This window comes from Lonchura striata, chromosome 11, assembly GCF_050655825.1.
Source record: "Lonchura striata isolate lonStrDom1 chromosome 11, ASM5065582v1, whole genome shotgun sequence".
NCBI lineage: Eukaryota > Metazoa > Chordata > Aves > Passeriformes > Estrildidae > Lonchura > Lonchura striata.
This window is the reverse complement of record NC_140713.1, coordinates 2,810,359-2,951,072: the sequence shown is the minus strand read 5'-3', so window position 1 is coordinate 2,951,072 and position 140,714 is coordinate 2,810,359. Positions and strand designations below refer to the sequence as shown.

At 49.0% G+C, this 140,714-nt stretch overlaps 4 protein-coding genes and 1 pseudogene across 6 annotated transcripts; all 5 read left to right on the top strand.

Annotated features, from left to right (window-relative positions):
- The first annotated feature begins 26,736 nt into the window (after window positions 1-26,736).
- On the top strand, window positions 26,737-118,672 carry LOC144247049 (axonemal central pair apparatus protein HYDIN-like). Its single transcript, XM_085589334.1, has 56 exons — window positions 26,737-26,750; window positions 27,702-27,835; window positions 28,171-28,395; window positions 31,338-31,466; window positions 32,482-32,542; window positions 32,638-32,753; window positions 32,882-32,956; window positions 33,368-33,511; window positions 34,281-34,285; window positions 36,367-36,486; window positions 38,259-38,393; window positions 39,836-40,035; window positions 43,118-43,242; window positions 44,523-44,727; window positions 47,491-47,674; window positions 48,789-48,888; window positions 50,160-50,278; window positions 51,453-51,673; window positions 53,566-53,633; window positions 55,778-56,117; window positions 58,156-58,291; window positions 58,742-58,906; window positions 59,768-59,920; window positions 62,106-62,200; window positions 62,440-62,553; window positions 63,311-63,547; window positions 64,086-64,182; window positions 66,522-66,760; window positions 67,913-68,165; window positions 68,715-68,858; window positions 70,392-70,532; window positions 71,019-71,321; window positions 76,037-76,165; window positions 82,495-82,668; window positions 82,756-82,965; window positions 83,306-83,458; window positions 84,509-84,748; window positions 85,086-85,200; window positions 85,667-85,822; window positions 86,121-86,285; window positions 87,385-87,547; window positions 90,416-90,588; window positions 90,775-91,023; window positions 91,148-91,314; window positions 92,357-92,478; window positions 94,492-94,651; window positions 95,980-96,079; window positions 96,699-96,798; window positions 97,284-97,451; window positions 101,929-102,121; window positions 106,249-106,357; window positions 107,634-107,906; window positions 108,251-108,393; window positions 109,046-109,267; window positions 110,432-110,592; window positions 111,097-118,672. Exons 1-56 carry the CDS (start codon window positions 26,737-26,739, stop codon window positions 111,221-111,223), a joined length of 8,769 nt encoding a protein of 2,922 aa, XP_085445460.1. The 3' UTR covers window positions 111,224-118,672.
- LOC144247083 (axonemal central pair apparatus protein HYDIN-like) lies at window positions 70,189-82,291 on the top strand. 3 transcript variants are annotated; one of them, XM_085589374.1, is made up of 5 exons: window positions 70,189-71,335; window positions 73,521-73,619; window positions 74,316-78,713; window positions 79,231-80,839; window positions 81,784-82,291. In XM_085589374.1, exons 4-5 carry the CDS (start codon window positions 80,733-80,735, stop codon window positions 81,950-81,952), a joined length of 276 nt encoding a protein of 91 aa, XP_085445500.1. In that variant the 5' UTR covers window positions 70,189-71,335; window positions 73,521-73,619; window positions 74,316-78,713; window positions 79,231-80,732; the 3' UTR covers window positions 81,953-82,291. The 3 variants fall into 2 exon arrangements, 2 of the variants coding, with proteins under 2 accessions (XP_085445500.1, XP_085445499.1); XR_014957787.1 differs by having other exon boundaries at window positions 79,231-82,291.
- LOC146766346 (axonemal central pair apparatus protein HYDIN-like) lies at window positions 92,130-94,084 on the top strand. Its single transcript, XM_085589376.1, has 3 exons — window positions 92,130-92,526; window positions 92,702-92,884; window positions 93,122-94,084. Exons 1-3 carry the CDS (start codon window positions 92,489-92,491, stop codon window positions 93,231-93,233), a joined length of 333 nt encoding a protein of 110 aa, XP_085445502.1. The 5' UTR covers window positions 92,130-92,488; the 3' UTR covers window positions 93,234-94,084.
- On the top strand, window positions 94,094-95,494 carry LOC146766345 (axonemal central pair apparatus protein HYDIN-like). The gene is made up of 2 exons (XM_085589375.1): window positions 94,094-94,929; window positions 95,086-95,494. The coding sequence occupies exons 1-2, from the start codon at window positions 94,874-94,876 to the stop codon at window positions 95,456-95,458; spliced, it is 429 nt and encodes a 142-aa protein (XP_085445501.1). The 5' UTR covers window positions 94,094-94,873; the 3' UTR covers window positions 95,459-95,494.
- LOC146766344 (uncharacterized) lies at window positions 118,669-129,344 on the top strand (annotated as a pseudogene).
- Window positions 129,345-140,714: the final 11,370 nt, after the last annotated feature.

Here is a 140,714-nt window from a genome sequence, read left to right as displayed (position 1 = left end):
TTGGGCTTATGCTACCTGGCTACTCCGGGTTTGGGATCTTATGGGTACAGGCGTGCAGCTGGACGGTGGTGAGGCAAGGAACTTGGGACCCTTGACCCAGGACTCGGGTATAAATCAGGTTTTTGTAAGGGAACCAGGGTCCCTTTCTCTCTGGGAGCGGCTCTTAATGAGTGTCAGGGAGAGGTTTGTCCACAGAGATAGAATGCAAGAGCACCATCATAGAATGCGCTGGAAGACCCTCGAGGAAGGGATCCAACAGCTGAGGGAAGTGGCAGTATTGGAGGTACTCTTTGGGAGGGATGGACGACACAATAATGACCCTGACAAGGTCAGGTGTACGGGACAAATGCTGTGGAGTCTGGCAAATCTTGGGCCATTTCAATACACCACCTTCATTGCAACAATCAATGCTGACGCTCACCGGGAGACAGTGGGTTCTGTTGCCAACAAACTTAGGAATTATGAGAGTATGATTAATGGTCCAATGCAAGCTCATATCTCAGCTGTGATTAAGGAGTTTAAAGAGAAGATGAGGGAGGAGATAAGGAAGGTTAATACAGCACCCGTGAGAGTCACAGGCCCCAGAATCAGCGCCCAACAATCCCCAGCTAGAGAGAGAGGATACACCCCAAGGGCTAATCTGTGGTTCTTCCTGCGTGACCATGGGGAAGACATGGGGAGGTGGGATGGGAAACCCACTTCTGTCCTGGCAGCACGGGTCCGTCAACTTAAGAAGGGAAACTCTAACTGGGGGAGTTCCACCAAAGTGAAGGTAGCCTCAACATCCCATGACCAAGCTTGTGGGTACGATCTGTCAGACCCCCTTGAAGGGACCTCTAGTATGTATGCCCAGGAAAGGAATGATAACCAGTGTTAGAGGGGCCCTGTCTCTAGCCGGGGAGAGGCACGGGAAAACCGGATCTTCTGGACAGTGTGGATCCGATGGCCTGGCACATCAGAGCCACAAAAATATGATGCTTTAGTTGATACTGGTGCACAGTGTACTCTGATACCATCGGGACATGTGGGGGCAGAGCCTGTTTCCATTGCTGGTGTGACAGGGGGATCACAACAATTGACTCTGGTGGAAGCCGAGGTGAGCCTGACTGGGAAGGAGTGGAAGAAACATCCTATAGTGACTGGCCCAGATGCTCCGTGTATCCTAGGCATAGACTTCCTCCGGAACGGATATTACAAAGACCCAAAGGGACTCAGGTGGGCTTTTGGAATAGCCGCTGTAGAGGCAGAAGACATTAAGCAATTGAACACCTTGCCTGGACTGTCAGAAAACCCCTCTGCAGTAGGACTCCTAAGGGTGGAAGAACAACGTGTGCCAATTGCGACCTCGACAGTGCACTGCCGGCAGTATCGGACGGATCGAGATGCCGTGATCCCCATCCACAAAATGATTCGGGAGCTGGAGAGCCAAGGGGTGGTCAGCAAAACCCACTCACCCTTCAACAGCCCCATCTGGCCTGTGCGCAAATCTGACAAAGAATGGAGATTGACTGTGGACTATCGTGGCTTAAATGAAGTGACTCCACCGCTGAGCGCTGCTGTGCCGGATATGCTGGAACTCCAGTATGAGCTGGAGTCCAAGGCAGCAAAATGGTATGCCACCATTGATATTGCTAATGCATTTTTCTCCATTCCTCTGGCAGCAGAATGCAGGCCTCAGTTCGCTTTCACCTGGAGGGGCGTGCAGTACACCTGGAACCGACTGCCCCAGGGGTGGAAACACAGCCCCACCATCTGCCATGGACTGATCCAGACTGCACTAGAAAAGGGTGAGGCTCCAGAACACCTGCAATACATTGATGACATCATTGTGTGGGGGAGTACAGCGGCAGAAGTGTTTGAGAAAGGTGAGAGGATCATCCAGATACTACTAGAAGCTGGCTTCGCCATCAAGAAGAGCAAAGTCAAGGGACCTGCCCGAGAGATCCAGTTCCTGGGAGTGAAATGGCAGGACGGACAGCGCCAGATTCCCACTGAGGTCATCAACAAGATCACAGCTATGTCCCCACCAACCAGCAAAAAGGAAACGCAAGCTTTCCTGGGTGCCATAGGTTTCTGGAGAATGCACATTCCTGAGTATAGCCAGATTGTGAGCCCTCTTTATCTGGTTACCTGAAAGAAGAATGATTTCCACTGGGGCCCTGAGCAGCAACAAGCCTTCACCCAGATCAAGCAGGAGATCGCTCATGCTGTAGCCCTTGGACCGGTCAGGGCGGGACCAGAGGTCAAGAATGTGCTCTACTCTGCAGCCGGGAACCATGGGTTGTCCTGGAGCCTTTGGCAGAAAGTCCCTGGGGAGACTCGAGGCCGACCACTGGGATTCTGGAGCCGAAGTTACAGAGGGTCTGAAGCCAACTACACTCCCACAGAGAAGGAAATCTTGGCTGCCTTTGAAGGAGTTCAAGCCGCCTCGGAGGTAATTGGCACAGAAGCACAACTCCTCCTGGCACCCCGACTACCGGTGCTGGGGTGGATGTTTAAAGGAAAAGTTCCCTCTACCCACCATGCCACTGATGCCACATGGAGCAAATGGATTGCCCTCATCACTCAGCGCGCCCGTATTGGAAACCTGAATCACCCTGGGATTTTGGAGATAATTACGAACTGGCCAGAAGGTGAAAACTTTGGTCTCACTGATGATGAGGAGCAGGTACAAGTGGCAAGGGCTGAAGAAGCTCTACCATACAACCAACTACCAGCAGAGGAGACCTGCTACGCTCTTTTCACTGACGGTTCCTGTCGCATTGTAGGGATGAACCGGAAGTGGAAAGCAGCCGTATGGAGCCCCACACGCCAAGTTGCACAAGCTACCGAAGGAGAAGGTGGATCGAGCCAACTCACTGAACTCAAGGCCGTTAAGCTGGCTCTGGACATTGCTGAAAGGGAGAAGTGGCCAAAGCTCTACCTTTATACTGATTCGTGGATGGTAGCCAATGCTCTGTGGGGCTGGCTGGGAAGGTGGAGGAAGGCCAACTGGCAACGTAGAGGAAAGCCAATCTGGGCTGCTGATATATGGAAAGACATTGCCTCTCGGGTGGAAAAGCTGACGGTGAAAGTCCGTCATGTAGATGCCCATGTCCCCAAAAGTCGGGCTAATGAGGAGCACCGAAACAACGAGCAGGTAGATCAGGCAGCAAAAATAGAGGTGTCAAAGATAGACTTAGATTGGCACCATAAGGGGGAGTTGTTCCTGGCTCAATGGGCTCATGATGCCTCAGGTCATCAGGGCAGAGATGCCACCTACAAGTGGGCACGAGACCGAGGGGTGGATCTAACCATGGACAGTGTTTCCCAGGTTATCCATGACTGTGAGACGTGTGCTGCCATCAAACAGGCCAGGAGAGTGAAGCCCCTATGGTATGGTGGGTGGTGGTCCAAGTACAAGTATGGGGAGGCCTGGCAGATTGACTATATCACACTGCCCCAGACACGCCAAGGCAAGCGCTACGTGCTGATCATGGTAGAAGCCACCACTGGATGGCTGGAGACTTTCCCTGTACCTCATGCCACTGCCCGGAACACCATCTTAGGCTTGGAAAAGCAAGTCCTGTGGAGACACGGCCCCCCTGAGAGAATTGAGTCTGACAACGGCACCCATTTCAAGAACAGCCTTATGAACACCTGGGCTAGAGAACATGGTATCGAATGGATATATCATATTCCCTATCGTGCTCCAGGTGCCGGCAAAGTTGAACGGTGCAACGGACTCCTTAAGACTGCCCTGAAGGCACTTGGTGGGGGAACATTTAGAAACTGGGAAATTAACCTGGCAAAAGCAACCTGGATGGTCAACACCCGAGGGTCTGTCAATCGAGCTGGCCCTGCCCAGTCAGAACCCTTACACACAGTAGATGGAGATAAGGTCCCTGTAGTACATATGAAAGGTATTTTAAGGAAAACTTTGGATTAATCCCACCTCAGGCAAAGACCAACCCATTCGTGGGATTGTCTTTGCTCAATGACCTGGTTACACTTGGTGGGTAATGCAGAAAGATAGGGAGACCCGCTGTGTACCACAGGGAAACTTGGTCTTAAGTGAGAACTGGGTGTAAGATTTCATGGTGTGCAGATGGAAATAGAATAAGGGGTGGATAATGTCCTGAGTTGTAAGATAAGCTTGTATTCTATTTGCCATCTGTCGAAGGTTGGGCAGGTTTGTTATCTCTCCCAAAGACAATGGTTTGCCCCGTAGAGGCAATGGTTTGTTTATGCACCATTGACTGACTCACTGTAGGGCTGGTAAATGTAACACCATCCCATTGTGAGATGTCCCACCCAGAGGGGGAAGCCAAGCACTCTTTTATTGTATAAAGGGGTAACTTTTTGGGGAGACGAGGCAGCTCTCTCTTTGCGGGATTCCCAGAGAAGCAGCTCTCTCTTTGGGGGATTGCCAGAGAAGAAGCTCCTTCAGCGGCACTCGCAGAGAAGCAGCCGGAGCGCGGTGAGGCAGCGGCAGCAGAGCTCAGAGGCAGCTCCGGCGCAGAGGAAGACCGACCCGACTGCCACCAGATCTTCAGAAAAAAACTATACCCTTAAAAAGATCACCACTGCAGCTGCAATTCATCAGCCACTGCAAGAGGAGCAGCTATCATTTCCACAGGACTGCTACCAACACCCCGAATCCTCAGGTTGTGGACTTTTTCACTAGTTTTGTTTGTATTGATTGCATTTGCCTTTTTAAATTGTTATCTAGTTTTCTCCTAGTAAAGAATTGTTACTCCCATTCCCATATCTTTGCCTGAGAGCCTTTTAATTTAAAGATCCTGGTAATTCAGAGGGAGGGGGGTTTGCCTTCTCCATTGCACAGGAGGCTTTGCCCTCTTTCACAGACTCCTGTCTTGTCAAACCAAGACACAGAGATATCAATGGAAAGTTTTGCCACAGAGCTGTCAAAATAGCCTATTTGTCAATGGTATGTGGCTCAGGCCTTGTCTGGGGTCCGCAAGCAGTTTCCTGACACGTGTTGTTATCATTACATAGATGACATTCTGGCGGCAGCACCCACCCAGGATGAGTTGCTGCAAATGGCTCCAGAGTAGGTTCAACAGCACCCTCCTTGGAGATATCTGTGAGTCAGAATTTTTGACCAAACTATCCAGCATCAGAATGTGCAATTCTTGGATTCTATTAATATCTTGAATGATGCCCAGAAACTGATGGGTGTCATCAGTTGTTTGCATCCCTACTTGGGACTAACCAATAAACAACTGTCCCCACTGTATGATACTCTAAAGGGGGACCCTGACCTGAGATCACCTCAGGAATTGACTCCTGAGGAGCAATGAGTGCTTGGGGAGGTTCAAAAGGCTGTTTCCTCCCGTTGTCGAGTTCATTGACTTGACCTTTCTATTGATATCACTGTCATTATTACCAATCCAGATTTTTATCCTATGGGGTATCATTGGCCAATTGAGTGACAAATGGTTTGATCCTTTGCACATTTTGGAACAGGTCTTCTTGCCCCATCAACTAAAAAAGACCACACCCTCATTATTTGAGCTGATCACTCATTTGATAATCAAATGCTGTCAACGGTGTTTGCAATTAATGGCAGCTGATCCCACAACAATCATTCTGCCGGTAAAATGAGAAGACTTTGAATGGAGCTTTGCTAACAGGGCTTCTTTGCAAAGTGTGCTTGTAAGAGGTCATCTGAAGCCTCCTTCATTCTCCTTTTGCCTTCCGATTGCCACGAGTAGGAGCCCCTTCCCCCACTGCAGTTCCAACTTGGAGGAGATGACAATGCAGGTGCAGCCACTGTACCGTCACGCTTGCTGTTCCAAACAAGGCCTGACAAGGACTTGGCAAGGAGTTGGCAAGGAATTGGCAAAGACCTGACATGGACCCAGCATGGGGCAGCCTGCTGCAATGCCTGCTTCACTCTCCACCTTTAAGCCAAATGAACTTTTGGGGTGACTCTGGTGGTCTCTCACTGAAGACCCCTCATCTACCTTGTTACCACATGACAGACCGAGATTGATGACCCTCCTCCTGAGGACTGAGACTGAGACCCCTACCACAGGGAATGAGGGAAATGGTAGTGTGACCACTATTGACATGACCTGTTCTTGTCCAGTAACTCCAATGGACTTATTCTTCATTGTGTTCGTCCTGCCTTGGTGGTTTCAGTGGACTCACCTGTTCCCCCGCAGCAATTTCAATAGACTCTCATTGTCCTGTATGTTCTCCCCTTTTTCCTTGGTGGACTATAACTAAACCAGTAGGTTGAGCAGGACTTTGGAGACTCTCCCTGACACAACAAGATGGATCCCCATCCCTCCGGACCAGTGAGGATCTTGCCTGTGTTGGTAGCTATTTCCATCCCCCTCTTTTCTCTCTCTTTATGCTTTTATCTCCTTTCTGACCCCACTATCACATTTATTGTTCTGGCTCCTAATAAAAGTGCATTTGTTGTGATTAAACTGATAGTCCCCTGCTGTTTGCCTTTTTGCACTTTTGGGATCGGTTAACGAACTATCACGACACCCCGCAACAAGCAGATCATGACAGTGCTGCAAAACTTTTCAGGGCAGATCTCCTATCATATGCCCAGTCACAAGTTGTTGAAGTTGGCAAAAAAGACCAATCTGTTGTTGCGGCCAAAACGCAGCTGGGTGCCAGTGCAAGGGCCCATTGTCTTCACTGATGGTTCTGGAAAAACAGTCAAAGGCATTGTTACCTGGAAGGATGAATCTGGATGGCAAATGCTGGAGGGCCATGAGCTTGGCCCAACTGGTTGAGTTAAAAGCCGTTGCCATGGCACTCCAGAAATTTTCTCACGTGCCTCTGAACTTGGCCACTGATTCTGCCTGTTTTGCAGACAGAACCAAGCGTTTGGATTGTTCACTTCTGAAGGAAGTAAATAATGCAGTTGTGTTTCAGTTATTGAGAACTGTGTGGAGTGCTTTTCAGGCCTGAGTTCATTCATATTACATCTTGCACATTCGGAGTCACACCAAGTTGCCACATTTCGTAACAGAAGGTAATGCCAGGGCTGACAGGCTGGCTAACCCTGAGTAGGTAGCGCCTCAGCTGACAAGATTGTGCAAGCCAAAGCATCGCATGACTTTTTCCATCAAAGTGCACATACCTTGCAGAAACAATTTCACTTAATGCCAGCTGAGGCTCGTGACATTGTCAGTTCTTGTGCTAATTGTCATGGACTTGCTGCACCTTTACCAGCAGGGATGAACCCCAGAGACATAAAGGCCTTGCAGCTTTGGCCAACAGATGTTACTCACAGCCCTGAATTTGGCTGACTTAAGTATGTGCACGTGTCTATCAACACCTTCTCTGCCATGTGGGCCTCTGCTCACACTGGAGAAAAGGGTCACAATGTGACTGCCCATTGGAGGATGGCTTTTGCAATCTTGGGAATATCTTCTTCTGTGAAAACTGACAATGGCCCTGCCTATGTCTCACAGAAGATGCAGCAGTTTTTACGTTTATGGGGAGTGTCACACAAACTTGGTATTCTGCACTCTCCAACGGGCCAGGCCATTGTTGAAAGTGCTTGAAGCATGTTCTGTTCAAACAAAAATGGGGAATGCCTGGGGAAACCCCACATAGTCAATTCGAAAAAGCTTTATATACAATCAATCATCTTACAGTGCCACAGAATTCAGAGAATCCTGTTAGTCTAAATAATTTTCTCTCATTGCACTCTTCAGGTGAGATGCAGCTACCTTGAGTGAAAATCCAGATATGGTACCTAGTCACTAGTAAGTGGGAGGGCCTGTACGACATTATCACCTGGGGACGCAGGTATGCATGTGTTTCCACAGATACTGGAGTACACTGGGTACCTGCGAGGTGTGTCCACCCTGATTTGCTACACCAAAACCAGAATATGGCCAACAGGCAACCTCTGAACAATGATCGAGATGTTTGTCAATCATCAATCACATGGCCCCTCCACGAGTGGGGAGTGAACATTCCATCCTTTGTTTCTAAAAAGGACTGTTGACAGGCTAAGACTGTCAGTTCTTTGAACAAATTAATGATAAGTTGTTACTGTATTAGATTTAGTATTGAGATTGTATTAGAATAGGTAATATATTTTAAGATTAATAGTGTATTTCTTGTAAGAGGGAATCCCAAGATTTGATCTGTCCAACCATTTCAAAATGGTGTCCGATTGAGGTTCTGATTGGTAATTATCAACTGATAGAGGAACCTCTGGAGCTGTGTTTCTTTTGCTTTCTGAAAGGATCCTCACAGAGGATTACAAACACTGCCTCCTCCTTTAAACACAAAGTGGGACCTGTGGATGTGAGAGCCTGGTCAGAAAGCAAGAAAACTAGGTAAATTTTCCCAGAATCGGTCTGAGAGTCTTTAGGGAGTTGAAGAGAAACAATGATAGCTTATTATCATAAACAAGCTGCAGGTGGTGTTTTCCTGCTCTCTGTTTCCTTGTGTTTCTCAAAGATGGTTTATAAGAAAGGCATCTTGTTAATTAGCCAATCAGGCAAAATGTATTGATTAATTGACCAACAAAGTCTATCTGTATCAGAACAATGTATAAAGAGAGGATCCATAGTAAAGATTCGCACTTTGTGCAAGCCAGCCTTCTGGAGAGTCTGTGTCATTTCTCACTCAATAGGGACAAAACACTCCACAGAAAACACAATTATGCTAAAGAGTATCCTTCTCCTTTCTGCAAAAGGCCCATCACAGAGGGCATAACCAGGGTGGCACAGAAAGCTGCATCAAGAGCTTGTGGTGGGAAGGAGAATTCTTTGTTGAAAGGGACTTGTAATGTCTATGGAAATTCTGTGCAGTGACAGAGCTCTTGTAAGAGGTGCAAATTGGTACAATGCCTTCAGGTTTAAATTCAAGCTACAAGAATCCCTGCTCCCAGAGCAGCTACCTTTCTGTCACTGCTCTTGGACTGAAGCTTCAGAAATAGGCAAAACAGACCTTATCTTTGAAAACCTAAAAGCTCGTTTTGGGTTCCTCAAGCAGATTCAGGAACCACCTGAATTATACATGTAACTACTTAATATGAAAAGACAAGTGCCTCAAAAAGGCAAAACAGCTTGGTAATTTGTAGAACATAAATTTGATCAAAAAGAAAATGTGTTAATAGATCGTTCTGAAGATGACATTCACAATTTTCCTGGTGATATTGTGCACTGTACTGTAACAGTGGGTAACAATTGGACATGGCCAGTAGAATAACTGTATATGCTTTTCAAACTTATTCTTAGTATTCATTGAATTATTCATTGAATTCTCATCCTTTTGTACACTTGAGCTCTGCTGTAAATTTCAGAGACACTTTTTCACAAGCTTCTAACAAGTTACTCTGGATCCATAATTACTGAGACCAAACTGAGTCAAAATGCCAAGTGGGATTACTCTTTCTCAAAGCCTGGAGTCACACAGAATGAAGCAGTACTTAAATCCTTATGTGCATCCCATACACATAACAGTTCTGTTACTGATCATGTGCAGTAATTTTTTTACTTTTGCTACAAATGAAAGAATAAGCTACAAATAATATCTTGAACCTGTGTAAATTAAAGGATGGCTTTGCAATACTCTAAAATATTCCAAGGGCACCCAATGCTGGTGCAGTAATACAAGAGAACTGTAAATATGTATTATAGTTATTATTCATATTAGGTAAAAATGGCTCAACTCAGATTTACAAAGCAGGAAACAACTCATGGAGAGTTGAAATGATGGAGCTGGGACAATGTATCCAGTCTGCTTTTTGTGAGACATGCTCTAAAGCAGTGGCAGTAGCAATGTACTCATCTCCTGTAACTTTTCTCCTTGTGATCTACTATCCATCTCTCCAGATTTTCTGCTCTTTTTTTTCTTTATTTCTTCAGCTGAGTACCAAAAGAAAACACAGAACTGCAATGTTTCTACCAAAATGATATATATTTTTTTCAAACTAAAAAATACTCAGAGCTTTTAGAAAACACAACAGAAATCATAGAAAGTATAAACAGTACAAGATACTGAACGATATTTTTACATCATTCTACATTAGCCAAAAAATGGATAGTAGGGCTTGAGGAACAAGGATATAAATTAAGTTTTGTTAAAAGGGCTTTTTTTGGTCTCTGTGACAACTGTCATCACCATGATGTAAATACTTCACAGTCTATTTAAATATTCCTATGTTGTATTATTTCACGATCAGCTATGATTTATTTAATTTCTGTTGTGCCCATCACTGAATTATCTGAGCACAATCTCCAAACAAGACAAATGGTAAAGTAGCAAAGGGCTGCAATAACTGAGCAGCCAACAGGATAAGCCATATTGGCTTTGCTGAATCCTCTGTGAGTGCTTTCCTTCCTTTTCCTCTTTGGTTTAAAATGCAATACATTTTCATTACTTCTGATGACTCATTTCTGAAAGAAAAAGGCAGTAGCTGTTTTTGGCAGGGTAAGTTGCATTTACAAATTGGATCACCTTGTTGGCAGTAGAACTGCATTTTTTCTTATAAAAGCTGCTCATCAGCTTGAGTGGGGAGAAGGCGCAAAGGATGAGAGAGGCTGGTGGAGCTCTGATGGTCTGAGGATCCAATGGTGCAAAGAGCTGGAAGGTGAAATACCTTTCAATGAGTTCAGGGTCATTAGGGAAAGGGAGTGTGTGCCTGAAAGCTCAGTTCTGTCAGCCATATTCACCTAGTAAAAGGTTTTTTTCCTGCACCAGTGTGTGTGGCCAATGCCAAGGGATGGCAGCTCTTTCTGTTGTGGGGGCATTGCAGCCTCCAACTGCAAAGTACGCAAATGAGCTGCACTGAAATGTGTTCTCCAGTTTTGGGGCTGATCCTGGTTAACATCTTTATTGATGAACTGGGGGTGGGGATTGAGAGCACTCTCAGTAAATTTGCAGATGCTCAGTTGGTGGGAGTGTGGATCTGCTGGAGGACACAAAGACTCTGCAGTGAGACTTGGACAGACTCGATCAATGGGCCAAGGACAAGGGCGTGAGTTTCCACAAGGCCAAGTGGCACATCCTGCAGGTCACCAGCCGCCTCAGTGTGAGCCAAAGTGTGCCCAAGGGGGCAAGAGGCCAATGGCACCGGCCTGTCTCAGCAGCAGGGTGGGCAGCAGGACCAGGGCAGTGCCTGCCCCTCTGCGCTGGGCACCACTGAGGCTGCACCTCGAGTGCTGTGCCCAGCCTTGGGCCCTGGTGGAAAAGGACATTGAGGGGCTGAGCGTGTCCAGAGAAGGGCAGCAGGGCTCACAAAGGGACTAGAAAACATGTCCCATGAGGAGTAGCTGAGGGAGCTGGTTTGTTCAGTCTGGAGAAGAGCGAGGGACCTCACCGCTCCCTCCCACTCCCTGACAGGAGCGTGCAGTGGGGGGAGGCCACTCTCTCCTGCTGGGCCTGCAGTGAGAACCAGAGGAAGTGGCCTCACATTGAGAGGAAATTCAGGTTAGATTTCACAAAAACAATTTTTCACTGTTAGGCGTTCAGGCCTGGGAATAGGCTGCCCAGGGAGGTGGTGGAGTTGCCATCCCCGGAGGTGCTAAACAGGCCTCTGGATCTGACACTGGGAAATGGTTTTGGGTTTGCAGTGGCAGTGCTGGGCTGAGGTTGAACTGGATGATCTTAAAGATCTCTTTCAGCCCTGCCGGTTCTGCAATTCCGAGCGCTTCCCGCCTGGCTGAGGGGAATGCTCAGAGCTGTCCCAGCCCGGAGGCGCTCGGGCGGCGCTGCGGCTGCGGCGCCTCCTGAGGGGCCGGGCCGGGGGCTGCCCTCAGCCCCGCGGGATCCCAGCCTCAGCCCGGCGGGGCCTCCGCTGTGCTCCAGCCTGGAGAGCCCGCTCCTCAGCCCGGGGATCCCAGCCTTCAGCCCGGCGGGGCCTCCACTGTCCCTCATCACGCAGATCCCAGCCCTCATCCCGCAGATCCCACTCCTCATCCCACAGATCCCACCCCTCATCGTGCAGATCCTAGCCCTCATCCCGGCCATCCCAGCCCTCATCCCGCAGATCCCAGCCCTCATCCCGCAGATCCCAGCCCTCAGCCCGCAGATCCCACCCCTCATCCCGCAGATCCCAGCCCTCATCCCGCAGATCCCACCCCTCATCGCGCAGATCCCAGCCCTCATCCCGGCCATCCCAGCCCTCATCCCGCAGATCCCAGCCCTCATCCCGCAGATCCCACCCCTCATCCCGCAGATCCCAGCCCTCAGCCGGGCAGCGCTCGGCACTGAGCGCTCGCCTCGCCTCGGGGTCTGCCCCGAGCCGCCCGCGCCGCCGGGTCGCAGGTACCTGAGCTGTGCCCATTTCCCCCTCGGGACTCCCCAGCCCTCTCACAGAAGAATGCAGCTGCTGTTTCATCTTTAGACTGTTGCCTCCCCCCACACCCCCCTTTTTATTTTCAATCTTCTATATGTTCTTTCCCTTTTGTATTTGGGCTGATCTGGAGTGGTTGCTAAGACTTCAGAGTGGAGCTCTGATAATGAGCTGTAAATCACACACGGCTCATCTGAGGGAGGAGGGTGCGAGGGAGCTGAAATAGGCCAGGACATTCCCGAGTCCTGTTGCACAGCGCAGCGTCCTCACGGCCTCCGCTGCTGCTGTGGGGTTTGGTTTCCACAGGACGCCAACAACCCGCACTTCTCCCCTCTGGGGTTTGGTCCCTGGGTTTCGAAGGACAAGTCCCGCCGAGGCTGGCTGGTCTACTGACCGTGCCAGCCATGTGCTCTAGGGCTACTGAGCACACAGACTGACAGATCTGCACTTCTCCAGGAGTGGTTTCTGCGGTTTGAAGCGATGTTACTGGGTTATTTTGCATAACTGATGGAGAAGAGTTTTATATGCAACATTTGTGCGATGTTTGTTGAAGCAAATTTACTTTCTTGTCTTTCTACCTAGCCCTGTGATGCAGCAACAGAGGGTGAGCTATTTGCATCTAATTAATGTAGGCTGGCTTATAAATACTATTTTGTGTACTTTCTGTATGTTGCAAAAGTAAAAACGATCCAGGTGAGGCCAGGATGTGTCCTTGTATACATTCAATTTTAAACCCTTTGTGCTTCCTAAATTGTATAATTGTATAAACATGTATTAAATTAAACTCTTCTGAAATGCAATTAGCTCCAGAGTGAACTCATTTTTACAGCCTTCCTTTTGTTTGGGTGGTTTTTGTTTTTTCTTAGGCTGGTGGGGTGGTGGCAGTAGGACAGAAAGAGGTGAGGAAGGCTTGCAAGCTTTTCCTTGATGTGGCAGGGTTGGATTTGCAGGAAAATGAAATGCATGTCTGTTCTCACTTCTGAAAGGCTGTGGGGAGATGAACTCTCTCAATTCTATGGGGGTGATCAGTAACTCTGAAGAGAAAGCAGGGCTGGCTGTCTTCTTTAAGATGACAATGATTCTGCTTTGAGCCTTTGCTCCACTTTGAGAAGGAAAACAAATCCATTCTTAAGCTGGATTCAGCATTGATTTAAAGTTCCTACCTGAACTAAGTAATTTTTTGAGAAATTGTAATAGGTTACTGTGATGCTTGCATCAACCTTCTGTGTTTGGGACTTGGGGCATGTTATGTATAGTAAATATAATTCGCGCCATTCCTTGTATGAAATATGTAATATTGGATGCTTGTTAAATCATGCCCGTTGTATTAGTTCCTCCCCCCTTCCCCCGCCTTTTTGTAGGTGAGACTTGAGTGTATACTGGAAACTGATTTACAAGTAAACAGATGTGGCTCGGCCGGGAGATGGGCCGTTGTCTGCTGATCGTCTGTGCTGATCGTCCAAGATGGATATCATGGAAATACTCAGACAGATCCATGTGAAAGAAGCCTTCCCGTAAACGCCCAACATTGAATTTTTCTCCTCATCACCAAAAAGAAATCCTTATTAACATATGGACTCCGAATAGAAGAAAGGACTGATTGCTAAAACCTTGGCCTCAGGCAGAATTTTCCCTATAAAAACCGCCTGTGCCAGGATGGAGGTGTGTGGGCATAGGGGAAAACCTCTGCTGAGGCTGACTCCTTGTTGCACACCCAGGGTCGACCCTGGGCTCGGCTCTGTCCTTTCTGTGTGGCTGGCTAGATAGAATTTGACCGCTAATAAAATTATTTTTATTTTTTAATCTGGCTAAAATAAACTCTCATTTATAACAATCTTGGTGACCCCGACATGATCTGGTTTGGGGGTATCCAGGAGTTCCCCTATCCTTGATCCGGGCGGTGCCCCGCTGATTTCAGCGGCCGGACAGGACTGAGAAACTCCACGGGACCAACCAGATTCCGAAAACAGCCGAAAAGCCACGTTAAGGAAAGGGTATAAACGGGCCCAGAGCTCTCGGAACTCGGAGCTAAATTTCCGAGGCTGCAGCAGGAAACTTTCACTCGTAAAATCAACATGCACGAAGAATCCACGCGGGAAAAGGAGCCGTGAGTATCGCGTGGTTGAGTGGGGCGTGAGTGGGTGTGTGTGAGACGTGACATAGTCATGGCGCGAGAGCGGACCCCAACGAGCTGCAGTTCCACTAGCCCGAGAGGGAGGTGGTTGGCCACGGGGGAAGCGAAAGTATTTCAGTATACTCACAACATGCATACGACCTGAAACTCAGGGAGTTACGGGGATCCACCCACGGACGGGTCGGGGGAGGGAAGGTACGTTCTCGTGGATTCGAGAAACTGGTAAACCTCACTGGCCCCGGGCTCGGGGAGCCCGACAAAAAGGTAAAAGAGAGCTCACTGTTCTTCCAACTGAAAACCCACGGATCGGTTCGCTGTGCAGTAACTAGGTTGGCAAGGTTCGGTCAGGAACAGACCGGTTTAAACACTTGGTAAGACTCGGTCCAGGACAGGACCAAAATACACATTTTAGCACGCGGATTGCTGACTTCTTGGAACGGCTGGCAGACACTGACTTGGAATACGGTAAGGAAAACTTTAATATGGGACAAAAAAACAGTAAGGTGCAGGGGGGACCAAAAGGAAAAAATCCTAAACCAGGAAAGGGTAAACACCTGACAGCAAGAAAAGGTAAGCACTCAAAACCAAGGAGAGGGGAAACAGAGGAATTCCCTGAGATTCCGAGAGAAAGTCCCCTGGGGTGGATGTTAGAACACTGGGAGGACTGCTCTGTGAGACGGAAAAGGTCCAAAGAAAAAATGGTACACTATTGTGTAGAAGTATGGGGAAATATGGAAATTGGAAAATACCAATACTGGCCCGTTTTTGGTACCTTCAAAAATAAGCTCTGCCAAGCACTCTCGGACCACTTGTACGAGGAGGAGGAGTGGGACGATGAGGAATTGGACTATGCCAGGCTATGGGAGTATGCCAGTGCATGACTGTTCCCTATTAAGACCTCTGGTAAAAGGGTAAGCTCGGAAAAAACCTGGGAACCCCTAGAAAACCTGCCCCCCCCATACCAGGTTCCCCCAGCTCAAGCACGGGTCCCGGCAGCTCCCCCATCAGCGCCCCCGGCTCAGCCTGCACCGCCACATAATGTACAAGTCCCGATGCAGGTGCTCTGGGACCTTCTCAGCCCCCAAACCTCCCTTCCACACAGCACGGGGACACACACACACACGCACACACACACACACAACGGGGAAAACACATCTCCTCCTGCCAGTAGGACCCGGCAGAAAACGAGGAGAGAAAGGGACAGACCTAATCTATACCCTTTAAGGGAAGTCCCCACAGCTCCCGGAATCATCGGGTTTGTAAATGTTCCCATCGACACCGGGGATGTAAGGGCTTTCAAAAAGGAAATGGGGAAATTAATGGATGACCCTTTGGGTGTGGCGGAGAGGTTAGATGAATTTTTGGGAAATAGTATATATTCATATGATGACATCTCGGCTATATTAAGATCTTTGTTTAATGCTGAAGAACGAGCTATGATAAGGCAGGCTGCCATAAAGGATTGGGAATTCAGAAACCCCCAGGGTGGGAGCGGGGTGGAAAAGTGGCCAGAACAAAGACCGTCATGGAACGCTCAGGCGGAGGCAGACCGAGCAAAAATGATCGGATTAAGGAACATGGTAATACAAGGTATTCGGGGAGCAGTCCCCAAGGGACAAAACATTAGCAAGGCATTAGGGGAATGCCAGGGGAAGGATGAAACTCCTACTGAGTGGCTGGAGAGGCTCAGGAAAAGCCTTCAAATGTATTCTGGTACAGACCCTGAATCCCCCGTGGGGGCGGTCCTTTTAAAAGCACAATTCGTGGCTAAATCATGGGAAGACATTCGGAGGAAGTTAGAAAAAATAGATAATTGGCAAGAAAGAAGTTTACAACAACTATTGAGTGAAGCACAAAAGGTATATATGAGGAGGGATGAGGAAAAACAAAAGACACAAGCCAGGGTGTTGGTGGCAGCAGTAAGGGAAGCACAAGCACAAACGGCTGGGACGTCATCTCCAGCCCCGGGGCACCAGGGAAAGCCGGTGCACACACAAAAGACAAAGAAACGGGTAAGTGCTCCTGAATGTTTTTACTGTAAAAAGAAAGGACACCTCAAGAGGGATTGTAAGAAACGAATAAAGGATGAAATAGTCTTTCAAGAGGAATAGAGGTGTCAGGGGCTTTACAATCTGGGGCCAAGGACATCTAGAGAGCCCTTGATAAAATTAAAGGTTGGACCCCAAAAACAAGAACTAACCTTTTTAGTTGACTCTGGAGCAGAAAAAACCACAGTCAAACAACTACCTCCTGGGTGCATCAAAGGTAAAGATTTTATGACTGTGATCGGGGCAAAAGGAGAACCTTTTCAGGTCCCTATCCTAAAAAATGTAGAAATAGAATCGGATAATAAAATCTGTGTTGGAGATATTTTATTAGTGGAAGAAACAGAATACAATTTACTGGGAAGGGATTTTATGGTAACATTAGGAATAAGTATAATTGCAAAAGACTCACAACTCACAGTAAGTTTATACAACCTAACTACCGAAGATGAAAATAAAATTGATCCCAGGGTCTGGCACACTCCCGAGGAAGCTGGAAAATTAGACATGGAACCAATCCACATTGAAATTGAGAGACCAGAAGACCCCATATGTAAAGCAATATCCCATCCCTCTAGAGGGAAGAAAAGGATTAAAACAAATAATCGAAGATTTAATAAAAAGAGGCACCTTAGAGCCTTGCATGTCAAGACATAATTCACCTATCTTGGCAGTTCAAAAATCAGATGGTAATTATCGGCTAGTACAAGACTTAAGAGCAGTAAATCAAAGAACAGAAACCCTATTTCCCACGGTCTCTAATCCATATACTTTGCTGAACAATGTGTCCCCGGATGATAAATGGTATAGTGTGATCGACCTAAAAGATGCCTTCTGGACTTGTCCTCTAGCTGAGGAAAGTCGTGATTATTTTGCCTTCCAATGGGAGGATCCAGACACCCACAGAAAACAACAACTAAGATGGACTTCCCTCCCTCAAGGGTTTGTAGACTCACCAAATCTTTTCGGTCAGGCCCTTGAAAAGGTGCTCAGTGAATTTGTGCCAGTCCCCGGGACCAAACTATTGCAATATGTAGATGACTTATTGGTAGCCGGCTCTAAGGAGGAAGAAGTCAGGGCTGGAACCATAACTTTATTAAACTTCCTGGGAGGACAAGGGTTAAAGGTTTCAAAGTCTAAATTAAAATTCACTGAACCTGAAGTAAAATATTTGGGGCACTGGCTGACAAAAGGGAAAAAGAAATTAGATCCAGACCGGGTGGCAGGAATAATTGCATTACCCTCCCCTAAGACAAAAAGAGAAATCAGGCAATTGCTGGGACTTTTGGGCATTGCAGACAATAGATCGAAAGATACAGTGAAATGGTAAGGTTTTTATATGACAAACTTACCACAGACAGACTTAAGTGGACTGAAAAAGACGAAGAGAGTTACCAAGGATTAAAAGAGACCCGCATAGCTGTGGAAAAATGACGGGAGACAAGTCCATTCTATAATGTCAACAAGTCTCAGTTTATTTCAAGCACACATGTATAGTTATACCCGTTATAATGAAGCTTATGCATATTGCAAAATTTAAGCTCATCCTTGGTGTATGAAAAACAGGTCAATCCTGCCTTTGGAGCTTTCTAAGCTTGCTTTGTTTTCCCTTACATTTATCTTTTTGCTGAACATTCTACTGTTGGGAACCAGCTTAGCCAAGGACATAAGATATTATTGCTACATCTGCTATTGCTGCACTGTGCAATTTTCAGCTACTGCTTCACTAACTGCACGTAGTCATGTCCTTTCTCACGAAGCCATTCATCCACAAAACTCTCCATATTTCCCCCGTTTTTGTTTTGGACCATTAAGTTAGTTGTCCACATCTTTTGAACCATGCGTTCTACCAGCTTCTGAAGACAGTTAAACAGGCAGGGCAAAATCAGCAAGAGTAGGAAAACAACAATCAAGATTCCTACTGCATACATGATAAAAGTTCTTAGCCAAGGACCGATCCCTAAACCTTTAAGCCATTCTTCTATCCCCAGACCATCTTCTTCTTTTAATTGATGAAGGCCCTGTTGTAGTTCTTTAATCTTAGCATGTATTGATACAGAATGATCAGAGAGATTCATGCAACACATTCCTTCAAATTCCTCACATCCATGTCCCTGGGCTAACAACAAAAAATCAATTGCTGCTCTGTTCTGTAGTACAGCATGCTTTACACTTTGTACATCCATAGCAAGCATAGCTAAAACCTCTGATGTTTTGTTAAGTTCATCTTTAGTCCAGCATCCCAATTGTTCAGCTAACACCATAGCCTTTTTGGCAGCTCCTCCTGGTAACAGGGTTGCCACTATTACCTGTTTTAAAGTACTCCAAAATTGAGGTTGTCCAACCTGATCACATTCTAAGTCATGCACATCACGTCTCTTCCTTGTCTTCCCTAGCCTGTCCCATTGCATTAGCAATGATATATTAGGATGGAACAGCGCTAGCTTTCCTAGGTAACAGGGTCCCCCTTGTGGTTTTACTGGTATTCCATTCCAAGCTCTATCTCCACAGATCAAAAATACACCCTTTGGCAACCTTAAGGGTTTCGTTATCTTGGAACCATCACAGTTAGAATATAACTGTGATGCTACCCTACCTGAGTCCAGTGAAGAGTCCAGAGAAGCCCATTTGTTTCTTGGGTTATTTACACTCTGCAAATTCAATGGAACAAAGCTAAACCATCCTCCTGTTGAAACATTCCCTAAACTAGCATTAGCACTTCCAAAGAGATCTAATTCTTCTGGTGGAGATTGCAATGTTTCTTTAAGTGACAGTACCAACAAACATTGCCTATAGCCATCTCGTTGAGCTTCTGTGTAACCAATATTCTTGTCTGGCCCTTTCACCTTTGCAAGATTTTTGCAAAGCATCTGATTCCTTATTAATCCACAAAATTCTTCTGGTCTCCAGACAGGAACACCTGTTAGGCAGGTACGAAATGGATTTGTCACTCCTCCCAAGCTAAGGCATAGCGAACTTTGATTAGTCATGTTAGCCAAGGTTACCCAAATATTTTCTCTGGGCTGATTAAATTGTATTAGTCCGTGACAAAGATTAGTCAAAAGAACAAGATAAATTATCCACCTTATCGCCCTCATGATTTCTTTTGCTTGAATTTTAATTTTAATGTCTGCGCATATTTAATAAGCTTATCTAATTCTATGTCTGGATTTCCTACTACTGGTTTTCCTAAATAAGATCTTATAGATACCTTCACTTGCTTTTGACACCTTGTTGATAAAACTTTTGAATTTGCTTGCTTAATTAATCTATCACAAGCGTGTTCTGCTTCCCACCTATAAAAAGCTAATATCTTTTGTTCTGGTGCTTCAAATAACTGTAAAGCTATAGCAACTCCTAAGCCTGTGTCTCGTATTAAATCTTTCTGCCAAGAATCTCCTCGTTTTCGAAAGTCACAATGTTTACACCAAAAAAGTCGTTTTAAAAATACTTGATCTTCCCAGTATGTTTTTCCACAACCCCCACAAACAAAAGCAATCCAACTGTTACAATTAAAATTCCCACAACTAAGACACTCAGGATTCTTTGGTCCTGGAATATGAACAGTCTGTAAAGCCTCAATAGCTGTAACAATTGCCGTAAAAGTTAACTCTGAAGGCAAAAATTGATCAATCACTGGGGAAAGTCCTCTTATCTCTTGAAGAATAGGTCCCACTGTGCGAATCAGCTTCTCTTCAATTCTCCTCTGGTCCTGATCCGTCAGGCGAGCTAAGAGACGACTCATCCAGAGCTGGTTTGGTCCACTTTGCTGGCACCCAGAGTGAACCTGTAGGGGTGGAAACACAAAGATATCCCCTTCCCCAATATAGGACCTTTGCTGGGTTCTGCCGAATACCTGTTTTAGGGTCCCTATACCTGACCCATACTTCTTTGCCCTTTTTGCTTATTTCTTTTTGTCCATAATGTACCATTGCAGGTGGTGCCTCTGAATCCCCAAATACACACAAATGATTAAGAACAAAGAGCACTTTCATTAATCTTTCCTGAACATCTCCAATCTCTCTATGTTTTTCCAGATATCTCTTCAAAGTTCCATTTGCCCTTTCTACAATTGCTTGTCCAGTGGGAGAATGTGCTATTCCTGTAATGTGCTTAATTCCCCATGATTTTAAAAATCTATTCACCCTGCCACCAATGTATGCAGGACCATTGTCTGTCTTAATCTGCTTTGGCACTCCCATTACTGCAAAACAACTACACAAATGCCTTATAACATGTAATGCTTTTTCTCCAGCTTGAGCTGTTGCCCAGATGTATTTACTATATGTATCTATAGTAACATGAACATATTTCAAGCGACCAAAACTATTTACATGAGTAACATCCATCTGCCAGAGTTCATTAGATGAAAGACCTCGTGGGTTAACTCCCCATCCCATGCCATGACCCCCATTATGATGACTACAGGTAGGACAAGCTCTCACTATAGCAGTAGCATCTGCATGGGATATTCCAAACTCCCGTTGTAACCCTTTTGCATTCTGATGAAACATAGAATGTGCCTCCATAGCAAGCATTTGCCCTGATAAAGGAGAAGTTTGAGTCACTGTGACGAGCTTATCTGCCCGGGCATTACCCTCTCCTAAGCCAATTTCCCATTTGTGACTTCTTATATGAATGATAGCATAAGGATGTTCTTGGATTTTTACTGCTTTTTGAAGTTGTATGAACAGTTCAAATAGTCTCTGATTTTGTACTTCCTTGATAGCAGCATCCTCTATTCTTTCCACAACACCAACTACATACAAGGAATCTGTAACAATATTCAAAGGCCCCTTCAGGACTGTTAGAGCCCAAACCACAGCTGCTAACTCCAAGGTCTGAAGGGTATCTGAGTCATTTGCAGTGAGAATTTCATGATTCCAAACTCCCTGCTCCTGCCATGTAATTGCTGCTGTTCTTGACCTCTTCCCTGCATCTGTGTATGCTGTTATTGCACCAGGAATTGGCTCCTTTTCTCGCTGTGGCCGAACCATCCAACTCAATTTTCCAATCCACTGTAATGGAGGATTTTTTAATACTTTCAGTTATGACAGCACCTCCTATTCCTAGCAGAGCTTCCTGCAGTTCTTCACTATTGAACAAATACCATTGTAAAGAGTCCTTTTTCATTGGAATCTGTATTAATTCAGGCTCTCGCCCATCAACCTGCAAAATTCTCGCACGACCTCGTTTTATCAAAGCTGCTAACAGTTCAATTTTTTGAATTAAAGTCTTTGTTTGCTGAAGTGGAGGGGATAGGCATTCCAACACCCTTATCTCCCCCGTTTTTGTGTCTAGCTGGGTTAAAGCTCCCAGCAAATGTTTTTCACCACACCATATAGTGAGATTAAGCGGGATTCCCAGTATTCGCCGATGTACACGACCCTGAACCACACAGTCTGTAATTTGCTGAAGAGTTATTTTCTGCTGAGGATTAAGGGTCACTGGTGCTGTTGGGTCTGTGCCCTTCAATAAGGGTCTAAGAGAATCTAACAGTTCATTTGGAAGGCCCACTATAGGTTTAAGCCATTGTAAATCACCTAGTAATTTCTGAGCATCATTTAAAGTAACAATCTGTGTTTTCAGTTCTAATTTCTGAGGCGTTACCAAGCTTTGAGACAATGTCCATCCCAAGTATTTCCAAGGAGAAGTTAACTGTATTTTCTCTGGGGCCACAACAAGCTGAAAACGTCCCAGCAAGTTTTGTACATGTTTAACCTGTTGACTCGTAAATGATTTAGGCTGAGCAATCAAAATATCATCCATATAGTGATAAATGATAGCTTGTGGCCACTGTTGCCTCAATGGTTGTAATGCAGAATCTACGTAAAGCTGACATAAAGTAGGGCTGTTATGCATACCCTGAGGCAAAACCGTCCATTCAAATCTTTGATCTGGACCTTCTCTGTTCAGAGCTGGCAAAGTAGATGCAAAGCGCTTTGTATCCCTGTCATGCAAAGCTATTGTAAAAAAGCAATCTTTGAGATCTATTATGAATAGAGGCCATCCTTCAGGTAACATTGCTGGATTAGGCAGACCTGACTGTAGTGCACCCATTGGCTCCATCTGTTTATTAACCTCCCGCAAGTCATGTAACAAGCGATATTTCCCTGACTTTTTCTTTATTACAAAGATAGGGGTATTCCAAGGACTTGTAGACAATTTCAGATGCCCTTGTTGATATTGTTCAATGACCAAGGCATGAGCATGTTGCAGACTTTCCCTTTTTAAAGGCCATTGCTTTACCCATATAGGCTCATCACTTTTCCAAATTATGGGAATCGGGAAAGTCCAAGCAATGGCTATTATCCCAAAGGGTGCTCATTTGTCAGGACAACCCCTAACTGTGTTAAAATGTCTCGCCCAACTAGGCATTGCACCGTAGGTGGTAACTGAACAACAGAAAATATTGCCTTTATGACTTTACCATCTATTGAGACAGTAAGAGGTGGCGAGCGACTTGCAAGAGTTAAACCTCCAACTCCTGTTACTGCTGTAGCAGCTGGCTGTAAGGGCCAATGTGCAGGCCAACACTGGTGCAATAATACTTGAATCAGCACCTGTGTCCAGCAAACCTGTAAGCATGCATTTTTGTCCCTTATACTCCAACAAAACCTCTTTTCTTGGTCTGTCATTCAGATCCAAAGTTAATAGAGTCAAGCCTCCTGTAGATCCAAATCCATCTCCTCCACGGCTTTTCCGTGAGGATACAGCCTTAGTAACTTGCTCCAGAGGAACCAATTGAACGATCCTTTGTCCTTTATTAATCCCAATAGGAGGAAATGGAGTATGAACCATAATCATAATTTCACCAGTATAGTCTGCATCAATGACACCAGGCAGCACAAATAATCCAAGCATAGAGGCCGATGATCTTCCCAATAACAAAGCTCCCATTGTCCTGCCCTCTATTATAATAGGTCCATTAACTCCAGTGGGGACCTTCTGTGGCTGTGGTGTCATTAAAGTCACTTCTACTGCAGCTGCCAAGTCCATCCCGAGGCTCTCTCTTGTGGCTGGACGCAAGATGTCCTGTTGGAAAGGCTGGAGCAGCTATTTGTGTCGGAGCGCGGCTGCTCTTGTTCGCGCTGTTTCGGGCGTTTCCCGGTCTCCTCTTACAGGCAGAAATGTTATGAGTATCCGATTTGCACTTAGGACACCATATTCCAGCAGCAGAGCATTCTCGCCGAACGTGTCCTGTCCCTCCACATCGGAAACATCTCATACGGCTGCCGTAAACATTTCCCTGGGTTGCTACTGACGCTTGGAGGGGTGCAAGAGCATCTAACACTTGTGTCTGTGAAGCTTTTGCCTGCTCTTTTAATCCCTCCCCCAGCTCTTTAATAGCCTCAACTAAAAATGCCTGCTGCCCCATTGGTATAGTAGCCATCCTCTCTAGTGCATCTTCTATAGTCCAATTAGCTCCTAATGTGTTTAACACACTTCTTGTAGAAGCATTACAATTTTGCAAAGCACACTGCTTCAACAATGATCCACGCATAAACTCAGGCACTCCAGCTCTCTCTATTGCTGCCGCTGCCTTATCAATAAACGCTCCAAAAGTCTCATCCCTTCCTTGTTTAATTCCCATATACGCTGGCAAACCTCCCGGGTCTTTCACCTTATCTATAGCCCTTCGAGCCAGTCGCATTGCCTCTCGACACTTCTCAGGTCCTAGCATAGCTTGTGCCTCAGTGCGAAAATATGGTCCTAAGCCCATCAATTCATCTACAGTTACTCCATGAAGAGGATCTCCAGGCTGCCTTTGTATAGCTACAGCTTCATTAACTTCTGCCTGCCAGTGTGCACCAAACAAAAGCCTCTGATGCGGCGAGAAAATAAGCTTAGCAAGACTTCTACAATCTCCTGGTAGCAATATATTAGTACTCCAAACATAATCCAATATCTGCCTAGCCGGTTCACTAGTAACTCCAAATTGACTCACTGTAGCTCGCAACTGTGACAACAACTTCCAATCTAACGGTGTAATCTGAGCTGTTAACCCTCCGCCTGCCTGCTGCTGAAAAATTACAGGACAAGCCAGTTCCGCTGCTAATTCCAAAGCCTGCCCATCTCCTTTGTCCAGCTCCTCTCTTGCCAAAGTCGCCCAAACTTCCCTCCGTTCCCTGGCCAGAGCCTCCGTTAGGTCAGACTCTGCCCTAGGGGTCGGCTTACTGACAGACAAACTTTGACAAACTGTCGATTTCTGTTCTGAGGGGGCTGGAGGAGCCGTGGGCTCACAACGTGACTCTGTTTCTGTGTCCTCAGAAACAGGTCGCAATGGAGGTAACTCCACTGTAGACACAGCAGGTGGCATGGAAACACCAGGCAACCAATCCTCCCTGCTAAAACCTCTATTTTTCTCTAGTGCTGAAGTTCTCTGCTCGGCAGCTTTCTTTTCTGACTGATGTTGTAATAACTCATTGTGAACTACCTTCCACCACTTTCCCAACTTTTTAGCTGTCTTATCATCATCTAAAACTTCCTCCCACACTTTATCCCCGAACTTATGCCACTCAGACAACTCATGTACTGTATGAGGATTTACAAAGAACCCCTTAGAATACCCATATGTTAATAACCCTGGCAGATCTTTTTGCAAATCAATGCCTTTAATCTGCCTTCTCTGCAAGAATGCAGTAAATAAATCATATGCTGCTTGCCTCTCCATACCTATATTGTCAGCGCTGTTGCAGCCCTCCGAGGTCGTCGGCAGCACGTATCGGCCAGGCTTGCCTCTGCAGTCACCTGGGGCACGGTGCACTCTATTTCAGTTCAGCACTTTTGCCGTCCTGGCTGCATCAGGACCCGAACCCTTTTTCGTCACTCCACCGTGGTGCCTATCACGTCGATCGGGTCACCATTTTGTGGAAAAATGACGGGAGACAAATCCATTCTATAATGTCAACAAGTCTCAGTTTATTTCAAGCACACATGTATAGTTATACCCGTTATAATGAAGCTTATGCATATTGCAAAATTTAAGCTCATCATTGGTGTATGAAAAACAGGTCAATCCCGCCTTTGGAGCTTTCTAAGCTTGCTTTGTTTTCCCTTACATTTATCTTTTTGCTGAACATTCTACTGTTGGGAACCAGCTTAGCCAAGGACATAAGATATTATTGCTACATCTGCTATTGCTGCACTGTGCAATTTTCAGCTACTGCTTCACTAACTGCACGTAGTCATGTCCTTTCTCACGAAGCCATTCATCCACAAAACTCTCCATACATAGCAGCTCCAGTACTAAGTCTCCCTGACATAAAAAGGCCCTTTCAGCTCTTTGTGGCTGTTAGTAACCACACTGCCCACGGGGTTCTGACCCAGGACTGGGCAGGGGCCAAGAAACCAGTCGGATATCTATCCAAGCGCCTGGACCCTGTCAGCAGGGGGTGGCCCACTTGCTTACAAGCAATTGTGGCAGTAGCAATATTAGTGGAAGAAGCCAAAAAGGTAACGTTCGGGGCTTCATTAACCATCTACTCCCCCCATAATGTAAGAAGCATCTTGCAGCAAAAAGCTGACAAGTGGCTGACAGATGCCAGGCTTCTGAAATATGAAGCCATCCTAATCCACTCCCAGGACCTGGAGCTAAAGACTACCCCGGCACAAAATCCTGCCCAATTCCTGTTTGGGGCAGTCCCAGGGGACCCCCTCCATAACTGTGCTGAGATAGTAGAATTACAGACCAAAATATGACCAGATTTGGAAGAAGAAGAACTCGAAGAATGGGAAAAATGGTTTGTGGACGGTTCTGCAAAAATTGTGGAAGGTAAAAGAAAGTCAGGATATGCAGTCATAGACGGGAAGACTGGAAGGGTGGTAGAATCCGGGCCCCTGAGTGCAGGGTGGTCGGCTCAGGCCTGTGAGCTGTATGCAGTATACAGGGCTCTGCTGGGACTTGAAGGGAAAAAGGGAACAATTTTCACTGACTCCAAATACGCATTTGGGGTAGTACACACCTTTGGAAAAATATGGGAAGAAAGGGGTCTGCTAAACACACGGGGAAAAGGGCTAATTCATGAAGAAATAATTAGACAAATCCTAAGAGCCATCAGGGGACCAGAAGCTACTGCTGTGGTCCATGTAAAGGGACATCAAACTGGGATGCAATTCAGGACTCGAGGAAACAATTTAGCCGACAAAGAGGCAAAGAGTGCTGCTTTGTTAAAACTGAGTACCCCAGAACTTGGGAAAGGAAAAGCTCAAGAATAATTCCCCCACCACCCCTCTGAAAAAGAGATAAAGGCTTATCAAGAGATGGGGGGATGGTTAGAAGAAGGTAAGTGGAAGCTATCAGACGGGCGGGAATTGTTATCAAAGGAATACACCAGGAAAATTTTAAAAAGATTACATCAACAAACACACTGGGGAGCCCGAGCTCTGGCAGAACAATTCCTAAGATTCTTTGGCTGTAGAGGTATTTATGAATTGGCTAAACAAGAGGTACAGGGGTGTATAATTTGCAGAAAAATAAATCGAGCAAACTCCCAAAAGTTAACAATGGGGAGTCGCCCAGCAGCTTACCGGCCCTTTGAAAGGGTCCAGGTAGATTTCACTGATCTACCTAAGGTCGGGAGATACAAATTCCTATTAGTCATAGTGGACAAACTAACCCACTGGGTAGAGGCTTTCCCAAGCTCTCGGGCTACAGCCCAAACAGTGTCAAGAATCTTATTGGAAGAAATTATACCATGATATGGGTTAGTAAGCTACATTGATTCAGACCAGGGAACACATTTCACATCAAAAATTATTAAGCAATTGGCATATGCTTTAGGCATTCGGTGGGAATACCACACCCCGTGGCACCCCCAGAGCTCAGGACAAGTTGAGAGGATGAATCAAACACTAAAAGCCCAATTAGCCAAACTGATGTTAGAAACAAGAATGTCATGGACAAAATGCCTCCCGTTGGCCTTATTAAATATAAGGACTATGCCTCACTCTGAAACAGGACTTTCACCTTTTGAAATGTTATATGGGATGCCTTATACCCACGGTATGCCTGTAGGGCATCCGAGATTAGAGGATACACAAATACAACCATACCTAATAGCATTAAATAAGAATCTTGAAGAATTGCGAAAGCAGGGGGTGATCATGCAGCACAGTCCTCTTAGCTTCTCGATACATAAAATACAACCTGGGGACAAAGTGCTTGTAAAAGCATGGAGGGAATCTCCATTAACGCCTCATTGGGAGGGACCCTTCATTGTTCTTTTGACCACAGATACTGCTATACGAACTGCAGAAAAGGGGTGGACACACGCATCAAGGATAAAGAAAGTCGAACTCCAGGATCAAGCACCAGAGTGGAAAATCACCTCCCGCCCTGGAGATATGAAGATAACCCTGCATGGCAAAGTAACTGACTGAAAACATCCCAATCAAACTTTCTGGGCCAGAGTGTAACTATTATCCTTTTTGTATGCTTCCCCTATGAATACTGTTAGACTGCTCCAACTAAGTGGGTTATGTGGGAGTGCTTTGAGCAGGAGTTAGAGCTGACTATCCGTTTTCTGGTAATAGCCACAAGGCTGAGATTGTTTCAAATTAAATTCAATAATCTGATGTTTTCCCATATTAGAACGGATTAAGGGAAAAATTACTTGGAAAATTAAAATTATTATTGTTGAGTCTCATAGGTTGAACAACACACAGGCTCTGCTGAACTACACCAGGGAGGCATTTCTAAACAGGTATGCAGCTCAGCCTGAACATGAAACCACAGACGAAGATTCCTGCTGCCAAGAAGATGGTTTGCCCCGCCGCTGGAAGCACCCCAGTGGGCGCCGGGAATGGCAGAGGGATCCTAGCAGTGGGAGTAGTCTTAGTGAGCCTGAGCCTAGCCACATGCCTCAAGGGGGAACTTAGAGATAAATACCCAGAGAAGTTATCCCTCACCTCATGGAACTGCAGCAGGGGTAAGCCTGATAAACCGTGTCTTGAGACAAACACTCAACAAGGGGTATACAAATTCAAGGGAAAATCAAAAACATACCGTGAAAACGGACAGTCAGCTCATCAACTGCATCGAAGGAGCACAGGGGAAATCTCAATTCCGGTTTGTAATGAATGTAACAGTACTGTATGGGTTGGGGGAAGACAGGAGTCTATCTTTGTTGCTTATTTCCAAGCTAACCCAGTGTGTTACAATCCGAATAAAATTAGTATGTGTATAATGGGGGGAAAGTCCTCACAGCAGGGCGGCTGAGGCTTTAGCAAAATTTGAAAGGCGAATAAAGGGAAAAGAACAAAACTACAAAAATTACCAAGATATCCCAAATGTAGACTAAAAGCCAGTCTCAAGAATGAACAGAGGTAGAAATTAGGGCGCAAATTAATTAATCAATATAAAAGGTGGGGGATTGTTATGTATAGTAAATATAATTCGCGCCATTCCTTGTATGAAATATGTAATATTGGATGCTTGTTAAATCATGCCCGTTGTATTAGTTCCTCCCGCCTTCCCCCGCCTTTTTGTAGGTGAGACTTGAGTGTATACTGGAAACTGATTTACAAGTAAACAGATGTGGCTTGGCCGGGAGATGGGCCGTTGTCTGCTGATCGTCTGTGCTGATCGTCCAAGATGGATATCATGGAAATACTCAGACAGATCCATGTGAAAGAAGCCTTCCCGTAAACGCCCAACATTGAATTTTTCTCCTCATCACCAAAAAGAAATCCTTATTAACATATGGACTCCGAATAGAAGAAAGGACTGATTGCTAAAACCTTGGCCTCAGGCAGAATTTTCCCTATAAAAACCGCCTGTGCCAGGATGGAGGTGTGTGGGCATAGGGGAAAACCTCTGCTGAGGCTGACTCCTTGTTGCACACCCAGGGTCGACCCCGGGCTCGGCTCTGTCCTTTCTGTGTGGCTGGCTAGATAGAATTTGACCGCTAATAAAATTATTTTTATTTTTTAATCTGGCTAAAATAAACTCTCGTTTATAACAGGGCATGTTTGAGGGAGCATCTTTCTGCCTCCAAAGCTGAATGTCACTCTGCTGCTCTGCTCTCAGAGGCTGCCACGTTGGGTTTGTGTAGAATCAACGCTGTGGGGTTTTGTGGGTTACATGGTTCGTGTAATGTGACAATGTCTTTGGTGAGTTTAATGAGTTCTCACTGTAAGGAACATGTCTCTGTGCTCATAGCCTTTGGTTTGATCAGTCCTGGCAGAACAATGCTGATGGTTTAGTGGCTCCTTGAGCAGCAGGAGGCTGAGTGTTTTCTAGTGTTCACGCCCTAAGTAACATTACTTGGTCTTAGTGCCAGTTGTTGGCTGATGGCAAAGTTGGCCACTCTTGTAAGGAAAATTGGATCAGCTTTGTTGTGATCAGTGACACAGAGCAGGGGATATTCTTTCCTGACAGTGCCCCTCAATGGTAACATGGAATGACCTGATTTCTGCAGAATGTCCACTTTCAGATGATAACCTGGTAGTTAGAAATGCAGGGTTCTTATAAAATAATGTGATTCCAAAGGAAAACTTTGCCATACAAGAATACTTGAAACTGTGTGTGTGAGATGCCAGAGTAAAAGCAGAAAACTGGAAAAAGTGCATTTTAGAAGAATGATGTCATTTATACTGCATATATCATCATTATTAACATAACACTGCTAATGTGAACAAAACTGAAAACACTTTTTCCTTGCTGTTGTAGAACAAGAACAGAGATAAAACAAAAATGAACACTCAAAATGTGCAGATAAATCAGTGTGGTAAGATAACCTAATATAAGTTGTCATTATAGTCTGCATCAGTTTTACAAAGTTTTAGTAGACTGTGATAGGCCTGTTGTGGGGTGGTGAGCAGTTGGGAAAATGTGCTTTTTCCTAGTTGCCACATTTTGGATACTGTGTTGGATATGCAAAGGGTAAATCAAATGACAAACCTACATATACAGTAAAGCACACCCCCATAAAGTCTTTTTTTATTTGCTAATATTTATCCACATTGTTATTGTATTTTAACTTCTCTAAGAACCCCCAAACCTTGTAAGGGTTTACAGACTAAGAAGCAGATTTTCCAAGTCTGTTTACCCGCCTAGGGTTGTATGAGGATATTTTCTGTTATGTCTCCAACTACCTGACTGAGGGCTCTGCTGCTGTGGTGCATGATTTATGTCTCCTGTAACTAAGTACCATGGAGCAGCCTTGTGCTCTTGGGCTCTTTCCTTACTACTCCATAGATTTTCAACTGTATTTGCACTCTGAATATTTTAATGGCTGTGTATTATTTACACTTAATGCACCTTGCAATTGTGAATTTACTATTTAGTAGTTGACATCTGACTTACTAAGAGTTACTAGTAAATAAAGGCCAGAAATGTTAAAAGGAGGCTGTTACTCTGCAAAGGAAATCATGCTCAACTAACAAACTATAGACAGAAATATTTCTTGGTTTGTTGTTTGTGGCTGAATAGAAGTGATGTAGCTCCGTTTTGACTCCCTTTTCCCCTATTTTTGAAATACATGTGCACACTACATTTGGGACAGGTTTGTTGTAGTACTGACTAGATTAACATATAGAAGATATAACAATTTTAATGAAGGTTTTTGTGTTTGCTCCTAGACATGAAAACTGATATTTACTGCTTGAATGCCTTAAATATCAGATGGACTGCCCTCTGTCTCAGAAGGAGGCTTTGATCACTATCTATTCCATTTGCCAACAAAACAGTAAGGAAGGCTTTTCCTTAGAAACAATGCAGTCATTTGTGTTCACCATGTATGCTAAGAAACTGGTGGGCACTGTAAAAATGTCCAAAGGACATAAGGTTGGAGACGTTGGAAAATCTTAGAAGCCTTTCATTTTGCAGAGAAACAAAAGCAAAAGTTTCTGTTCTTTTTTCCTCTTGTAGGTGAAGTGAGTGAATACTTTCGAGAAATTGGTGGTTTGATGTTTATAAATGACCTTGCCAAGTTGAGTGCTCATTGCATCGTAAAGGAAGCAGCTTTGTTTACATTGGGGATTATTATAGAGAGTAATGGTAATACAAATAATAAAAAATAGTATTGTTTGTATTTCTGAGTGCACCACAGCCCCTGTCATTACTTGTGCTCATGCTTTGTCTCCATTTTCTTTTGGTCTCACAAAATGAGACTACAAGATTGTCAGTTGGAGCAAGGGCAATGAAGGTGTGCCAGTTGCCCTGTCCATCCCCAGATTTGATCAGTACCTTGTTGACTTGTGCACACAGGGTGTCTTCAAGTTTCCAGACACCTGCACTCCCCCTCTCCCTCAGCAGCAAGTGTTCAATGGCTGCAGGATTGTTGCAAAGCTTGCCAGGGTCCTGGTTGGTGTAGAGCTCACTGTGGGGGGAAGCCCTCAGTCACTTCATAGTCCTGCCTGCCTCCACTCCCCACATACTGGCCACAAGTGAGACATAAAAGTTTAGGATTATGAGTGGCTTACATAGGACTTAATGGTTTTCACTTTCTGTTTTCAGTGTATTGCCAACAGACTTTGTGTACTTCTGCATTGTTTGAAGACCTCATTTTATTTTTAATGAAAAAGGATTCTGGTGTGAACTTGAAAAGAATGTCTGTTTATGTCATCTTAGTACTGGTTTCAAATAATAGTAAGTTGGGTTTTTTTCTGTGTTACAACAGCACTCCTTTTCTGTTTTCCATTCTGCAGTACAAAATTTGGAACATTCAATAAGTAATGTTTTGGTGAAGTTAGTTTATAAAGATGAATGTTTGCATGTACCTGAACCTGAATTGTTGCAGTAGGTCATTGCTCACTGGGATTTCCTTAAACAGCAGAACGTGGTTTAGTTCTAAAAATATAGTTTGCCAATGCAAACCCATAATTTCTGAGAGTGTATAGAAAGAGAGAGACATAGAAAGGTTGTTTACCATTATGTTGATATGATTTTGTATTTCCTTCTGGGGAGGATATGTGCTTAGGAAAGGGAATGTATGTATGTAAACTAAACTTGATGTTAAGATTTTGTCTGCAATTGCAATTGTCTCTGGAGTCTTGTGTGTATTCTCTTTTAGAAAATGGGCAAACCTATGTCAGAGATACAGGCTGCATCAGCCTGCTGCTGCAGTTATTCAGGTAAAGAGGGTTGAAATTCAAACAGACAAATAATGGACTGGTTGGCAGCTATGTTTCCTTGACTCTCTGGGACTTGTTTGCATTGTCCTTAACAGAACAACTCTCTCCACCTCTGAGAAGAATGTGTCAGATGAAAACACTGATCCCTGCTATCAGCTCTGGTCCTCGGTGTGCAGCACTCTCTGTGCCTGTGTCAACAACCCCCAGAACGGTACGTGTTGCTCTGAACATTGTGAAAGAACTTCAAAGATATTCTCCTGTGGAGTTGTGTTATTATAAGTTTTATTATATAATGGTTTGCTCCTCTGTACCCCCATGTTCTATTTGGTTTACCCCCAGTTTTCCCGCCCTACCCCACGTGTCAATCCTCCCCTAAAGTGCCTACCCACTCCCTTGCCCCCTCCCAGGCGCCCTGTCAGTCACTCGGCATCCCCTCCCGGACACCTAGAAGCTTCTACCCTGGGTGCCGGGTGGTTGGACAGGGGTCTGGGGACCCCTCCTACGTCTGCCCCTCATTGGATCCCATACACATCACCCCACACCAGAGCCACTCCTCACCCCATCCCCATTGGTCAGCCGGTTCCCCTCCCTCCCCGGTTATAAGGCGCTGCAAGCACCTGGCAGCTGCTCTTGGCAGCAGGATTGTTCGGGTGTTGTTAGCTCCGGTTGGGCTGCAATAAATCTTGGCTATACCCCTGCCAGGAGCCTCTCTTCTCTCATCGCCGCGGGGTCCAGCAGCGCTCGGAAGACCCACGGAGCATTGTCCAAAGCCCCTGGGGGTCCAGCGGAGGGTGCTTCATTTGCCCCTCTCGCCCCACCGGACAGCTAGCCGGGGCAGGATCGGGGGGGAGCGCGGCAGCCCGGCGCCCAACTTGGGCTCCCCCCGCAGCGACGGACCCCACGGCAGAGGACCTTCTGAGTCTCCCCGACTCGAGGATTACAACCTCTTTTGGCTGTCGGGCTGCCCCGGTGGGAGCAGACCCTCGTGTTAGAGGGTGGCGCTCCCGGGGACAGGACCGGCAGCTCCGGACAGCACCCCCGGAGTCGGCTTCCTCCCGCGGCTGGATCTACTCCCGGGATTTTTTCGTTTCTGCCCCGACCTCACCGGACCCTCTTCGGTAAGTAAGGGGACCCCCGGGGCTTAGCCCTGTCCATTTTGGGTGTTTCTTTCTCCCCGGGGTCCGGGGAAAAGATTCCTTTGGTGGGTGGGCATTTCTTTCTCCCGGGGTTTTGGGGAAAGATCCCACTTTCTTTTTTGGTGCTTCCTTTCCCGGGGTGTGGGGAGCATTTAGGACAATTTGGCTAAGCTGTCAGGGCAGTTTTCTGTTTTTAGTTGGGTTTTTTCCCGGTGGTTGATTTTTGTGGCACACTTTTCCACTTGACAGCATGGGTGCTAAGCTGTCTGCGCCGGAGAAGAGATTGTTTTCCCAAGTTGTGGGTATCCTTGTTGTTGGGAAAAAAAAGTTTAAAAAATCGGACATTAAGAAGTCTGTCCGATGGCTGTCTCAGACCTTCCCTGAAATTTCGGCAGGTAAATTATATCAAGTCTCCTTTTTGGGACCAAGTGGGGAGGGAGATCCTTCGGCAGTCGGATCTCTCTCTCTAAATTTACTCACCTGGCTTTCCAAATTAGAGATATTATTAAAAATAATTATGAAGGTCTGCCACAAGCATCTGCAGACAAACCCATCCCCAGTTCTAAAAATCCTACCCCTCTTTCCTCTCCCTCTCTCCCAAGGTCGGGTATTCTCAGCTCGCAGGCAGATTCTGGCCCCTCTGTGAATTCCCTGGACCCCCGACAGGACAGTGCTGGCACTGTCCCGAATCCTCCCTGTACCCCTTCTTCCCCACAATGTTCCACCCCATGCCGAAAGCATTCTGTTGGGTTTAAGCTGCCCCAGATACATAGGAATCCCTTATCCCCTACTCCCTTAACCCCGAATCCCCAAAATGGCTTCCCTTCTCCCTCCTTCCCGAGGGCACAAAATGGCGGCCCGAGGACACAAAATGGCGGCGACCGCGTGGCTTTTCCCGCCAATTTTGCCTCCTCTTCCCATCCCCCCTCCTCCCGAAACCCCTTCCGGACATTGTCCAACCCCTTCCTTTCCCGAGATTTCTCCGCCCCTCCCTCGTCTCCGCCCCCTAACTCCTCCTCTAATGAATTATGCAGCACCCCGCCCCTCGGCTCCACCCCCGGGGAGGGGAGTTGCCCACACGCCACTCCCCTGATCCAGACCCCGCCCCTTCCGGCTCCTCCCCTGGTTCCCACGACCCAACTTCCGGTTCCCACGCTTTGGGTTCCGGGGCGGGGGGGAGCGTGGGAACTCCGGGCTGCCCCATTCCCTGCCTGCCTTCTCGGCTGCACCGGTCACCTTTACACCTCGGCGGGGGGGCGGGCTCCTCACACAGTGGTCCTCCATCCCACAGCAGACAAGCAAGGATCTCTGCAAATCCCGAAAATAATTCGGCTGCGAAAGTGAATATTTTAGAGGCATGTTGAAAGCAACTCTCTCCTCGGCCGAGTATGTTCCTGCTGCCTAATTACCCAACCAGAGTTTTTAATTTGGGAATCCGAATGGAAGGGGGAAATCAGGGAGGTGTTGCCAGACTTATAGGCTGATGCAGAGATCTTGCGGGATGTGGATGGTGCAATTTTGTCCGTGGACCACCTGTGCGGGGAGGGGGATTGGCAATTGGGAACCAAGCAGGCAGATAAAGTAATGTCTCTGCTCCAGAAGCATTTGCTGCTGTTGTGTCATTCCAGACATGCCTCTACAATGGTATTAAATAAGATAGCAATAATTACAAGAAAGCGCCCTCTTAAAGCACATGGAAAAAGAAGATACCAACTCTACCAACAAAACCACTGAATCTTATCCTCATTCAGCATTTACCTCATTTGTCTTTTTATTCTTGTCTTTCCCTCTGTTTGAAATGCACCATCTTTTAAGCACAATTAAGCGGGACAAAATCATCCAAGCAAAAGAAAACTGTTTATTAGTACCGATTCAGCTGAGCTGGGCGTGTCTCCCATCCGCTGGAGACAAGCAAACACACCTTTGGAGAAAATGGCAATCTTTCTATCCCCTCTGTACCCAGCTGGGGCGGTCCCTGTCCCCTTTACTATTGGATGGGTACTCAGGAGCTTCCATTCTCTACTGACCACCAACTTTCCTGTTCCCTCCCCGCTCATCCTACTTCCTTTTGGTCAGGTCTTCAACCCTGTTCTCACTGCAACACCCAACCTGAGCAGATCCAAACCATAAACAACACATAGAACCAACAAATTCCATTCTTTTGCTTAATAACTTTTTGGCTTTAGCAAGATATCGCCTCATCTCTCACACTTCCTCTGGTACTGTTTACTTCTTACTGATGTCTAAGTTCTAGAGCAAAAAAGATACTTGCAGTTGTGTGGGCCTCGGTTTCCCTGTCTCAGAGTAAAGGACATCTCAGAATTGTTTCCCATGGAGACTCCTGTAAACCCATGGGTTTTTCTACTCCATGAGTGTCGCAGAGCTCTGTGACCACCTGGGCACAGGGCTGTGCTTAAGGTAAGTGCTACCTGGCATTCTGGAGAAGGAAACCTGGAGAAATACATGCCAAAAGAGCAGCTTGCCTTGCTTGCCTTGAACCTGCTCTGTGTTGCCCAGCAGTTCTTGATCAGCTCAGAGCTCAGTAGGTGAGCTACTGTTTGCCCAGTGTGGGCTGGGCAGACGTGTTTACCCAGAGCCTGGACTTCACTGGGGGTCAGTGTAAGATTCTCCTTCGTGAACCTTCTTCCCAGCAGCTGAACCTCTCTGTGTTCTCTCTTTCCTCTCCAGCTGCCATCAGCTCCCCTGAAACAGAGCTTGTTTCAGGTTTCCCCACCAGAGATGTTATTTCAGAACTTTGTTACCCATGAGGCCTGTGAAATGGTGGTGTCTCTCATTAATAACAGCAAGGTAAGTGCTGGGGTGTGAAGGTTTAACATTGTGCTGGAAGAGGAGGGTGGTGTAATTCCCCTAGTGTACAGCAAAGCAAGTTACCTACTGCAGGAGATATAGAAGAAAATATCTCAGCACCTTTGTTCTGCAAGATGGAGCTGAGACATTTCCTGTGCAGGGAATTGTCCCCTGATTTTGGCCATGTATTGATGGTATTTATTCCAAAGGAGTTTCCTTCTCTTGAAAGCTCTGGATTGATAGGAATGTTGAGTACTGTGCAGTTCTTACCTGCTCTCATGCTTTGCTTTGAGTCTGTACCACATCCTGTGTCTCCTTGGGTAATCTTGGCTCCTAAAATTTGTAGGAATCCCTGCCTTTCTCAGCCTGTTTGTCTCCCTTTGTGCAGCTCACAGTCAAAGCTCAGGGGCTGTAACTTCTCCACTTTATGCTAGAATCACTTATCATTAATGGCTTTGGCACTGCAGGGAATGCATTCTGAAACAGCCCTGGAATGAGACTGATACAGCAGAAGTAGGAGGAGGCCTTTAGGTGCCATTTCAGGCTCCTACCAAACTTCATCCAGCTCTGCTCAGGTTTTCCAAAAGCAACATGGTGCTCTGCTGTTCCTTTGGAGAACCACAGCACATCCAAAGCCATGTGCTCCTGGAGGTTTTCTGTTCACTTGAAGAAATTGTGATTGTTTTGTAGTTTGCCAAGGAAGTTGAGAGAGAAAAAGTTGAAAAATGTCAGCAGTTGTCTTCCACTGTAAAAGGACAACTGAGACCATTTGAATTCCAGTCAAGGAAACAGTTTCTCAAATAAGGCTTGTACCAAGAGTGGCCTGGTGGGAAGAGACAGGAGGGAATCAAAAGCATCTGGTTCAGACTTTTGGAGAGCATTTTGGTGCTCAGGGGTTGATATCTGTGCTAGAAAATGCATGTATGCTGTGTCTGTCTATCCCAGAGGGCAGAACCTGGCTTGCTGGCTGCAGGCAGGAATGCCCAACAGCCCAGCTTGCCTGCACAGGCAGCAAGAACCCCTAGAAAGCCAAGATTGGCTTTAAATGCTGGAACCACACTGTCAGTCACTGCTGGTCATCTTTCTCCAGGCATAAAATGCCTTTGAAGCCCATAGTCGATAGGCACAGCCTGTCTGTGTTTCCGTCACTTTTGGCAAGTTGATTGCTGTCATAATTTTTTGATTCTTCCTTGCTGCTTTACTGCCCATTTAAATTCTCTTTGTCATCTCCTTGGTTTAGGAATCGTCTTGCTGTGTTCCTTCCTTTGCTTTTATTCTCAGTAAGGGCATAGTGTTTGGTCTCCTCTCTTGCTGGTCTGTCTGCTTGTCTGTATCCCCAGAGCTGCCCTACCCAAACCTGATCTGCTAGAAGAGATTTTCTTCCTTCCCACAGGATAATGTGCTGTTGTACTTTCAGGCAGCACCTTCCCCCTCTGGAACATGACTGCATGGCTGTGTGCTGGCAGAAGCCAGCAGGTTTTTTGATCTTGTTGAATATGCAGATGACTTGGTTCAGGTGCTGTGTCTCTATCCTAGTGCTGACCTGCTTGGCCCTTCCTTCCCACCAGGCACTGCCCTACTGCCCCTGGCCAAAATGCTGGACCCAGACAGAAAGGACTCAAGTTCACCCCTGTGAATTACGTGCCTGTACCTCCACAGCTGAAAGTGCTTTGGAAAAGGAGTCAAGGAGGGATGTCACAAGGGCACGGACAGGTCTTGTCTCATCCTGTTTCCACAAGTGGCAAAATCATCGTTTCATATCTTTCCTGCAGTTTCCTCAGCTGGTGAAGATCTACATGGAGAGCTCACCTTATTTCCAGCTCATGTGCTCCAACAACGTGTACCGTGTTGTGACGCCGGGTGTGCCTGCCCATGTGCGCATCCGCTTCACCCCTGACGAGAACAAGGTGAGACTGGAGGAGCCAAAACAGAATTATCTCCAAAGCCATTGTTCCCTGCACCCTGGGTACATCCCATTCCATGCTGTGAGCTCGGCTCCAGGCCATGGGCAAGCAGCTTGCTGCCAGTCACACCTTGGCATGTGCTGTCAGGCACTGCATCCAGGCCTGAGAGGCTCTGCTTCCCCTCCCTGCACATTCCTGAGCATTCCCAAGGGAAGGTGCACAGGGAACAGTATGAAAATGACAAAGGGGTGTTGACAGATGTTCAGTCATTTCTAGATACAGTGAAAAGAGCTTAATTATTATGGAAAATACTAGAGGAATTAAGAGGTCAGAGAGCTTTCCTCCTTCCTGACTGGCAGCAGCTTCTCTGCCTCACCCGGGGCTGGAGCAAAGATGATGCTTTTTCACACCCTCTGTTCTCCAGCCTTGCAGCTGTGCTGTCCCAGAGCACAGCTGACCATGATACAGCTGCAGGGCCAGGGCAGAGGATGTGCTGGGCCTGTGAGCCCGGCCTGGCACAGGCACACTGGGCTCTAGGTGCCCTTAGTCAGCAGGAGGCTGGTGAGCTGCAGGGGACTTGGACACCTCTGGACACCTGCCTGAAAGAGCTCGTGTAGGGCAGGTACAACCTGCAGGCAGTCCCGTGAGCCCAGAGCCTGTGGCAGTGACGCTGCTGTGGCTCTGTCTTCATGCCTGTCACTGTGGTGGCTCTGTCAACTGGCACCCATTCCCTGCCAAACCTGCTTTTATGAGGATGTTTGAACACCAGGGCTGGGGCCCTGGCAAGTCTGATCTCAGTGCTGTGATCCAGAGGCTTGTTCATACAGAAGGGTTTAGGACATGGCATGGAAGGGAGGAAGCCTTGCAGGGAAACAAAGAGAGGCTCTTTCCAACAGCATCCTTCAACCTCTTAGCACTGTTCTTCTCCTGACTTGGTTGGAGAGGCAAAGTTAGAAGGGAGTTCTGAGCCAACTAATGTTTCTACACCAGGTCAGAGGTGCAGGAGCTCTTTGGGTGCAGGAGCTCTTTGGGTGCAGCTGTTTTCTCATCTTCCTTTTGCTGCTTAGAGTCAGTTTAACACTTTGTCCTGTTCTCAGACAGCAGGAATCTAGAAACCTAAAGAGGAATGTCCTGTGTTCCCTAGCTCCATGTTCCTTAGAAGGGACTTAGGAATTATTTAACATTATTAAAATTTAGAGTAAAACTTATGGTGGCCTAGGGTAGTTCTCTGTATGATCCAAGTGACACAAGAGCTTAATGCCACAGAGATCGGTTTTGCAAAGTGCCCTGGTGCCTTTAAAATGTGACATATTAGTAGGACTTAGTGTTCATTTTAGGGTGGGATAGGTAAATGGATGCCATTGATGAGTTACAGGAAATGGTTTTTCTTCTGCCATGGGGATGGCACTAAATATCCTGTGCTGAGCTAGTTTCTTTTCCTGCAGGATTATTTCCACGAGCTTGTGTGCAGCAGTGCAAGGGAAAGGATAGTTGTGCCAATTCGGGCAGTTGGTGCCCGAGCTATCTTGGACTTCCCTGACCAGCTGGACTTCCCGGTGTGTCCGGTCAAGTACAGCAGCCAGAAGACTCTGCTGGTTCGCAATGTCAGCAACCAGGCAGCTCGTTACCAGCTGAGCACCCAGAGGTGAGGCAGTCCAAAACACCTTTGGGTGATAACAGGGCTGGGAAAGAGCAACAAAAGGAACCAGAGCATCGCAGCTGCTGCCCTGCAGCCTGGCTGGAAATGGGCAGGATGAATGGCATCTGCTCTTGCTTTCAGTGTTCTTAGCAGGATGCAGCCTTTGAGCTTTCTCTGCCCCAGATTTCCTCCAGGGTGCCTGGAACATGTTAGTAGCTGGCTTGCACCCACCTGAGCGCAAGCAGCTTCTGAAATGCTTACTCACCACTGTCAGCCAAATAGACCCATTCTCTGGGAGGCCACAGGCACGTGGCTTTCCAGTGGTCCCTGCATCAGATGCCCAGCTTGAGCTGTGCTGCAGGCATCTGGTGCATTCCTATTACTTAAAGCTGATCTGATTTCCCTTGTCAGCTGAGGACATCAGTCACCTCTTCTGTTCCATGATAAACCTTTGAAAGCCAGTTTAAAATTTCAAACAGATGATTTAAATCTCTGAATATGGTTGAGCCCCCTTTCACTGAGATTTATTTTTAAATATTCTGAAGTTCCTCTGTTTCTGCTGTTTTTTCTTTTTTGTTTTGTGTTAAATGTTTGCCAGAAGATCATGCATTCTTCATTGGGAGCTTCCATGAAGGTCGAGCTCCTCTAATGCCTATCAATATACCACATGCTCATAGCTACATGCACAGGTGTCTAGGAAATAAGAGATATTTGGGGAATATGTGAAAAGCAGTTGAGCTGATTTAGAAGTTAAAAGTATAGAATAACTTGCTGGAGGGGATCTCTGGAAGTCATCTGAGCAGACACACTGCTCAAAGCAAGAGCAGTGTCTGGGGATTGCAAGGTGCCATTGGGAGATCTGGACCCGTCTTTAGATGCTGTACAAGGAAACAAAGATAAAAATGGACCTAGTTAAAAGGCAGAAGAAAGCAACCTGTTAAAACCCCCTCCATACCTTATCTTTTTCTGCCTTTTGGGTACAGCAGTGATTCATTGAAAGGGCAGATCTAACAGGATGAGAACTGTCTTAAGGGAAAGCTCACAATTTACAGATAAAAGGCCAAAATTGAGCCTACCAGCCCCATCTCTTGGCAGTGGTTTTCATTTGGTTATTTCAGTGTCAGGGATGTCTTCTTCACAGCTCTTCTATCTGTGGGCTCGGGGAACAGCTTAATGATGTTGGCTGAAATTCAGAGAAGTTAAGTTTAGCTGTAGAGCTTGTGTCCTTGGGTCTTGGGGAGCCATGTCTGTGTGAGAGATGACTGCTACAGCAGTAACAGAGGAGTCTGCTGGGTACAGCCCAGGGTGGGATGTAGGAGATGCAGAGGCTGATTTGCACTCAGTTTTTCAGTCCTGAAACCGAATCCTGAACTTGGCTGGATACTCTTCTCCTGATAATTTGAAAATAAGAAGACACCTTCTTTCTCAGGCAACCCCTGAAGTCACCCCTCGGAGTGTTATTCCCATCCTGCCATCTGAGGGCACGAGCATGTAACATGTGGCAGCAGTGGGAAAGGAATGGCATGGAATGGAATGGCATGGAATGGAATGTAGTGCTGGAGTGTGGCCAGGGATTCCCTTAACTGGCAGCTTCTCTGTTCTGGTGAAATTCCTGGCAAAAGAATAGGAAAAAATCCCGTGCCTTGCCCACACCAGGCACTGATCGCCCCAAGCCCCAGCAGAGACCTGCAGCAGTCCTGGCATCACCCCTGGGGCAGATGCAGGAGCACGTACACTGGTCTGGCTTTAGGGAGGGTGGGGCCTTGTCTTTCCTCCCTTCCCTCCAAAGTCTCACATGCAGCACATAAACATTGCTGGCCCAAGGCTTCCCCATCAGCCAGTAGTGATGTTCTCACTAGTGGTAATGGGAATAGGTCAGGCCCATCATTGCAGCAATAGATCCTTAATGAGCAGAACCTGAAGCAAAGTTCATCAGCTGTCACTACTGACATGAAGTTCAGTTTGCCAGATGTTCCTTTTGTTTTTGTGTGTGATGCATTCATCACCCAACTCCCCAGAATGCACATTTTAAGTGACAGATTGGCCACCAGCAAAGCCCCACGGCCAGGAACTTTTGTTTTATCAGTGGGGCTGTAGAAGAGCACAAAGCCCAGCAGCTGCTGGGCAGAAGCACATTTCCCCTGAGCTCTCCCTGAGCATCAAAGCATGGAGTCCTGTGTTTGTCAGGCAAGAGCTGTTTACCTGGTGACCAATCCTAATTGCTCCTGTTAAATCCAAAGTGCACCAACACATAGCACAGAGTTTCTTTGCTGGGCCAAGCAAACAGTTACCAGCATGCATGACAACCCAGAGTGCCAGACTGCACTGCTGGTAAATACACCAAAACTTCCTGTTCCATTTCCTTGATGTGCTGCTGCTAATGGTGATTCATTTAGCTGGGATTGGATCCTTCAGTCTGCAAATGGCATCCTCCTTTTGGGTTTCCATGTCACTGTGTTGCTCTAATCTGCATTTGCACTCTTTCAGAGCTTTGATTGCTCCTTTTCTTAGCACAGCTTTCATCAAAATGCTGATAAAATGTGCCCTTTCTAGGCTAAATCAGCACATTTTCAAGGTAAAATAAACCAAAGAACCACACTGCAAATTGAGCAGTAATTATTCCTTGGTCTTCAAGGAGAAGTTCCCTCTCCCTGTCTGATTCCTAGGCTGTAATCTCACAGGACAGGTAGTGCCCTAACATTTGCATCTCTTGAGATGAGGTTTATAGGCAGCAGGTAAAGAGAAATTCCTGAGGCAGTCAGTGTCAAGTTGTGCATGCAGATAGTTCTGAACCCTCTCTGTGCTTTTCACAAACCATGATGGGATTGCTGGCAGTCGGACCCTTGAGTCTCATTGCAGAGGGCTGAGTATGGGGGTCATGAAGTAATTTTATCCCACAGGATCTCGTGAGGGCTGGATCTTCTTAGAGGTGGGTCAGTGGCTGTTTCTGATTCAGTCTTTTCTGTCTGTTTTCTGCTGACTGTGGTTGGTTTTCTCCCTGCTTGCCCAAGTGAACTGAAGTGAGCTGCACTGCAGAAGGAATCTCATCCCCAGGTGTGCCCCCAGTCCTGATCCCTCTGTGTTGCAGTCCTTTCTCCGTGGTTCCAACCACAGGAATTCTGGGCGCTGGTGACAGCATGCAGGTGACAGTGAGATTTCACCCGCTGAAGACTGGCGACCATTCCGGGTCCCTGGTAGTGTGCTGCAACACAGGTGAGTGCTGGGCCCTGCACGGGGCATGGGACAGTTCTGCACCATCACTCCCTGTTGTCCCATCCCCCTCCATTGCCTCTAGAGGTCCCTCCCCTGTTCAGCTTTGCCCCAGAGAAAACTGAGAACTCCTTGGTGTTTAGGGAGTTGACAAAGTGGATCCCCTCTAACAGGGGTTTTTGGGAGTTGCTGAGTGGAAGAAGGAGGATCCCTAATTCTCCCCTGTCATGTGGTTATGCCTGGGTGAAGTTTTATTTTATTCCTGGGCAATGTGAGGTGTGAGGTTTCCATCAGACTCTCTCCCATAACAATGTGTTGCTTGCACACCTCTGTCCCATATGGTGCTTCTTCTCCACTGGCATGTCACAGACCCTTTTTCTTGTCACCCTCTACACATATATGTAGTTTTTGTCTAATAACATTTTCAAGCCCTCAAGTTCCTGATTGGTGACAAATCAAGACAGATTTTTCCTCATCTCCATTTCCTAGGCCATTCATGCTGTTGCAAACCTCTCACATCTATCTCCCATTTGATTTCTAGACTGAGGAATCCCATTCAGTGATCATACAGAAGCTGCTCTGTACTTACTAATCTTTCCCTTGTCCCTTTTTTATTCAATTTGCAATGCTCCAGCTTGGTTTTTGAGATCAGAACAATATAAAATATTTCAAGACTGATGTGGCTGTGGGTTTGGACAGGGAGATGATAATGATTTTCATGGTGTTCATTTTGTAGTGGTTTGTCATATTACAGAGCTGGGCTGCTTGTTTCCTCACCTGTGTCCCCTCCTGCTGTGGGCTGTCACTTCATTGGTTCCTCTGGGCCTCCTTTTGCTGCCCACATGCCCCCAGGTGCATTTATTTCTCAGTGTGTTTGTAGAGATTTGGCCCCTAGGTGACAGTATGTACACAGTGAGATTGGTCCGTGTGCTCCGATGACCCACTCAGATCACCAGGATTTCTGCATCAAAGTCCTTCAGGTGATGCTGAGGAGCCCTGTTCAGTCCTGGCCTGCCCAGGGTCTCCCCTGAGCATCCCATGAGACTCACGTCTCTCCTGATCCCTTGGATCCCTTATTGCTGACCAGCAAAGAGTTTAAGGAGGTGCCCAGGACATCCTCACTCTGTACACCCAGAGCTGTCAGGATGTGCTAAACGTACTGATCCACAGAACTGCTCATTCAGCTAAAAGCTGTGACACCTTCTTCTGCGACCTGTGGTTTGCTCTGTTCCTTCTTTCTGGCAGCCAGGAAGCTGAGCAAAGACTCCTTTGCTTTGTTCCAGGTGAAGAAAGTATCCAGACAAACCTCCATGGACAAGCTGTAGATCTCAAGATTGGATTGAGCACAAATTCTGTGGACGTTGGCAAGACTTTCATTGGCATGTCAAACCACACAACCGTGTTCATTGAAAACAGGAGTAACATCACAGCCCACTTCCAGTGGAAGACTTTGCCTACTGAGGAATACGAGAACGAAGAGAAGAGGAGGTTGGTTTGAAAGATGCATTTCAGTGAGAGACATGGCCCAAGACTGAAACTGGCGTGTGGCCGCAGGGGGGTGTTGGTGTTTTTGAATGGTTTAGGCCAAGTAAACCATCCCTGGCCCTAGGGTGTGTGTCCCTGGGCTTCTGGAGCTCAGCACTGAGCATTCCAGTTCCATTTATACTCCAGCCAAGGATGGCATTTTGGGAAGGAAAGGTTGATTGCAATGACTGGATTTCCTCAGGTTCTAATTGGGCTTTTGCCTCTCTAATCTTCTTCCTACATGACACAGCAATATCCTTAAACACTTCCTGAGTTGCCAGCCCCTCTTTTCAAAGGTGATGCACCCTCTTTTGTTCCCTTAGAAGCTCCATGCCCATCCAGGCTGGTTGTCTTCCCCATCAGCTCATCTTTCAGCACACAGGGACAGTTTGTTCCTGTGCCTTCAAGACTTCTTTCTTGAAGTCCATCCATCCATCCTGGACCCCTTTGTTTTTAAGGGCTGTTTCCCAAGGTACTCTCCAAATCCATCTCTTGAACAGGCTGAATCTGCCCTCCAGAAGTCCAGAGTGGAAGTTTTGTTGATGCCTGTCCTTATTTCACTGAATATTGAGAACTCTATTCTTTCACGGTCACTGTATGGTGAACAGATGAAGTTCATTTAGTCATTAGGGAATCTCCTGGTGATATCCAGTACCTGGACCCCAGGGAGGCAGCACGCTGCCCTGTGGAATGGATCCAGTTGATCTGCAGGGCCCTCAGCTCCCCTTAGAAGGGAGTCACCTACTACCACTACCCTTCTTCTTAATACTTGAGGCTGTGATGTGTCTGACAGACAAGTGCAACTGGGAGACTCTCCAGACAGAATTTTTTCTTTAGTGTCATCTGCCAGACACTTGAGAGCCAGGGCCTCATACCTATTCTCTCAGGGCACCTGGGAAGGTGATGGGCATCAGGACAGAATTTTATTACCTCCCCAGTAGAGACCCATTTCCATTCCCCACTTTCTCTTAGGTCTCCTCTTGCCTGATCACAAGAAGGGCAGGACTTCTGCTGAGCTTCTCTCAGGATTGGACAGGTGTAACTCCACCAGTTTATTTCTGTTTCGCTCTTCCTGATGCTCCTCAGCCTTTCCACTTCTTAAGTTCTGACACTGGACAGAGCAGATCGTTCTCCTGCTGACACCACACACAGGTGTCTTTCACACTGTTCTCTGATATCAGTACCAGGGTCAGACCTCCCTGCAGCCAGGGGCCTGGACAGCTGCGTCCTTCTTGGGGGGTTCAGTATGAGTTAGTACATTCCTGCTGGCAGCAGCAGCAATGACTTTCCATCGTTTGTAAGCCGTTTCTGGAGAAAAAAAAAAGGCAGGAAGAAGAAAGAAAAAAGGGGGAAAAAAAAGGCAAGCACCTCAAAACCAGCTAAAAGACACAACCCACTACACAAGGAGGGTGGGTGGCTGCACTCTTTCTGCTCAGCCACGCCAAAGCTGAAAAAACGCTGTGCCAAAACTGCCGTGGCAAGCCCCTGGTTGCTGCGGGCCAGGTTGCTCGCACTCCCCGGAGCTATTTTACATTGCCTGCAATGGACCAGGAGATTGACCCTCGCCTGCTTGAATGGCTGGCGAGAGGGTCCTTTGGTGCCCTGGGCTTCTTGGTTTTCCTCTGTTCTCGATCTCCTTTCCTCCGTCTCTATCTCCTTAGTGTCTGATTTCCATACAAGCTCTGCATGTTAAAAGAAAATCCTTCTCTGGCTACTTCCCTGGGCTGTTATTTTCATGTTTTTCCCACTTGCCTGCCTCAGCCTGGACCCCAGGTGAGCCACTCTCCCCTCAGAAGCAACTATGTTTACCCAGAGTAAACTTCAACTTGGCTTTGGTTCTGTGGGGTTTGTTCCAATTACATGTGTTTTCATGCCAGTTTGTGTCCTAGAGTGCCACCAGGACATTTTGTTCTTCCTTACTTTTGGTCTTAGGGATGGTTTTAGCTCCAGGGCCACTGTCCTGCTGTCAGAGAAGCTTTTGAGATCTCAGAGCAGAGAGGACTTTTTATGAGAGGAGATAGTGCAGGACCCTTTCCCTCTCAGGACATTCTACTAGCATGCACTGGGATGGGACCCAAACAGCTCTGGATCATGAAAAGGCCTCTCCAGGAGTTTGCTGTTTCCTCCTGCACAACAAAGTCCCTTCCCCTTTCAGAGCCTCTGTTTTCATGCATATTGCATCTAAAACCTTGACTGTCACTGAAGGGATGAGGTGCCTGAATTCATCCATTTCCTTTGGAAGTGCTCTGGGATGCTCTTGTGAAAGCAGAGTAGGGAATAGGGCAGGTCCAAAATGGCAGAAAGGAAGAGTGATGCTGGTAACATGTAGCTGCAGCCCAGCTTCACCTCCCCTTCTGAGGGAAGTCCTGCTCCATGATTTTGATCTGCCTCCCCCAGGCAGCTCAGTGGTAGGAAAAGCTAACTGAGGTGGCTGCTGGATTCTCCCTCAGCTGTGGCAGAGCCTTTGAGCCAGGAGGTTCTCTTGAGGGATACTGGCTTTGGAAACCTCTCCTGAGCTCGAAAGTGTGGAGTAAAACGACCTGCTGTGCCAGTGAACAGCAAGTTCTCCTCTGACCCATGTGGGACCCCCATGGCTTGGGGTCAGCCCTTGCTGGGGAGCTGCTGCTGCTCCTCCCCAAGTGCTTTCTCTCCTGCACTCACACTTTTCTCTGCAAATACGTGGCTTATTAAATGATCTGCTGGCCTTTTCTCTCCCTGTGGCTGCAGGCAGTACTTGCTCAGGCGCCGAAAAGCGGTGTGCCTGGAAAACTTCATGGAGGAGAGAAAAATGGAGAAGTTCTCTTGTAAAGATCATACTTCCCTCCTGAGGAGTGTGGTCCAAGAGGAGATGGCAAAGATAAAAGAAGACCCCATGCTGTTCTCCAGTGCCATTTTTTGCATTGAGCCATTGGTAAGTGATAGCTGAGAACCTCATTTTTCTTCCTCTTCCTCCTCCCCGTTTTCCTCTTCTTTCTCCCACTCACCCTATCCCTGGCCCCTCAGTAGATCCTCAGCTGGCTGGGTGTGCTGAGAAGGAGGACATCAAGTTTCTGGTGCGGCTGCAGAGCTCCCTGCTGGAAGCATTTCTGCCCTGCAGGCTCAAGGCAGGGCTGGGAGCCTGACAGAGCCGAGCTCTGCTGCCAGGGCTCGAGCTCAAGGGTGCTCTGTGCTGTCATTGCAGTGTCCACAGGGAGCAGTTCTTGTAGGCAGGGGCTCCCCCGACACGTGGTGTGTGGGGCTCAGCAGAGGCTGTTGCAGCTCTGCCAGTTCACATACTGACCTCAAGCTTGCAATGGTTCGCTGGAGGCCAAATTCAGCCCAAGGTTAATTCTAGAAATGCCAATCCCCATCCCCATGTCGTGCACTATTTCTGAGTGTCCCTTCCAGTGTCATCTGAGAGCATGGACACAAGGGTGGAAGGTTGAAATGGGCCTTTTGAGTTCTCTTGCACACAGGGACAGAAAACCTTTTCCTTTTCTGTTTGTGCAAGCAAACTGCCACGTCCTCCCACCAACCCGAGCCCTGATTCTGAGTACTGGCATTGTGAGAGATGATGAATGCCTGGTGTCTGCACAGTGCAAAATCCCTTCTCATTTTGGAGTAAACCCCAGAATAAGCCCAACCTCTGCATTCTTTCAAAACAGGTTAAACTAACATTTTTATTTCCAGGGAAGGGGGGATCATGTTCTCTTCTTGGTTACTCCTATGGCCTCTGTTGGCCTCCTATGGCCATCTAAGGCCAAGAGCCACCAGTGCACAGTGGCAGTTGCATCCATCCCACTGTAGGTGACAGCAGCATGATGTGACCAAGAGCTTGTGTCAGAGCAGTAGGAATATTGTGGAGAGTGGGAGCTGATCAGCTGAGCACTGAGAGCTTCCAGCGGTGTGCTGAGCTGGGTTTGGAGTGCTTCCTTGTGTTGTTCACTCATCGCTGATGCTCTAAATAAAGGCTTACAGGACTGTGGTTGAAAACAAGAAATGTGAAGTTTGAAGATAAATGTTTTGCCGTCCCTTTTCTGTTCTAGGAGGGAGAAATTCAGCCATATAGTTGGGCTGAAATCAAGGTGACCTTCAAACCCTTAGAGGCACTGGAATACCAAATTATGGCTTACTGCAACATCTCAGGTACAGCTCTTTTCCCCTGCTGCTCTCAGCCACAGTGAAGCCACGGTGCAAGCCTGAGCCCACTGGGCTCCCCTGTAACTGCTGGGAAGAGTCCCTGGCCAGCAGGGCAGTGCTGGCACATCCCCACTGGCCCTGCAGCTTCCAGGGAGTCTCCTGGGCAAGGCCAGGGCTCAGAATCCTGTGTCTGGGTTACTGATCCCAGAACAACCCAGGCAGTGCAGGGAGAGGTTTTCCTGCCATGGCTTTGCCAGCATTCCCTCAAAGGCCAAAGAGCTGCAGAGCACAACAGCTTTAGTGAACAGGCACTGAGCCCCTCTAGGCCACTGACCTCCAGGATGGGTCCATTTGCCATGGCTCCATCATCAGGTGGTAGGAGCTGAGTTAGAAATGGGCTCCCTGACCCTGGATCGCTCCCACTGCCCAGACACCACCAGACCAGAGTGGCTGAGCCCCACTGAGCCCAGGGTGTTTGTAGAAGGAGCACCCTTGGCCAGCACCTGCTTCTGTCCCTGTGTGGGAATTGTCACCTTGCAGCTCAGTCTGTGGAAGTAGAACACAATGCTGAGTGCCAGAAGTTGAGGATTTTGGCAACAAAGTTGTGTGCCACTGGGCCAGGTAGTTTGGTAATTGCCAAACTCTTGATGAGCTTTGTGCCTGCACTGAATGGATTTCTGAGCTCCTCTAAGTGCATGGGAAGGAAACCACAGAATCACAGTATGGTAAGGATGGAAGGGACCTTAAAGGTCATCTAGTCCCAAGGGCCCTGCCATGGGCAGGGACACCTCCCCCTAAACCAAGTAACTCCAAGCCCCATCCAGCCTGGCTCTGAACACTTTCGGGGCTGGAACCTCCACAACACTCCTGGGCAATATGCTTCAGTGCCTCACCACCCACACAGTAAAAAATTTCTTCCTAATATCTAACTTCCTAATATCTAATATTCCTAATATCTTCCTAATATCTAATAACCTAAATTTCCTTTCTTTCAATTTATACCCATTACACCTTGGCCTATGACTACAGGACTTCAGAAACGTTTTTAACGCAGCAGACTGGTGGCTAAAATTGGAAACTAGCCCAAGGAATGGGTTAGAAATTGCAAGTCAGCCCCAAGGGATATCTCCTGAGGGAAGAGAAGGGTCCATAACTTCTCCTGCAGCATCAGGAGCTGGTTGCATCCAGCTCAGAGTCGGGGACTAGCACCTGAGGCAGCCTGGAAAATGCAGTGTAACAGAGGGAATTATTGTACTGAAATGGATATCTCTCCCCAGGCCGTGAGAGCAGGCTGCCCCTGCACCTCAGAGGGGAAGGCCAAGGACCCTTGGTTGAACTCAGTTGTCCTTCAGTGAACCTTGGGAACATTCTTGTCAACAACCCCCACATCTGTGAGGTGAGCAGCAGGGCTTGGGATGGATCCTGATGGCTCCTGAGGCAGCAGCAAGGCTGGTGGAGCTGTGGAATTCCTGCCAACCTGGGCAGTTGTGAGCAGGGAATATTTGATGTACTGGTCAAATCTGGAGGGGTCAGAAAGGTGTGTCTGTTGTTCATGAAGCCCCAGTCCCTGCTTTTGGGCAGCCTTCCTTAGGGATCAGCTGGGAGGCTTCCTGCAAAACAACCCCTTGGCACATGAGAGCAACAGCGGGTCAGACAGCTGCACCTTCAGAGGCTTTTGTGGCAGTGCCAGACACAAGGCACCTTTGTACTGGGCTGTTGAGAAGCAGCTGGAACAAACTGGCTGCGTTTGGACTCCAGTCCACTGCAAACAGCTTCCAGTCAAGTGTCTGCTGCTCATTCCTGGAAGCCACAGGAAAGCCATCCAGCCTCCTGGCTCAGTGCTGGCCCTTGCAAAGGGCTTGGGAATTCTTCCCCTTGCTGACCAATCCCTCACCACGCTTTGGCCTTAGTGTATTTCTGACTCTAGAAAGAGAAACGTGTTCTTGGGAATAAAGCAAAGGATTTTTCTACCTATTTTCCTCCCCTGACAATGGTATCAAGTTTACAAAAAAATCATGAGAGAGCAACTGAAAGAGGTAGAAAATGAAGCACTGCCTCATGCCAGACACTTTCAAAAGCCTGGCTGGGGAAGGCAAAGACACACAGATTTTTCTTACCAAAAGATGGTGCTGTCTATATATTTAGACGCTGATGCCTCCTAATCAATGTATTGTTTTCATGGTGTGAGAAAAGGTGAATGAGTAGATGGTACTGTTGGAGCTGTGCTCGCTGGGGCAGCAGCAGCAGCTCTGTGGTGATTCACTACGCAGCTGCAGTCACCCCATGTTGCTGTCAGGGCCAGGTCTGAATGAGTTTGGTGGTGCTGACCAGAGGTGACTGCTCTGTGTCCATGGGATAACCCCAGGGTGACTGCAGTTATGTGGAGTTACCACAGCTTTGCATGAAAACCTAAAGGCAGAGCTTGTCCTGTTGTATCTTTTAACTTCTGCCGTTCAGCAGCACATAGCACCTTCTGCCATTTCTGGGTCTTAATTGCATCATTAGAAAACAACTCTCACAAAAAGGCAAGATTCCATGTATATTTCCATTTTGCTTTCTTGCTGCTGCAGGTGAAGCTGATTAACCAAGGAGCTATTAATGCTCCCTTCACCTGTATTCCTTCAACTACAAATGTGGGCTTCTTCAAGTTTGCACCTGAGGAGGGCATCATTACACCAGGCGAGATCCAAACTATTCAGATCTCCTTCAGCGCCACCGTGCTGGGGAGGTTTGAGGAAGAAGTCCGGTTCAGTGTGGCTGGATCTCCTGTGCCTGCAATCCTGACCATCAAGTAAGGACTGTGGGAGCTTGGTGGGCACATCTGGGACAATCCCCCACCTTCCTCATTTGGGGGCTGAGTAGAGAAAAAAGGTGTTTCCTGAGGTCTTAATCTCTGCTCTGATCCTGGCATTGCTTTAGTGTGAGGATGCTTCCTGTCCTGTGTGGTACCCAGGAGCTGGAATGACTCTTCCCTGCAGGGATCTCCCTCTGCCTTGGGCTATGGCAGGCAGTGGGATGGATCAGCTTTGGGCAGTAGCTGCTCTGGGATGTCCCCCCTGAACAGCCAGCAAGGCCCCCAGGGCTTTGGAGGTGGGCCAGCCTGGGTGATTCTGCACCAGCAGCAGTGTTTGTAAAAACTTGTGTTAATAATCCATCCCAGATGGGCAGCAGCAGCAGCCTCACCTCACCTCACCTCTCACAGCCATGCTGTGGGGCACAAGCCGTGCTCTCAGCTCCTGTGCAGAGAGTGCCCTGGTAGCTCCTTTCCACAGCCAGGAAAGGGCTGATGTGGGAGACAGGGAACTGTGCAGCAGGAACTGTGCCAAGGACAGGGGCGTCATCCCATGGGCTGGTGCCATGGCAAGAGATAATCCTGGCCCAGCAAAAGGGAGGAGGGCTGATAGCAGGGGAGGCAGAGCTCAGTCCTCAGCACCACAGCAGCATGAGGGCTTGTCCCTGCTAGCCTGAGCCACGTGCTGCTAGGATCATGTAGGGTAAGCCAGGAGAGTTGATGCTGGCTGCTCTGGAGCTGGGCTGCTGCTCTTGGGAGGCACTGGGTCAAGGCAGTAAAGAAATTAAAGCAATCTGCAGTCAATTATACCAATAAGGGAGATGGATTAAAAAGAGCAAGAAAGTTACTACGTAGCAAGAGAAAAGTGGTGAGTAGGTCTGCCTATAGAAGATAAACAATCACGCTAGCTTTGTTTTTGGAGGAAAAGTGATGCTTTTTTATTTTGGAAATCAAGAGGGAACCTTTGACCATCAAATAATTGATGCTCCTCTGTCCCTCCCCCAGATTGCTCATGGGATTTTATTACATAAGCAGCTTTCTCCTTGAGCAAGGGCAGGTGTCTCTTGTTGAGAGGTGTAGAGCAGAGCCAGTGGCAGTCCTATGAACACAATAGGAGGCACAGTTCACTGGTCCTTGACTTTTAACCAGAAGGCAGAGTGGGCATTGATTGGCATCTGCCATGAAATAAACTCGTGAGTGTTGTGCAGCTTCAAGTGCTGATTTTCAGTTGGTGACTTTTGGAGTCTGTCTGCTGAGGTCAAGGACAGGTGAGGCGCTGTGCTAGATGCAGGACACCTTTGTTTGGTTGTTGAAGCTATTGCTCTTGGCTGTGCCAGCTGGTCCTTTCCTCTAGGATTCATCTGTCCACTGCGTAGAACTGTTGCTGCTCTTTTCAGAGGCTGTTTGGGGCTCCCCTGGATTCCTGTCTCAAAACTGTCTGTAATAATTGCATGGGTCAAACTCTCCTGAGAAAGCTCCTCCATGGGAGCAGCAGTTCCAGCTCAGAAGTAGCAAAGCAGGGAACCTGTGGCTGGAAAGGCTGGTTACAGAAGTTTGTGGAGGCACCTTTATGTCCCTCACTTTAAAGATGGGGAAACTGAGGCACAGGGCAATGTCTGGGTGTGTGTTCAGGGTCCTTCATGGGGCCACCAGCAACCATGGGGCTTTTCCTGCCTGCCCTGAGCCCAAAGCCTCATCAGTGGCTGTTGGCTGCTGGCCACTTGGCTTTAGCTGCCTCCTGTCCACAGGGGCCCTGTGCCGAGTACATGGTGGTGTGTTGATTTGAGCCCCGCAGTGCCCTGACACCAGGTTTTATGCCCCCAAGCCACAACACTGGACCTTTGCAATTCCCTTTAACCAAGCCATGTCCTCCTCTGTCCTCGCCACTGCAGGGGCAATGTCACTCGACCAACTTTACACTTCGACCTCGATGAGCTCAGCTTCGGGGACATCTCCTTTGGTGAGTGTTCCCTGGGCTGGGACACAGCGTGAGGGATCTGTGTGTTCCACAATGGAGCACTTGAACATCCAAAGCATCCCTCGCTCTTGTTCTGCCACAGCAGCCTCTTCAGGGTGTGAACTCCAGGGCTGGTGCCTCAGGTAGCATTCTGCCATTGTGAGATCAAATAGAACCAAGGCATAGAAAGTCAGTATTTTCTGGTGTCTCTGTCCTGCTTTAAAAGGCAGATGTCTGCCAAAGAAGGTGGGAATCCTCCTGGAATGGAAAGATGACCCCCTCCCCCCAAATTATTATACCTCTGAAATTACAGGGCTCACAGACAAAAACATGGGAAAAGGAATAGCAGTTCTTTACTAGAATATATCAGCACAGACAACACCACAATAAGCAGAAGTTTCCAACCTGTCAAACAGTGTTTTTCCCCTCTGGTGTAATTATGATCACAGCAGGAGGAGGTGAAGGCTCTGGCAGGGCAGTGATCCCCTCCCAGCCGGCACTGGCAGGGAAGGAAGGAAGGAAGGAAATGGGAAATGTTCCTTTTGCAAACTCACGGGCAGAGGGAATCTGGGCACTGCCCAGCAGCAGCAGGCAGGAGCAGGGAAGGCAGGCAGGCTGGATCCCAGCGCTGAGCCGCAGCCCAGGGCAGTCCCGGGCCAAGCACACAACCTCCCGCAGCAGCAGCAGCCGACCTTCCATCCCGAGCGGGAGGAAGGGAAGCTCCGCTCCCTGCCGAACCTCGGCTCCGGCCTCACAGCCGCCCACGGCATCACGCCACAACTCCCAAAAACTCACAACGGAGAAGCCCACCCCCAGAGCCAAAACCCCCCAAGACCCCTATCCCCCCTCTTCACTACGAAGCCTAAACCCGTAATAATGATTTTCATTAACTTTTTAAGAAAACTAATTGCCTTTCCTGAGCTGCTTCTTCTCCACCCTGCATCACCACTGAGGCACTTGTTAAGTTGCCTTTTGAATAAATGAAACAAGAAAGGCAACAGGTAGAAATATGGTTCTGAAACAAGAGCTTCATCCTGCTTAGTCCGATTTAATTCCTAAAGTCTCTTTAGCTAAGGCAGCTGTTGTATCTTTACTTCTTTTTAACTGCTGGCTGTTGTCTGCATGTGGTGACCTCAGTCTCATTTGAGGTTTTGACATCTATGTTTGTCCTTTTTGTGCCTCCCTTGCCTCCCTGCTGGAGTCATTGCTGGAGCTGGCAGTGGTCACTGTTGATGGGCACAGAGAAGCTCTGGGCTGTACCTGCAGTTGTTGTTTCTCCCCATCTGTGTTCCAATGAGTCTGGGTGAGCAGGCCCAGGGAGAAGCCTCCTCCCCACAGGGCTGGCCAGCCAGATGTCCACTGCAGAGCAGGTCATAGCTGCTGTCCAGGCTCTGCAGGACATCCCCACCATGCCTGGCTGGATCTGACTTTCCAGTACAGAAAGCAAATCTCAGAGCTAAAGTGGGGTAAGCCCTTGCAGGCAGCAATCACGGTGAGCAGCACGGGTGTGATGTCCCCGTTTGTTGGGTGAGGTGGGCCATGGTTCCCAATTGCTAATCTCAAAGCAAGGCTCGGGTTTGCCCCCAGCTGAGTGGGCTCTGAGCTGTCAAGTACTCAGTCTGTTTGGCCCAAACCAAGAGCTGCCTTAAGGGTCCTGCAGAGGAGAACTGCGTTAGGGTGCTTTGCATCACGTTCTAGTTCCTGACAGCATCCTCACTTTCTTTTGCTGTAGCCTCTTCTCAATGACGACTCACTGTTTATAGATCTTGAAAAGGGTGGGAGTGTTGGTAGCCTTAACAGGGAATTTTACAGCTTGAATTCTCAGAGTAAATCCTCGGTCTGGGTGCAGACCCATCACTGAGAAATAACTGGTGCTGGTTTGAGGCAGGTGAGGGAGCTCTTCCCCATCACAAAGAGAGAAGCTTGCAGTATTCAGCAGGGCTAGGAGTAGGCATTTTCAAGGCTGCAGTTTGGAATCAGTGTCAAAGGCAATTAAGTGATGATGAATTCTTCCTGCAGCTTCTCAGTGAGCTGTAGTTCAGGCAATAAAGAGCTAAACTCCAGTCACACTTTCATCTTACCGGGATACTCACCCCAAGGGTTATGTCATAATTGGTGCCTAAATGGATATTTGTGTCCTTTCCTAGGCTTTCCCTACACCCAGAGCTGTCGCTTGACTAACACCTCCTCGGTGCCAGTGACGTTCAAGCTCCGCGTGTTGGACGATGGCACCCAGCCCGCTGTGAACGTCTTTGATCAGATACACAGCGACAGTGACCCGTCCTGGAGGGAGGGAATTCGTTTTTATGTGGAGCCAAAGGAGTTTACAATGAATCCCAGCCAAGGGACCATCCTGCCCCAGGGACACCAGGATATCGAGGTATGGGAAGAGCCCAGCCACAGACACTTCAGCATCAGGGCTGATGCTTCCCTGGAGTGTGGGAGGGCTTTAGCTCTGGTGCCAGCTTTGAGCACTTGGAGCCCTGTGTGAGTGAGAGATCTGCACTGGTGAAAGGCCTCTGCTGGCTGGCTTCCTTGGGATGTTCCTCAAGGAGCACCGTGTTGTTTCCAAAATCACAAGCTGAGATCACATACCATATGGTCAAGTACTGAAGCCGTTCTTGTGCTTTTTGAGAGAGATTTCTTTGACTGCAAGTGGGCAGAGGGAGGATGAGGACAGAAGGTGGCTGTTAGAGGAATGTCATTGTAAAAAGCAGTTTGCTTCTCGGTCTCATTTCCCTTCTCCTGGGGAGCAGAATGATTTGTGCTCACTGCAGGGAACTCCAGTGCAGACAAAAAAATGCAGCCATGAACTGCCCAGCACCTGCTGGGCCCCACTTTGCCCTCAGCTTCCTGCTGTAGAGCTGAACTCATTCTGTTCAAGTCAGATTTCCTCTGCATTTATGTCATTGCAGTCAGATGAAAAATTGGCCTCTTAATTTGAATACAGTGGTCCATAGAGCTTTAGTCTAATGTTTCAATTTGGCTGACCTATGCCCTGATACCAAGGTGTGTTTAACAAATCTGGTCTTGCCAGAAGACTTTTGCTACTCTGAGACTGTGCTCTACACATGGGCCAGCAGAAGAATAAAGGCAAAATCTGCCCTTTCCTTACCATGAAACAAGAGCTGGAGGATATCACACATGGGTAATGAGCTTTTGTAAGGAAGAATTCACTGCTCTTCTCTTCCACCAAGTGACCCTGTGTTCCAACACAGTGATGGAATTCTGTCGGAGAATGCTGGTGGACCTGGAGGGTGTTGGCGAGGGAGTGGCATCACTGGTCATCACAGCCAGGTACCAGCCCTTCCCTGGCCTCCCCCAGCCGCTGCCTTGCACGGGGTTTGCTGGCTGGAGCTCCCAAGGAGAAGTGCTGTCTAATGACCTCCTGTTGTGCCTAGCTGGACATGAGAACAGCGGTGCTTGGACATGAGCCTGTGCTGAAAAGCACCCCTGCTCACAGCCCAGCACGGTTCTGGGCCCTTTCCTAAAGGGACCAGGAATGATAAATTTTATTGGTCTGGGTTTTGGTGCTTGAGCTGGAGCAAATTTCCTGAGGCCTCCTCTCCTTCTTCCTGCAAGAGGTGGAGTTGTGCTGGTTGTGGCCACCTTGCACTGGTTTGGGACACACCAAGCAGCCTGCTGAGAGTCAGGGTCTGGTTCTGTCAATGAGGGACATGGCAGGGGGAAGTGGCTCACAGCAAGAGTGGTGAGGGCAAGGTCTTAGGAGGGGAAAACAGCCCTTGATGAGGCAGGTCAGCTCTAGTTTTCCTCCTTCCTCTGCTTCCTCTTCTGAGCTTGAATGTTCTCAGACTCAACCCAAAAGTTGTTCTTGCTGCAGCGGAATTCCATCCTGCTATGCTGCTCTGGCTGTCATTTAAGGACAAGAGGGATGCAGTTCCCTGGTGCTGTTCCCTGTTCCAGGCAGAGCCAGTCAGTGCCTGGGCTGCCATTTTGTCAAGCAAGTGTAACTGGGGACAGTCAGTGCATGGAGCTGTGGAGTGAGAGACCGAGGGAGCTGTAGGACCTGGGAGGGGAGATCACCCACTCTGCAGGGCAGGGGGTGTCTCGTGCCCTCCAAGGCTAGGGCAAACAGCTGAGTTCTCAAGCAGGGCAGCAGCACCGTGGGAGAGAAGAGAATGATTTTTACTGAGATGCTAGAGTTGTGTGTTCCTTGAGCCCTAGTGAGCACTGATCCTTGTTGAGAAGGCTTCCCCAGAGATCACTAGGACTGTTACAGGAGTCCTTGCAAGCCCCCTTGGGTAAAGGAGGAGCTGAGGCAGCCCCTGCGGAACAAAGTGCTCTGCCTGGGGCAGTTGGCAGCCTCTGGCGCTGCCGCTCAGGGTTTGCCCCTCCTTTACAAGACATGTTTGACCAGGAAGACTTTGAAGGCAATTTACCACTGTAGGGTTGTTAAATGTCCGTTTGACAGTGACAAATGTGTTATGCTCCATTTCACAATCTTTGGGGGTAAACATTCTCCATTCTCTCAGTGTCTCATTGCCCGGGGTCATCTTTTGCCCAGGTGTCTCGTTCCTGAGCTGCACGTGTACCCCCAAGTCCTGCTGTATGACGAGTGCCGGCCGAAGGTGCCATACCAGAGGAAGTTCCTCATTGCAGATAGCACCAATCTTCCTGGCTGCTACGGGCTTATTCCCCAGGTTTGGCATCGCATCCAGCTCCTCCTCCTCCTCTCAAATATTACTGAGGAGATATTAGGGTAAAAAAGGGTTTGGATAAGGCCTTGCTGGTTTCTGTTCTGTCTTAAAGATCTGCTGAGAACAGGATCCTACCTGAATGTAAACTTCAGGATGTAGTTTAACTTCCTGAGGATAGTTGATGTTCCAGTCTTCAGGGTGTTTTCTTGTGGGCGATATTAGAGGGTTGTGAAAAGCTGCTGCATCCACAGACACCAGTGCCTGTGCTGGCAGCCTCCTTGCAGGAACCCCTGAGAATGCTAAGCCTACAATTCTTGCATCTTGTTTGTGCCTTTCACCTTTGTCCTGGGGATGTTTAAAAATGTGTGTAAGTTGCTGTTGCGGTGGATGTTAAGTAGTCTAAAATTTCTTCAGAGGTCCCTCTGAAGCTGCATTTGATTCTGTCCCTGCCAGGAACACAAGGAGGACTCTCCTGTGTTCTACTCCAGCCACAAACCCTGTGGGATTGCCCAGCCTCACAGCATTGCAGAGATTCCAGTTACAACTGAAGTCCAAACAGTGGGCAAGCATCGCACCAACGTTCTTATCGGCGTGTTTGGGGATGAGAGAAACCCACTGGTGAGTGCAAGGGGAGATGTGTGCCTTTGTGCAACTGCTCCTGGCAGGGTGCAAAGGTACAGGGATTCTCCTGGGGAAAACAGGCACAGGCTGCTGAGGAGGACAGGAGGGATCGGTGGCACAAACAGCTCACACCTTAGAGGTGGTAATCTCAGTGTCTGACACAGAAGGTAGTTCATCTAAGCAGCAATCAAGGATAATTTTAGTTAATTGTTCTTTAAAATGCTATTAACTTTGGAAACATCTGTTTTTAAATGTCATCTCTCTGAGCACAAAAGAGGATGTCAGACTTCTGGGAACCTTGAGCTTTCTGTAAAAGACAAGAAAGCTGGCATTTGAAGAGTGGTTGCAAGGACTTAAACTTACATGTTTTAATATAAGACATGGAAATGATGGTGCCAAACATCTGAACCTGGGCCATTGTGGCACTGCATGTAAATCAGCAGAAAGGACAGGCAGTGCAGGCTGTGCCAGGGAGCCTGAAGTTTGACAAAACAGTTGCTTTCAACTATCAGGCTGCTTACCTTAAAGAGGAGGGTTTCTCCCCACCAGAATAACCAGTTGTTTAACTGTCAGCCTGGTCTTAACTTGAGATTTCTTGCAAAGATTTTGCCTGTGGACCAACAATTTGTAGTTTAAAAGGTTCTCTTACTTTAATCCTTTTAAATTTGGAGGTGAATATGTATTTTTTTTCCCCCAAAAAGCCCAGCATTTCAGGTGAAGAGTGGTAGCTGTCCCTAAAGAAATAACTTGAGTGGAGTTGAGCTGGTTAAGCTTTTTTAGCTTTCCCTGTTGTGGTTTGTTTTTGGTTTTTTGGGGGTTTTTTGGTGGTTTATCTTTTTTGCCTGCTTCCTGGAATAGAGATCAGAATTACGGAGCTCTGGACAGCTGGCAAAAATCTACCCAAGTCCAAGGCTGATAGTGTTTGGCAGGATCCCAGCACTACAGCCTACTTCTCGAAATTTTACCCTCTTCAACAAAGGTCTCATCCCTAAAGACTTCAGGATAGACATTGTAAGTATCTGTGGGGCTGTTTTCCAGGGAAATAGACTGGTCAGTAGCAGCCATGACTTGGTTTTTAAATGTAAGATTTCCATATTGCCCTGTGTGAGAGGAGGCAAGATACTCCAATATTCTATCTGAGCGAGGCAAGAAGAACCTGGCTCTGGAGTGGTGTTAGCTGGGGCACCCCTCAATGAAATCAGTTGCGGAGATATTGGAGCAGAATTTAGTCTGGATTGTGTTGACAAGTTCTCCCTTAATTTTATCTTTTGTCTTCAGCTCTGATATCAAGAGAAACCTGTGGTCCTTTGCTCCCCAGAGAGCATGGATTTCCCCATGGTTTCCCTGTTCCATCTTCACTTGCTTTGTGCCAGACTGCTGTTCATAGTAGAGAGCAGGGTGCGGGGTCTGTCTTCAGACTGCTCGTGGGGAGGCATTTTTCACACCTCCTGTGGGTCAGGCTAGCTGGGCTGTCCACACAAAGACATGTGGGGCTGTGCACCCCTACAGCCTGTGATCTCTGTGCCATTGAAGAGCATCTTTGGGCACCAGCTGCAGAGAAAGGCAGTTTAATATTGGAGGCTGCAGAGGGCAGAAGGAGCTGGGGCTGCTCCCCTGGCAGGGGGAGCAGGGCTGGTGCAGCCAGGAAGGCCTTGTAGGCTGGGCCTGCGGCTGGGTGGGATGTTTGCTGGATGGGGAGATCCATGAGGGGCTTGAGGTTTGTTTTTCTTCATGCTGGGTGTGTTGGACTTGTGGGGTTGGTTAAAACCTGATACTAAGGACTTGTTTGTGGCTGTGGGTAAAGCATTAGGCCACGTGGGAGAGTCCAGCCACAGCCTCCTGGGCCAAGGAGGGGCATGGATTTTCCTCTTGCTGCTATTCCTGCTGTTTGGGGGATAAATGTAACCTCAAAGTGAGGGATTTTTCCAGGACAGCTTTCTCTAACTCCACAAGAGAATTCTGCTTTCAGCCTCTGCAGGGAGCAATGCACCTTGGCTGGGTGGTCGTGGTGTGTAAAGGATGGGTTTCACATGCTGGTAGCAGGGAGCTGTGTCTGCACAGCTGTGCTGGTGCAAGGCCTTTCCTCCCTTCTTTGGGCAGCTTCCAGCTCTTTTACCCAATCTGTGAAATCCATGAAAAACCAGATGACAAGAGTTTTAGGGAACAGTGAGCCGTGCCCACAGAGCACATGTCCACTTTTCTTTCTGCTTCCTGTTTTCCTGCTCTGCTCTTACCATTTGGAGATGACTTTTCCAAAGCAGAGGGTACTGGGGCACCTCTCTACAGCTGATGATTGGTGGGAAGTGAGGGCTTCAGTCATTTAGGGGATGTTGAGAAGCACTGATGGCCCCTTGGGAAAGAATAGTTTGGTGCTGGGGATTTGCACAACTGGTTTTGCAGAGATATTCTTCAGGCTCTCAGCATTATCCTCCAGCTGTGTGGTTTCTGGAGTGGGATTGGAGCAGTCCTGGCTTCCTCTGGCCTTGAGCCTTTGTGAGAAGCCAGGAGAGAGAAAGCAGCTTTCCTTGGCACACACTCCAGAGAAAGACTGGGGAAGGAACACTCTCCTGAGGATAAGCATCCCTTGGGTGTAGTAGATAGGGACAGGCGAACGGAAGATTTCGGGATGTGACAGAAAGAAAGACCCCCATCCCCCTCTCACCCTGCAACGTGTTATCCATTACCCCAAAGAATGTAACCACACCTAACCCAGTAGTCTTCCACTCCTAACTAACCCTAGAGACCCTGCCAACCCCTCCTGACGTAGCAGAGTCCCCCAAGACTATTTAAACCCATGAGATAAGATAAACGCTTTTGACCGTCCACCACATTGGTGTCCTGCGTGTGTCGTTAGCCCGAGTGGCCCAGGAGAGACTGGGCTGCCGTGCTGTTCCTTGAAACCAGGTCGCCGTTGTCTTCCATGAAGGCAACATAACTGGTGCTGAAGCCCGGGAATAATTCGCTCGGGTAGCGGGTGTCGCCTGGACAAGAGCAGCGGCCAGACCGGTGAAACCGTGTTCTCGGCGAGGGAGACGTCCCAGGACCCGCGGTCGTCATGGATGCCATTGCCAGGGTCGTAAGTGAGGTTCATAAGCAATGGGGAATTGAGTGTAAGCTCAAAGACTTTTATCTTGCTATAGCAAGGCTGCTTGAGCTTGGGGCAATTGAACGCCCTGTGGATGTTTTGCATCCGGAGATACGGGAAGAAAACACAACCATGCTGGCCGAGGACACGAAATCCTTAGGCAGTGACAGAAGCCTTAAGGCATGGGGCAAAGTAGAGAAAGCCCTGTGCGGAGCAATAGAAGAGCAGGAGACATGGAGCGCAGCGCGTACGTGTTTATTAGTTACACCCAAGCTAGGGGTAGGAGTGGCAACGCAAACCGGCCCTCAGGGCGATCCGCCCGGGAGCGGGGATCCGGGGGGGCCCGGCGCGTCGCCCCCCTCCCCGGGCCGGGGCCCGGGACCCCCCCCGCGGAAACCTCCCAAAAATCCGCGGTTTCCCCATCCGCCCCACCACTGCCGGTCAGTGACCCGCTGCCGGAGGTGCAGCAGCACGCAGAGCTCTGTCAGCGGAGGCTGGCGGGGGAAGCCAGACGCACGGAGGCCGCGGCTCGGGAGGAGATCCTACCCACGCCGCCCCCGTATCCCTTTGAAAATGGCGCCGGCAGCCAAGGGGAGGGGCGGGGCGCGGGCAGTCTCGGCGCGAAGAGCCCAGAGGTGCGGAGTTTCGCTAATGCGCGTGTGCGGGAGAAAGAGGAGGAGAGCGGCAGAGGGCTCGGAGCCGGTCGGCAGCCGCGCCTGACGCCGCCACCATGTAAGGGAGAAACCCCCCCTGCAGGAGGCAGGGCGAGCCCGGGGGGCGGCAGCGGCGCCACCCCCGGGGGGAGGAGCGGGGTCGGAGCCGCACAAAACGGCACCGAGCCCCGGAAGTGCGCTGGCATTCGACTTCCGACTCGGAGTCCAGCAGCAACTCCGGCAGCTCAGAAGAGCTGTCGGGAGCCGGCTGGGACTCTGAGACGAAGAGAATAGAGCCAACGCAATTTAAAACAAAACCAAGTAAAGCTTTAAGCGGCACCAAAAAGCAGCCACAATACGAACCAGCCCAGTTTACCGACTGGGGAGAAATAAAAATAGCCTGTGCTGAATGGTCCCCAGCGGCTGCCGTACAAGCCTTCCCGGTGAGGATCACCGGCCCGGAAGGGAACCAGCAGAGGGTATATGCCCCGGTAAACCCAAAAGATGTACAGTCAATTGTCAAAGCCATTGCAGAAAAAGGAACAATTCGGCCATGGTCTCCACATTAATCAATGGTCTTTTTAGTAATGACGACCTGCTTCCCTTTGATATCGAGCGGATAGGTTGCATGATACTTGATGGTGCCGGAATGATTGTGTTTAGACAGGAATGGGAGGATAATTGTACAAAGCTATTAGCCCAAGCATCTGGCGCGAGGCAGCCACTACGCGGATCGACGTTATCCAGGCTTATGGGAAAGCATGATGATATGATCACGCCTCAGCAACAAGCCATGCAGATGCGGGCTGAGGAGGTCAGGGCGACCACTCGGGCTGCTAGGGAGGCTATTCGTGCAGCCTCCCGGGTCGTGGCCAAGCCGTCGCCGTGGTCCACCGTGAGGCAGGCAGAGAGCGAAAGCTTCACGCAGTTCGTAGATCGCCTGCAGGCAGCGATAGACTCCTCTACCCTGCCGGCAGAGGCAAAGGGCCCCGTGGTATCTGACTGCTTGTGCCAGCAGTGCAACTCTGTCACCAAGGATATCTTACATTCCCTGCCAGCCGGAGCCAGCCTGGCTGACATGATCAGACATGTAGTAAGGGAAGAGCACCTGACACCCATTCAGGCAGCCGTCCACACCCTGACCAGTGCCATGGCGTGTTTCAAGTGTGGTGAGGCAGGTCACATCGCGGTGAGCTGTCCCCAGCCGGCACGGCAGCCCGCCGCGGCGCCTCCACCCCAAGCACGCCCGAGAGGAGCCTGTTGGAGCTGCGGGAGGAAGGGGCACCTCGCCAAGGAATGCAGGTCCCAGCCCCAGGGAAACGGGAGAGGGAGGGGGCGTGCGGGCCACACTCAGCCTCCTCCCGCCGCGAATGCAAGGCGGCTCATCTATGCCAACCCCCAGTGGGACGGGGTGCCCTTATACCCCATACCCCCACAGGAGGCAGCCAGCTTGGTACCCTCACCAGCGAATTTCGCAACACAGCCTGCGGTACCTTCGTACCCACTACCACCACAAGCAGCGCCCGTGCCGCAGGGTCAGCAGGGGACGCCCCAGAACGGGACCCCTGGGTGGCCCTGGCCATGAAAATAGGGAAGGAGCCTCCGAAGATGTGGGGGACGTGCCGTCTTTATGGCAGTCAGGACCCCCATGTCATAGGGCTTCAGTTTTGGGCAGACACAGGAGCAGACTGCTCGATTTTTCCCCAAGCACTGTGGCCCCGACACTGGCAATGCAAAAAAGTCCCCCCAGTGAACGGAGCGGGAGGGCCATCCCGAGCTTGGAAAAGCACCCAATTAGTAGCCATAATGCTTCATACAAAAAAGGGACCAGAACAAACAGTAGCAATCCACCCCTACATTTTGCAAAACTCTCCACCCCTGATAGGAAGGGACATCCTTGGTATATTAGGAGTCAGGATTACAAATTTATATTAAGGGCCACTGCCGTACACCCACTGCTGCCAATCAAACTGACTTGGAAATCACCAGACCCCGTATGGGTTGAGCAGTGGCCCCTGTCAAAGCCTCGAATGGCAGCCTTGCTGGAACTGGTCAACCTCGAGCTGCAAAAGGGTCACATAGAGCCCTCCACCAGCCCGTGGAACACCCCTGTGTTTGTATGCTAGAAGCTACCTTTCTAACCCTAAACTAAACCAAACCGAACCTGACTAACTCCTGTTGGCTTTGTTATGATGTTAAACCCCCTTACTACGAAGGCATTGCTTTAGACACCCCCTTCAGTTACTCCACAGCCAGTGCCCCCCACCAGTGCAGATGGGACACTCCCCGCAGAGTAATCACCCTGAGTCAAATCACAAGACGGGGCAAATGTTTTAACAATGCAACCTTAGCAAAGCAGAAAGGCAACTTCTACACTGCAGTTGTCAAGCCCAACAGAAAAACCAATAAGTGGGTGGTCCCATCCGCGTCTGGGATGTGAGTTTGCCAGCGATCCGGAGTGAGTCCTTGTGTGTTCCTTGCCAGATTTAATGACTCTATTGACTTCTGTGTCCAAGTTCTGATTGTTCCTAGGGTCCTGTACCACTCAGATGAAGAAGTGTACCACCTTTTCGAAGAACCTGACAGACTCCACAAAAGAGAAATAATCACAGGTATAACTATCACAATGCTGCTTGGCCTGGGAGCAGCTGGTACAGCCACAGGTGTCTCAGCCATCGCAACCCAACAGCACGGACTCTCTCAGCTGCAAATGACCATCGATGAAGACCTGCAGAAGATCGAGAGATCCATCTCCTATCTAGAAAAACCTGTCTCTTCGCTTTCAGAAGTAATTTTACAGAATAATCGAGGACTAGACCTCTTGTTCATGCAACAAGGAGGAGTGTGTGCAGCTTTGAAAGAGGAATGCTGCTTTTATGCAGATCATACGGGAGTCGTTAAAGACTCCATGGCAGAACTCCGAGATAGACTGGCTCAGAGGGAGAGAGACGGGGAAACCCAGCAGAGCTGGTTTGAATCCTGGTTCAATCAATCACCTTGGCTCACCACTTTAATTTCCGCCCTGGTAGGTCCGCTAGCAATACTGCTTTTAGCTGTTACCATAGGACCATGCCTGCTGAACAAGCTGGTCTCGTTTGTTCAAGCCCGTCCAGAACGGGCGAACATTCTGTTTGTGGGCCAGCAACAAATGCTGTAAACCAAAAACTGCGAACACAGTCAGTTGCAAAAGCCTTCGAAACTCGCCCTGCGAGAGTTACTCAGGTTTACCAAACCCCTTTTTCCTTACCAAGTAACAAGTTTGTACCTCACTCCAGTGCCTATATCTACGACTACCTCATTTTATTTATGAAAAGGAGGGGGGAGATGTAGTAGATAGGGACAGGCGAACGGAAGATTTCGGGATGTGACGGAAAGAAAGACCCCCATCCCCCTCTCACCCTGCAACATGTTATCCATTACCCCAAAGAATGTAACCACACCTAACCCAGTAGTCTTCCACTCCTAACTAACCCTAGAGACCCTACCAACCCCTCCTGACGTAGCAGAGTCCCCCAAGACTATTTAAACCCATGAGATAAGATAAACGCTTTTGACCGTCCACCACATTGGTGTCCTGCGTGTGTCGTTAGCCCGAGTGGCCCAGGAGAGACTGGGCTGCCGTGCTGTTCCTTGAAACCAGGTCACCGTTGTCTTCCATGAAGGCAACACTTGGGTTGGGCAGAACTGGGTTAACTAGGTGAGTCCGTTAAAGGAGGGGAAAAGACAAGTTGTAGGAGCTCTGCTGTTGCCCAGTACTCTATTTTAGGGATTTTAAGCCTTTATGATTTTTATCATCCCCTCTTTAGTCTTTTTTTCCACAAGACACCAGGGTGTATGGTTCCCATCCTAAATGCATATTATGCTTGTCTTACAGCCTTGCAAACCCCATTGTTACACCATTGAACCCAGAGAAGGAGTGATCCCTGCTAGGGGTCAGGTGCCTGTGACTGTCACAGCAACCCTGGATGACACTGGACTCTTTGCTGACACTATCCAGCTGTTCACTGGGGACAGCCTTTGGACTGCCTGTCGGCTGGTGGCTTTGGACACTGGCAGCACAATTGTCATAGACAAACCATTTGCCCCAGAGCTCAACCTGGGATGCCAATTCAGGTAGGAGATCTCTCCACTCCCACCTCTGCTCCTGTCTCAACAAAGAGCAGTTTTGCTGTAGTCCTTCAGGCAAGGTCTTCAGTGTCCAAAGCCCTGACTCCCTGAAGGCAGAGAGATTCCTTTAGAAACCTGTGATGGCCAGTTGAGAGTTGTTGGACACCCTCAAAAGCCACTGTCAGAGAAACAAGTTGCTAAATTGCCATTGAATTTTCTTTAGTTCTAGTGTCTTGATTATTACTTGATCAAGTGAGGACATTAATGTCTGTCAGCAGGACAGTGAGTAATGATCAAGTGATGATGGCAGGCTCACAAAAGGTTCCTGAAATGGTGCCCAGATGAGGTGGTCTCTCCTTGTGGCTGAGGGACCAAGGGAAGATGGCATCACACCAAAATGGCATGCAGGGGCCCCGGGAACAAAGAGACAGGAGGGTGACAGTTCCCACCGGGAAGGCAGAAACCCACAGAGCAGTCCCAGAGGCAGATGGAAACTCTCTGGTTTGTGTGGGGTCTGCACCGCTGCTTCCTCACGCTGTTCATGGGCTCTGCTGCTGCCCTGCTCTGCCCAGGATCTCGCTCAATTTTTCACTGCCAGCAGAGTTTGCAAAGTTCACTTCCAAACAGTTTCTTATTGCAAAATGAAGTTTCTACAGATGGCTACCAGTGCAAAACCAAGGCTGCTACCAACGAGAGAGAGGCCCTGCTTCCCTGGTTTCCTCTCCTGGAGCAGGCAGACAATTTTTATCAGCTTGCTGGGATCATCCAGAAACTGCCTCTGAGCTGGCTTTTGGGAATGCCTGCAATCATACCCCCACACACAAAGTCCCCAAGTGCAGGATCTCAAAACTCAGTTACAGTTTTGGGCACAAAGTACAGCAACAGTGTGAATCACCCCAGAACAAACATTTTGGAGGAAAACACCAGGTCCTGTTAGCCTTGCCTGGAAAATGCTACATTACCATTATAAACATATTTCTCTTTGCAATAATGACATCAGAAGGGCAGCTTATCAGATACTATTTCTGGTCCACATTAAGAGCTGGAAATGAAGACCTTCTCCAAGCTATTAACACCTCAGGTTGCTCACTGGGAGCAATCTGATGACCAGGGAAATAGCTATTCCCATAATATTTTCCATCCTGCCTTCTATTCTAGCTTCCTTCCCTGTATTCATCGGTTCAAAGTGACAAACGGTGGCCACCATTTCTATCAGCTCTTCTGGAGCGTGGGATGCTACAGCCCACCTGAGGAGGGGGGCCAGGGCATCTCAGCCCTCAGTAGCCCCAAAGATGATTCCCAGAGCCCCAAACGTGCTGCCCCCATGTTTGCGCTGGAGCCACCGTTGATGAAACTGCAGCCAGGCGAGTCTGCGGACCTGGTGCTGCGAGGCTTCTCCCGCGTCGCACAGGTGAGGTGCCCCCAGGGGCTGAGCCTGGGCAACCATCAGATCCCCTCTCCTGGGCTTGCTCCACAGTCCCTCGACGTTAGCCTGGGGAAATGAGCAGGGGCCTTCAAGAAACTGGTTTAAGACCACACGTTTTTGTGGCAGCACCAGCTGCTTTCCCTGCTGGCCACCCCTAGACCAGCTAAGACTTTATTGTGATTCCACAGCTACCAGAACCCAGTGCTGATACCAAAGTAGGGCTGGAAGGAAATACTGCTCTTTTGGGGCAAACAGCATTGCATGCTTAGTCAGCAAAGAAGGGCAGAGAAATAAATTACACTTAGACTAGGAGCCCAAAAAGAAAGTGAATTAAACAAGTGCCAAGTGGTTATTGGGGTACAGTGTTGCAGACAATTGAGCACAGAATAAACAAGCTGCATCGCAGGAAGAAAAGGGGGCAGTGACCGTAACTCTTTGGCAGGAATGAGGCCTATGGTGGGTGCTGAGCCAATGTCGGGCATTTGCAGGGTGCCCTGCCACCACCCACTGGTGACAAGTGACTCTTGCATGCAGGAGGTGCAGGATTATGTGATGTGTGAAGCTGTCAGAGGGATAGCCAGCAGGAGAGAGAAGATAATAGAAACAGTCCTTATCTGCAAATATATTGATCCCTCCATAGAAATATCAGCCAGACAATTTTCTTTCCATGTGGAGAAGGTAAGTTTTGGGATTGCATCCTGGCATTTAACAGCATGGCTGAGGGGGTTGTGTGCTTGTGTTAAAACTCCTCTTTACCTTTCCTGAGACACTCTGTAAAGTAAGTGACAACACTTTTAGAGGTGAGACTGGTATTTAACTTCCCAAAGTAAAATTACAGCTGCACTGCCAAGGGGGATCGTGGCCGCTTCCAGAGAAATGCTACTTTCTTTGCTCACTGTAAAGGGAGGCTTTTGAGGATCCTCCAAGGCACGGTGATGTCTGTACACCGATGCTGTAAGGAAGCTGGGAAAAATGGAGATTCCTGTGAATTCCTCAGGCTGACAAGGAAAAACCCATCATCTCCTGTGTCTCTTTGCCTTCTTTGCTGTGCATTTCCCTAAGCTGCACCTGCTTCAGAGGACCCCCCATGTTGCTGTTGAGGCAGGACGGGAATGAGAAGACTGACTTAGAAGGCTGCTGAGAGTGAAACTCTCGTTTATTCAGAATACACTGCTCTTTTATACAGAGTTCTGTGAGGACCAGTTCCATTGGTCCTGAAGTGGAAACAACCCACCCCATTGGTGCAGAGTGCCTGACGCACAGTGATAGAACTTCACTATAAACAATGTGAACAAGAAGAGAGATAAAGAATTATTTACATTCTTCTCCAACTCTTTCCCAGGCTTCTGCCTGGTTAGAAACTCTCCATTTCTCTCTTTGACTGAATCTGAGACCCACACCCCCAGACATCCTGCAGCTGCAGTGATGATAACACTGAAGCAGAGCAGGTGCCCTTTAGTCTCTGGATTCCAACTCCAGCATCATCTTTCCCTCTCCTGCAAGTTGTCTGAAAAAGAGACAATGTTTCATCCTTTGGTTTCTGCAGTTTCAGGCCTCTCCTCTGGTTCCCAGGCTTCCACTGAAGTACAGAATCCCCCCTGGAACAGGCAGTTCAGATGTAATTAGAAGCTTTTCAGCTCTACCTGATTCTGCCTGGGTTTTGCTTGATGCCACACACACAAACTGATTTATTGCATGCTATGGCACAGCACCTGTTTGATGTCAGCACATCCAGAAGTAGTTTCCCAAAGTCTCTGGTTTCTCTAACCATGCAAGAAGCCCAGCACAATGCATAGACAGGAAAAAAGAGCCTAGGCTTTTATGAGGCTGCTAGAGCCAATAAGGTTGTGAGAAATGACTGTATGTGAGTGAAGACCATCTAGTGCTGTTTTGCCCAATAGAAGGACAAAACTGGAGACAAATGGTCTGGAGTCACTTTCTGCTTTAGATTTTGTTGAAGCAGCCACCTCCTCTCAGGGACGTATTCCCTCATCTGTATATGGGAGTGTTTCCCTGTCCCCCAGAGGATGCTGTGGTTTCTAAACATGAGAAGTATCTTTAAAGAAAAACCTCCTGGAAGAAAGGGTAATAAATAGAAAGGGTAAACAGAAATGTATGCGTTTCTGGGGCTGAAAAATGTGAGATGCAGCAGAAGCAGGAGGAGGTCTGTGCCTGGTTGGGGCTGTTTTTCCTTGTCTCCTGTTTCCATAGAAACCCAGTGATGACCTGACTCGGCAGTACCAGCCTTTGTCTTTAAAAAACACCTGCCTGCTGCCACTGGACCTTATGCTGGACTTGGAGCAGCCGTTCCTGGTCTGTGATGAGGACCAGCAGCCCCTCCCAGATGGCCAGGTGAGCAGCCCTGGACTCCTGCAGTGGGGTCTGAACAGGAGGGATGTGGTGCCTTTCTGGTGCTTTTCAAGGGAGCTCCTTGGGTCAAGAAGTTCATTCTGCAGCATCAGCAGTGAGCTGGCCTGAGCTGCATCAGCGGAGCTGCTGAAGGAATCAAAATCTTTCCTGAATTGAGAAGATCCGTCCTGCCTTTAAGGCACAGGGAGAAGGGAGCAGGCAACTGGGTCTGGGCAAGCCATGCAGTAAAGGTGTCTCATGGAAAGCATGCCAGCTCTGCCGCAGCCACCCCCTTGTATTGGGGCTGAGCACAGAAATGGCCTGAGGGAGTCCTGGACTAGACTGTGGTGCCTACAGACCCCTGCTGTAAGGAAATGAACCATGAACTGAGAAGCCCAAGCTGGGGTCACTTTGAACATTTATAGTTTTGTGCTGTCAGACCTTGGGACATCATCCCACAGGTGATTAATTCCTGTTTGTGTCCTGCAGCCTGTGACAGTGGATGTAGGGGAGACCTGTCATCTCTACATTGCATTTGACCCAGCTTATGAACTGGAATTTAAGAGCTGGAAAAAAGAGAAAGTTCTGAAGATAGGCATGGTCAGGGGCCATCCATTTGTGGAGCATATCGCCCTTTGGGGAGAAGTCCTCTTCCCAAATCTCCAAATCCAGCCCAGCACCCTGGAGTTTGGCTGCATCATGGCTGGCACTGAAGAAGTGCGTTCTCTGGAGATCACCAACTGCAGCCCACTTCCTGTCAAGTATCACTGGTCATTCCATTCGGATAGCCAGGTGAACAAGTTGAGGTGTGTGCACCTTTGTCCTCTCCCTGAAGCTCTTCTTGCTGGTGTCCTGTTTGTACTTGGCAAAGAACAGAGGTGTTGGCCTAGGATCTGGCAAATAACATTGACCAGCCGTGGTCAGGCTGGATGCTCAGGGAATAGGTTTCCAGCAGTTTGGTGCTGTGCAGCCCCCACAGTGGTTTCCCCTGGGAAGGAAAGCTGGGGTGAAAGCTGCTTTCTCAGACCTCTGTGGCCTGAGGCAATGTCCACCTTGATGAAGGGCTCCTAGTGCCAACTCCCACAGTGCTGCTGAAGGCCCTTTTGGTCCCTCTGCTTTGGGATGGGTCCTCTCTGCAGGAGCTGCTCTCTGCTCCTTGCCTTCCTCCCTTGCATTGTGCTGCAGGATGCCCAGAAAGTCCCAAGACCAGAGAAAGAGCTACTTAGTGCCTGGGCTGATGCTGAACATCTTGTTACCTTCCCTTTCCTTCTTTGCTAGGACAACTCCTTTACTGCCAGGATGATTTCCCTCCCAGGGGTCAGCTTTCAGTGGACACCTTGGATTCTTCACTCCCTTGTTTTGTGGACACTTGTTACTTATTTTGACTTGTCCACCGTGCAACATGTACCTTATGGGTTCTGTTCTGCTTGACATCAGGACTTGTTCATCACATCATCTCCTATCCCTGCCTTCCAGAGAGTTTCTACGTTAGGGTGAAAAATGTCTTCTGGTCACCATGGTCCTGGGAAGTTGCCTCAAACCATTCGTTCAACTAAAGACAGTGGAATAGATGATTAGGGGATCTCTTGGGGGTTATGATGAGAGAGCCCCTCATCCAGAAACGAAACCCAGCCTTAGATCACACGCTACAAAGCCAAAGGCAGTGATTCTTTGGGGAGCAGGTCATTACAGGCCCTGAATGCCTGTCTGGGAATGGTGCATCCAGGTCATGTTTGACTGTGTGGGGAGCACTTGCAGCTCATCAGGGTGACAGGCAGGCACGGCTTGACGGTGTCCCTCACATGGCATTAGAAACACAAGCAGAGTTACTCTAGGCACCTGCTTCAATTTAAAATGGGGAATGTGACCTGAGTCGCCTGGAGTGTTGGAAAATGTCAATCAACCCCCCCTACACTGTCAGGGAAACATTCCTGATAAATACCTGGTGGAGCCGCAGAGGTTCTGGTGTTGGGCACTGTGGGGGGCTGTGCTGGCTCGTCTGTGGCCGGGTCTGCCCCTCAGTGCCTCAGATCTCACCTTTTTGCTTTCCTCCCACTGTGCTTTTTGCATCCCCACAAGATGTTAATCCCTATCCTCTCTAGTTCCTCAACGTAAGCAATTGCAGCTGCTGTACCACTGCTACCTCAGTGTCATCCCTGGGCTGCCTATAGAGCAGACCCGCTCCAGCCTGGATTGGGAAGGGCTGGATCAAACCATTTCTCAGTTCAACGTGCCAGCACCCTGGTCAGGGGCTGCATCCTGACCAGGAGCTGCTTGTGCAGGTGTTCCTCCCTCCTTCCCACTGCAGGTCCCTGTTCATAGTTATGTTGTTTTCCAGATCTGAACTTTACCTGCCTACATTCAAACCTCAACCGCCAAAGGAGAAGAGAACCTGTTTGGATTCCTTGGCATCTCAAACAAGACGCTTCAAGATTAGAAATGTGGAGGAGGCAGTCATAGCCCTGAAAGAATCGCAGGGTCTTGCCCAATCTGTAGGAGCAGAGGTAGATTTTCTTGTACACCTAGTGCTTGTGCTGCCTCCCCAGCCTGCCACCAACCAGTCATGCTCGTGCTGACCTCTCTTTTTGCTGCCCTGTTGTCCTGTGCTCTGAAAGTTGGCCAGGCAGCAGGGCCAGTGGCTGGATGTGGGGAGAGGGAGAAATATGAGAGTTTTTCTTGGAGGAGCACGCTCAGATTCTACAAGCCTGTGTTGAGTGTGGAATTTTTTTGCTTTGTTTTCTTCACAATGTGAGATGAGGCTTTTATCTGTATCATCATGGTAAGACCTCCAGCTTCCTTCCCAGAGCAAGCTGTGATGAGTCCTGATCTCCGTGTACCCTTTTCCCAGCCCAGCCAGACTACCTGTTTCCAGGTGTCTGCTCTCACCCAAGAGCTGGTATTACACTGTTGGCCCTGGAGCTGTCTTACAAACTGAGACTTTGCAAAGTGGCCGTCTCTTCCTCCTAGCATAGAAAATGGCTTGTTTTTCAGGTGCCACCACAAACTCGTGCAGGCTATTACACCCCACTAGGGTTGACGGGATTCAGGTGCTCTATGGATGTACCGCACACTTCCCTTGAAGCGCAGGAGGTAAGAGGGAATCCGTCTCACTCATCCATCGCCAGTGTGGCAAGCAGGGCTGTAGCTCCCAGTCCCACTGGTGGCCCCCAGCACTGCACACAGAGGGGCCTCACGTCCCTCCAGGCCCATACAAAGTGCTGCTGAACCAACTGGCTGTTGGAGGGGCTGTGCAGGACATGTTGTAGGACGCTCCAGGGACGCTGTGCAGCACCTATAGAGGGCATTGCTCCCCCTGGAACACATCAGATAGTCCGTAGGAAATTTTTGCAGGACCTTTTGCTGAGGCACCTTGAGAAAGCAGCATTTAAATCAAAAGAGAGGGGAAAAGCCTCAGAAGTCAGATTAGCTGGGCCAGAGTCCTTCCCTGAGCTCCAAGAGCTCTCACTCTGAGTCTTCCCCTTTTCTAAAAGCAGTAAGAAATGCTTTTGAAAGGCATTAAAAAGAATAAGTTGTGCACCAGAGAGAATTTCTGCTACCAGGAGACATCCCAGTTCACTTTAATGTAATGTGTTAATTCATGCATTGATTTCTGAGTATGGGAGAAGATTTTCCCCATGGTCCCTCCATTGGTCAGTGGCACAGATGCAGGAAGAGATTAGGGTGATTGTGGCCGTGTTTGTGCAGTGGCTACAGCTGCACTTTGGTCCAGGATGCTCTTCTGCACCCATTTCCATGCTCAACACCTCAATCTCTCCTGTCCTCCAGGCTTTCAGTATTGTGCCAGTGTCAGGTGTGCTGCAGCCAGGAGGGAGCCAGCAGGTCTCCTTCACCTTCTTTGGCCACCTCAACGCCATCTCCAGTGTCACGGCGCTGTGCCACGTGGAGGGAGGCCCCACCTACGAGGTGATGGTGACTGGGGAGGCCTCACGTGTCAGCTACTCCCTGAGCCTCCGGGAGATCAACTGCGGCTCTCAGGTACCACACGTGTCCCCTGGTGATACAGCCCACCAGAGCCCAGGCTAGCTCTAGAAACTCTGGTGCTGCCAGGTGTGAGGAACTGCCTTGGTGCGGGGATTTGCCAGAGACAGAATTAGAGCCACATGCTCTGCAGTGCCAGATACAAGCCACAACAGGGACCAGGTGAAGGAGAAAGGAGGAGGCTCTCTGTCTTAAGACTCCACAGGGAAGATGTTATTTCAAGTGAAAGGAGCAATGTAAAAGAGCCCTCCCTGCTGCATGGGTTTTTATACTGTTGCAACTTACGGGGAAGTTGCTAGCAGTTGTCCAGTGGGGAATCTTCAGGGGAGGAGTAAAGGGAGTACATCATTTTTTTGGGATAGGGCAGGGGGAGGAAGGGTAAAGTCACATGGGCCAAAGGGGCATCCAAGTTTAGGGGAATTCCAAAGGGGTGTTGCAGTTGGGGATTGGCCCAGGCTAAGAAGTGGCACAGGTTTGGGAATAAGGGGTTGGGTTGCCTTGACAGGCAGGGAAAAGAGCTGGAACAAGGGGTGGGGAATGGCATGAAAGACAGCATTGAGGCAGGGTACAAATCAGGGATGAACCAACTTGGGGAGAACATGGAGGTGCAACAGAGCAAATTATTTGACAATAAACTAATAAAATAAACAGGAACTGCAACACCCTGGCACAGCTGCCTTGGGACCACGGCCAGCAGGTTCCTGCCCACCTCGGTCCAGGGCTCCCTTCCCTTCCCAGCCTCTTTGTTGGCCCTGGGGCTTGGAAGTACAACCTTTGAGGGACACATCTGGCATCCAAGCTGGTTTAAAATGGCCATCTCCAACCCTCTCCAAAATGTTGGGAGTGCCTCTTTTTCAGGGTACCTAAGACTGCCTCCTGAGGAAGGCAGGATCCCAGGGGGTGCTCTGAGGGGCATGTTCCTGAGACATGCTTCTGCTGATCCACTCTCAAAGCCTGACCTCCACGAAGATGCTCTTGTCTAAAGCTCTTGCTTAATCCACACAACAGTCAAGGGAAGAAGTTGGGCTTCCAGTCACTGTATTTGGGGAGACTGTCCCAGAATAATCCCCATATCACTCTTTTAACTGAAAGCCCACAGATATTTCGAGCTGCTGGCCCTGTCGGTGTTGCCCTGTGTTGAATCCCTTGTTGCATGTATGTTGCTTGCCAATACTTGCATGCAGGTGCCTTTTCTCCTGCAATGCCTCAGTGCTGTCTCTGTTTCTCCTGGCTGTTGGTGACCCCTCAGAGTGCAGAGGGCCCGTGTCCCCCGGTTCATTTATTGCTGCCCCTCACACGGTTGTTACCACACCGCTGTGTGCTGCCAGAGCTCCCTGGTCCTGTGCAAGTGCCCTGTGTCTGGGGGTTCCCCGGGTTCCCAAGTGCCCTTATCTCCTCCCTGGTCCCTGCTCCCATGATGTGTCTGCTTCCAAGGCCAGGAGAGAGGAAGGAGATTCCCAGCAGCAGGCCTGAGTCTGTAACTTCCTGCTCCTGTGCCTTCTCTCCAGATGTTTAATGAAATTGGTCACAGCACGGTCACCCTGGTGAACACTGGCAAGATTGAATTCATCTGGACCCTAAATCCCAGCGCTGCAGCCGAGCATCTGCCTGGTGTGTTTCTGGTCAATCCCACCATTGTAAGTAGCACAAGTGACTGACCCCAGCCCTGTGCCAGGTGGCCCAGGAGAGTGTTAAAAGGAAAAAAGAGGGTGGGGGGAAGGGGGAAAAAAGTCAGAGGGGAAAACCCCAAACCCAGCCATGAGAGAGACAGAGCTGTAAGCAATTTCTGCCGGGGGCAGAGGAGATCAAACAAGAGCTCTCCTGATAAGACTCCCCCAGGCCTTGGCTGATGGGGGCTCTGCTGTCACAGGGCAGACACTGGCAGGAGGCACAAGTGTGTTGGTCACTGTTCTGCTGTAAGGGAAGTAGAGGAGAATTCTTTTTGATAGATTTCTCAGATGAAAATAAGGCACAAACGCAGCAAGTGTTATATCTGAAAACTGATTATTGATAAAGAAAGGGTATGGTCCCGACCAGAAGGGGATAGAAAAGAGAGCAGGGAGAGAAAATGAGCAACGGAGACAGCAACAGAGGACAGGGACGGAGCGCTACCGCCAGAATGCTGGGCCGCTCTGTTGGGTCCTGCTCGGCAGATGGAGGAAGTGTGCTGCCAGCAGCACCGAGCGTGCGGTGCAGGGGCTCCATCCGCAGCGGCAGCAGGAGCGGCTGTCCCGGGGCTGCGGCCGGGCCGGGCTCAGCAGCTGCGGCTTGGCACCGGGCACTTGTCACCGGGCACTTGTCACTGGGCACTTGTCACGGTCGGGGCGCGGCGGCTGCTCCCTCGGAGAGGCAGCGGAGCACTGGGTTGCCGTGGCGAGCGGGGAAGCGGCGACAGCAGCGTAGACAGACGGGGAAGAGATGGCTCTGCAGGGAGCCGGACCCTCCAGGTGCTCTCAGCCCAACAAAAAAACAAAAAATGGTGGGGAAAACCTGGCAGTGTTAACTGCTTCGATATGGTAAGATTCCTCCCATAACTCACCCCTTTTAGGAAGATGGTCAAACGGGCAAAGTTGTTAGAAGATTGGTCAGACAGGCAAAAATTTCCTGGGCTTTGGGGTCTGCCTGCCTCCACGGGGGAGGTCTCTTGCAGCCCCCTAGACAAAGCCTGCCTGCATTGTCTCCCAGCAATCTCCTTTACACGTGGGATGTGTTAAGGCTCTCAGCACATCTACAGCCCCTATAGTAATTTTTCACCCCACATCAGAACGTGTATTTATAACATACGTTGTGGCATAATTAAAAGTGCAATTGGTTGCTCACAGTCACTCTGGGGACTCCAACGGCTGAGATCTCGGGTTGTGTTGGCACTGGAGTGTTTCTGAGGGTCACCTTACCGTGCCTGTGTGATCACATATCCCTTAAGTAGGCTTGCTGGTCTCTGCCTCCTCCAGCTTTGTTGCTGTGCAGCGGCTTTTTGGGCCAGGGAGCAGCAGGGCTGGAAGAGCGGGGAGAAAAATTAACAGCATCCCACTGCTGTCCAAGCTTCTCAGTCCTGCCTGGATGCCTTTGAGGCGAAGCAGCACTCCTGCCTTTGTCCCTCCTTGCAGTGGGAAGAGGAAGCCAATTGCTTTCCCATTTCTTCATGCCTGTCTCCTACAAGGGAGGAGAGGAGCTGCTGGCCCTGCTCAGTGCGGGGACTTCCCCAGTGGCAGCAGAAGAGCCTTTTTTGATGAGGTGGGCTCTTGCTGGCAGAGGGCAAACCCCATTAGCAGCAGAGCTGTGCTCACATCAGGCTGTGCTGGGGCTGCAGCCTTATGAGCCCTGGGGAGGACACACGGCACCCTAGGGTCAGAGGCTCGACTTTTTGGGCACAAGGAAGGTAGAAGGTGTGAGAAACGAAGGCCACTCCTTAGTTAAAATTTAAAGAAAATTTAATAAGAGACAGTAGGGGACAAAGTCAACAAAGGAGAAGTAACAGCGCTGGGTGCTTGGCTTGGGTGCTTAGGCACAGCCAGAGGCACCCAGGCAACACAGCAACACCCCTTATATACCCTGGGTATTGCATCAGCCTAATCCATATCTACAAATGCTTGTACATATTGAAATATTTTAACATAGTTCCTCCTCTGTCCTGCCTTTTTGGAGCATGTGCAGATGTCCTGATCCCAGTCATTTGTTACCTTTCAGCACATTCAACAGGTTTCCATTCCTTCACTGGTTAAACGTTATAATTACAAGAGCTCTTCACCAATATTTATATCACAACACAACATTCACATTTAAAGAACTCTAAACCTTAGCAAAACTTCTTTTACAAAAGTCAACATTATAAAACGCATGGTATTTATTCTACCAGTTGCGAAAGCCAACACTGTAATGTATTTGTCACAAAGGTGATGTGGTCTGATGGCTTCTTCTAGATGAGAACCTGTCTCCTCAGCCTGTCTGTCCCCTGAGCCATCCCCATCACTCTGATGCATTCCCTCCCTCTTCTCCTGTCCCTGCAGGGCTCCATTGCACCTGGTGAGAAGCAAGTGCTGAAATTCTCCTACATGCCAGGATTACCAGGAGCCTTCAAGAGGACTTACCAGCTTAAAGTGGGTGACCTGGACCCAGAAAATATCCTCCTGAAAGGAGAAGCGTCCTGTCCCATGATCAGCGTGAACCTGCCCTGGAACATCATAGGTGGGCACTGCCTGTCTGGCCCCAGGAAGGGCTCCTCTGGTTTTGTTCCCTACCATATGCCCGTAGGGCAGTTCGTGCTCACCTCTACCGAGCCTGGAGGGCTGCAGGACTCCCAGACTAAGTCAAGCCCCCTGGTTGCTTCATGAGTCTTGAGCAGAGGATGCCGTGTGGGCTTTGTCCCGGGAACCAACCTGCAGAGCTTGCCAGCACATCTGGTAGGGTCCTGAAGGATGATGGCTAGACTGAAGGGCTTGGGAAAGCTGTAAGAGAGGCTGGCAGGGCTTCTGGCAGGGTTGGAATCCTGTGACGTTGCAGGGGATGAGATGCTCCTTGGGGGGTGGGAGATGGGTGGGAGCAAACATGAGGATTCAGAGAGCAGCAGCAGCATCCACTTCCCATAGATTGCTTCAGGGATTTCTTTTTGGAAGAAACCAGTGTTGGGAGGCAGGGACTTCCCAGCTGAAATGGGACTGGCACTTTGCCCACACTTCTCTTTGTGGATATTTTCTTCCTTCAGGAAATGAAAAACATGAGAAGCCACTGAAACAGCTTGTAAAACCCCTGCATCAGTACAGTCGGAGGAGTATATCAGCTGTTCGGAAGAAGTCTCAGACCCTGATGACTGAGACCTTGAAGACTCTGAATCCAAAGACTCGGGACCTGAAGCCCCGTTATCTTGGCTCTGGCACTGTAGTAAGAACAGCTACAGCCTTGTTTGGCACATGCGACCCTCCCCATGTCACCTGAGCCCCTTGCAGCCCACAGCAGCTCCCTGCTGCACCTGGGACCTCCCTGCCCACTTACAACCATTTGTCACCTCAGCATTGCCCTTAGGGCTGCCACTCTGCTCATGGCCTCTTCTGGGGCTGCAACAGCTCTACCCCAGGGAGAGATCAAAGGATGGAGTTCAGATGGTGCTCTGAAGGAAATGCAGGTCATTTCTGGGGAGTTTCTTGGTCCCGACCCAAGCCCTGCTAGATTTACAGACCTGAACAGCGGCTGCCTGATTGTGCCCTGGGGCTGTGCTGGTGGTGCTCATTTCCAAGAGGCACCAGCTTCATTCTAGTTCCTTTTCAAAGCAGTTTTTGTCCAAGCTGCCTTGGTACTAGCTGTGGGCAGGCAAGCACCTGGAGCTGTGGAAGGTTCCTGGCTGGTCTGTCTGCCTGTGGCCACAGGGCAGGTGTCGGTGGGGTGGTGCCTTCCCGAGAGCGAGCTCTCTGGTCAGTGCGGATAGCTCCCACAAACCACCAGATGCTCTGAGGGCTAGATGTGGTAATAATGGCAGACCAGTAAAAGGGAGAGAGGCTTGCTGCTTGAGGGTCCAACTCTGTTTATTGGAGGGTCCAGGCGAAGCGAGGTAAAGAGATCAGGTAGCAGGGTGGCAGGTTGAAGAGGCTCAGAGGCAGCAAGCCCTGAGTGAAGGAGGGTCCAGGGTATATAACTGGGAAAGGATAGGCGGGGTAACTGTGGAAAGAAACCAGCCAGAGAAAGGGTAATGGGAGGAGCAGGGATGGGGTGATTGGAAAGCAACCAATGGAGGAACAAGGGATGAATGACAAGTAATAGGGACCAATGAATGAACACAGAACATTGAACTTTCTGGAACAGGGGATTGAACTACAACTTGATGGACAGAACAGTATTTGCATCTGAAACAAGGAACTATGGGAAAAAGGTTCATTCTCTCTCCCTAAACTACACAGTTGTTTCCTCCCAAGGCATTTCTGCCTCATAACTTCCCATCCGACATCCTGTATCTGCCTGACCAGATCAGTTTTCCTAACAGTGTCTGGGCAGGCAAAGATGCTGGAGTTGTGTCCCTGGAGATGAGGTCCTGGCTAAGAGAGCAGGAGGTGTCACAGACACTGAGCAGCCAGCCAGGAGGACCCCCACACCCCCTCTCAACAAGAGCAGGGAGGGATTCTTTCTCAGGTGCAAGCTGGGCCTTGGGAAGGACCTTTGCTAATCGGCCACTGTCTTCCCTTTCCTTAGCCAAGCTCTCAGCTACAGATAGACACGATGAGGACGCTGATAGAGAAGGCTGATCTGGAGCTGCAGCAAAAGCTCACATACTATCCCCCGAAGAGCAGGTTCCCTGACAAGGAGCTGTGCCAGAGTCTTGTCAAGTGAGTAGGGACTCCCATCCCCAGGTGCCCCATGGGGAACACCCAGCCATGTCCCCTTCTCCTGAGAGCTCCTTGTGTCTGCAGAGCTGGGAATAGCCTGGACTTCAGAAAGGGTCTGGTCCCGGTGGCTGTGACACACTACATGGGAACAGCAGAGTGTCCTCCCTTCCCCAGCACCACGCTGAGCTTTGGACTGCTCAGCTCCCCACAGGTGTTGGGGTTCTGTCCCTAGAGCTGGGGGACCCAGTGCAGACCTTCAAGCCCTTCCAGACAGCATAAATTCTGTTCCTGCTGATTAGCTCTGAAAGAGACAGCTCCCAGCTGATGTCTTGGTGCCAACTAACAGAGCACACTAAACAAAAGGAGAAGGGAACTGCACATGTCAGCAAATCCTTTAAAACCCAAAATCAGATGGCTTGAACCCTGGTGGGGTGGCAGGGCTTATCCAGGTAACTTGGTCCCTCTCTTTGCACCATCGTGATGCAGCACAAGCACAGGAGGCTTCAATTCAGGAAGAAGATGCTCTGCAGAACAGATCATGTGATCTGGTTGCAGAGCAATGAAGATTTCCTGTGGAGGCAAATCTTGTTCCTAGGCCCCAAAGCAATGTCAGGCTCAGGCTATATACCAGGCTAGGCAGTTTCATTGAGACCGGTGGAGACCCAGTGTACTCACACTGGCTTTTCATGGCAGAGCAGCTGTGGCCAGTGTCCATTTTAAACTAATTTTATTTTCAGGTACCATTAGAAGTTGATAAAACCTAGGACCTGCACTCCTCCTGACTTCCCAAAGTCATTGCCAGGTGGTCAGGCCATGGGTTTCATGGGCTTGAGCTGAGTTTTTACAGCAGTGAATAGAGAAATAGCCACTGTCTTTGTATCCTCCATCCACTTGGATGTGTAGCCAGGCTGTGGTTTAAGGACTGTCCTTACTCCTCCTTGCAGAGTTGAGCTGCCCGAGTATGTCCTGGACATGGGCCCTGTCCATAAGGGTCACATTGAGAGAAGCACTCTGGAGATCACCAACCCAGGGCAGATCCCAGTGTCCTTCCAGGTTGATGTATCTGTCCTGCCAGACACAGGTAAGCGTGTAGAGACACTTCATGAAGCTTGAAGGAGGTGTCTCAGACAGATTAGCTTAAGCCACTGAACCTGGGGAGGTTTCTGAGCTTTTTCTTCTCAGTGGCCCTGCTGGGAGCTTTAGAGGCAGAACTCTCATGCCCAGGGACTTGGTCTGCCTTGTGACTGCCCAAATGCTTCTGTGCAGGGGCCAGATGGGCTCATCACCCTGGTCACCTCTCAGCATCTTCTGCCCTTGGCTCCCACGAGCAGCAAGTTTCTTTGGGCGCTCTATGGGCTAGTTTTGTCAACCAGTGGGGTCTGCTGTGTTTTGGAAGTGCTTTGTTTGGAGTTCACACTGTCGCAGCTCCTGTATTCAGCCTTTATTGAGGAAACAGCCTGTGAGATCCTGTGGTGGATCAAAAGAGGCTTCCAAAAGAGGCCTTGAGGCAAGGCTGCACTTCCATCACACAGTGGCTCACTGCATCTGAGGTGTGTTCAGTGCAGTCTGAAGTTTTTGTCCAGGTCACAGCACAGTGTGGGGCTTTCCCCAGACCTCTCAGCCAGGACGCCTGTAAGGCCTTAACATGCTTATGACACATTTTGTGTTTCTCATGCATCTCAGCTGCTCTGTTTTCACCTCTTCAAGGTTTCAGTGTGGACCTGGACCACGTGCAGGGCCTGGCCCCCAACCACACCGTGGTGCTTGAAGTGCGCTTTGAAAGTGCCCACCAGCCCCAGGGTGACGTGGATGTGCTGCTGCCCATAGAGGTACCACAGCTCTTGGGGCAGCCAGCAGGCTGGGCACAGCAGCAGATGTCACTTGGACCCTCCACTGAATTCTCTGTCCTTCTCCAGGTGACAAAAGGCCCCACATATAACATCCGCCTCCATGCCACCGTGTCTGAACTGTCGCTCGAACTCTCCAAGAACAGACTGCACTTCTCTGACATCCTCATTGGGCAGTGCCAGGTTGAGACCATCCAACTCCACAACTGGTTCCGAGTACCCTGCAAATGGTTCATTACTGGCACCAAGCCTGTTCTGAAGGTAAAGCACAGGCGACATTGAACATGTAACTTCTTGGTTGTGTTTTCTTTCTGTCTCTTGCCCTTTCTGCTCCTGTGGCTGCCTGAGCATTTGGGTCTACAGTGCATTTGAGGAAGCTTCTGAGGGTCTGGATCCAGGCTGGTTTGCCTGGACCTGTTCCATTAGCTGATGCTTTGCTTTTCTGCCATCTTTGCCCATTCCTCCTCCTCTGACGACAGTAGTTCCCTATCTGCCTGCCCTGTCTACAGGTTTGAATTCCAGCTCTAGGCTTTGGGGCCACACTTGCTTTGGCTGTGGGTGCACCATATCAGTGTCTCAGAGCACGAGGAGACCTCACACAATTGATTTCTGTGCCCAGAACAATCACCTCAAATACACGACACCAGCCGTACCTCAGAAGCAGCAGGTGCTGGAGGATGAGCCCTGTCCCTTTGAAGTGAAGCCCTCCAAAGGAATCCTTGGTGCAGGAAAGTGGCGGAACTTGCAGATCCGGTTTACACCCAAGGAAGAGGTGAGATTGGCAGGTGTCAGCCCAGGAGGCCTGTCAGGGCTGTCTGGAAATGAGGGCTTGGTGCAGAGGGTGTGGTATGAGCTCTGCCTTCACAGGGAGCTTTCTGCCAGGCCCATACTCAGCGTGGCTCAGTTCACCCCACAGAGCATTCCCATGAGATGTGCTTTGAAATGCCCACAGGGACCTTGCACAGAGAGCATCAGGGCTGCCTCTCAGCATATGGGGGCAATGTGCCCAACTCTCCTCAGCCTCCCCCTTGCCTGGCTGTATTTGCAGCTGCAACACTCAGTACAGAGCAGCTGCCCACTTACAGAGGATAATCCTGGAACGGCCAGTCAAGGCTCATCCTACTGCAGGACTGACAGACAAAACAGCCACCACACACCTTCCTGGGCATGGTGGGACAGTCACCTGTAGTGGTGTGCTGCCAGCAGTGCCTGGGGCTCTGGCCTGCCTGTACACTCCCATGCATCTGGGGATTCAACTTAAAGGATGGAGCGTTCCAAAAGTAGTTTGCCTGTGGCCGCTGGGTCTTGGAAACTGGTAGTGTGTAACAGCATGGACACAAGTGCTTCTGTGCTCACAAACAGTCCCAGGGATCTTTTAATTGCTCAAGAGATGTAACCATCTTTTGTCTGGCTTGGACCAGAGCCAAACACTAAGCAGAGATGATGACCCTTATTTCTGGCCAGTGAGAGCTGATTTGCCTCTCTCCTGGAGCTGATGTTTGCCTGATGCAGCAGTGCCAGGACAGTGTCTGGACACTGTAACCCCGAGGGCCCTTCCCATGAGCATTGCACTCCTGCATGACTAGGGGAAAATGTCTGACAGTCCATTGTACATGCATCTGCTACCAAATACCCAGATACAGTGCACACCAGGATTCATCCCAGTTACTCAGACCAGGACACAGATGCTGTAGTCCCTAGCAGAAGTAAATATCTGGTTTCCATTCACCTTGGAGGGACTGATAACACCCTGACCTTGGGGCAGGAGTTGTATTTAGGGTCCTGTCACCTGGATGAGTTTTCTCCACTTTTCTCTTTTCAGAGGTCTTACAGGAATGAGCTGGAGTTAAACATTTGTGGGAGCAGCAATCACTTAAAGCTGCACCTCTCAGGACAAGGTCTGGAGCCACGGTTGGAGTTCAACCCCCCAGCACTAAAGATGGGATGGGTGCTGGTGGACAGCGATGGGGTGGAGGCCACAGCAGTGGTGAGGAACCCATGCGACTTCCCCATTGAGTTTTGCTCCCTGGATTTTGATGAGCAGTACCTTGAGGAGAAGAAGGTGAGAAGGCAGGTCTGGTCCCCATGTACGTGCTGCCCAAGCTTCACAGCACTCCAGCATTCCCAGGCTTGTGCCAGGGAGATGGAGGCAATCCCCAGGGCAAAGGCAACTCTGCTGACATACCTTGGAAGGACTTAAATAGTTTTTGTTATTGGGAGGAAGGGAGAAGACAGAAATCGGGTTTGTTGAGTCTGTGTGATCAAAAGGCAAGAAAAGGAATCTTGTGTGTGGTTTCTCTTCCCTACACACACAGATCCTGCGGATGGCAGTGGGGTCTGAGTATCAAAAGAGCTTTTTAATGCCTCCATGTGCTGTGGGTAAGACTCTGCCTCCACAGGTGCTAAAAGACCATGAAACAGAGAAGAGAACAAAGGCCCAGCAGGCAGAGCTCAAGGCCAGGACTAAGACCAAGGCCAGGACTGAGGCTGAGGCCAAGGGCAAGGCAGCACCAGGTCAGAAAAACAGTGAGGGTTTGGCGGTGTCTTTTGACTGTGGTTACAGCTGGGACTCCAGTCCATACACCCGGAACTCTCTGTCACCTTGCTCTCCAGGGAAAGTCCATGCTTTTAGCAGCTGTCTGTTCCCCAGATGGCAGAGGAGCTCTTGGGTGAAGGGCTGTGGCATCCTCTACCAACCCTGTGTGTAGCCAAAGCAAACTCCTATCTGCCTGCCACAGACTGGGGAAATAATCAGGATATTCCCTTGTGTCCCTTAGCCACAAAGACTAGGATTGTATGAGTTCTTCAGCCAGTAGGACCAAGTCTAATATCAGTGGCTCTTTGATATTTGCACCTTCCTAGCAACAACAGAACAAGAACATGTTGCTTTCACCAAGTTTCCTTTCCTGGGATCTGAGGGGATGGGGAGGATGGTGAGGATCAAAGGTAGGCCGGAGGCTGACCTGGTTTTGCACTGCAGCACATCACAGGACTCTCACGTTCTGTCCTGAGTCCATGGTGAAAGGGACTGGCAGTCCTGTCTCTCGGGCTGTCATGCGCCACCTGAGCATTGATGCATCTTCAGAGAGGCAGCCCAGAGGGATTGTTGTCATCATCCATGGGCCACCCCGGGCAGGTACGTCAGCTGCAGCCCAGGGCTGCAGGGAGAGGGCGGGCAGGAGGAACGTATCCTGGTGGGCCATGGTGCTTAAGGCAAAGTCCTCAGCTGAACAGGAAGTGGAGATGATCCCCTTGGCTCTAGAATTCAGAGCTTGTACCCACGCTCTAGCTGCCTCCCCCATGGCCTCCCCTGGAGGGACACTTGATTTCCCACTGCCCTTTTAACTTTGAAATCTTGTTGGAGATTTTTCCAGGGCCTGTCCCTGCAATGCCTCCTGTGCCAGTGTCACCAAGCATCCCCCTCTCTCTCTCAGGAAAGACAGAGATAGCAGCAGGCCTGTGTCAGTACTATGATGCTGCTTACATATCCATTGACACCGTGGTGAAAGAGGCCATGGCCAACGATGGGAGCCCAGCAGGGCTCAGTGCCCGGGAGCTCTGCACCAACGCTGCCATGGAGCCAAAAGGCAAAGATAAAGGTAATGCTGGTAAGGAGAAATGCTGGACCCAGAGCTTGAGAACCCCACCTTGAATGTCCACTTCTGCTTACTCAGAGCAGCAGTTTTGCAGTCCTTGAATCTCTTAGGGAACATGGCTGAAGTGCATCTCTGGCTTGTCTAAAAAAAAAAAAAAATCAATTTTAAGGGCTCAGTCAGAGGTTCTTTTATAGCCCCTTTTGCTGCCATTCTTGGCATGTGGTTGTTTTTCTAGGGGTGGTGAAGCACACCTGTCTCTTTCCCAAGTATTTTATATTTCCTCAAAGCTGAATTGAGCTTGCTCCTCGTGGGCAGCAGTTCTGCCCTGCACTTTAACAAAGAAAAGTCTTCTGAAGTGGCTCATTAAGCCACAGGAAGACTGACTGTTAGTGTAACCTTGCAAGTGAGAGGAAGGGAAGGACAGCCTCCCAGAGGAATTTCTAATGAGAGACATGCTCCAGATGAGCTCTTTTCTCCAGAGATTTACCTATGGCCACTGTCAGGTTACACAGCTCGTTGGGCTGTTCCCCATGTGAGACTGGAGACTTTCATGAAACTTCCTGGGCACTTGGTACCCTGAGCTCTGCAGGGTGAGGCCAAACCTGGCTCGGTGCAGGGGGAAGTTTTGCACTGCTCAGTGTTGAACCTGGCTGGGTTGGGAGCTGGTGGGAAGGAAAAGAATCTGGGTCCCAGCCGGACTTTTCCCATAGGAGGATTTAGCTTCAGTGGAGACAGGTGATGCAAGTGGGGCAGGGCTGCAGGTCTCCACAGGAGAATGCTGGATGGGTGCAGTGTATGGAAAAATTATTCCTGGAGGACGAATCTTTGGTTTGATCTGCAGGGGAACTGCTGTGCAAGCAGCGTCACCTGTGTGCACAGTTGTTAGGAGGGACATAGTGCTGACTTTAAAATCAAGTATGGGATGGTGTGCTTTACCTGCTGGTAAGAAAAGCAGGGAAGGAGGTGCTTCTGGGAAACAGTGCTCCCAGTGCCCAGCAGACTGGGGAAAAAGTGCCATGTTCCTTCCCAGGGTTGTGCCTGTTGTAGGGAAAGGTGCCTGCTTGCTTTCAAAGTCCCTCTGAACCATCTGTCCCCTGTGCAGGTAAAAAGCCTCACCTCACTGCTCAGACCAAGAATAAACAAGCCCCTGGGGAAAAAATCAACAAGAAGGATGCCAGAGGCAAGAACCCTCCAGCACAAAAGAAGGTGCCAGCCAGCAAACCCAACATAAAGGACACCAAGGTAAACATGATCTGCCCTGTTTGATGCCTGGGACCTTTGCATTGTCTTTGAGATGAGCAGGGGCTGCTTACAGTGGAGGCTCTGTGCCAGCCACGGCCTGGTAGGTGGGTCCATAGTGCCACGACTTGGGCTGGGAATGTGCTCTGGCAGACAGCTCCACTGCTTCTCAGTGGTTTGCTGGCAAAGTGCAGTCCTGGCTAGTGTGGCTGCAGGCAGTGAACAAAGTGCTGGAAGGCTGCACTGGAGGCTTGCAACCTTGGGTGTCTGCTGGCCAAGGCATGGGCCCTCCAGGACCATCCCCTGGAGCCCCCAGCCTGCACTGCAGGGCTGTTCTAGTTTCCACTAGGGAGGAACCCCAGCTCCAAGCCCAGCAGTGGGAGTTGTTCAGGGCTTTCCACCGTGGTTTCTTTTCCTTACAATGGTCCACATTGCAGTTCACAGTTTCCACTGCTCCTGCGCCGCAGCAGCTGAATATTACCAGCAGTGGTGGGGAAGAGCTGAACTTCTTGAGCTGTGTGCTGCCCAAGGACCTGCTGGTGGACATCCTCAGTGAGAGGCTGAAGGTGTGTGGGGTGGGGGAAAAGGAGACATTCCTGCTCCAGAGAGACAGCACTGGGGTACAATTCGGAGAGGAGGAGGAGGAGGAGGAGGAGGAGGAGGAGGAGGAGGAGGTCTGTACATGCTGCTGGAGGATGCTGGATTGTGTGCAGGGAGCCCTGGGGGAAGCTGCAGCTGCCCTTATTGGCAGAGCCCACGGACAGGTCCAAGCTGCTCTTAGCTACTGCACTTGGAACAAGGATGGCTGGTGACATCTGGGTTTGCGGTGCAGCTGCGAGCCCCCTGTGTGCAATGGCTGACTTACTCTTCCCTTTATTCACAGGGTAAAGATTGCTACAAGGGAGTGGTCTTTGATGGCTTGGAGACCCTCTTTGCAAGCAGCCTGGAATCTTCTTTGCTCTGTGTACTCAGAGCTGTCAAGAATTGTCATCATATTTACATGGTGAACCTGCATCAGGATTATGCTTCTTGGAAAGCCAAGGAGGAAGCTGAAAGAAAGAGGAAGAAAGCTCAAACAGAGAAGGAAGGTGAGATATCTCCTCTCAAATTATCTCTCTGAAGCCCTCAACCATATCTCTGTGTATCTGGATTTGCAGCAGAGCTTGTAAGAAATGTTTTTATTAATCTTTTTACCTTCTGCCTCGGTGTAACCAGCACTCATCTCAGAGCTGCAGGAGATCTGAGGTTTAAAGACTCGCCTTAATCTCTAACATTAAATCTTGGGCACAAGTGCCAGCTGCTGTAGCTCAGTGACAAACGACTGTCCTCAGCCTTGGTGCACTTAAGCCAGGCAAAGCCCAAGAACCACACTGCCCGGCCATAGTTTGGGGGATTGTCTGAATTTTGGAGCAGGGATATGAGCTCCCCAATATCTCCTGGTATGATAGGCTGGGTCAGGAAAGGCTGTGAATCCTTGCAGCTGACACAGAGCGTCCAGCTCTGCTTGCAGTCACTCATGGTTTCTCCTCTGGTTTAAAGAACTGCAGCAGAAAAAAGCTATTCAGAGGAACAGAGAACATGTCTTGCAAATGGATGAGGACAAGTATGACACCCTCCCTGAGGAGAAGAAAGCAGAAGTGGATAAAATAATACTGGAAACGAAGACTATACAGACGGAGGGGTGAGTAAGCCATCCATGGGTTACTGCTCAGGGTCCCTAGAGGGTTTCCAAGGACTCTGAGCTCAGAGGTATTTGATAGCAAAGGCCAGAAGCAACACAAGGATGGCCACTCTCTTAGCTCCCTGGCTCCCAAGAGAGGAAGCACCTTCTTCTGTTGAGCTAGAACATCATCTTCTCTATTTTAGTGGTGAGCCCTCCTGGCTTAGATGCTGCCTGCAGGGAGCTGGGCTCTGGGCTTGCCTTGGCACTGCCTGTAGAAGTCTCTTCAAGTCCATGATGTTGATTTATGCCTTCTTTGTCATCTCCCTTCTTCACCAAAACAGTGGGATTGTGCTATGGGCAGGTGTGGGGCACAGGGTCCTGGTCCTGCCACAGATGAAGTCCTTGCAATGCTGAGCTGCCAAGGTTCTCCTTATGGTGGGACACCACCCATAAAAGCTCACGTCCTTTAGGCTCCCCTTCTGCTGCAGCAGTAGGCAAGCTCTGCTCCAGCAAGGCAGCCCAGCTCAGGACTCACAGGAAAATTGTGGAGCTGGGAGTGGAGGCTGCTTGAAGCAAGCCTGTGTATCAGGGCTCCTTTCAGCCCAGGCTGAAGTTGGTTTCATGGCGAGGTGACAGACAAAGCTGCTTCAAATTGTTTGCATGGCAGATAGCACTGGTTTGCTTGGTCACAGCTGATTCCAGCAGGAAACCTGGCTGACAGGAGCCTGTCTTGCAGGAGAGGATTCCTGCAGCCTTTGCTTTCTGACTGATAGGATTATTCACATGAAGGGGCAGGCTGTGCCCAGGGAGAAGGGGGCTGAATGAGCGGAGGATGAATTGTAGGAGGGATAAGCAGATGTTAGCAATCTGTGTTCTGCTTTAAACTGGGAAATCAAGAGACAAAGAGCGTTTTCAGGCATCAGCACAGAGAGCTGGTGGATCAGCCTTTGGCATTGGGCTGGAGGTGTCTGGGTGTGCCTTAAGAGGGAGGTTGCAGTCGAGACTTTACGATAGCAAGGCGTAGGTTTGGCTGGTCCTGGAGGTCCTCTTCCACTATGGCACTCACTTGGGATGTTCCCAACCTCTGTGGGTTGAGGAAAATCCACAGAAATGGTCTCATGATTCTGCCTGGCCTCGAGGTCAAGGAATGAATTGCAAGGCCAGCCAGGACTAGTGAGCCCAAGTTTTTGGTGGTAACTCTCCGCGATGTTTTCTATTTTGTTTGCTGAAGGGAGCTGAAGGAGGTGGCTCAAAAGCTTGAGAAGGAGACAAAAGACTTAGGGGAGGAAGAGAGGCAGAAGGAGGAAGAGAAGCAGAAGAAGGAAAATATACGTATCTCCGTGGGGAAGCAGCCTGAAAAACCACAGAAGGAAGCCAAACCCCCAGAGAAGAAGGAAACCAAAGGCCCAGAGAAGAAGGAAACAAAAATCCTAGAGAAGAAAACCAAATACCCAGAGAAGGAAACAAAAATCCCAGAGAAGAAAGAAACCAAAGCCCAAGAGAGGAAGGAAACCAAAGCCCCAGAAGAGAAGGAAACAAAAATCTCAGAGTAGGGGGCACCCAAAGCCCCAGAAAAGGGGGACTCCAAAGCCCCACAGAAAAGGGGAACCAAAACCTCTGGGAAGGAGGAAACCAAAGCCCCAGAGAAGAGGGGAGTCAAAGCCCCACAGAAGAGGGAAACAAAAGCCCTGAAGGAGGAAACCAAAGCCCCAGAGAAGGGGGAAGCCAATATCCTAGAGGACCCAGCTGAGATGGAGAACTTGATCCTGAGGTTTCAGATCTACGAGTCGTCACAGCAGAACATCGCAGAGGTTTTCTCCTCCTGGGACAGAGTTCAGGGTACTATGCAGTTACCTATGATCCAAAAGGGAAACAAGTCCCAGCCTTCAGGTGAAAACAAAGGTCTAAAGAAAAACCAGTAAGCCTCAGGAGAAGGTGAAGAAGCCTGAACGTGAATGTGTAGGCCAAAGGAGTCTTCAGTCATCTCAGCTGGGGATGCAAAGTGAAGCTACAGAAGAGGCAGTCAGTGACAAGCATGTTGGGGTGCCATGCCTGGACATCCAGGTCTCAGATCCTAAGGCCATGATCAGGGAGATCCTGAGGGATGGGAAGCTGCCAACAGAAGACCAGGTAAAACCCTGCAAGGCTGAGATCTTGATCTTGCCGTGGTGGTGGGCCCTGGAGCATTGTGTCCCCCAGGTGATAATGGCACAGAGCCTTGTCCAGGCCCCTGATGATGTTCCACAATGGCTCTGTACCATCTGTGTGGATGGGGAGGTTATCACCATCCCTCAGATGGGCAGGAAGTGTGAGTGCTTTGTGTACAAGTGTCCCATCTGTTCAGAGTTTCCCAGCCCGGAAATCATTATAAACAGTCCCAGGACAGGGCAGCTCATAGTCATTGTTTTCTTCCGCTGAGTCACTTGGGAGAGGTTTCTCTCCTGGTCCCACTTGTAGCTCTTGATTCTGCTCTGGAGCTTGCTCACCCCACTGGGCATAACAAAGCACTTATACTTCATATAAGTCAAAAAACCCATTGCCAAAAGCCCAGTGCCTTTGAAGAAGGATGGAGGAGACAGAAGTATAAGCAAGATTTTCTCTTCTGATTTAGATGCTGAAACATCTGGGACTGCATCCTGACGGCCCTCCCCTTGCCCCTGCTGCTGTGCTCTCCATGGTCAAGTACCCAGAGGAGCGGCTGGGCCGGGCAGAGCGTGTGGAGCCCTTCACCATTGTGGCACCGTGAGGTGCTGCTGTGGAAGACAATCTGGTGGGTGCTCCAGTGGTGCCAGGGCAGGGACCAGGCTGGATGGGGGCATGGGGGACAGGTTGGATGGAAAGAGCATTGTGGAGAGGTAGTGAAGATGTGATGGGGCCTCGTGTCTGCAGGTCTCCTTTCTGTCAGGGATGGGACAAAAGAGACAGCTCTGTGGAGACAGAGCAGTTCTGTAAGACAAGAGGTAAAAAAATCACTTAAAACCATCAACTTGCTTTGAGGAGAGTCCTGAGTTTGAAGGAGTGTCCTAGGCAAAACACCAATAAGGAAGACCAAGTCCATGGGCAGGTGGACTTATTTATTCTCTCTTCTGTTGGTGAACACACCCTCATTTTGCTTTCCAGGATGGGGATGTCTCAGGGCTCACCTCTCCCTCTCTTTTCTCTCTCCCCTTAGGCCAAGGCCCCAAATGTGAAGGGCAGTTCTGCTGAGGGCCAACCAAAGACGGGTACAGCAGCCAGCAGAGACAGCTCTCTAAAGGAGAAGCAGAGAAGTCCCCAGGATTCCTCTGCAACAAGGTCCAAAAGTATGCTGGAAAGTGCCTCAAACCCCACAGAATTCCTCAGGTGAGGCGCACAGGAGGAAGTGATGCCTCTGCTTCTTTGGTCCTCTGGCCAAACAAGGCCCATCATCCCCAGCTCCACAGTGACCCTGTGCCAGTGCCTCCACGGGATGGCGAGTGCACCCTCCTTGTTTCGTTTGCTCCTCAGCAATGTCTGAAGGCTCCTCTTTAATTGCCAGGCTGAAACGGTACCGGTGGCTAGTGCCTGCCCACGGTGAGGTGAAACTGAAGGTCCACTTCTCCACCAAAAAGCCAGGGAAATTTGAGCAGACACTGAGGTTTGAGCTCGTGCAGACAAAGCACCCGTACGAGCTGCCCTGCTGTGGCACCGGCCTGTACCCCAGCATCAGCCAGGACCCACGGTAAGGCTGGCCCCTGGCAGCCCCCACAGCACAGCTGCCCCTGAACTCACAGCCAGGGCTGACCCCTGGGGCTTCTGCCTGGGCAGATCGTGCTGCCTGAGGTCACCCAGCACCTCCTCCTGTGCTGGAGCTGGCAAGGCAGATGGTGCCTCAGCCACCAGGAAGGGTTTTGGCTTTCTGACTACATTTCCTACTTGGAGCATCTCATAGCTCTCCTTCCCCACTTTCTCTGCCCAGGCTGGTGTTTCCACAGTGGAGGGAGACCATGGAGGCAGATGACATCATCTTCAAGGAATATGTTGAGAGCACAAAGCAATTCCATTTTGGACCGCTGCTGTGTGGGAAATAAGAGACTGGTATGTGCTCCCTGCTGGGCTTTGCACTTTTGTGGACACACCTAGGGAGAACAGGCTGTCCTGGTGGCACAATCCAGGGCAGTCCCCAGCAGAGTCCTGGGAGACACATGGGTTTGAAGGACCACAGATGTGTGAACTTGAGCAGATAAGAGGCAAATGAGCCTTGGAGGAGCTGCTCTGCCTGCCCAGTGGGTGCCTTGGTGGCCACCTTGGTGGCCAGAGCCACAAGCTGCTGCCAGTCCAAAAGTGATTTGGGGGCAACTTCTGTCCCCCTCCACATCTCAGCTTCACCCCTTAGAAAATGAACTTTATGGTGATTTTTGAAATGCTTTGAGCTCTGCAAGTAGCCTGATCAAGCAATTATTCTGTAGATGGTTTTGTAAACCTTTTTTTAATCTGGAATTTTATTAATAAGATTTTATGGTTGACCTGCCAATGGGTATCAGGAGGAACGTACAGCAGGAATTACATTTTCCTGTAAAAACGTTGCATCCTCACTGCTGGATAAAGTTTGCCTAAACACACTGTCATTGAAGCTATTGTGTATTTCTACTTTTACTGTCACTCTTTTTTTTCAATAATATTTCAGATCTTGTCTCCATAGGAACTCTGGAGGGCTAAGTCTATTTTGACAGCCCAAGGAAATGAAATCGAAATAGTTTAAAATAGCAGACAATCATTAGCCAGATTGATGGATGGTCTGGGATTTGTGTTTGCTTCTTTTACCCTTTCACTCCAAAGTCATTTCCACACCTGAGAGAAGGGTCATTTGTTACATTTTTGCATTTCTCTTGAAAATTGATGCTTTATATTTCTTTCTCAGACTTGAGCTAACCCATGAAATTCAAACCAGTTTCATGACTTTGATGAAAAAGATTAACTAAACTCTTTTTCCAAAAGCCTTTTTGTATACCCTGCAGGGAAGGCACACCAAGAAAGAAGGGGAAAGAACCCATGTGCCTGGTGCACTGTTATTTTTCTGGGCACCTTTGAATTTGCATTGTATCAAAAACTCTCAAAGTGGCCTGAGCATCATCAGGCTTCTGGGCTGGAGGCACCAAGTCCGGGGGAAGGCATCAGAGTAAGGCCAGGCTGAGCACACGGCCATGCCCCTGACTGGGATCCATTTCCCTCACTTGTTTGTTAGAGCAGGGTCTTCCAGCACTGCTTCCTCAGGTGCACACGGTGCTCTCCTCTGTGTGTGGCAAAGGCAGCAGTCTGCTCTGCAGCCTTTTCCCCTTTTGTGGACAGGTACAAGTGCCAGAACTGTCCCAGCAACTCGGAGAAAATAACCATCCTCAACAACTCCCCCATGAACATAGAGGTCCAGTTCTCCTTTGAGAATGCTGGGAAAGCAGCGATGTTCCGCTTGGACTCTCACAGGATGGCGCTGAAACCAAAGGAGAAGCAGGTAGGAGAAGGGCAGGCAGAGCAGGCACCATAGAAGTTCCCAGGGGCTGCTCCTCCTGCTCACACACAGAGCTCTTTCAATTTCTTCCTGTGGGGCCGTGTCCAGGAGCTGACCATTTGGGCATACCCCACTTCCCCTGGCTTCCTGCAAGACAAACTCATCTGCAGCATTGGGAAGAACCCGGAGCCAGTGGTCTTCAGCCTGTGCTGCCATGGGGTGCACATGAAGCTGGAGGTCAGCCCCCTGGAGCTGTCTTTTGACAAGCTGCTTCTGCACAGGTCAGTCATCCCACAAGCACTCCAAAACCTGTGACAAAGAGAAAACATTTGACCCTGGTTTCCAGGGCATGGATGGAGCTGCTCCAAGTTGCATTCAGCGGCCAGGCTGGTGTCACCATCCGGCAGCTGACACCAAGTGCCTTCCTGTCTCTGCAGGACTGACAACAGGACCTTGGTCCTGAGAAACAACACCCTGCTGCCCGTGGCCTGGCAGCTCAGTGGGCTGGATGACCTTGCTGAGGACTTCTCCTTGTCACGAGATAACGGCACCATTGATCCCTGCTCAGAGTTTGAAGTGACAGTGCATTTCAAGGCCGGGCAGCCTGGCAGCATTGAGAAGAGCCTCCAATTAGAGGTGAGAGGGGCTGTGCCCTGCCTGGCAGAGCGGGGCACAGTGAGCAGCTGTGTGCTGCTAGGGACAGAGCCAGGAAGAGCTGCACCTGACAGACACAAGGGTGCTGTGACCCCAGCTTCTGCCTCTGCACAGCGTTTGCCAGAATGTGCAGTGCGTCCACATCCCCCCAGATAACCAGACACTGCATCCTGAGCCTGTACCACAACCACCTTGTCCCTGTTAGTGGTTGAAGGTTGCTGTGTGGTTGTACAGACTGCAGCGTGATCTCTACATTCCTCCTGGACGTTCTCTGAAGCTCTTGCATAGTGCAACAAACTCTCCCCCTGGGATTTTGTTCCCCGTGGATTAGGGGCTGCATTTCAGAGAGGGTGCTAGGTGATTGGAGAAGGTTGTCAATGCCACCTGCTCTGAGAAACCTCACACTTCTTGTGGTTGTTCTTACATCTCTGTGCCTCTCAAGGATGCTTTAGCAGCAACATTCCCTGCTGTGGGAGTGCAGAGTTGGGCTGATAGGGTTTTTTACTGCAGCAGAATCCCACTGGGGCAGCCCATGAGATAAACAGTAAAGCTTGGGAGTCCTCCAATGCTTGTGAAGCCAGGGAGGCCGTAGGGGAAGCAGCCAGCAGAGACAAGGACTGTCAGGCTGTCTACCAAAAGAATAATTAATGAACAGTGTCTGTTTCTTGCTGCCTCAGGTTTCAGATACAGAAAACATCCTGGGGATTGTTCAGACTGAAAACATCAAAATCTCTGCAGAAGTCTATGACATTCCTCTGAGCATCGACATCCCTGAAGGTCAGTGGATGCATCCCAAACAAAGCAGTCCAGGTGCACTGCATTACCTTGGGAGGTGGGCAACCAAAGCACATGGGATGGGATGGGATGGGATGGGATGGGATGGGATGGGATGGGATGGGATGGGATGGGATGGGATGGGATGGGATGGGATGGGATGGGATGGGATGGGATGGGATGGGATGGGATGGGATGCAAGGATGGCATGGACACATAAAGCACGTACCCTGCAAGGTGCATGGAATAAAGCATTGTCAGCGCACTGACAGCCTTAAGTCTCTCCCCTCTGAACTCTGAAGTGTGCAGCTTCATGTGCAGATTGGATTTTGGGGCTTTGAAACAACAGTGACGTGAACAGGCAGTTGCAACTCCCACAGGCCCAGCACAGCATATAAAGCAATTGGATTTGTGTTTGGAAGCGAGGAAATGGGAGACAAGCTCCTTAGGTACTAAGCCTGCAGATATTTTGAGTGGGAAGAGAAAGGGTAGACAAGTAGCTGGAAAACACTTCCAAGAATGGAAACTTGCTGAAAAGGGTTTTGTGCCAAGACCTCCATGTAGTTTGTGACCTGGTATATTCTGCAACCATGTTTGACTTTGCTCTGTGGGTTTTCTGCAGGTCCAGATGGAAGCTTGGAATTTGGAACCATTAATGTCCTGGATAATGTGAAGAAAGTCCTGAGTCTGAAGAGCAAAGGGGTATACAACATTGAGTACAGGTGAGTCCAGCTGCCTGGTAGTGAGCATTTCCTCAGGCTCCCAAGCCTGTGTTGTCCCTCTGTCAATGGCTAGAACTGTTTCCATGCTGGCTGCCTCATGGTAAATAAAAAACTTGGGCTCTCTGATCTCAATTATTCTACCAGAGAATCCAGCCACAAACCAGCAGTTCTTCACAGCTCAGCTGGAGCCCAAAGGAGAGCCCCAGAAATGTCAGCCACTGAAATGCTGAGATTCATTGCCTTTCTTTGATGGTCACCTCCTTTCTCTTTCTGAGACTCTGTAAAGGAGTGAATGAAAAATTTTGTCTTAAGGTTTCTTGCAGTAACCTCGTGACTGACTGCACTCTCTGTCAAGATCCAGGATTCCCTGAGCAGAGCTGGACTCTCCCATTTCTTTTTTTCTGGTCCAATGCAAAGTCCTGGCTGTGCTGGTGGCACCTATATTTTTAACTGCAGAGATCTCCATTCCTTCCCTTTCTCCCCAGTTTCATGCTGAAGGATGCAGGTCCCAGGATGCAAGACTTGGCATCCCACTTCACTGTTGAGCCTCAGTCAGGCATGCTGACTGCCTCCCAGTCTGGTGTGAATATTGAGATGCTCTTCACCCCACAAGTGAAATTGTCCTCAAGAACAAGCCCATCCTGTACTGCTAGGTGAGCTGCCTGGGCCAGGCTGTGTTATCACACGATGTTCTGGGAGCATAAACAGGATAGGTGTCTAATGGAAGGAGGGCCTTACTGGAGAATCCTCTCTCCTACATACACAAACAAAGCCTTTCAAAACCATTTGGGAGGCTTCCTAAGTGGAGCTGAGCATCTGACTCTGGAGGAGGTGCTTAAACAGGGAGGGTAAATGGATGGAGGTGGAGGCTGGGACTGGGGTAGAGGCTGGCCTCTTTGCTTTGGTTACCTCCCTTCCTGTGGACACAGGTGATAGATGGCAGCTCAAGGGAAGGAGGCCAGGCTGTCACCAACATCCCATTGAAGGTGTCAGCAAGAGCCGAGTACAGCAAGTACAGCGTTGAGCCTGCCTCACCCACCGACTTCGGTACCATGATCAAGGGCACCAGGAAGAGCCGGACTCTTGTGCTGAAGAACAAAGGCATGGTCAACTTCAAATTCCACATCCGCCAAGCAGACAAGGGTGCATCTGCATTGGAAAGCAAAAGGTATGAGAAGCCCTGCACCACCCTTCCTGTGAGGAGGCACCACCCCACAGCTGGTATGTGGCAGGCAGCCACAGCTATCATCCATTTGCATCCCTGGCTAGGGGAGAGGGAACAAAAAAATGTCTCAGTATCCCCATGTGTAGTACAAAGCTGGTGATAAAGCTGCTCTGTCCAGCAATGGGTGCTACAGGCTGCTCTCTGGGAGCCATCAGGAGCAAGAAGGCTTTCCTCTGTGAGGAGGAAGGCCAGCTTTGGCCTCAGAGAAAGGCAGGGGAGCTCAGCATGACAGATATCTTTGCTTTCTCCCCTCAGTTCAAAGCAAGAGGAATCTGCTCCATCAGCTACAGAGCTCTCAACAGGAAGGAAATCAAGCTCCTCAACACAGGTGAGTGACTCCTGCTCCCCAGTAGTGCTGCTGCAAGGGATGTGAGAAGATGCTGCTGTGCCCAGGCCTGGGGGCTCATCGCCACAGGGTGGGACATGGTCTGCAGGATGGAGTCCAGTATCTGCTCAGTCCCACTGAACGTTCTGTACTCTGGCTCTGACCTGGAGTTGTAGGGTCAACAGAGGGGGGAGCAGGTCCTGTGTTTGGTAGCTGTGAGCCAGCATAGGTCTGTGAACACCACAGAAGCAAAAACATCCCCCACTGAACTCCCAGTCCACAGAGCTCAGACAACATTGCTTTTTCTTCTTCCCAGTCTCTACCTCTCTCCCATCATTTCTCACAGATATTTCTGCTCTCCTGTGTTACCTCTGGAGATTGAAGGATCACAGCTACCACCTTCATTCTTTACACTCGGACTCCTTTCTCTCTGCCACTTGGGACAGGCTTGCAGCTCCTCTTGGCTTGTTGCTCTCAGCCTGGAGCTGCCTTTGGGCCATGCAGTCATCCTTCCCTGCCCTGGGACTGGGTGCTTGGGCCCAGCTGGAAGCCAAGGCAGGACATATTCCTTGCTGGGGTGCTGAAGGCACAGCTATTAGCCATCAGCCTCTCCTGGAACTTTTTCTGCAGGATCGCCTCATTCTTGGCATGTTCAAGGTGTCCCCCTGCTCTGGCTCTGTCCATCCGTGGGGCCAGCAGGTGATCAGAGTGGAATGCTTTGCCAGGCAAGAGGGGATATATGAGGAGCAGCTCTACACTGACATCACAGGCAGAGACCCCAAGGACAATCCCCTCGGCATTCCCTTTACCCTGATGGCCGAGTCCTACTTCCCAGGTACCTACTGCCCACAGTCACACCTGCTGCTGATCAGCGCCTAAACTTGCTGCTTGGATAGAGAGGCATGCTAGCCCTGGTGTCCCACCTTAAAATCCTCAGAGGTTCCAGCCCTCTTCAAGTCCACCAGTGGACTCATCCCTTCCAGGCTGAGAGGGATGCATGGAAGGATAAAAGGAAAGCAATGCTCTCTAAGACTGAGGTTGACTGAGCTCCATCCTCACAGCCAGCTCCCCCACCCAAGGCTGGGTTTAGCAGTCACCCAGGCAGAAAGGGCTTATCAAGGCTTCTGAGAGGCCAGCAGGGTCATCAGGGAGGCTTCTCCATGCTCACCCCTCTGGTCTGTCCACAGCACTTGTTAAAGATGTCAAGTTAATCTTCAAGGAGTACCCGATCGCAGCAGCACCAACTTCTGCCACGAGCTGCAGTCATTGAAAGGTGCGGGCCTGTTCATCAGAGATGAGAACAAATTCGTCTTCCACAAGGTTGTGGTTGGGCAAGAGGCTGAAGCTCATTTCAATATCTACAATGCAAGCCGTCTGCCATGTGATGTGGCCCTCTCCATCAAACCCCTGCCTGGAGAGGTAAGAACGGAGGCCAAGGTGGTGGTTGTCCTCTAAAGGCCGTGTGAGAGCCTGTTTTGTTCTCCAGATGCATTGCTTCCTGTGGCCCAGACTAGGCTAGCTCAGTGCAGCTCAAACTGCAGGAGAGAGCAGCAGAGCCAGGGAACAGTTGTGTGGAATTCTGCATGTCTGGGGCAAGGTTTTGGCTCACACCTCTGGGTCTTCAGTGGGAGAAGTGAATCCTTCTAAACCTCTCTTGGAAGCACACTCGGAGACGGGCTGTTATGAACTGACGTGTCAGGGCTCAAAGGAGAGCATTTTCTCCGTTAAGAATTGACATGTCAGGGCTCAAAGCAGACCATTTTCTCAGTTACGAATTGACATGCCAGGGCTCAAAGCAGACCATTTTCTCAGGGTCCCTGGCTTTTCCTTCTCTTTGAAGGCCAGTTCTAGGTTATTTGCAGGATCTTCCATGCAGTGCCCACCTCCCATATAGGCTGGGGCAGCTGCCAGGTCTCAAAACACACAATGCTTTAGCACAAGGTCAGCATGCCCTGGGAGGGAGGGAGCCTGTCCAGGGAAGCAGGAAGGAAGACACTGTCTGGGGCTGTTCTCAGTAATGCATTTATGAATAAAACTGTGTCATGATGAAAGGTATTTTCTCCTAACACTGCTCTCTGGGTTCCAACAAGGAAAAAAAACCCTATCGAAAGCATTTTCAAGGTGGATCCAGTCAAGATGTCCATTGCCGCCTCATCCTATGCTCTTGTGAAGGTGACCTTCACCCCACCAGACGAGCAGGACTACGATTGCATTATCAAGGCTTCCCTTGTCATGCCAAAATGGTAACTAACCCTGTGAAATACTGGGGGAGGCCTCACTGACAGCTGCCTCTCTCCTGGGAAGGCACAGACCTCTTGTTAGCTCTAATGCTTTCGGTAGCCTTAGGCAGAGTTCTTGGCATCAGATGATCTAGGAGTAACTCTTAGAGCAGAAAAATGAGGCTGATGATTTATTCTCTGTGAGAAACCATGAAGACAGGGAAATACTCTGTAGCGAATTGGAAGCTACTGAGATGTGCTGCAGCTGAGCTCTGGCCGTTTCCAAGTACAAAGGCTTAGATGAAGCAGTTTCTGTGCCAGCAGGTCAGCAGGCACATTTTGCTCTTTGTTTCTGTACAATTAAGTGATCCTCTGTGATTCCCTGGCATTCATTAAGTGCCGCCGTGCCAAGCTGCAGCCGCTGGGCTTCCCCTGCCCGGCAGAGGCACGGCCAGCTGCGGGGAACGCTCCCCTGGATCTCCAGGAGAGCCGGGGAGCGGCTGAGGCAGAAGTTTCACTGTCTGCCTTGGGTGGCAGAGAGGCGGCGTCCGAGGAGATAACGAGGGAGCTGACTCAAGGCTAGGGAAACAATTTCAGGTTTAATCCAGGCTCCGGGGAACCCAGTGCCACGGAGAATCCAGCAGCCAAAAGCGCCCTCGAGGCTTTTGCAACGTCTTAAATAGCGGGGCGGTAGCAGGGGGAAGGGAACGCCCATTGACCCGTGCGGGATTTGGGGCAGTGGAAGGTGAAAGGATAGACAGACACAAAAACCAATGGGGGAAACTGAAGGGAGGGAGCCCGGGCCCTCATCCAATCCCTCGAGGCCCAGGGAGCAGATCGGGAGGAAGGCGCTGGGAGCCGAGTGACGGACCAGGGAGCGGGGAGCGGGGAAGTGCCCGAGCGCTGTGAGGGAGATCGGCGCTGAGGGGGCGGCGGGAAAACGCGGGGCGGAGCCGCTGGGAGAAAATGGCGGGTGGAGGGGCGAGCCGCTGCACAACTGTTACAGGAATATAAAAACACACTACAACAATTAAGCTATGCTTTTGCTTGTTGCATGTCTCATCTCACTGCAGCCAGGGGATTTGCCATATCTCATCTGATGCCTCGTTATTTACCTGCTGCACTGCTTGATTCAATTAAGTGGAATTAGTTTTAACTGTTATTGTGGAAGGCTCTGGCTCTTTGGAGCAGATTCCTCTTGTGAACGGCCCTGAGTGGATTGGGAAGAGGCTGGTGGGGGCTGTGTTGTGCGGTACATGAGCACCAAGAAGGAAAAACACTGTGGGTGGCCCTTGCTGCTTAACTTGCCCGTGAGAAATGAGTTAGTGCCAGCTGAAATTGTTTCTGTGTCTCTCCTGCAGCTCTGTGAGAATTGAACCTCGGATCGTGACCTTCCATATCAGCGGGAAGGGGCTCGAGCCACAGCTGACAGTCGTGTGCCCAAGTGCTCACAGCAAGAGGGGAAATGCCATGCTGCGCTTCAAGAGGCTCCAGGTGGGGGATTCAGAGACGCTGCCCCTGGTCGTCCGTAACAATGGCATCGCACCTGTGGAGGTGAGGAGGACCTGCTCGAGGAATGGTCTGGTTTGGGAGCAAGTGCTTGTGGCACAGGGGAAGGGTCCCAAAAAACATGGCACACCTGGGAAGAGGTGTCAGAATTCTTTTTAAGAAAGTGACCTGTTGTGGCGCGGCATGCGCTCCTCTCGCCGCGGCACTCCGAGCCGTGCCAGGCTGGGCGGTGAGGGAAGAGAACGGGCAGCCGCTTCCCCCTGCAAGCTCTGCAGTTCAGTTCGTGGTGCGCGGGGACAGACGAAGGCGACACGGGACTTGGGGGTGAACGGGATGGTTTTATTCAGTGAGCCCCAAGACCCCCTCGGGGGCGGGAGCAGAGGTTTTATACAGAACTCAGGAGGAGGGGTGTAGGAACAGTAACCACTAAGGGAATAGCAGGGGAGGAGTTTAGGGCAGAACTAACATATCACAAACCTATCAGGGGAAACAGGGGAGTGGAATAGTACAAATGGATCAATAGAGTGTTGAGCCTCACTAAATAGACAGGGAATGGTCTGGAAGTTGAGGAGGGGGCTAGGGGAGAGCTAGGGAAGACTGACACTGGGGAGAGGAGGAGATTAGGGATGGGGGGGGGGAAACAGATATTAAACAAATATTAAATGAAAGAAAAACACACCACCGCATCTCCCTCTTTTCTTTTACAAAAGGAAGGAGAATTCTGTGGTTTAAGCAAATTAATACAACATAAAATTATATGATAACTTTGTAAATTACTTAAAGGACATGAAGGACACATTATTGCATTTATAGGGCAGGAAGAGTAGTAACATCCTAAATCAGACATAAGACTGTACAAAACTTGCTGTTTTGCTGCTCTGAGTAACAATCTAGAATAATGTAAATAATTGAAATAATTGAAATAGAATTGAAATCAGATAAAAACTAGGTGATTGAAGTAGAATGAAATAGTTAACAGAAATTAAACTAAAAAATTGAATTAGAATTATTAAAATCACAACTATCCAATTTAAATAAAATAATTAAATGGAATTATCGGAATTAAATACAATAAAAGATTAACTAAATATAACTAATAAATTTTTAAACCTCGCAGCAATGCAGCAAGCCTGAAGCGATACACTAGTTATGCGATTCCTGTAGCAATAATGGTTAAAAACACAGCCTTTAAGTCAAAAAATATTAGAAAAGACTGAATTAATTATAAAAAAATATTAAAACAGCTTAATATAAAATCAAATTGTAACATTACATATTATTAAAAAAAACATAAGTTGAAAGACATCAAAAAATGATAAACTAATTGTGATTACAACACATGAAACATATAAAAACTTCATCTGGAATACATAAAATTGTCCTAAACTTAAGTCCAAATTAAGGGTACAAAGCACATCAGGATTTGTGACTTCATCTGATTTAAAACTTGCTTTGTTACGGCGTTTGCGATGTTCAGCTTCTTAAATTCTTAAAGCAGAGTCAGCGGATAGCGGCGCTTGTAATGTTCAGCTTCTTAAAATTTCTAGAGCAGAGTCAGGTCAGCGAAGTGGTTTGTCCAATTTGAATGTTTGTTTGCGAGGTGGGCCTAATATCTTGAGTATTAATTAAATGGGATGCTATTTCTTTCTATAAAATATAACTCAACAAATAGATTATTCAAAAAATAATTAAAAGCAAAAAGGAATTCGTAGTTAAATAAAAAGGAGTATTGGGTAGGGTACATTAAGGAATAGGATAGGGGAATCAGACAATCACTTAATTAGTGATTGCCATGATTAACAGGGGATATCGGTAAGGGGTGGACTGGGGTGCTGCCATTTTAGGGGGAAGAAAAAATGACGGATCCCCAGTCCCGGGTTTCGGCTCCATTTCCTCGGAAGAAGATCCCTCCCGACCTTCCCCCCGGAGGAAGAGCCAGAAGAAGGATTGGGGAATATCCAACCCCGCCTCCCCACAATAGGGACTAGCCTCGTGCAGGGACGGTGCAGGGCTATTGGGAGAGAAATGGGACTGGCGGGAAACCAGGGGCGGAAAAGAAGGGTCAAGGCGGGAAATGGGTCCCGAGCGGCGTGGCCAGCGCCATTTTGGGAGGGGGTGCCAGATACACTGCACTTGGCCTGAGCAGCGTCCGGCAGGGCACTTGGGGCAGCTCGGCCACAGCAATCCCCAAGGGAGGATAAGAAAGGGTTTTAGGAAAGTCCGAGGGGATGGGGATATAGGGAGCTTCACAGAAGCAAAAAGGGGAAATTTATGGGGGGGGGGGGGGGGGGGGGGCGCCCAACGCAGCTGGATGTCAGCGCAATGCGTGGGTGTAAAGGGCCCCTTTTAACAACTCTCCTATAGCTAACGTGTTGTCTTCTTAGCTGATCCCTATTGGTGTCTTTTCTACCCCCTCCATCCAGCCCAGAATGGGGAGGGGAGGATAGAGAAGACAACATTTTCGAGGAGAAGAAAAAGTGATCCAATCTAGGTCCCCACAGAAGACTAGGCGAAGAATAGCACTCAGTGCTAGCTTCCCCCAGAAAAGGAAAACCCACCCGCCTGCCAGGGACATGCAAGGCTACAGCCCCAGTCTGGGCGCAGACGGGAGTTAAAACGCAAAAAAAAAAAGTGGCAGACCCAGCCGCCCATCGGGGCGATCCCCACCCTGTGTAGCCTATCTTACCTTGCAGGCTCGGACGGAGATGGCTTGAATCTTCTCTTCGACTCGATGGAAAAGTCGCGCTAAAAACTGGGGATGTTCCTTCCCGGTTTTGGCCCTTCCAGAGGCCTGGGTGTTCCCGTTAAACCAAGACTCGTCCCCGAAGCCTTGGTTTCAGCCACTATCAGCCTCCGGTGGTCTCACTGCAGATGCTGACCGAGGAACGAACCTCTTCTCGGTCAGCCTTTCTTCAGGCTCCCCCGAGCCGCTGCCAAAACCGCCCTCTGTGTCCTCGAGTAAGTCTGCCCGCCAAAAAGCTCTGCAGCCCGGCTGCCCGTGCAGCGCGGCTGCTCCAGGGCGGGTAGATGGCGAGAACAAAGAGGTCCCGGAGCCTCAATCTTTTTCGCTCGACGCTCAGCTCCTCATAGCACCGGCAGAGCTTTTACGGCCGTAGATTTTCCTCTTCCCTCCTTCTTCTTCTGTGAGGCGGGCGCCCCCACGAATTTGCCCGTTTTTTTTACAAGACGAAGGAGGGAACCATCCTCTTGCTACCATATGTTGTGGCGCGGCATGCGCTCCTCTCGCCGCGGCACTCCGAGCTGTGCCGGGCTGGGCGGTGAGGGAAGAGAACGGGCAGCCGCTTCCCCCTGCAAGCTCTGCAGTTCAGTTCGTGGTGCGCGGGGACAGACGAAGGCGACACGGGACTTGGGGGTGAACGGGATGGTTTTATTCAGTGAGCCCCAAGACCCCCTCGGGGGCGGGAGCAGAGGTTTTATACAGAACTCAGGAGGAGGGGTGTAGGAACAGTAACCACTAAGGGAATAGCAGGGGAGGAGTTTAGGGCAGAACTAACATATCACAAACCTATCAGGGGAAACAGGGGAGTGGAATAGTACAAATGGATCAATAGAGTGTTGAGCCTCACTAAATAGACAGGGAATGGTCTGGAAGTTGAGGAGGGGGCTAGGGGAGAGCTAGGGAAGACTGACACTGGGGAGAGGAGGAGATTAGGGATGGGGGGGGGAAACAGATATTAAACAAATATTAAATGAAAGAAAAACACACCACCGCAGTGACCAACATCTGTTCTCCAAGAAGAGAGTTCTTGGAAATTTTCCATCCAGGCTTTCTTCTTCTAAGTTGAACACAAGAAAAGTGGTGTTTTCCCCCGTCTCTCAGGTCACCGTCTGTTCTCATGGACATGTGTGATTTCCCACTTCCATTAGATTGTATTTGATCCTAGCTTACTACCTTTTAAGTAAACTTAGTTGTGGTTTAATTACATTCTGCCCATTACTTTCTGTCCTGTTTGGTTCTGTGTCAGTTCTATCCAGATGCTTCTGAACACCCTTTTTTCCTGCTGGTTTGACTTAACTTTTGTGCTAAATGCTGTTTGTAGTGGGAGAGGTGCTGGGCTCTCATGCAGGACCAGCAGCACTGTGGTGTCAGTCTCCCTGTGCCATCCTGTACTCACACCAGTATCACTGTGCTCTGGGTTCCCTTTTCTCAGTTTATGTTATGCCTGGAGGATAAGCATGGAGTGTTCTTCTTGAGAAGGAGGGCCTCCACACTCAGGATATTCCGCACTGGAGATGTGGAAGAGAACTCCGTTGGAAACGGTAAATCCATTAACCATGAAGTGTGATCATGCAAAGAGGGAAAGCCTGTGCCCTGCTCTTGGCTTCTCCGAGCAGCAGCCAGATGTTAGGCACACTTTCTTTTATTGGGCTCTGTCTCCCAAGCTTTTCTTGGGGACTTTTTGCAGGGTCTCCTCCTAGCAAGTTGTAGGAAGTTCTTCTGTTCTTCTAGACATGGTGGGTTGAGTTGTGGGGGGCTGTCACTACCTCAGTGGACCCTCTGAAGTATTTGCTGCATGTGGGAAGGTACCAGCCTGAACACACACAGCCCTTGAGCACAGAGACAGCCAGCAGAAGCCAAAAGCACTCTTTGGCTCAGCTTTGCATATGGCTGGAGCTGGCTGGAAGCAAATGGAATAAGGGCTGGGCATCAGCCTGAGGTTAAGCTGCTTAAGTGGTGCTGTGTCTGGAGGTGGCAGTCCTGTGAACAGAGGAAGAGGTTCTGGGGCCACTGGGGGTAGAACCTTGTGAGAACCCCAGCCTTGCTTTGGGTCCTCATGTGGTGGTGAAATTCCTCCTCCAACCCGTGCTTCCAAAGAAAAACTCCGCAGGCTTTAGCTGTTCGGTCTCAAGGCAGTTTATTGCTAGTTATCTAACAGATTATGTTCTTGGACTGCGGTTATTTGATCAGCGGCCTGGGTAGAGGCACACACACACTCTGACATCCTCTCCATCTGCTGTCTTCTTCGTCTCTCCCTCCGCCCAGGGTTGCTGCTATCTTTTATAAGATATATTACGTATAACATGTTTACAATTATTCCCCAATACCTACTACCTACGTTGCCAAGTGTTTTTCTACTCTAAACCAATCTGTGAGTGCCAACATCACCAAGAACATGGAGGTAAGGAAGAAGAAGGAAGAAGGATGGGTTCAGCCCACTTTCCTCCATCTTAGAACTTCTGACCCCCATGTACAAAGTGAAAACCCCCCTGTACATGTGTTAAAACCCCCCTGTACAGTACTAAAAAAATTTCCCCTCTTCTTTGTAACTACTTTTACTATACTATCTAACCTTTTGTGACTGCTCGTTCCACCTCCAAAGTTGGTAATTCATTCCATGGCTCAAACTCAAAATCACAGTTGTTTTTCAGCTGTCTGCCAGGGTCTAGAATGCTTCTGACCAAGGCCTGGAACCTCTAAAATGTCTGAGAGACATTTTGAGTTCCCACAGAACCTGTGCTTAGAAGGCAGCTGGTTTCAACCTCTTATTCCTCATCTATCCTGTGGAAATATTTCCTCTGTACAGCTGTATCACTTAATCTGATTTCCGTTGCTGTGCAGAGAGCAAGCCCCCAAAGAAGCTTTTCTTCCTTCTGTGTTCTGGGCAATCGACAAAGTTTGATGTCATTTTCAAACCCACCCTGGCTCAACGTCTGGAAGAGAAGATTTGTCTGTTAGTGGGGGACATCTGCATGACCCAAATAGAGCTGGTGGGTGAAGGCCACAGGGATGAATTCACCCTCGGTGGATTAGAGGAAGACATCCAGGAGAGGAATGCTGAGAGCAGTCTGAAGAAAGACATCATTGATGGTAAGAGAGGACAGGCTGCCAAGGTGTAGCAAGGAAGAGGAAAATGTCGGATCATGTGTGTCCTCCCTCTATCCAGGCCTGGGCTGTCACCCACAGGGCTTGGTGGCCTGTGGGCATGGCAGCCATGCGTGCAGAGCAGCGTGTGCTGTGCTGCATGTCGCTGGCTTAGGGACGTGTCAGGGTGTTGCCCTGGAAGTGGTGGGATGGGGAACTGCCTGGGGCACTCGCTCCAGAGGGAGGAAGGCTTGGAGCAAGGAAGCATTGAACATGCAGGTGTCTGTGCACGTGAGGGGGGCAGGTGGAGCTCCCTGCATGCTGAGATCCCTTGCTCTCCTCCTTTACAGCTGTCAGAGTGAATCACCTCCAGTTTGGGTACTGTCCTGTCAGGAAGCCCTGCCGCAGGACCTTCACCATCACCAACCACACCCGTACAAAGGTCATGCGCTTTGAGTGGGAGACAGACGCCCCATTCCAGTTCTTCCCCAAGGTGAGCGTGGACTGCTCTGCCTTTCCCCATTGCTCAAGCCCTGCCCTGGTGTTCCCAGGAGCTGGCAGGGAGTCCTCACGTACCAGTGATAGCCTGTTCCAGTGCCACGGAGGAGATGCAGCCCCTGGCTTGGCTGGGCCATGGCTGCCAGCCTTGCAGAAAAGGCTTCATGTTATGGGAGGTGGCACCTTCTGTTCATACTTTTGGATATCCAACTTTGTGTACATCCACTCTGAGGTGCAGATTCCTGGCATAGGTGTTCACCACATCAGTCCCTTTTGCTGTCAGTCCTGGCCTACCGTCCGCAGGGGCTGGCCCAGTTCCGGTCCCTTTGCCCCCTGGCTGACCTCTCCCAGGCCGCATGGCTTCCCCTCCCGCACCCAGCCCGTGGCTGGGCAGGGGAGGTCTGAGCTCTTCCCTGACTGGAACAAAAGAGAGAGTTGCCCTGGAGTTCTCCGCTTTTAACCCCCCTGTGTTCTCAGACGTGTGTCCAGTGTCTTCAGTGGTCACACCACGTGTCAGCATTCAAATCTGACCACTGATTGGTTTGACCCCAACTTCCTGAGAAAACTCACTTCCTTGTCAAACCAGGACACCTTGGCAGGGACCAGGCTTCCAATTTGGTCTTGACTCCCTCTCTGATTCTCCCTAGGTGGGACACCTCCATCCTGGCTGTGCCAAGGGCATCACAGTGATCTTGAAATCAGATGTCCCAGCCACCTTCAGGAGGCACCTTGTGAGCTGTAAGGTGACCAAGATTAACTTTGAGCTGCCACAAAGGAAGGTTCCTAACTGGGATGACCAAATGTGCATTGTCACATGGAAGGAAACGACCAAGAAAGACCTGGCAGCCAGCTGGCCTCAAAAAGAAAAGGTTAGAAGCAAAATGGCCAAAAAAGCCAACCCAGCTTTTACACAAAGAACCACCATAACACCATCACTGTTGGCTGAGCAGCTCCTGCTTTCTCTGGACATTGGACAGCCGTGAGGTTCACCAGCAGTGCATTCCAGGAGAGAGGTGGAAACACAGTGACTGGATACACTCACACGAGAGGGGGAAGCCTTTTGGCAAGAGACCTTTAGCCACACACAAACTGCATCAGTCTGTGCCACAAGCATGAGTGTTGCAGCCCCTGTTGAATGGGGAACGTTTTCTTAGTTTATCCCATTTTATGGCGTTAGAAATCTCTTCACCTCATTTCTTGCCTTTTTGCCAACAAGGAGTAAAGTCTGCTGCGCTCTGCCCCTTCTTTCAAAGCGGAGAGAAATCCACTTCTCCTGCATATGAACCCCAAGTTTTGTCTGCCTGGATACCAGAGAATTTGGTTGTCTCTGTATTGTGTGGGATATCTCATCATGGAGTAGCTCAGGCACCAATGCCAGTATGGAGGAGTCCAGAGAAGGATCATCTCCAGAGCTTCTTGCTTTTATTGTCATTATTGCCAAACACACTCATCTTGGGTGATGGTTCTTTCTGAGTTTCTGGACCATTTTAAGTCCTCTATACCATCCTCTTTTCTATCAGAACATGTGAGGGTGGAGACTTTCCTAGTGAGATCTTTCACATCCCAAAATGCCCATCCTCAGCTCCCAGCAACGTAGCTGTTGCTCCACACAAGACATCTGGAAAGCACTTTCTCCTAAGACAAGAAGAAAAAGGTGCTTTCTAGAACTCTTCAGTCTTGGGGTTCTCCATCCACAGAACTCCAGCAGGGGAACTGAAACCAAATTTTGAGACCTGCTGGATTTCAAGGGGACCAGGAAAAGAGTCAGTGCCTCTACAAGGTTGAAGTACAGGACTAGAGCACAGCTATAGTCTCCATCGATATATTAACAGCTGTGCTAGTGACTGCTTTGATCCGTGGGTAGAAACAACTACTGTAGCAGAGCAGTCTCAATGTTGTCATCTTTCCAGGGAAGTAAAAGTGAGTGGTCCTTTCTAGTCCCTCCGTGAGGCTGATCTTGGAGGCCAGAAGATTCCTTTCTCAGCCTGACTTTCTGGGCTCTGCTCAGTGATTCCTCCCTTCTCTGTTTGCAGGTGATCGAGATAGCCCCGGAGCCAGCTCACACTGTGGTGGAGGAGAGCAGCCAGGAGTTGGAGATGTACCTCAGTGCCGTTGTTGCCTACACCCAGTTCAAGCTGAACACGACCGTGGTTCAGTTCAAGGATACCTTGCCCTTCCAGACAAGGACCACCACGTGAGTGCTGGAGGCCAGGCAGGGCCCTGCGAGCAGGAGGTGCCTTTGCCCAGGGCTGGCCCAGTGCCCTGTTCCCAGAACTCTGCCCCAGCCAAAACCAGCACAGGCCCATTTATGTGCACACAAAGCCAAGCAGCTGGTGGTGGTCAGGAGAGGTTCAGTGCTGCCATACCTTTCTGCTGAGAACAACCATGGATTTGCTTTCACAGCATGTCTGCATCTGCTCAAGAATAAGTTTGCAGTCAAACCAAGACCTAAAGGCCAGAGTAAGCCCCTTAGCTTCAGTGTCCTGGGCATCATGTTGGCCCTTTCCTCTTAAACTTCCAGACTCTGAAATACTTTTTTGGGCCACTCACGACAGCAGTCTAAGCATGGCAGAGTTGCCTGGCAAAGAAGATGCTCCTCGGCAGAAAGCAGTACCAGGAGTCCATCAGACAGTGTTACTGTACTATTTGCTTTATATTTATTGGACATTTTTTGTTACTCCTCCTTCTTGCTTTTCAGTTTCAGGCTATGCAACACGGGGAAGGTAGCCCTGGAATACTCCTGGGAGAAAGCTGCAGATAGTGAAGCGGTGAAGAAGCCATTTGCAACTGGTCAGATGAGTAAGGGCATTTCACTTGGTAGCTGAGGGCCTGGGAGAAGACTGCCACTTCACAACATAAATTGCTTTTTCATCCTTGTCCACATGTCCACTTTCATCAGCAGCTTCCCAGCTGCAGCTGGAGAGTTTTCTCCTTGTCCCCATCTGCCTTTCAGCCCCTTCTGTTCTTGCTCTGCCACTTCTGCTCTGCAAAGGAGCTGAGCCAGGCTCTGGGGAGAGCCATGTGCTGGGTCAGGACTGGGAAGGGGGATGTCATGTCATCTCTTTGAGAAGTCTGAGACTGTGAAAAGCAATGGTGTAACAAGTGAGCTGCCCTGCAGCCACTGTCTGTGTGCAGTTCCCCACTCCAGGGCAAATGCAAAGTCACTGTCTAAAACCAACTCTCCTGCTTTGGCACAGGAGTGTGTGCTGCAGGCAGAGACTCTGCTCCCAGACACACTTATTTCCTGCCAAAAGTACTTGGTCAGGGATGCTCCAAGTGCATCCCAGCTCTCTTCCAGCTACCTGCACAGGAGGCAGAGTTGCTGGGAACACAGGATTTTGTCATTGAGAGGTGTTCTCTTCCTCTATGCAGGTCAGTTCGTCTCTGCTACTTTAAAGCGTTACAGAAAGCTGCTGGATCGTTTTAGGTGGCAGCAGGAGCATCCTTTCCAAATTCACCCTTCTGAGGCCCGGCGGCTGCAGCAGCCTGCCAAGCCAGGAGCAGGATTTCAAGCAGGAGCTGCAGCAGCCCGAGGAGCAGGACTGTTCCAAGAGGCTACTCTACTCAAAGCGTGTTGGTTCTGCCCTGGAAATCTTCACAGATTTCACTCATGGCCTGCCACTGTTCTCCATCAACCCCTGCCATGGCATCCTTGCTCCTGGCCAGAAGCAGACCTTTCATGTGCAGTTCTCCCCAAAGTTCATGGGGATGTTTCAGACCACCGTGCTGTGCAGGTGGGAAACATCGACACACTTGCCATCTCATGCTTTTGATGGGTACCACTGGGCGATCACAGGATGGGACAGGGTGGAAGGGACCACAGTAGGTCATCTGGTCCTACTTCCCTGCTCAAGCAGGTTCATCCCAAAGCACATGGCACAGGGTTGTGTCCAGAGGGCTCTGGAATAATTCCAGTGAGGGACACACCCCACCCTCTCTGGCAGCATGGCACCTGCACAGGAAAGTTCTTCCTCAGGTTCAGGTGGAATTTCCTGTTCCTGTCCTCCATGCAGCGAGTACAGCTGTTAAATCTGCTGCTCACTGCTTGCACAGAGAGAGGATGCAACACTATGTGCTCTGCAAGGAGACAGAAAAGCAGCTGGCCTGGAATGTTTGTCTGGTTAATACCAGTCCCTCTCTTCCTAGGATTCCTAACCTGAATCCGGCTCAGAAGATGGGGCAGGTGATTGTGAAAGGCAGAGCCCAGGAGCAGAATAGTCTTGGTGAACCTTTAGAGGAGACAGAGGAAGACCAGGGACTCAAGAAGGAGGTGCTCTGGAAACCAATACCCAAGGAGCACCATTTGTGTCAGCTGGTGCATCCGCCTGGAGCCGGCACCATCGTGCCTCCAGCTGCTGATGGTCTCCCACCTGGAAACCTCTGCAGCTACCCTTCCAAGGTCCAGTGAACACCTCCAGCTTATCTTTTAACTACCTACTTATAACTTTAATTACCTACTGAATAATTTTCAATTCATTGTTAATAAACAATTGTTAATAAATTGTTAATTGTCAGCTGAGTCCAATAAGATGGAGTTTATCAAGTCCAAGTGCCGAGTCCTTCACATTGGCCTGCATGTTGACTGGGGACAGAGTGTCTGGACAATGCTCAGGAAGAAAGGGATCAGGGTGTACTGGTTGACAGCCAGCTGAACATGAGCCAGCAGTGTGCCCTGGTGACCAAGAAGGCCAAATGGCCCCTGGCCTGGATCAGGAATAGTGTGGCCCGTGTTGTAGACAGGCTTACAAAGAAAACTTTAACAAAAAAGGAGGCCAGTTAATAAACAGGCTTGCTTGCATTTAATTACAAATTGAACAAGTGGAAGGAAACGCCTTGGGCTAGTCCAGAGACTGTTTCAACAATTTAGTAAATGTAACCTCGGGGTGTTTCCAAGGAAACCAGCTCCCAGGAAAGACCCGGGTGTCAGACACCCCAGCCCTTTTAAAGTCTTTTGTCTCCTGTCCTGGGTTGTAAGATAAGTTTGTATTCTATTTGCCATCTGTCGAAAGGTTGGGCAGGTTTGTTATCTCTCTCAAAGACAATGGTTTGCCCCGTAGAGGCAATGGTTTGTTTATACACTACTGACTGACTCACTGCCGGGCTGGTAAATGTAACACCATCCCATTGTGAGGGGTCCCACCCAGAGGGGGAAGCCAAGCACTCTATTATTGTATAAAGGGGTAGCTTTTTGGGGAGACGAGACAGCTCTCTTTGCGGGACTCCCAGAGAAGCAGCTCGCGCTCTCTCTTTGCGGGACTCCCAGTGAAGCAGCTCCCTCTCTCTCTTCGCGGGATCTCGCAGTGAAACAGCCAGGGAGGCGGCGGTGGCGGAGCTCGGAGGCAACCCTGACGCAGAGGAAGACCGGCCCCACTGCCACCAGATCTTCAGAGGAAAACTATACCCTTCTAAAGATCACCACTGCAGCTGCAGTTCATCAGCCACTGCAAGGGGAGCAATCGTCCCAGCAGGACTGCTACTGGCACCCCGAATCCTCAGGTTGTGGACTTTTTTCACTGGTTTTGTTTGTACCGATTGCATTTGCCTTTTTAAATTGTTGTCTAGTTTTCTCCTAGTAAAGAATTGTTACTCCCATTCCCATATTTTTGCCTGAGAGCCTTTTAATTTAAAACTCCTAGAAATTCGGAGGGAGGGGGTTTACCTTCTCCATTGCACAGGAGGCTTTGCCCTCCTTCACAGACTCCTGTCTTGTCGAACCAAGACACTCCTGATTGGGGTGCTCAGGATCCGTGCTGTGATAGGTGTATTTCTCCGTTACTAAGTGCCCCTAATTACTAAGTTGGTGCAGTCTTCACCAATCATTTTGGGATTCTCGCCTCCTATTAGTTGGTCTCCCTTCCATTGATTGAAGCTGTGGCTGTGCTCTACAATGCAATACTTCTGGAAGCTTCTCTGCCCCCTCCACAAAGATTGGCATCTCCTCCCCGGTTCCACTCCCCTTTTATGCGTGCACAACAGTACTGAGTTTTAATATAACTAATCACCATTTGTTACTTGCATGTACATACATTGTTAACTACAGTTCTAATCACAACCTGTTACTTGTATCAACAACATCCAACTTTGTACATACGTTGTTAACTATAGTTGTAATCACAATTTGTTACTTGTGCCAACAACATTTAACCTTGTATAAACTTTGCAAATTACATTCCCCAAAAATTTAAATTTTATTTTTGTTCATACCAGCCAGCAGGAGCAGGGAGATCATTCTTCCCCTATGCTTGGCACAGGTGAGGCCACACCTTGAGTGCTGTGTCCGATTCTGGCCCCGCAGTTTGGGAAGGATCTTGAGACACTCGAGCGTGTCCAGGAGGCAACAAGGCTGGTGAGGGGCTGGGAACACAAGCCCTGTGAGGAACGGCTGAGGGAGCTGGGGGTGTTTAGCCTGGAGGAAAGGAGACTCAGAGGTAACCTTATCACTCTGCAGCTCCCTGAAAGGTGTTTGTAGTCAGTTTGGGGTCGGTCTCTGCTTCCAGGCAACAACTGACAGAACAAGAGGACACAGTCTTAAGCTGAGCCAGGGGAAGTTTAGGTTAGATATTAGAAAAAAATTCTTCACTGAAAGAGTGACTGCATGCTGGAATCGTCTGCCCAGGGAGGTGATGGAGTCACTAACCCTGGACATTTTTATAAAAAGACTGGACATGGCACTCAGTGCCATGGTTTAATTGATGAGGAGGTGTTAGGTCACAGGTTGCACGAGATGATCTTAAAGGTCTTTTCCAACCTAATTAATTCTGTGATTCTGTCCATAGTTGGCGGTCAGTAGAGAATGCAAGTTACCGAGTACCCATCCAATGGGAAAGGGGAGAGGGGCCACCCCAGCCACGAAAGGATATAAATAGAAACCATTTTCTCAGAGGTGGTGTGTGTTCATCTCTTGGGGAAGGTAGGCACACACCTGGCTCAGCAGAATCGTTACTAATAAAGAGTTTTGTTTTGCTTCAACGATTTGTCCCCATTTAATTGTATCTAAAAGTGAGTACATTTTTAACACCATGGAGGAGGAATAAGGTGAGCTTTAAGATCCCTTCCATGTTCTATGATTCTGTGACTGGGCACGAATGCAGCACTTTCACGGTCCTCCCACTGCAAGCTCCTCTGGTCCTGGAGTTCGGGTGGGACTGGACAGAACTGATGGAGCCGCCGCATGTCTGGGGTAGCGGGGCCCCGCGTTGGCCAGGGAGCGAGCGGCCCCACGGCTCCCGGCCCAGGGACGCGCCTGGGTGTGGGAAGGGGAAAAGAAAAGGGAAAGGGTACAATGGCGCGGTGCTGGGTCGGGGGCCGGGCAGGGCGCAGGTGGTGGCAGTGCCAGAGGTGGCGGCAGAGTGGGAAGAGGAGCCGGGCCCCGGTCCCTGTCCCTGCCCAGGGCTGACGGGGGGTGAGCGGGGCGCGGCCGGAGGGTGCCGGTGCTCCGCTCTGCCCACTCCTAGGCAGGGGCTCACGGAGAACGCTCGGCGCCGCCTGCGGGAGTTCGATGTCGGGGACAAGTTCTCCCACTTGCCGCTGCCCTGGGCCGCCGTGCTGCTGCCGCTCACGGTGCGAGGGGGGCGGCTGCACCGCTGCTCACCGTCCGCTCCATGCAGGTACCGGGGGGCTCCGAGGGGCGCGATCCTTCCCGGGGAACCATCGCCGTGCGCTCTCCCGGCACCTGCGCATCCCCAGTCCTTCCCCTTGTTCCCAAAGGCACAGCCAGCTATTTTTACACTCCTGTTACAGAGAAGACCTAATACATTGTTAAGAGAGTTGACAGAAAGTTTCCATGTTAATTACCTCTTAGATACTCTATCGCTCTGTGAAGTTCCAATGTCGGTTACAAAGTGGTTGTTCAATAATTCTATTGTTAACTAAATCCCCTTACCATCAGGTATTACCCTCGCTGTTCCTACTAAAATGACGGACTATACAAGAAGAAGATTACATCACCTAATAAGCAAATATGAAACTCCCATAAGAGCTAGTAACAAGAAATACCTACAAAGAACCCCTAAGACAACTAGCCACCCTACAAATAAAGAAATAAACCAACACCTCTGACCAGAGAGGGCATGGGACATTGGGACCCTGGTCAGAATTTTCTGCCCTCATCACCCTAAGCAGAGTGGGCCAAGAAAAGTATAAAGACCATGAAACTTGAACCGAAAGACATCTTCCTAGGCACGCCCATGAGGACGGAAGCCCCAGCTCTGCTATACAGCAAAGCTGACATCCTCCTCCTCTGCGTCGCCAAAGGGAGCAGCGGCAGTGCGCGCCACCCCTCGGGCCCTCCCCCAGAGTTGATTTCATAATAAAAGCATTAAAAAGGAGCAGGTCTCCTTGCCCATTCATTTCACTATGATTCCAGTGTTTGTGTGCCAGGAACATGCTAGGTCCACAGAAGCCCGTGAAGGAATAACTTCCACAGTAATGATTGTTTACCGTGCAAAATGCATATTACATTATTAGCTCTTCACAAATATTAAAATGAATGCTATATGTGTTATGTTGGAAAGTTATGCGGAATTAATCTCTTTTAAGTAGTGCTGTATTAATGTCTTTTAAGTAGTGTGGTAAATATAGTTTTTAGGCTATAGCATAATACTAAAAGAGAAACTATGTGATGTAAGATATTTTTGGTAACTAGCTGTCCTGGTTTGTAAGATAAGCTTGTATTCTATTTGCCAGGTGTTGGAGGTTGGGCAGGTTTGTTATCTCTTCCAAGAACAATGGTTTGCTCCGAAGAGGTAATGGTTTGTTTAATGGGCCATTGACTGACTCAATGCAGGGCTGGTAACGTAACACCATCCCATTGTGAGATGCTCCACCCAGAGGGGGAAGCCGAGCACTCTTTTATTGTATAAAGTGGTGCCTTTCTGGGGGACAGAGCAGCTCTCTCTTTGCGGGATTCCCAGAGAAGCAGCTCCTTCGGCAGGACTCCCGAGAGAAGCGGCCGGAGCGCGGTGAGGCAGCGGTGGTGGCGGAGTCCGGAGGCGGCCCCGGTGCAGAGGAAGACTGGCCCAACTGCCACCAGATCTTCAGAGAAAACTCTACCCTTCTAAAGATCACCACTGCAGCTGCAATTCATCAGCCACTGCAAGAAGAGCAGCTATCATTTCAACCGGACTGCTACCAACACCCCGACTCCTCAGGTTCTGGACTTTATCACTAGTTTTGTTTGTACCAATTGCATTTGCCTTTTTAAATTGTTATCTAGTTTTCTCCTAGTAAAGAATTGTTACTCCCATTCCCATATCTTTGCCTGAGAGCCTTTTAATTTAAAAATCCTGGTAATTCGGAGGGAGGGGGTTTATCTTCTCCATTGCACAGGAGGCTTTTGCCCTCTTTCACAGACTCCTGTCTTGTCAAACCAAGACACTAGCACAAGGAATGGAAACGTTAATCAAGAAATTGTTTGCATTGTCCTATCTGGATAGACATAACAGCAACAAGACACCAAGATTTCAAGAGAAGAATTATTGCCTCCTTATGGCAAACACTCAGACTTCAAGGAACCAAGAAGGTTGATTTGCAAGATGAGGGGGGAAGCTAAAATTAATCAGAAACACCCTACTTTGAAAGGAATGTTTGACTCATGTATGGGATATATGAATATGCAACAGGCTATTGCTTTTAAGGAGTAATCCTTTGTTAGCAAGGTGTGCCTTTTGGCGGAATGCCATGTGCCCGGACGTCTGTGATTCTTTGTTTTCTATTGTTTCTTATTGTCCTAATTTTTATTACTATTTTCATTACTATTAAACTTCTAAAATTTTAACACAAGTGAATGGTGTTTTTCACATTTACCTACATAAAGAAATTGACAATGCAGCACAGCTTTATTAGATGTGATTTTTTCAGTCTGCAGTTAATATTCTTTTCTCCCTTTAATATATAAAAGGCAAAAACCTAAGGATCTCAGAACTATTTCACTAGCATTTTGTTTCCTTTTACAACTCTTGTTTTCCATCCCTGCCTTACATCCACTGCCTGTTTTCAGGAATTATTTTTTTTTCTGTTGCTGGGTCTTGCTTTAAAAAAAATAATCACAGTTATACAGATGATACACTGATTGTAAATGTGCTTTTTACTGATCCTTGATGCACAAGCCTACTACTGGAATGTGTTAAAGATATCTTAGATATAATTCACTTTTTGATACAGTTTAGAGGGAATACAGTCTTCGAAGCAATAAATAAATAACTATTAATTTAGAATGAGTCAGCTGAGTTGGGTGCATGTCTCCCTCCTGTGAGAAACAACTCACTTTCTTAAAAAAGTGAGCTCACTTTTTAGAATTTTAAAGATTCATTAAACCTTTACAATAAAACCACAAAAGGATTAAATAAGAGAAAATAACAGTGTTGGGAGCCCTCCCTCCGTGGCTGCCTGCCACGTGGCTCACCCAAAAATGGCTGTTCTGCCTTTTCTACCCCGGGGGTTGCATCAGCCAAGCGTGGTCCCCCTCAAAGTCTGTCAGTCAACTCTTCTTTGCTGTTTATTGATGGAGACTACTTTCTTGCAACTTGATTGGAGGAGGTGAGGTGTTGCCCCCTAGCAACAAGTTTTCCATTGCCCATGGAAGGGGCACATGTGCTCGCCTTCTTTCTACCTGTCCTAGACAACCCAGGCTATCTGCTGGGAACAATACAGGGGTGGGGGGAAAGAGGTCTATGGGAAGAACAGAGGACATCTAAACAATAAACCACAATAACATAACTATACATCCATAAAGCTTCTCTTAATATACATACAATATCCATCCCTTAATTGTGAGAGCCAATCATCTCATTATTTATCTATAATACTCCCGAGAGGTGAAAACACACACATGCGTACTTTGACAAAATGGAAATCTTTTATACCTTTTTGAGGCTGGGGGTGAGCCCTTTCCCCTTTCCCATTGAATGGCTACTCAGGCTTTTTCCCAACTGCGAATTCTTCTGTCCCTTCCCTTCTCATCCTTCTTCCTGTTTGGGTCATGTCTTCAACCCTGCCCCTCTCCCTGTTCTCAACAACACCCAATCAATTAAACATAACACATCCTAACTATAGATAACAAATAGGAAACAAAACCAACAATTTTCATTCTTTTGCTGCATACCCTTTTTGGGCTGAAGCAAAATGTTATTTCCTCTCTCACAGGTACATTATTTAACTGTGTCTTTCAGAAGTATTTGCTCTTAGAATATTTTAATCTTGCTCTACAAGTTGTCTGTCTGGATTCAGCTGTCAAGATGATGCAAAACATAAACTTTGACATACTAAAGCGAAAGTTCCACTATAAACTACACAACGCTTTACAGGTACAGTGTATTTCTTATAGCACGGGTTTATGGATTAGCAAGGGATAGCCTGAGCATTTTCTTCGGTAGCTACTCTTGCTAAGGCACGTTTCTTCTGCTCTGCAGAAGCCTTAACCACCATTTCCAGCTTCTTTGAGTGGAAAGATAAACATAAAGTATGCTGCAATACCAACAGGCATCTGTGTGGATCCAATAAGAAACATAAACCTTGTTATATTTAACAGTAGTACTCCTTGACATTCTGAGAAAATCACCAGGGGAAGTGTGTTTTCCAGGAGGTAAAAGGGAAACCACTGATAAAGATGACATTGACACTGCTCTCTGAGAAGCTAAAGAAGAAGTGGGTCTTCAGCCAAAGAAGGTGGATGTCATCTGTAGGCTGACGCCTGGAATTGATGAAGTGAGTCAGCATATCATTACAAAATAAGTTTGGGTGGTTTTCTTTTGTGTGGTTGGCAGTGAGCTTTCCAAACCTGTAACTTGCAAGAGGCGCTGCTTCTTCACGTGCACAGTCCGTGGGTCCAGCAGAGCCCAGGGAAAGGGCTCTTGTCAGTGTTTGGTATTTGTGAGACCAGCTCTGGGGCACCAGTCAGTGACTGGAGGATCACGCAGACAGAGAGCCATGAGCACAGTCACAGGGCTACAGCGAGTGGGTGATGAGCAGACAGGCTGAGAGACGTGGGCTTGCTCAGCTTGAAAGCTACCAGGGATTTTGGCTGCTTCCTTTTCCTAGGAGGTCAAAGAGAGGATGATACCAGAACTCTACTTGAGGCAATGGACACAGAAGCAGCATGGCCATTTTGATGAGACATAAGAAAAAAATCTTCTTCACTATGAGGTCAGCCAAAAACCGGAGCAGATGTTCCTGACAGGCTGTATAATCTCCATCCCAAAACTGGAGCAGATGTTCCTGACAGGCTGTATAATCTCCATCCCTGGAGCTGTGCAGAGCTCACTCACCAAGGCAGGGTCGCAGCAGGCTGCTATAGCCTCACAGGTGTCTTGTTTGTTTTTTGATGACTCCACGGCAGTGCACAGAGGGAGCACCAGAGGGGATGTGCACTGGGATTGTGTGCATCATCTTCCTCTAGCAGGGAGACTCCCAGAGGTGTTTTTGGAGTGTAGGTCACCACTTGTCAATTAACAGGTTCTCAATTTCTGTAACAGTGTTCAGTATTACATGGGAACAGTTTTCCCACAGAACTGAGGAATAGCTGTTTTTGAAGACTATTTTTGTTCACCAGGTAACTCTTTGTTACTATGCCTCCTGTTTTTCTATCTATTACTGTGAAAAACTGCATTGACTTGTTTCTTCATCAAAAGTATGTAATTAGGATAAAAGGGTAGGGGTCGGGGCATGGAATTTCCAGGCTTGGGCAAGGCTGGTAACCGCAAACAAAGATTGTGAAAGATCTTGCAGGACTTGCTGGAACTGATAACCACAGCATAAGGAGAGCCATCACTCCACTTGTGAAACCAATTGTTGATGGAACTGATAACTGCAGCAGAAGGAGACCCATCACTCCACTTGTGAAACCAATTGTTGATGGAACTGATAACTGCAGCGGAAGGAGGCCCATCACCCCCACTTGTGAAACCAATTGTTGCAAGCCTGGTACAACGCAGAGAAGATATGAAGGAAAAAAAAAAAGTATAAAAAGGGACTGAAGAGAAGGAAGGTTGTCAGCCCTTGGCGGAGCCAGACTCCCCAGCTGCAACCAGCGCTGTTTGCTTGCTATCACTTGCTGTAATTAATAAAATTATTAATTGTTCTTAAAAAGCTGAATCAAATTATTCGCCTCAATTTATAACAAATTTGGTGCCGTGACTCGGATCGGAACACCCAGAGAGGAGGTCTCCTAAGGAGGCGCCCCACTGCCTTTGCTTTAACAGTGGCCTTACGGGGACACTCCTCCCCGGACTCCGACCAACGAACCTAAAATCCGATAGCAAGCAAAGAACTGCCGGCTACCCCCTTAATCTTTGTGCACGAAGCCCCAGGCGAAGACACCGGATGGTGTAAGTATTTTCCGAAGGACCTGGTGTCCGGAGGAGGCCTGTTCTGGGAGAACGGGACCGCCTGGTCGGGGGTCGGGGATCCTGGAGTGTGACGAGTGTGGTGTATGAGAGGGGAGCTAGCAGCTCGGACTCCCCAAGCAAGTGCGGACCTCATAGTAGTGCGGTTCCCATATCCGGTGATGGACTGGGCCACGAATTGAGGGAAGCAAGTGTGTGTGTGTTAGAAGGCACTCCAGAAGATGGGTCAGAGGAAAAGCAAGCCTGCTGAACCCATGGGTGGGGGAATCCCTGTAAAACTTCCCCATATTTCAGAGGATAGTCCATTAGTCTTAATCATTAAATATTGGAATACCTTTCCTTCTAGGAAGGGAAAAGATAAAGTGAAAATGGCTCATTACTGCATGGAAGTTTGGGGGGGAAAACAAATAAGAGGGGATCAGTTATATTGGCCAGTATTTGGGTCTTTTCAGGATTGGATCTGTCAGGCCTTAAATATTTACGTTAATTCAAAAGAACCCTTTAATCTAGAAGAAAGAGAATATGCAGCCCTCTGGATAAGAGGAGAGACAAGAGCAAAATTATTTGCTCTCAATATCAAGAGGAAGAAAAAGAGGTCAAAAGAAATTGAATTACCTCCAGGTATTCCCCCTCCCTACATACCGCCACCACCCCCACCTCTTCCATTGCCACCTCCACTGCCACAACTTTTATACCCCCCACTCCCGGAACCTTTGCTAATCGACCACCCAGGTCCCTCGGCACCCACCCAAGAATTATCGGAGGATGAGGGACCGGAAGGTGAAAGGTTGGAGGAAAATATCCCTGAGGGTCCTCGGCGAGTAACCCGAAGCCAGATCCAACAAAAGGGAAAGCAAGAATTGGGTATATTTCCCCTTAGGGAGCATGGAATGGGAATGGTGCCTAACCCAAATGCAGTGCAACCAGGACAGCCTGCCCAGATTCTGGGAATAGGGTACGTATCCGTCCCATTAAACTCAGGGGATGTTAGGGAATTTAAAAAGGAAATGGGACATTTGTTAGAAGATCCTTTAGGGGTGGCGGAGCTGTTGGATCAAATTTTGGGACCTAATATTTATACTTGGGAGGAGATGCAATCCATGTTAGGGATTTTGTTTTCTGCAGAAGAAAGGAGAATGATTAGGGAAACGGGCATGAGAATCTGGGATGATGAACATCAACAGGGACCATTAGCAGATACTAAATGGCCCCTACAGAATCCCCAGTGGAATAATCAAGACCCGTTACACCGTACCCATATGGGCGATTTGTGAAATATAATAATACAGGGAATAAGGAAGGCTGTCCCTCATGGACAGAATGTACAAAAGGCATTCAAGGAACAACAGAAAAAGGATGAAGTTCACTGAGTGGTTGGAGAGGCTGAGAAAAGCCTTTCAGTTATATTCAGGAGTGGACCCTAACACTCCTGAAGGAGAAACACTCTTGAAAGTTCATTTTGTGGTAAACCCGTGGGTGGATATTCGAAAGAAGTTGGAAAAGTTAGAAGGGAGGCAAGCGAGGGGGCTGGATGAGTTACTGTGGGAGGCTCAGAAGGTTTATGTTAGGAGGGAGGATGAGAACTACAAGAAGCAGTCTAAGATTATGTTAGCAGCTGTAAGGGAAGGACAGAGGAAATCTCCCCAAGGAAGGGGTGGTGGCCACCCAGGAGGTTTGAGGGGAGCTGGTCGACAGGTGCATGAAGGAAGAAAAGGTGGAGGAGATAGGATTGTTTGTTTTTACTGTGGGAAAAAGGGACATATGAAGCTGGAATGCCGACAAAGGATGGCTGATGAAGAGCAGTTTAAGGAAGATTAGGGGTGTCAGGGGCTCTATCTGCTGGCGACAAGAGAAAGAACAGAGCCCCTGGTAAAATTAAAAATAGGTCCCCAGCAGCAAGAATATGAGTTCCTTGTGGACTCAGGGGTGGAAAGATTGACTGTCCAGACCCTTCCCCAAGGGTGCAAAGTTTCATCTGAATAATACAGGCAATTGGGGCCAAAGGGAAACCCTTTGGAGTACCTGTAATCAAGGATGTACTCTTAGAAAGTAACTCCAAATTAGGAATTGGGTCATTTTATTAGTACCAGAAGCAGATTATAATTTACTGGGAAGGGATTTGATGATTGAATTGGGGATAGGGATAGAGATTAGTAAGGGAGAACTGACAGTAAAATTGTGTCCTCTCCGGGCTGAGGATGAGAAAAAGATTAATCCAGAGGTTTGGTACACCCCTGATAGTGTAGGAAAACTAAATATTGAACCCTTTGAAGTAACTATAAGGAACCCGGAGATACCTGTCAGAATTAGGCAATATCCTATATCTAAGGAGGGGAGGCAAGGACTGAAACCAGAAATAGAAAGGCTTTTAGAAAAGGGACTTTTAGAACCATGTATGTCCCCTTTTAATAACCCCATTTTACCAGTAAAGAAACCCAATGGTAGTTATAGGTTAGTACATGATTTACGGGAAATTAACAAAAGAACCGTTGAAAGGTTCCCCGTGGTAGCTAACCCACATACCCTTTTAAGTCAACTTGGCCCAGAAAACCAGTGGTATAGTGTAATAGATCTCAAAGATGCCTTCTGGGCTTGTCCCCTTAAGGAAACTTCTAGAGATTATTTTGCTTTTGAATGGGAGGATCCAGATATACATAGAAAACAACAATTGAGGTGTACAGTCCTTCCCCAGGGATTTACAGAATCCCCAAATCTGTTTGGACAAGCTTTGGAACAAGTACTAGAAGGTTATCCTTTAGGGGAAGGGATGGTGTTACTACAATATGTGGATGATTTATTAATTGCAGGGAAAGAGGAAGGAAAAGTAAGGGAAGAAAGTATAAAACTCCTAAATTATTTAAGCCTTAAGGGACTTAAAGTCTCTAAGTCAAAATTGCAGTCTGTAGAAGAAGAGGTCAAATATCTCGGGCATTGGTTAACAAGGGGAACCAAGAAATTGGACACTGATAGAATCCAAGGAATACTTTCCCTACAGGCCCCACGGAACAAAAGACAAATCCGACAGTTACTGGGACTCTTCGGGTTTTGCTTACAATGGATCAAAAATTTTAGTGGAAAAGTTAAATTTTTATATGAAAAATTAACTAATGATGGGTTATTGAAATGGAGCACCAATGATGAAGATCAATTAGAAGCATTAAAAACTGAACTAGTCAATGCTCCAGTCCTTAGCATTCCAGATTTGAAGAGATCATTTTACTTATTTATTAGTGTAAATGAGGGAGTAGCATATGGTGTATTAGCTCAGGATTGGGCTGGAAAAAAGAAACCAGTGGCATATCTCTCCAATCTCCTGGATCCCGTTAGCCGGGGGTGGCCCACATGCTTACAGGTGATTGTGGCCGCTGCTCTCCTGGTAGAGGAAGCTGGGAAGATAACCTTTGGAAGTGAGCTAAAAGTCTTATCTCCCCATAACATTCGTGGAGTTTTGCAACAGAAGGCCAACAAATAGATAATGGATGCCAGACTCCTGAAGTATGAAAGCATCCTAGTCTCCTCTCCTAAGTTAAGTATAGAAACAACGAGCCTGCAAAACCCGGCCCAGTTTTTTTATATGGAGAACCAATTACAGAACTAACACATGATTGCCTTCAACAGATAGAGGAACAAACAAAAATAAAGCCGGATCTTGAGGAAGAAGAGCTAGAGGATGGGACTCGATTGTATGTAGATGGGTCCTCTCGAGTTCTGGAAGGGAAAAGGAAATCCGGGTATGCTATAATAGATGGGAAAACATTTAAGACAGCAGAATCTGGTCCCCTTAGCCCCAGCTGGTCAGCCCAAGCATGCGAATTATATGCGGTGCTTAGGGCTCTAAAATTATTGGAAGGAAAAAGTGGGACTATTTTCACTGATTCTAAATAAGCCTATGGAGTAGTTCATACTTTTGGCAAAATCTGGGAAGAAAGGGGACTTATTAACTCACAGGGAAAGGGGCTGGGACGTAAAGAATTGATTCGGCAGGTATTACAAGCTTTGAGAGGGCCAGAGAAAATAGCCATTGTCCATGTAAAAGGACATCAAGCAGGGATTGGAAATTCGATACGAGGAAACAATTTGGTGGACCAGGAAGCAAAACGAGCGGCCCCGATGAATTTAAAGCCATGGACAGGGCTTGTCACAAGGAGAGAGGATTGCTCCACTTGTGGAGCTGACTTAGAAGATCCACTGTGTTGGGTTTGCTGGAAATACTATGGGATAGACTCAATAGAATGTGCCTGTGATACCCCTCGAAAGAAACATTGCTGGTTTCATGGACCTATTGATTACATACTAGCCTTCACTGTGCAAGAAAATGAGAAATTAGGCCAGATGGGGATAAGAGAAAAAGAGGAAGGCAAGTGGGTATTGCCCTACAGGCGGGAAGTACTCCCAAAAGGGATGGCAATGAGGGTCCTACAAGCAATCCATGAGAAAACCCACTGGGGTACACAAGCCTTGGTTGATCAATTTGCTATAAAATATATGTGTATAGGAGTCTATAACCTTGCAAAACAGGTAACTCAACAGTGTTTAACTTGTCAAAAAGTGAATAAACAACAACTGAGAGAAAGACCAATGGGCAGCAGCGAGCTAGCACAAAGACCCTTCTCATACATACAAGTAGATTTTACAGAATTGCCGAAAGTGGGGAGATATAAATATTTATTGGTACTGGTAGACCATTTGACCCATTACGTGGAAGCCTATCCTACTGCCCGAGCCACCTCAAATACCGTAGTAAAAGTATTACTAGAACAAATTATTCCCCGATATGGATTAATTGAATATTTAGACTCAGATAGGGGACCTCATTTCACTTCTAAGGTCACAAAAAATGTTTTAACAGCCTTAGGAACTCAGTGGAAATATCACACTCCTTGGCATCCACAGAGCTTGGGGAGAGTGGAAAGGATGAACGGGGAAATAAAAAAACAACTGACGAAGTTGATGCTAGAAACCAAGATGTCATGGGTCAAATGTTTGCCTCTGGCTTTATTAAATATTCGAACTCAACCCCGAACTGATGTAGGAATCTCCCCATTTGAAATGCTATTTGGAATGCCTTATGATATGGAAGTTCCTACAGACCATCCATGCTTGAAGGATTCCCAGATTAAGCATTATATCATACAAATTATGAGCCAAAGGCAGGAATTGAGGGAAAAAGGGATGTTGACACAGAGGCCACCTTTAGACATTACAATACATAAAATCAAACCAGGGGACAATGTGCTTATTAAATCCTGGAAAGAAAATTCTTTAACGCCACGTTGGGAAGGTCCCTTTGTTGTTCTGCTTACCACAGGAACGATACGGACAGCCGAGAAGGGGTGGACACATGCCAGTCGAGTTAAAGGTCCGATCACCACAGATGACCGGTGGAAAGTGACCAGCCTGCCTGGGGAATTGAAGGTTACCATTAAGAAAAACCAATGAACTCTGTATGTATCATTCAAGTTGATCACAAAGGGGAACAAAAGGGATATGATTACCTGCTTTTTAGTGATTATTTGATAATTTGTAATAAGGTAGATTGTGTGCTTTGCGTGTAAAGTTTGGCAAGAACGGTGGGGGGTCCATTGCCAAAAGGGGAGGCCGCCAACTGGGGTCTGTACAGAATGCTATAAGGCTGAATGAAAGTTAACCAAAATTGTGTTAAAATTAGGGGAATTGGAAAATCAGTGGGTTCGTTTCAAGTCTGAGGATTGGTGGAAAATATACACAAAAGAAGTGCATCCAGGAAACTTTTGTTTCCATACTAACAAACCCACTCCATTTGTTGCCCAAATTATAAAAGGGTGTTGTCGGAGGCATGCGACCCACCCCCGGTCAAGGATAAAAATTGGGAACAGTACAAGGTTAGGCAGGAGCAGGGGAAGGGACGCCCAGGCGAGTACCGCTGCTGCTGAGAAGATGGTTCACCTCGCGGCTCGAAGCAACCGGGTCGGCGAGCGAGGCAGAGGGGAAAAAGCCAGGTCCCCCCGCAATGGAATAATGCTAAAATGCTCCAACTATTGCCAACCGAGTATTAGGCTCCCCCAGACGACCAGTCTGATTGCCTCTGAAACACCAAAAAGGCAACAAACCCAAAAAGGGAAAACAGGATATTATGCCGTAAAAACAAGGTCAGGACCCCACCCTTATTGGCAGATTATAAGTATTTTAATGCTTTGTATCATACATAAAGGGGAGGGTTCCTCGGCTCTGCACCAGCCCTTTAAGTGGACGCTAACCGGAATAGAAGGCAGGGTAATTCGGAGTCAGATAACATCCGGACCCCCTAGTTTTACCCCACAGTTATGTGAACTAGCCCCTGTAGAGCCCTGTTTTAATGAGCAGGATTTTACATGTGTCCAGCATCGAACCCAGGGAAAGGGTATTGCAATTACCCTGGAGAATATTTCTGTGTGTACTGGGGGTGTGAAACAATAGCCTCAGACTGGAAAGCAGCAGGAGATAAATTTCTTAAAGTATCATGGGGACCCTATGGGTGTACACCTCCACAAAAGGATTCTAGTGGCGCCTTCTTGGGCGGGTGGAAAGGGAGTTGCCAATTTGTGAATTTAAACATAACTGAGCCCATAGACCCAGGATGGATGGTGGGAAGATCATGGGGCTTTCGATACTGGGAACCTGGAAAAGACAGAGGGAGCGTATTTACCATAAAGAAGGGGCCTGTACCAGCAGACACACAGGCTGTGGGCCCTAATCCTGTAATAGTTGGGGATTTAACAGCTAGGAACCTGATAACGGATAACCAAACTACAACTCCTACAACACCGCCAAGTGGGGATTCCCGGTTTAACATCTCTGGAAGTTAGTTGAGGGAGTATATAAAGTCTTAAATGCTACTCAGCCAGAATTAACAGAACACTGTTGGCTCTGCTTTGATATTAGGCCTCCATTTTACGAAGCTGTAGGGATATCTGAAAAGGCGAGACGTCTTAACGGTAGCAATCCCCCGCAATGTAATTGGAAAGATTCCCGGGGTAAAGGAATGACTTTGGCTTCAATAACAGGAAGGGGACGATGTATTGGCAGAGTACCCACACATCTGGAGTATTTATGTGAGACAGTTACTAAAGCTAAACGGGAAGATACTCCAGCTAAATGGCTAGTTCCCACTAAAAACACCAAGTGGATCTGCTCAAAAGGAGGATTCACCCCCTGTATTTCCTTAGAAATATTTGATGAAACCTCTGACTATTGTATACAGGTAGCTGTGATTCCCAAAATTATCTATCACCCCAATGAAAATATGTATAATGTACAAAACATCCCAGAACACCACATACGAAAACGAGAGCCTTTGACCGCACTTACAGTGGCAGTTTTAATGCTTGCAGGGGGAGCAGGCGTCGGTACAGGAGTAGCCTCCCTAGTAAAACAAACAAAGGAGTTTAATTCCCTGAGGATTGCTGTAGACGAGGATTTGGAACGTATAGAACAATCAATATCAGCATTGGAAAAATCAGTAAGGTCCTTATCAGAAGTAGTTCTGCAGAATAGAAGAGGACTAGATCTGCTATTCTTACAACAGGGAGGACTGTGTGCGGCTCTCCGGGAAGAATGTTGTGTGTATGCAGATCACACTGGGGTGGTATGAGACACCATGACAAAACTAAAAGCAGGACTTGAGAAAAGGAAAAGGGAAAGAGAGGCCCAGCAGAGCTGGTATGAGACCTGGTTTAATCACTCCCCCTTGGTTAACTACCTTGCTATCTACAATTGCGGGTCCTTTAATATTACTAGTGTTAGGATTAACATTTGGCCCATGTATATTCAACAAGGTAATTGAAATAGTAAAAAGAAGATTGGAAGCAGCACACCTGATGCTAATCAAAGCCAAATATGAAACTCTCCCTGGAGATCCTGAAGTAGAAGAGACTTTGATTCTAGCCCACCAAGAAATAAAACGATTTGATGAACAAAATGATAAAAGAGAAAATGGGGGACTGTGAAAAACTGCATTGACTTGTTTGTTCATCAAAAGTATGAAATTAGGATAAAAGGGGTGGGGGGGGGGGGGTGGGTCGGGGCATGGAATTTGCAGGCTTGGGCAAGGCTGGTAACCGCAAACAAAGATTGTGAAAGATCTTGCAGGACTGGCTGGAACTGATAACCACAGCGGAAGGAGACCCACCACCCCCACTTGTGAAACCAATTGCTGCTGGAACTGATAACCACAGTGGAAGGAAACCCATCACCCCCACTTGTGCTGGATAAAAAGGGACTGAAGAGAAGGAAAGGTTGTCAGCTTTTGGTGGAGCCAGACTCCCCAGCTGCACCCAGCGCTGTTTGCTTGCTATTGCTTGCTGTAATTAATAAAATGATTAATTGATCTCAAAAGGCTGAATCAAATTATTTGCCTCAATTTATAACAACATGGAGCCCAAAGGGAGCGACCCAGAATGGGACTGGGGCAGTGCCAGGCCTGGCTGGAGGAAGGAGGTGTTCCTGTGGCATTCCCATGCCAGAGCCGGTGCAGGCGGGGCACGGTCAAGACGAGGACATTCCTTCCCACATCCCCAGGATGACACAGACAGAGAGGGGGCGAATCCAGGCTGTGTATGCATTTGCAAGAGTGATGGCGAACGCAGGAGCAGCTGAGAATGAGGGCGCTGGGGTCGGAGAGGCAAATGCCAGGCAAGAGCTCGGCACAGCGGACACCGGGCGTGAGCGAGGAGGGGGCGAGCAAGAAAGAGGCGCAGCCATGCCGAGGCAGGCGGAAGCGGGGCGTGACTGCACCAGAGACGCTCCTCTCCACACCCTCACGCCAGTGCAGACTGGGCCTGAACAGAGCCAGGGCAGGGATTCCCTTTGGTCACCGCCCTCCACAGCGGGTGCGAGCTACGCACCGCCCATTTCCTTCCATCAGCGGCGGCGGGAAAACAAGCGAACTGCGTCGTGGCAGCGGCAGAGCAGCGATGCCGGGATTTTTCCACAGCATCGGTGAGTCTGCAGTCGCATGGTTCAGCTGCAGCGCACATCCAAAAATTAACAACAAATACACAGCAGTGCCCAGAAACCACAGCAGCCAAAGCAAACAACTTTTTACAAGCGCAGTCATTGCATCAAATACCCTGCGGCAACGCTGAGGGATTGGACCTCAGCATTCACCCTGAAATGAGATTCAATCAGTCGCCTTTTGAAACCAGTGCAACACAAGGCCTTTCCCAAACTTCTCCAATGTTTCTAACACCAACCCCAGACCCTTCAGTTAGGTTGACATGACCTGGCCAGCAGCCACACTCAGCAGGTGGGGCCGACAGCATCATCCAATGACAGAACAGCCAAATCACAATGGTTGTTTCATATCATTAATAATGAACATATTTCCAGAGACACTCATCTGCCACATATTCAGGAATAACACCAACGGAAAGACATGCGGAACTCATGACACTTCTTCTCAAGAGCAACAACAACCTGTGTCATCTGATATTCCACCAGAATCTTTTCCATTTACAAGAGACTTTTTGCTACAATCTTTCCTCCGGTTAACAGGCTGTGCTCTGGAACTGTGTTTGCATTTGGCAATGCATTTTTCCCAATTGTTCCTTCCAGCAGAAGGTAGCCATACCCTTCCCATATCATATGTAAATATTCCTTCTTCATCAGCACCCAGGCTACCTGCTGGACTGACAGCAGTTTCAGCTGTAGTTTCCCCTGACTGTGCTGCACAGGGACTGTGTGCTTTAAGTAGTTTTAGCTGGCTTTGGTGGAAGCTCCTCTCAGACCCTCACATTTCACAGAAGAAAAGTCAATTTGCCATTTGACCTCAGATTTGCCAGGGAAAGAATCAAAGCCACTCAGCTGCCTCAGCTTAGACAGCAGGTCTGTGCTGCATTCCTGACCTCAGCTCCTACAACAAGACCTCTGGGATTAAGTAACCCTCAATTCACCACCAGCCAACTGAACCGGTTTCCTTGCAGATACGGTGTCAAAAATGCATTACCCTCTCCAGTTCAGCCAACAGGAGAAACACTGATTTGTCTTCTGAGACTGACAGGACAGCACAGGCTGTCCACAGCACAGCTGACATGAGGCATCTCATGAGAGGACCACTGGAAAGCCACGTGCCTGTGGCCTCCCAGAGAATGGGTCTATTTGGCTGACAGTGGTGAGTAAGCATTTCAGAAGCTGCTTGTGCTCAGGAGGGTGCAAGCCAGCTACTAACATGTTCCAGCACCCTGGAGGAAATCTGGGACAGAGAAAGCTCAAAGGCTGCATGCTGCTTAAAACATAAGAAGCAACAGCAAACCCCACACATCCTGCCCATTTCCAGTCAGGGCTGCAGGGCAGCAGCTGCGATGCTCTGGTTCCTTTTGTTGCTCTTTCCCAGCCCTGTTATCACCCAAAGGTGTTTTGGACTGCCTCACCTCTGGGTGCTCAGCTGGAAATGAGCTGCCCAGTTACTGACATTGCAAACCAGCAGAGTCTTCTGGCTGCTGTACTTGGTTGGAAACACTGGGAAGTCCAGCTGGTCAGGGAAGTCCAAGATAGCTTGGGCACCAATGGCCCAAATTGGCACAGTGAAGTCTTCCCTTTTGGTGGTGCAGAGAAGCTGGTGGAAATAATCCTGCAATAAAATAAACTGTCTAAGCACAGAGCATTTATGCCCATCTTTTGCATGGGCAAAGAGTATCTCCCAGTTCCAGATCCAGAGCAACTCCAACAAAACCAGCAGAGGTCCTCAAAACACAGGCCAGATGCCCTGAATCCAGCCTTACAGGTTCATGTTCCCCTGAAGTCACCAATCTCTTGGGACCTCCAGACTCACCTTGTTCTGCCCAGGGGTGAAAAGGATGCAGACAGTTGTATAGTGGCCCGGTGTTGGGGCAGAAAGGCCCACTGGTGAAGGGCCGAAAGGCCCAGTGGTGAAAGGGTTACAGCCCTCCCTTGGAGAGCCAGTCCTTAAGCCACTGACTTCCAGTTATGGTGAGAAGTGCTCACACCCAAAGTGCCTTGCGCCTCACGTGGTAATACTTTGTTACTCATTGGCTCAGCTTCTCTCATCCCACCTCCTAAGTTAGACCTGATTCACTACTGTGTTTTCCCCACCCATGCCTTTCCCTATAAATACCCCATTCCCTTTGTGCTCGGGGAGCTGGCTGTCAGTGGCCCTTCACAGAGGTGCCCCTGCACTCAGTAAAGGCTTTCTCTGTGGAAGGCCACACAACGCTGTAGTCTCTTACTCCTCGTCGCCCCACGAAGAGCTGAAAATCACCAGCCAGGCTGGGACACGTGCCTGTGCAGCTGGGCAGTCCTTTTCAGGACAGCTTCTTCAGGGATTGGCGCGGCACTCCACCGTCAAACCCCGCCGTGGCAGCCCAGTGGCACCTTGCGGTATACACCACTGGGGCCCACCAGCCAGAAACAAGGTGAGTTCTCCAAGGTGACCTTCACCAGCTGAGGAACTTGTGAGAAAGACCTGGTATGATGGTTTTGCCACTTGTGGAGACAGGTGGACATGCTCTGTTGCCATCCTTTGTGGAGTTGTGTTTTTATACTTTATTGTATTTCTTACTGTGTTTCAATTTTAAAATGGTTTGTCCCTTTGTACCCCCTGTGCCCCTTTGGCTTGTCCCTAGTTTTCCCTCCTCTCCTCATGTGTCCATCACCCTAAAAGTGCCAAGTCATTCCCCTGTCTCCACCCAGGTGCCTTGTCCGTCACTCGATGTCCCTTCCCTTACATCTGGAAGCTTCCATCCAGGGCGTTGGGTGACTGGATGAGGGCCTGGGGCCCCTCCTCTGTTCCTCTCTCATTGGATACCCTGTTTGTCAGTTTGTACAAGAGCCACGCCCTATTGTTCTCCTGTTGGTTAGTCGTTTCCCCTCCCTCTCCGTATTAATCTGTGGTTTGCACCTCTCTGGTGCTCTTGTCAGCAGGCTATGTTCAGGTGCAGTTGGGCTCTTTGGAGCTTCAATAAAGCTTTGGATTTCTACCCCTGCCAAGAGACTCTCCGTCATTCACCAGTGGGGTCAGCTACGCCTCGGGACCCACGGAGGCACTCCCTAAAGCCCATCTGGGTCCAGCAGGGAGTGCTTCTTGCTGCCCTACTCACCCTTTGACTGAGTGGATTTGGGATCTGTGGTTGGGGTGAGGACATGGCAATCCTTAACCACCCTTCTCTGCTCTCCTCTTCCAGCATAGTGTTAAGCCTCCACATCCTGGCACTTACCTTGTCCCTGTTCCTCAGAACCACCAGCACTTCACAGACCTCACCAGGAGTGTAGTTCCAAAACACCACCTCGGGTGGGCAAGGTTGAAATGAGCTCTGCTCTGGGTCAGGTGCCGAGAGCTGCAAGGAGAGGCAAGAGAGAGCAGGGAGAGCTGGTCAGCTGCTGGGAGGAAGGTTCACGAAGGAAAATCTTACACTGATCCCCAGTGAAGTACAGACTCTGGGTGAGTACATCTGCCCAGCCCACACTGGGCAAACAGCAGCTGATAAAACACTCCTGGACCACACTGAGCAGGCTCAAGCCAAGCTGCTCTTTCGGCACCCTCCTCAATGATCACGTCAAACAGCAAGGGCAGGGAAAGGCTACCTTGTGATGGGAGATCTCATGCTTGTCTTGAGGCTGGACAATCTGAGGCAGACTCAGCTTCTTAGCTCTGGCCAGCCTCTGCTTGGTAGTGAGAGACATCTTCTGGAAGGCAGAGGAAGTCAGCCTCAAAAAAAACCAAACCAAACCAAACCAAACCAAACCAAACCAAACCAAACCAGCAAGAGCCTCAGAAATGCCCTTGTTCCTAGAGGCTTTTCTTGTTCACTTGCCACTGATGAGTAATTTTATGATCACAGCCACTAAGACAGTCCTGGAAGCCCTGGAAGTTATCTGCTGAAATACTTAGCATCAGTAAATTGATAATACAGAGTGGAATACAAATGCTCCAACCACATGGCTCTGTCCTATTAGCTTGTTTGTGATCTGATGTGACATGTTTGGGGTTTTCTGCTCTTTAGTCAATTGTTTCCTCTTATGTTTCACTGGATTGAGGCAGTTGTTGCAGATAGGTTTTATGGGTAATTTTTTTTCTCCATAGGGAGAGTAGAAAAGAATACAGCAGCATGCTTAGCTGGTTTATTAAAATCAATGAGTTAGAAAGTAGTAAGCAGCTATGGAACTGAGGAAAAGAGAATATTAATAGACCATGACAAAACACTGTGGATGTGACAGCCTGGTCAGAGAGCAAGAAAACTAGATAAATTTCCCCACATTTGGTCTGAGAGACTTTAGGGAGTTAAAGAGAAACAATGATAGCTTATTATCATAAACAAGCTGCAGGTGGTGTTTTCCTACTCTCTGTTTCCTTGTTTTCCTCAAAGATGTTTTATAAGAAAGGCATCTTGTTAATTAGCCAATCAGGCAAAATGTATTGATTAATTGACCAACCAAGTCTATCTGTATTGGAACAAGGTATAAAAAGAGGATCCAAAGTAAAGACACACTCTTTGTGCAAGCCAGCCTTCTGGAGAGTCTGTGTCACTTCTCACTCGGAAGCGAAATCTGGTGACCAAGCCACGTGTCATCGGTCTGCTCTTAGTGGATCGCGGGACGGACGAAGAGACGCCCTGGAGCCCCGCCAGAACTCTGCCAAGACCCTGCGGCACCCACGTAGCCTGCCTCCATCTGGACACCCTCTGTTCCTCCAGAGAGGTGACAACCTTTCCCTGCATCCTACTAGAATGGACTGGGGTTGCGGTTTTGCCCTGATAGCTTGGAAGCGCAGATGGGAACGAATTCCCCAGCAAAGCAAACAGTCCATACTTCTTGCTGGAGGTTGCGGGCCAGTGTTTTCATGATAGGGAGTCAGGCTTCTAAAGAAGAATGAGGAATTGTTTCTGTGTGGAATGACATGATTTCCTTAATGGGAGTTTCTGTGTCGGATGATTCGCTCTGCACTCTGTTAGCCTGGGCCAAATCTCATGACTTTCCACTAGATGTGGAAAGTCCACATCTCACCTTCCATGCTTGTGGGAGGCATTGGGCCACCAGCTCTTGGAAGAAATTTCTAAAGGGAATTCCACCATGCCTGGACTTATGCTTGTATGGGGACTCCTGTCCCATGTCTTCCAAGGCCACACCCAGGGGGACAACAAGTCGGAAATTGGGACCTTGGAGGGTGAAGATGCCGCCTATGGGGGCACCAACACCCTGGGGGAAGGATTGCCAGACTGAGTGACTGCCGGCTTTTTTTTGGCTCCTTATGGACTGGCAGGGGACGTGGCGACCCGCTGTGGAACCTATCTCTTGCCTAGAAATTATGTTCCGTGGCATATCCTTATCCCTACGACTCTGAGAGGCCGATGTCTCCTCCTCCCACAAAACCAACACCACCGAGAGCCATAGCTGCATCTTGGCTGCACCCAGGAGACAGCCCCTCCCCATTTGCACCACTTTTAGCCCCTTCACCACCACTGGCAGCACCAAAACTATTGCTGCTGTGGCTGGTGGGTCGGTCTTCTCCTGCCCTGCAAAACCAGCTGGCGAGCCGCTGCGACAGCTGGCTCCGCTCATGCCTGCCTCCATTTGGCAGGGGGCAGGGGGGTGGTCTTGTGCTTCCCAGAAGCTTCTTGGCCCTGCCGGCCAGTCCCACCTTTGCCCCCCCCACACAGTGGGGACCTACCCTTTCACGGCTGGCAGGGCTGTTATTCCTGACTCAAATTCCTTCTGCCACATCGCAGGTGAGGGTGGAGCCATCTCCATCGTTGGTGGCTGTCATGACTGTGGGTCTCAGATTCAGTCAAAGAGAGAAATGGAGAGTTTCTAACCAGGCAGAAGCCTGGGAAAGAGTTGGAGAAGAATGTAAATAATTTTTATGTCTCTTGTTCACATTGTTTATAGTGAAGTTCTATCACTGTGTGTCAGGCACTCTGCACCAATGGGGTGAGTTGTTTCCATTTCAGGACCAATGGAATTTGTCATAACAGAGCTCTGTATAAAAGAGCGTTTTATTTTGAATAAACGAGAGTTTCACTCTCAGCAGCCTTCTAAGTCAGTCTTCTCATTCCCGTCCTGCCTCAACAGTGACACATGACCACACTGGTCACTCTGTGATCTCCCTTCTTTTCAGCCTCAGAGCCTGCGCAGATGTCCCTGCCATGCCCATTGTCAGCACCTGCTGGCGGGTTTTTGTTCCAGCTGATGTCACAACCCTGCTGGCTTCCCCCTCCTTTTCCATGGTGCCTGCAGATGACAGCAGTTGTCATTGCAACATCATCACCATCTCTCCGAGTGGTAAATTACACAACAGGAGCTGTGTCCCCTTTTGCCCCCCACCTTTAACTGCGGAACAACTGCCTTCTCCTCCCTGTGTGGTGGCTGACTTGGTTGACTTAATGCCTTTTGCATCTTTGCCATGGCAGCGCACAGCGTCGCTGGCCATGGCCGTGTTGCCCACTGCTGCACCTCCAGCTGGGTCATCTGCAGCTGGGCCCCCAGCCACCCCCACATCTGGGCTTGTAACCAGCCCCTCAGCTCCGCAGTCGGCCCCTCAACTTCGGAGCCTTCGGGCAGCCCACCACTCCCTGCTGCCTGCAGGCTGTTCTCCCCATCCCTGCATGGGGACGGTGACAGCGATGAATGCCAACAGCCAGCCCCCCGGCAGGGGTGTGCCCTGGTGGCAGAATGCCAGCACTGACAGGCAGCATCATCGTCCCCAAGTAATCTCTGGACTTTGCCCCTCTGTTGGGCGACCGTATGACCCGAGAACCCTTGATGCTTTTGGGAAACAGTTAAGACGTGAGCTTCAGAAACTGGGGGTGGCGACCTGTTGGACAGGGTGGGGATGCTGAAGTGTGAAGCTGACAGCACACTATGTCCGACAGAAGGAGCCACGTATGCCTGTCAGGCAGTTAATCTAGCATCAGTGGAGGAGACACAGGTGGTTCAGGAAGACAGTTCTGCCACAGGGAGAGGTTCATGCTTATCCCATGTATAAAGCTGTCCCAAACTCCGGACACGCTGACAGGCATGATGTGATTGCCTGGCGGGTGATCCAAGATCTGCAAGACAAGGTTGCAGAATATGGCCTTGGCTTTGTTATGCACATTCTCAAGAGTGCTAAACACAGACCTGTTTGCTTCATTTGATATTAGACGTATAGCTCAGGCACTGTTCCAGCCTGTGCAGTTTAGGGTTTTTCTAGATAACTGGGGAGCAGGCTGCTGAAAGGGTTGCAGCAGGCTACAGGCATTTGCCTCAAGGAGGATCCTAGGTTTTGTGTGGGGGTGGACACTCTCCACGGAGAACAGGCCTTTTCCAATCCTGATTTTCAGGCTACCTGGTGCCACCATGCCCACCTGAAGCCCCCTGGCTTTGCCTGACCAGCTCAGGCATGGCTGGCTGCAGGTGACACTCTCCTGTGCCTTCACGAGGTTCAGGGAGCAGCTAAGGCTGAGCGCTAACGCAGTCAGCCCTGATGAGGAGACGAGGCGATGATCCGTGGAATAAAGGAGCAGACTCTCCGTCGAGGTAACAGTCCAGAGTTTATTACAGGGCTCTGAGGAGTCCTGCACTTCAGAGAATACAACTGGTGAAGAGCCCTCAACTAGCTCTTACCACAACTTATAAAGGGGGGGTGTAAACAGGGGGAAGGGATCACCCACCAACCAGTAAGGGGATTTAGGGGAGTGGAAGATGGGGGAACAGACAACTACAGAATCCAATGGGAAAGGTTTAAGGCAGGGACTCCTGGCCCTCACCCAATCACTTGATACCCAGGGTAAAAGTTCTGGAGAAGTGGGATGGTGAGCCGAGTGATGGACAAGGCACCAGGGAGGGGACAGGGGGATGACTTGGCACTTTTAGGGTGATTGACATTAAGGGAAGAGGCGGGACATTTAGGGTACAACCACTGGGGAAAGCTGAGGGGTAAAGGGACAAACCACATACATAAAACATAAAACATGGAATGTAAAAACACAATATAACATCCTCGGACTCTGCCGTTCTTGAGCAGAGTCAAAGGGTAGCATTTAATATATTGTTAAGAACTATTGAAATGGCCTCCCCCAAGCCATGATATACATCAATAACTCAAGGAGCAGATGAACATTTTTTGCCATTTGTTGAGAAGCTTACAGCTGCCCTGGAGAAACACGTTGACGATGATGACTTGAGACAGGTTTTATGCAAGCAGTTATCTCAGGACAATGCAAACAATAAGTGCCGGAGGACCATTGATGTTCTTCCAGGTGACCCAGGCATGGTTTCAACACATGTGCCAAAATAGGTGCTGTAGACCAAAAGTGTCTGCTCTGACAGTTGCTTTACATCCAGGCCAGAAATCCTCAGGGGGCGGACAACAGAAGAAGAGCAAAAATAAGGGCAAGAAAAAGCAAGGAATGCACAAGCAAACAGACCCAAGTACTGTCTTGGTTCGACAAGACAGGAGTCTGTGAAAGAGGGCAAAGCCTCCTGTGCAATGGAGAACGGCAAACCCCCCTCCCTCTGAATTACCAGGATCTTTAAATTAAAAGGCTCTCAGGCAATGATATGGGAATGGGAGTAACAATTCTTTACTAGGAGAAAACTAGACAACAATTTAAAAAGGCAAATGCAATCGGTACAAACAAAACCAGTGAAAAAAGTCCACAACCTGAGGATTCGGGGTGCCAGTAGCAGTCCTGCTGGGACGATTGCTCCCCTTGCAGTGGTGATCTTTAGAAGGGTATAGTTTTCCTCTGAAGATCTGGTGGCAGTGGGGCTGGTCTTCCTCTGCGCCGGGGTTGCCTCCGAGCTCCGCCGCCGCCGCCTCAGCACGCTCCGGCTGCTTCGCTGCGAGTGCCGCCGAAGAGAGCTGCTTCTCTGGGAATCCCGCGAAGAGAGAGAGCGAGCTGCCTCTCTCCCCAAAAAGCTACCCCTTTATACAATAATAGAGTGCTTGGCTTCCCCCTCTGGGTGGGACCCCTCACAATAGGATGGTGTTACATTTACCAGCCCGGCAGTGAGTCAGTCAATAGTGTATAAACAAACCATTGCCTCTACGAGGCAAACCATTGTCTTTGAGAGAGATAACAAAACCTGTCCAACAGGTTTGCCTTCAACAGATGGCAAATAGAATACAAGCTTATTTTACAACCCAGGACAAGTACCAATTCCTTGTGCTCTAGATGCCTAAAGGCAGGTCATTATGCAAACCAATGTAAGTCTTAATATCATACTAATGGCTAATCTCTGGTAGGCCTGGGGAAATGGGAGGTTGAGCACACAGAGGAATTGTGTTCTGACACAAGTGATTCCTCAGGGCATGGCACCAGCTCAGGCCCAGCAGCTCGGAGGCTCTGCCGGGGTAGATGTATGCACTATGACCACGGTCACCTTAGAATCCTATCGTGAACATAAGGTTCCTTTGGACATGTTTGGACCTTTGGGACAAGGACTGGGTGCACTCCTTGTGGGAAGATCTAGTGTCACCCACCAAGGAATCTTTGTTCACTCAGGTGTCATTGACTCTGGCTTTTCAGGTCAAATTTATGCTATGGTTTCCACTCCCGCTCCCCCCGTCACTATTCCAGCAGGGACTCAGATTGCTCAACTTGTGCATTTTCAGTCGTGTCCCCAGGACTGGCCAGCAGATTCATGGGAATGGTGGCTTCGAATCCACGGGACTGCCACAAGTCTTCTGGTCTGCAGATGTTTCTGCTCAGCAACCACAGATGACGTGTACCCTGATTCTTCTGGGTGGCAGCCCACCTCAGATCCAGCTCTGAGGTTTGCTTGACACAGGGGCAGATGTGACAGCCATCTCCCTCTCTGCATGGCCTCCTAAGTGGCCTTAGGATCCCTTAGGGTTGGCCATCGAAGGGGTGGGAGGTGCAGCACATACCTTGGTAAGCCAGTGGTCTGTGAATGGGCAGACAGCTGCAGTTCTGCCCTCTGTCACTCCAGCTCTGTCACTCCAGCTCCACTCAGTCTTTGGGGGCAGGATGTATTGGCAGTCTGGGAGGTATAAATTGGGACA

What these genes read in the sequence shown, in the direction of transcription:
- LOC144247049 (XM_085589334.1), top strand. An exon ending in TGTCAACAACCCCCAGAACG is followed by an intron (nt 32,754 to 32,881) that starts GTACGTGTTGCT and finishes GTTTACCCCCAG; the next exon opens with TTTTCCCGCCCTACCCCACG. An exon ending in CTCTCATTAATAACAGCAAG is followed by an intron (nt 36,487 to 38,258) that starts GTAAGTGCTGGG and finishes TCTTTCCTGCAG; the next exon opens with TTTCCTCAGCTGGTGAAGAT.
- LOC144247083 (XM_085589373.1), top strand. Translation starts at nt 78,503, where the DNA reads ATGCATTCCCTCCCTCTTCTCCTGTCCCTGCAGGGCTCCATTGCACCT. An exon ending in CCTGCCCTGGAACATCATAG is followed by an intron (nt 78,714 to 79,230) that starts GTGGGCACTGCC and finishes TTCTTCCTTCAG; the next exon opens with GAAATGAAAAACATGAGAAG.
- LOC146766346 (XM_085589376.1), top strand. Translation starts at nt 92,489, where the DNA reads ATGCTGGAAAGTGCCTCAAACCCCACAGAATTCCTCAG. An exon ending in AACCCCACAGAATTCCTCAG is followed by an intron (nt 92,527 to 92,701) that starts GTGAGGCGCACA and finishes TTTAATTGCCAG; the next exon opens with GCTGAAACGGTACCGGTGGC. An exon ending in AGCATCAGCCAGGACCCACG is followed by an intron (nt 92,885 to 93,121) that starts GTAAGGCTGGCC and finishes TTCTCTGCCCAG; the next exon opens with GCTGGTGTTTCCACAGTGGA.
- LOC146766345 (XM_085589375.1), top strand. Translation starts at nt 94,874, where the DNA reads ATGAAGCTGGAGGTCAGCCCCCTGGAGCTGTCTTTTGACAAGCTGCTT. An exon ending in GACAAGCTGCTTCTGCACAG is followed by an intron (nt 94,930 to 95,085) that starts GTCAGTCATCCC and finishes CTGTCTCTGCAG; the next exon opens with GACTGACAACAGGACCTTGG.